The sequence below is a fragment of the Rosa chinensis genome, chromosome 5 (genome assembly GCF_002994745.2).
Source record: "Rosa chinensis cultivar Old Blush chromosome 5, RchiOBHm-V2, whole genome shotgun sequence".
Classification (NCBI taxonomy): Eukaryota; Viridiplantae; Streptophyta; class Magnoliopsida; order Rosales; family Rosaceae; genus Rosa; species Rosa chinensis.
This window is the reverse complement of record NC_037092.1, coordinates 79,635,532-79,757,427: the sequence shown is the minus strand read 5'-3', so window position 1 is coordinate 79,757,427 and position 121,896 is coordinate 79,635,532. Positions and strand designations below refer to the sequence as shown.

Genomic DNA, 121,896 nt, shown 5'->3' with positions numbered 1-121,896 from the left:
CCATTCTTTAGCATAATTCTAGATAACCATTTCAGGATAGGCAGGTAGGATAAAACTAGGGTCAAAGATCACCTTATTCCTCCATTTCCAGATAAACCAACAGATAAAAACAAACAAACTGCACCATTTGATATTATTCTTGATTTTAGTATGACAATGGAGCTGAGCAGCCACCCAACTATTCCAATCCAATGAGAAGGAGTTTAGAATGGTACCAGGCTTTAGAAAAAGTTTCCAAATGGCTTTAGACCTGTGGCAGTCTGTAAATAAGTGAAGGAGAGTTTCATCAGCAACATTGTAGGTCGGACTGGCAGAAATGGTGGTGAAACCTCTCCTAGCTCTTTGCACATTAGTGAGAATCTTTTTATGAAAAACAGTCCAAATGAAAGTTTTCAATTTAGGAGGGCAACTCAGTTTCTAGAGAGCATTCCATTGAGGATTAGAAGGGCCGTTGGTATCAAACAAAGAGTTGTAAGCAGATTTGACAGAAAAGCACCCATTTGAGGTAGCATTCCATATAGGCATGTCACTTCCACATCCCTCAAAGCCAGTAGGGACATTCACAATCAAGTTCACAATATCATTTGGCACCACAGAGGCTAAAAGCAAAGAATCCCAACCATTCTCATCCCAAAAATCACAGATGGTGGCATTAGCATTAATATTTATAGAAGGTAGAGCAAAGCTAATAAGGGCAGTAGGCAAGAGCCAGTGATCATACCAGAATTTGATCTTTCTACCATCCCCAACTCTCCACTTAAGATTATTTCGTAACAAAGCAGCACCATGGGAGATGCTCCTCCAAGTACTAGAGCAGTCAGGAGGGGCATGTAGTTCTTATCAGTTATGCAGCAATCTTTTAGGTATTTGGCAGAGTAGATGGCAGAGTAGATGGAAGCCCATAAGCCAGTATCCTGTTGAAAGAGTCTCCAACTAACCTTAGCAAGCATGGCTTGGTTCATATCAGCAATTTTCTTGATCCCTAAGCCTCCAAGATTCTTTGGTTGGCAAACAGTTTCCCAGCCAATAAGGTGAACTTTTTTCTTTTCATTTGAATCACCCCATAGGAAATCTTTATTCAGCTTATCAATTTTCTCACAAAGGCTGACAGGAAGTTTGGCAGTTTGCATTGCATAGATGGGAATGGAAGAAGTAACAGATTGAATCAATGTGAGTCTACCTGCCTTGCTTAGCACCTAGCTTTTCCAGCTAGACAGCCGACTTTGAACCTTGTCAAATAGGCTATCGTAAGTGTGCTTGTTCATTTTTAGAATGGATCAAAGGCATTCCCAAATATTTTCCAAGGTCATTTGTCAAAGGGGATCCACATATTCTGCTAATTTCAGAAGCCATGCAGTTGCGAGTGTTTAGAGAACAGAATATGAGAGATTTCTCATAATTGATAGCTTGGCCAAAAAGGGAACAGAAATTGTCTAGGCATCTCTTAATAGTGTAAGCTTGATAAGAGGAAGCTTCAGCAAATAACATTAGGTCATCAACAAAGAACAAATGGGAAACTTTAGGTCCCGATTGGGAGGCCCTGACAGGTTTCCAACATCCAATGTCAACAGTTGACTTGATTAAATGGGAGAGTTTTTCCATGCATAGGACAAAGATGTAAGGAGAGAGGGGGTCGCCCTGTCTAATACCCCTTTGAGCCTTGAAAGAGTTGGTCAGTTCACCATTGAAATAGATTTGGAAGCTAGTAGAAGTAATGCAACTCATAATAAGCTTAACCAAACAATGGGGGAACTGAGCTTCATAAAGCACCCTTTCAATAAAAGTCCAGCTAAGCCTATCATATGCTTTAGACAGATCCACTTTCCAAGCAAGAAAACCCAGGGAACAACAATACTTTTTAAATTTAAAGAGCATTTCTTGAGCAATTATCACATTATCAGAAATATTTCTACCAGGGACATAACTGACCTGATTGGGGCTTATGAGGTTCTGCATTAAAGGCCTAATTCGAGCCACAATGACCTTGGAGATAACCTTGTAGATAGTAGTGCATAAGCTAATTGGGCTAAAGTTAACCATGTGTTAAGGGCCATCAATCTTGGGGATAAGAGCAATAATGGTGTGGTTCAGGCCAGGAGGAATTGTACCATACTTGAAAGCGTCACTCACCACCCTGAAAATTTCACAAGAGTAAAGTTGCCAATGATGTTGGAAAAAGATGACAAGAAACCCATCAAACCTAGGGGCTTTGAGGCCTCCAATGGCAAACAAAGAATCCTTAACTTCAAGGAGAGTGACAGGTTTGCATAAGTTGCTAAGAGCCTCCTGGTCAATGTTAGGGAACAGCCAAGGAATAGCGAACCTGAAATCATCAACAGTTTGAGTAGAGAACAATTTAGTGAAGAAGTCAACAGCTATATTTTTCATAGAATCAGAATCCGAGAACCAGTTACCATTACTATCAAACAAACCCTCAATTTTATTCCTCCTCCTTCTGACTAAGGTAGTCAAGTGAAAAAAACCTTGTGTTTCTGTCACCTCCGTGCAAGCATTTATCCCTTGATTTCTGTCTCCAAAAAAGGTTTTCCTGATTTAGGATATTTTCATATTCATGGATGAGCTCAGCTTCCAGCTTAACTAGAAAAGGATTCTCATATCTGTCACAAGCTTTTTGGATGCCACCAATCCTAGCCAGAATTCTCTTTTTTTTTTTCCGAAAAATATGACCAAAAACATCTTTGTTCCATTTAGAAAGGGCAGAAGAGAGGCCATTAATCTTAGAAAGAAATTCACCATGCATCTCATTTCAAGTCTTAGACACAAAATCAGAGTAGTTAGCATGAGAAAACCACATGGCTTGAAACGTGAAGGGACTGGCAGTTCTGTTGACATGATTGTTAGAAAACAATTGCATAATGATAAGACAATGATCAGACCTTGTTTTGGGAAGATGTTGAATAAAAGCATCAGGAAAAATGGACCTCTAAGAGCAATTGCAGAAAGCTCTGTTCAGTCTTTCTTTCACCCTCTTGTTACTCCAAGTGTAGCAGGACCCCTTAAAACCCATATCAATCAAGGCATTTCTGTTAATCCAGTTCCTCAAGCCACCAAATCTACCAGTAAAAGGGCCACAACTTTTATCAGCACTAGAAACCAATTCATTAAAATCACCAATAATCATCCAAGGGAGGTTGGTAGCAGCATCAAGTTTATCAAAATAAGACACAGGGACGCCCTTGTGGTGTGAGTTGGGCTAGCATAGACTACAGTGAGCAGCCAAGCAGGTTTGCCTGGGAGAGTGACCTTAACGGAGATGGATTGAAAGTTATCATTGATGAAATCAACTTGAATCTTATTTTTATTCCATAAGAGCCAAAGACCACCAGAGAAGCCTTTAGCCTCGACAATCCTTGAATCAGTGAAACCAAGGTTCATGAGAGCATTACAAGCTCTTGAGAATTGAACTTTAGGTTCACAAATAGCTAAAATGTCAACAGAATGTGAATGGACAAGATCAGCAATAACATTTCTGAAATTGTCATTACCTGCACCCCTAGCATTCCAAAATAGAACTTTAAACTTTGGAACTACAAGGAGGGGGAGGGTGGAGTTCCCAATTAAGCATCACCTATACCCTCACCATCATGGGAAAGCAGGTTGTCTTCAATGGTCAACATGCTATTATCAACAAAGATATTCTCAACAAAATTGTCCGCATCAATAGTAGATGAGGTTTGCATACCAGATTTAGTGGAGGGCTCCTTAGGTGGAGAATGACCAAAAATGGCTGAAATTCCATTGCCCAAAACATTAGAGTTCACCTTTTCAAAAGAAAGTCTCTTGAAAACATGAGTCTGATGTTTGTTCACAGAATTATTCAACCCTTTAGTCTTCCTCTGATAGTGCAGGTTAGTCTTAGGGCCACTGCTGCTTCCCAAGTTAGACACATCTTTCATTGGAGCTCTAGGTAAGCATGTGGGCCTGGAACCAGAAGCTTTGGCATTTAGTTGAGAGGTTTTCTCAGTAGCAACCTTTTTACTGGAGGAAATGCCAGCAGGGGTAGTAGCAATCTTATCCTTGATAGGGCTAGATATCTTTTTTTTTTTTTTTTCCTCCTAGAAGCTTTGCCACAGTTTCACAATAGTAGGGGAATGTTCAACATTGTTGTCATTATTGGTCTTTTCAGGCAATTCAGAGTCAGCCACGATTTCATCCTGGAGCACAGCAAATCTAGAACCAGCAATAGGGCTCTTTTTGGTGCCATTAGTCTCACCACTCTTCTTTTTGTTTCTATAGCTCATCAGCATCCACGGACCCATGTCCTCTTTGATCACATCCGAATGGGGCAAACCTTGCTGCATAGTCACATCAGTCTCATTATTCTCATCAACCTTGCAATGAGCAGTCCCTTCCTCACAATTCATAGCTTGCTTCTTAGGAGAAGTATTGTCAGTGACCTTGAGAGTAGGACATTTATCCTTAGCGTGACGAAAGCAACCACACTCAAAGCAAATTAGAGAAATGCCTTCATACACAACCCAGTAAGCAATGGATTCAACTTCAACAAATGGGCGTAAGGGCTTGCTAAGGTCAACCTCAATGCAGACTCTGGCAAATTGTCCTCTGGCCTGACCAATAGTAAGCTTGTCCACCTTGACCACATCCCCAATAATCTTGCCAATTTTAGCCACAGTGAATTCTTTGAAAAACTTGACTGGCAGACCAAAAATTCTTACCCAGAGAGCCATTTTACCAATGAATTCCTTCATGGGATCAAAATCCGGCCTCCATTTTCTGACAATAAAGGTTTGCCTAGCCAAAATCCATGGCCCTCCACACAGAGCATAGTTCATGTCCTCCTCCAGGTTGAATTTGACGATATAGAAATCATTAGGAAGGTCAATAAGTTGCCAACCTCCTTTCACCTGCCATTTCCTTCTGAGACCTCGAAGCATGAAGTCAAAAGTATTCGTAGAATTGGGTTTTCCCATCAGTTTGACAACAACCGCACATCTCCATTCAAAATCAAGTTTATTATGCACTTTCTCAGAGAAGGAAACGTTCTGGCCATGCTTACCTTGAGAGTAGGTACAGTCAACGTCATTGAATTCGAAATCCTCGGTCATGGTTTGCTTATAACGATGGACTGGGTTCTTCAAAGTACTCGCATAGGTCAATTGGGGCTGCAATAAGGCAGAGTTCTGCCCAGTAGAGTCCAGATCCTCCATGCGGAGAGCCTCCAGATCAGTGCTAATATCACCTCTATTCTTCACTCGTTTGCGTTGGATCGACATAGAAACCGATTCTCTGCCACTTCCTAGTGGAAGGGCGGAGAACACGAAGGCCGGCGACGCCACCAGAGAAGCTAGGTAGATAATCGGAGCAGGGAAGATGAGAGTCAACAGATGGCCAAATCGGTGCGAAGGTTTGTTAGTGGTTAGATTTTGGAGAAGGCGTGTGAGGCGCGTTCCAGCAAAATCGTGATATAACAGTAATCGTATTTCTTTATTTACTTTTACACTTTATCAATACGCCCAGAGCCAATAGCCAAGAAAAAAAAGAGAAAGAAAAAATATTCCAAACCCTAAAAAAAAAAAATAATAATAATAATAATAATAATTCTTCAGGCCGCCAGGCCCCACAGCACCTCACCTCTGAATTTTTCTTTCTTTCTTCCGACTGCCAAGCCTTAGCCTCAATCTTCCTCCTCTTCCCTTGCTTCGTCACCTTCATCCTCTCCCTCATTCTTGCCGCCGATGCGCTCACCACTCGAGAAGGCCAGATCGACTCCCAGCCTCGCCTCTTGTCCAAGCTGCAGCGAAGTTCCCAGTGCCTCCAGTTGCAGCGATCAGTTCCCAGCATCTCCAGCCCGCACAAACGCTCACCCAACACTCCGCCTCACGCCTAGCCTAGCCCGCATAGACTCTCGCCTAGCCTGCTACAATGCCGCTAAGCAGCAGCCCTACCAGAAAAAAAAAAGAAAACCAGAAGGAGGAAGAAGAGAGAGAGAGAGAGAAAAAAAAAGGGTGACCCGGCCGAGGAAAGAAAAGAAAAAGGGCAGCCTAGCAAAGGAAAAAAAAGAGTGTCAGCAGGCCCTACAGCCCACTGCAGAAAAGAAAAGAAAAAAAAAGGGGGGGGCCCAGTTTTCCTCAAGCCTAAAAACATCGCTGCGCACGCCTGCATCAACACGCGCGTGCGTTAGGATCGTTTTGTTTTCTCGAAACCAAGTATGTTCTCCCTAATTTATTTAATTTCATATTCCGGTAAATTGTAGAATCAGCATGCCTTGTGATTTTTACATAATTATGTTTAAACATGCTTTGAATATTTTATTGTTTATGTTTTTATTATGAAATTTTGAGCATGTTTATTTACTCTTATATAATTATGCCTACGCATGCCTTTATATTATGCTATTGTTTATATTTTATTTTGAGCATGCCATATATATTTTGTTATATATTATTTGTGAAATTTTGAGCATGTATTGTAATTTATATTACTATCTTCTATATTTGTTTTTTTAATGTGGAATTCTAAAGTATGTTTGTAGCAAGTTTTATTGTTGCTTATTGCCTTATATAATTGTGATTTTTATATACTATGGTTATTCCTTATTTAGTATGCTATATATAAATTGAGTTTTGACATGATAATGAAAATTCATGCGCATGATAAATACATAATTACTGTGATAAAGCATTTTCACATGGCATCAAAAAATGTGACCATTACGAATCTTGGTCTTGCAATGTAATTCATATCTTTGGAAAATAAATCACGTGGATGTCTTTATGATTGCGTAATTTATATATCGTCTCTCTTGTTTATGTAGATGGCTGATCCAACTCGACCTGAATTTGACATTTTGGACTTAGAAGGACTTGAGTACCATCGTTGGGTTTCTGATGTGGAAACCGCCTTTGTGGCAAAAGACTACACTGCCGCCATCACTGACCCCAAAGACGATGGACCATTGAATAAGGTGAAAGCAAGTGCCTTAATGTTTCTAAGGCGACATATTGATCCTAGCCTACGCTGGGAATACCTTCAGTTTAAGACACTCAAAGAACTGTGGGATGCCCTCAAGAGACGTTTTGGAAACATTCATGACACTTTGCTCCCAGAACTAACCGTTCAATAGAATGAAATCCGTTTGCTTGACTATAAAAGGGTCAATGACTTCAACAAGGACATGTTATGCCTAAAAGCACATCTCAATTTCTGTGGAAATAAACTCACAGAAGATGATATGATCCAAAAGACTCTTTCCACTTTTCTTACTTCAGCACTTATACTAGTGAACCAGTATAGGCTGGAGTTTGACAACAAAAGGATCACAACCTTCAATAAGCTCATCAACCTACTGCAAGTGGCTGAAAGGCATAATGAGGTTATTTTAAACAACAATGTCAGGCTCGTTGGGACAAAGAAAATTCTTGAGGCTTATTATGGCAAAGTGAAAGGTAGAAAGAACCCCAATGCAAAGGGGGTTGGACGTGTTGATCCCTACCCACGTTACAATAATGCACCACGTGGAAAGGGACATGGGAGTCGTGGTATGGGCCGTGGAGGCCCTCCCAATGTATAGGGCAGAGATGGTGGTGCTGGCCCTAGTGGTCATGGAAACAAAGTGCAAATGGCACCTAAGAACCCTTCAGTCAAAAAGGAAAGAGTTGGCAATGAACCATGCTATAGGTGTGGAATCATTGGGCATTGGTACAAGAATAGCCAAGCAAGCAACAGAGTAGCAGCCACTTACAAGAGGTATAGAGAGTTTAAAGAACAAGAGGCTCACCATATGGAAGAAGGATGCCATGACCCAGACGTACGTCAACCTCACAATTGCAGACTTCAATGGCAACAAGATAGATAGCAAGCCCTGCTTTATTTTATTTTCCAAAGACAGTTGTGAAGGCATTATGCCTCATTTTTAATTAGACTATTACTTGGTCTTAAAGTTTATTTAAATAATGGTTTGATGAATTAGATTTCTGAACAAGACCTTGATTTGATTATCGTTGTCTTATTAATAAATTTCAGATTTTATTCTAAAGCATTAAATTTATTCGATTTTATTTACTACACATATATACATGGTTCAAAATAGCACTATAAAGATGTAAAGCAATACATCTAGAAAAATTATTATAATGAAAAGATTATCATTCTACCTAAATCGAAATACTCTAAAGAATATGAGATATATTTTTTGAATTATTTAATAATACCTTCCATCTATTTGTAGGAATGAATCGAGAAGAACTTGAGTACTTAGTTGATAGTGGGACTACCCACACCATATTAAGGAATAGGCAATTATTCATTGAATTAATAGCCTATAATTTCTCTGTGACTACGATGATTGGATCATCATAAGTAATAAAAGGGCGAGGAACTGCCAAATTTTTGCTGCCTAACGGCACAATGTTTAGAGTCACAGACGCTCTGTATGCACCAAGAGCTAATCGAACCTTGTTAAGTTTCAAAGATATTCGTGCTAACGGTTATCATGTAGAAACCCACTGTGAGAATGAAACCGAATACCTTTATATTACCTCTAATAAATGTGGAAAGAAACACATTTTAGAGAAACTAATGAGTCAATCTAGTGGACTGTACCTCACTACTATTCGGATCATTGAATCATATGCTGTCACCAACAATGAAATGTGGGACACTGACTCATACAGGCTTTGGCATGACCACCTAAGGCACCCTGTTCGTCACATGATGATCCGTATCTTAAAGAACTCACACGGACATCCCTTCTTTTGAGTGAAAAATAAAATGTGACAAAAATCCGCCACACTGCAAGGTCTCGGTCCTAGTATTGCTCCAATGCAGCCGTTGCCTTCTGAAGTACCAGAAGCACTAGCTCCCTCTCATTATACCTCATTGACTATTTCAAAGGCACATCACTCATTTTGCAAAGCTTGCTCTTTAGCAAAACCAGGATCGAGACCTTCCTATGCTAAAATACAAAACAAAACATTCCATTCTTACAAAGGATACAAGGAGATATCTGTGGACTTATCCATCCAGAATGCGAACCATTCAAGTACTTTATGATTCTGGTGGATGCTTCAACACTCTAGTCACATGTCGCATTATTGTCCATGAGAAATGTTGCATTTGCAAATCTCTTAGCGTAGATTATACGTTTAAGGGCTCACCACCCTGATCACCTATCAAGTCTATAAAGCTTGATAACGCTGGAGAGTTTACATCAAAAGCATTTGATGATTATGCATGTCTATTGGGATCGATGTAGAGCATCATGTACCCCATGTGCATACACAAAATGGTCTCGTAGAAGCCACCATCAAAAGGCTACAGATGTTGCTAGGGCACTGGTTATGCGCATGTGGCTAGGGCACTAGTTATGCGCTCCAACCTGCCTATATTTGCATGGGGTTATACAGTATTGCACGCAACTTTACTTATTCGTTTCAGACCCATAGCTAGCCAACCATTTTCTGCGTACCAGTTGGTAACTGGATATGAGCATAACATTTCACACTTACACGTGTTTTGTTGCGCAATATATGTGCCTATTGCGCCCCCACAGAGCACCAAAATGGGTCCTCAGAGACGATTATGTATTTATGTTGGATATGAATCTCCAACAATTATCCAGTATTTGGAACCCTTGACAGACGATCTCTTTACTGCTAGATTTGTGGATTATCCCTTTGATGAGACAGTCTTCCCGTCGTTAAGGGGAGATGGGAAAAAAGATTTTCCAAGGGAACGGCATGAATTGTCCTGATTTGTCCCTACTCTGTCTCATTTTGATCTCCGCACTTCACAATGTGAAAGTAAAGTGAAAAGAATAATCAATCTTCAGAACGTAGCATATTTGATGCCTGATGAGTTTACTGATATCGCAAAAGTGACGAGATCACATATACCAGCTGCAAATGTGCCTGCAAGGTTAGAAGTCCCCAACAAGGGGCACGGCGCCGCAAATAGAGGCGATGTAACCACACTTAGTGGAGGTGTGGTTGAGGCTGTGGCCCCCCAAAGGAAGAGGGGGAGGCCAACTTGGTTCGACTGACACTCACCCAATGAAGAAGAGGGTGAGTAAGGCACAAACTAAAGACTCCCTCTCATGAGATTGTCTCTAGTTATAGTTATGTCCATGAATAAATACTGGAGGACACTCCGATGTTTGAAATGATTCCAGAGAACAAAGAAATCTGAATAGATTATGAGAGTGCGTATGAGTTGATGGAAAGATCTTCCATACATATTGATGATGTATTTGCATACACTGTTGCTCAAGAAATCATAGAGCACGATGATATCGAACCACACTCTATTGCAGAATGTCAACAAAGAGCAGATTGGCCTAAATGGAAATAAGCAATCCAGGCAGGACTAGATTCTCTAGCCAAGAGATAGGTATTTGGTCCAGTAGTGCTAACCTCACCAAGTGTAAAGCATGTAGGACATAAATGGTCTTTGTCAGAAAGCATAATGAGAAGAATTAAGTTCTGAGGTACAAGGCTCGCTTTGCAGCGCAAGGTTTCTCACAGCGCCTTAGAATTGACTACGAGGAGACATATTATCCTGTAATGGACGTTATAACGTTCCGCTATTTAGTTAGCCTGGTAGTTTCCGAATGACTGGAAATGCAGCTCATGGATGTGGTTACTGCATATCTTTATGGGGATCTTGATTCATATATATATATATATATATATATATATATATATATATATATATATATATATATATATGAAAGTGCTTGATGGCCTTACATTACCCAAGTCAAGTGACTCTAAACCATGGAGTGCATTTGCAATTAGGTTGAAACGCTCACTTTATGGATTGAAACAATCCGGGCGGATGTGGTATACCCGTTTAAGTGACTACTTGATTGGGAAGGGATACAAGAACGATGAATTATGCCCCTGCGTATTCATAAAGAAAACAAGTTCTACATTTGCAATTGTAGCTATATATGTCGATAATATGAATATCATAAGTACTCTTGATGAAATAAGAGAAACCGCGAGCTACTTGATATCTGAATTTGAGATGAAGTTGGGACAACTCGATTCTGTCTAGGCCTTAAACTAGAACACCGAGTTTGTGGAATACTAATCCACCAGTCTGCGTATGTCCAAAAGATGCTCAAGTGATTTAACATTGACAAAGCGCATCCTGCTAGCACTCCCATGATCGGTCGAAGTTTGGATGCAAAGAAAGATCCACTTCATCCAAAGGAAGATGTCGAAGAGGTGTTGGGAGCTAAGATTCCCTATCTAAGTGCAATAGGCGCATTATTGTACCTAGCCCAATGCACTCGACCAGACATTGCATTCTCAGTGAACTTGTTAGCTAGATTTAGCTCAGCGCCAACGCAGCGTCACTGGAATTGTATCAAGAACATTTTCTGATACCTAAAAGGAACTATTGACTTGGGACTGTTCTTTCCCTACAGAGAGACAAGAGGGACCACAAATGGAACTGCAATCCCTACAGGAAATGTTGATGGCAAAAGCGCCACTCACTACACTGAAACCCCAAATGATGTTTTGGTTGGTTTTGCTTATGACTAGGTACCTTTCTAACCCACATAAAGGCCGTTCCCAAACTGGTTATGTATTTACCATTAGAAATACGACGATATCTTGGAGATCAACCAAGCAAACTCTTGTGGCTACCTCCTCGAACCACTCAAAGATCATTGCTCTACATGAGGCGGTTCGTAAGTGTATATGGTTAAGAGCTATCATTACACATATTCGAGGGACTAGTGGTTTGAGTTCTACCATTGAAGAGCCTACTTGCATTTATGAAGATAATGCAGCTTGCATCGAACAGATGAAACTAGGTTATATCAAGGGTGATAATACAAAACACATATCGCCAAAGTTTTTCTACAATCAGCAACAACAGGCTCTCTTCAAGATTCAAGTGAATCAAGTAAGATATAGGAGAATGTGGCAGATTTGTTCACCAAATCATTGCCTAAGGCCATATTTGAGAAACATGTGAAAAACATAGGAATACGAAGACTTTCCAAGCTCCTTTGATTAATGTAAGGAACAGGGGGAGGTGTAGACGTCATGGGTGTCTAACACACACATGTCATCCTCAAATGTAATAGGTGTGTTGTGCTCTTTTCCTTCGACCAAGGTGTATTTTTTGTCCCACAGAGTTTTTATTATTACTTGATAAGGTTTTTAGTGAGGCAACAATTCATGCACCATTTCGTCTTTGACTTGGCACAAGGGGGAGTGTTAAAGGAAAAACACATTATGTGCCTTCGTCAAAGTAACTGACGAAGAGGGAATCAAAGAATTGCAATTACAGCTTAATCAACATTTTACTATCATTATTGTAATTGATATTTCCGTTGTAATTCTATCATCTATAAAGGGACTATGAAATGAAATGAGTAGAAAATTTCTCATTTACTTTTACACATATAAGTTATTGACAAAAGATGACTTAGCAAATATATTCTTTAAAGATTGAATTAAATATATAAGGACTAAATCTTACAAATAAGGACAATCTGCTCTCCACTTGCCACATATCATGAGTTAATTTATTTTTTTACCCTTAACTACTTCTTTTGACTTCTAGTCCCTTTATAAAGACTAAATCTTACAAATAAGGACAATTTGCTCTCCACTTGCTACATGTCATGAGTTAGTTTACTTTTTTTCTCTTAACTACTTCTTTTGACTTCTAATTCCTTTATGTTACTTTTTTTTTTTTTTTCTGAGAATAATCAATTTATGTTACTTCTAAAAAAAAAAATCTCTTCATTTTACACATTGCTAAGAGAGAGAATATCAGAGTTCTTCGTCAAACTTTTTTTTTCTTTATTGCTAAACGTGTCCTTAGTTCAATAGCAGCTTCATTTGCAGTAGCAAGAGTAGTAACAATAGCAATATCAGGAGCAGTAGTAGTAGTAGGAGCAGGAATAGGAGCAGTAGCAGGAGCAGGAGCAGGAGCAATAGCAGTAGCAAGAGCAATAATAGGAGCAATAGCATTAGCAAGAGCAGTAGCAGTAGTAGTAGCAGGCGCAATTAGATCTGTCAATCCATGAATGAAATTGAAGTCTCCAATTGAATCTCAGGTTACTAAAATTTGGATAAAAGATTCATCATTTCACCACAACTGAAACATCAACTTACAATGATTCTACAACATAAGACATTTCAGAATCTATGCTAGAAGCAGTAATTGCTGGACCTTTTTGAACCCAATGTTTCAAAAGTATACTTTATTCCTCCCTTACATTACTCACTACACATAATCTATTCAAATTCCTGCAAAGTCCAACAGTCCAACACAAACCTTCATGGCTGAACAAATACAAAACCAAGTGCATAAGTAAAACACAATTTAAATACTCCACACCTCTTCTAACTTTGCCTTCATCGTACCATTCTTCTTTCCCCAAGCTTCAAACACATTCTTAATCCACACCTCCTTATGGAAGATGAATGATGCATTTTTCTTCCTTAAATCTAGTTGTAATGCTGGTATAACTTACACATAACAGACTATAGAGACAGAGAGCAGATCTGGATGAGGCCTTGGAGAATAAAGCAGCATTTGCTTTTATTCCCCTGTAAAATAAAGTGCAATGGAGACCCCATTTATCTCTAGAGACGGTTGTGCTTTCCAGAGCCGATTTGTCTTCCCTTTTGAATAGTGGGAGCAAGATTGAATCTTTACAATTGTTTCCATTCTGAAAAGGGAGACCAATCAAGCTTACTACCTTCAAGTAGAGAACAAAGTTGTTGATTAGAGTGGAGAAGGTAATAACATTTTGTTGAAGACCCAATTTGAAGAATAGTCCTAAGACAGATAAGCTAAAGCCCATTTGATTCAAATGGCAATAGCAGTTGATGATAATAGAGAGTGTAGTGATTAGGAGCAATTCCAAAGAGAAGCATTTGTTTAAAGAGAGGGATGACAACCAAATAGTGTTTCAATTTTATGAAGCCACCCACCCCATCCCACCCCATCCCACCCCAATTACTTACTACCACTGACAAGTTTTTTTTTTTTATGACAACAACTAAAAAAGTAGAATGTAGCTATGAAGGTAGGACGAAATATTAACTCCCAACATAATAGAATGTAGCTATGAATATATATATATATATATATATATATATATATATATAGAGGCCAGTTCCAAAGCGGACGTCCGCACTTTGCTAAAGTATGGAAGGCGACACAGCAGTGGCGTTCCAGGCTGCGACGGTGGCCGGAGGCTTGGCGGACCGTTCTGGGCAGCTTTCGAGCTCGGAGGAGGTCGGAGTTGCAGGTTTCTGGGCAGCGATCTCACCTGCGACTGCAGGTTTCTTGGTAGCTTTGCAACCACATCGCCGGTGACTCCACCGACTGCAGACCTGTCCGTCCGTCAGGCAAGCCCCGCTGCTCCGTCGCGCCCCGAGCCAAGCTGCAGCGTTGACGTCCGCACTTTAACAATAGTGCGGACGTCCTCTTTGGAACCGCTCCGTGTGTGTGTGTGTGTGTGTGTGTGTGTATATATATATATATATTAGGTTCTTCTCTTTGAAACAAGCTGACCCAATAGTTTGAAAGGGATAACAGAAGGCAGAGGACGGGAGTGAAGCATTTGAGGGAACAACATGGAGGCATCCTCAACATTAGTCACAATATCGATTTCCTAAATGGGTTTGTCTTAAATGAAATGAAGCCATGAAAGTGGTTGAGGGTGGATGAGGATCTCTCACAAGTTGGGTTGCTCCAGAAAGAGAATGAAACAAAGCAGCAACAACAACAACAACAAGAGGAGTAGAGTGAAGAAATGGCATACCACCTATTTTGCTGCTGCTGCAACAATGAGAATAAGAAGAAGAGAGCCTGAACTGATCTGCGCATCATTATCGGTTTGGGTTTTCTGTTTTTGGGTATTGGATATTGGGTCAGTAGCAATGCCTGTAAATTGTGATGAAACTCGAGTATTTTGGTCATTTTCCATTAAAATTGGGAGTCAAGTTTGCATCATTTAGCTTTTTGGCCTGGGTTCATGTCCTTATTTGTATAAATCTTTTTAAAAGTAGATTTTCTGTATTTACATCTTTGGTCATGTGTTATTATGTAATTTTCTAATGCATCAATGGGTGATTTTCTTACTCTCTCTTTCTCTTCCCTTTTCACATAGATCTCGCAACTATATAATAAACAAATGACGCAACTTCCATCTCCAACTTGCCATTCGAAATTAAAATAAAGATGTTTCATCATCACCCAATTGCAATCAGTGATGGTTGAAGTCGAGAGCTACCAACTATCAAAAATGAGAAAATATGTAGATTTATGCAAACCAAACGAAAAGTTCTACCATAAAATCGTGCACAAGTGCTTTCCTTATCATCTCCAAAGTCCAAACAATTGATGCAAACCCACCAAGATGTTGGTAAGTTACTTCTCAATGGTCTCCTGCCAAACTCATGCCATCCCCAAAAGGAAAAATTCTTGCCCCATGTGGTGGGGCAGTGCGGCCCTCCAATCAAAAATAAATTTTTTTTTTCCTTTTTTTCAAAACTACCCCTGGTTTTTAATGTGAAATACCCAAAATACCCCCCTGCTTGGGCACTGATTGGCCCGCCCCACTGCCACGTGGTGCGGGTGCTGTACGGAAGTCTCTCTCCCCAAAAGTGGCCACGTGTCCTCACCACAGGCCATTAGAAAAGAGAGGTGAAACGCAGCGTTTTGGGCCTGCTAAGGAAGTCACTATAAATATGAATTAGACTCTTCCAGAAAGCACTTAAATTCTGGAACACACTCCATTTCTCTCACAATCTCAGAGACAGAGAGAATTTGAGAAGAGGAGAAGAAGAAGAAGAAGAAGAAGATGGGGAAGCAACCGGTGAGGATGAAGGCGGTGGTTTACGCGCTGTCGCCGTTTCAGCAGAAGGTGAAAAGATCTGCCGACGAAGATCCACCACAAGATCTCCGAGAACTGGCACAGCGCTATCTTCCTTCTCAGACCCCTCGTCGGAACTTATGCGTAATGCTCACATCATCTAAACCCTTTTTTGTTTCGTTCGTTTGATTGGTAGTCCTGAACCCTAGAATTGATCGACTTTGTTTAATTTATGGTGCGTTTTACTGTTCGTTCAGTAGTTTCGTGACAAATTATGGATACCCAGTTCAGTAATCGTGAAAAGTTTGAAGCTTTTGAGGGATTTGTTGGTGGTTTTGATTTTAGGTTTGTGTTTTGATTTTAGGTTAGGAAGAAAATGAAAGGTGGTTGTTTTTGGTTTCTGTTATGATGGATTGATTTATAACAACGTTGATTACAGAGGATTCACATGGTTTTGGTATTGCTTGTTTGTGATGAGTTGATTATGTGACATATTCACTGCATGTGAGATTTTTTATCGAGTAGAGTTGAGCCTGATTTATGTGGATTTATGGGGTTTTCACAAAGGCCAGAGTTTGTTTTTGTTCTGTATCAGATGTTATGATTTGAATTAAATTCAGTTTACTCCCCTGAACTTTGGGCCTAAAATCAGATTGGTCCCTCTTTCTGAAAATCGATTACGATGGTTCCGATACTCTCAAATGACATCACCTGAGTCCAAAATTTGAATTTGGCTCGAAAAATGACGTCAGCTGCTGAGTTGGAGCCGACATGGGGGCCCACTTTTCAGACTTTATACCCCACAAGGAGGGCAAAATAGACATTTCTAATTTTTCTAATTTTTTTTTCTCTTTTTTTTAATTTTTTCTCTATATTCTCTCTCTCTCTCTCTCTCTCTCTCTCTCTCTCTCTCTCTCTCTCTCTCTCTCTCTCTCTCGTAGATCAAGACGATTACGAACGCCCCTGATCTCTCCTCCTGCAGTGAGCCCTCCACCTACGCCTACGAGGCCTCCAATAACGAGTACAGCAGGCTACCAGCATCCAAAGCCCCGACCCGGATTTGGTGGACAACCCAATCATGAGGAGGTTGCGGAAGGTGGAGGAGAGTATGAATCCAGGCCCAGTAGACCTCAGTATGGATCCCAGGAGCCCGGATAGGAGTATGGATCGGGTTACGGTCGTAAGTCGGAGTACCAAGCGCCTGAATAGGAGTATGGATCGGGTTACAGATGCAAACCCGAGTACGAGCCACGCGTTGAGTCCACTCTCCTCTTCGATGCAGCGTTTGGGCAAGGTGACGCTGTCGAAGTGGGGCTGCAAGATTCCTTAGATTCGGGTTCATCTGATCGGAGAATTGGGCTTTCAGGTTTTTGGCTGGTGCTAGTGGTTGGCCTCCATACTATGGGCGGCATCGTTGGTGGTGGTATCACTGTCGGGGATGATGATGATGATGGTTGGTGGCAGAAGAGTGTTTGGATCTCCCCAGATCGGATTTTGTTTGCGCAGATTTGTTTTGGTGACTGGAGTAGTGGTCCTAGTCTCGGAGGCAGGTTTTGTGGTGAATGCGACGACTAAAGTGGAAGTAGAGGCGGCGACCAAGTAGGCGGTGGCGGCGCTAGTAGATTTGGGGATGTGGGTAAGGCTGAGACTCCTTCTAGGCTCAGTGGAGCTTGGGCCTTGAATGCTGCGAGAGAGAGAGAGAGAGAGAGAGAGAGAATTTAAAAAAAAAAGAGAAAAAATTAAAAAAATTTGAAATGTCCATTTTGCCCTCATTGTGGGCCCTCATGTCGGCTCTAACTCAGCAGCTGACGTCATGTTTCGAGCCAAATTCAAATTTTGGATTCGGGTGATGTCATTTGAGAGTATAGGGACCATCATAATCGATTTTCAGAAAGATGGACCAATCTGATTTTAGGCCCAAAGTTTAGGGGATTAAAATCCTTATGATTTTATAGCTCAAAACTGTCGGCGTGTAATGGCTTCTATTATATTTTTGAATAGGACTGTGTAATGAAACAATGGAAAGTAGTAGCATGATTTGCAAATAGTTTGTATGGTACCGTGCAAATCTAGAACTTTAGTAGACCGAATGCATTACTCTGTACTGTATTTATGAACAACAAGTCTCCAGCTGCACAAACGCGCGGTTGTTAGAAAAAGTAAGTTACGTTTTGTATCTTATTTCTTATGTGTTGTCATTCTTGTTCATTGTTTATCAAGTTCTAAATTTTCAACTGTATGCTCACCTGGACATCTTGTTGTTCAGTTCTACATCAGGACATTGCATAGTCGGACTTATTCATGACTGCCCGATGTTGTTGTAGTTTTCCAATTGCTGATCAGCTGCTGTCAAACTCTCCCTTTTCATTTCCTACCCTCCCTCTGCCCCAAAATCCCATTGTACTTGATACGATCTTCCTGGTTATGCTGAATCTTGAAATGTATGCAGGTATGTCCAGAACTACAAGGAGAAGGAGAAGTTGGAGCATAGGTTCTGAAGTCAGGTTTTCAGTCAAGCAGCTGTTGAAATAGCTAGAAGAATTATATATTTTCCTGTTCCTCTTGCAAATAAGTTGAGCTTTTAGGTTTTTGGCTTCTGTTCAAGTTGGTTAAACTTGTACTTGGATGTTGAGATATGGTACTGTGAATTCCAGTTCTTGTCTTGACTTGTACCAGTTAAATTGACAATATTTTGGGTACTGCTAGACCTTGAATGAGTTTAGTGCCTGCTGAGAGAATAATGATTTAAATTCCTTATGGCTTATCTGCCCATTGCAGTATAACCGATTACACCCATCTAATATAGTGAAATTCTGATATTGAAATCGTAGTTTGCTGTTTCTTTGTTTATGCTCTCAATTATGCTTTGGCTCTTTATGTTGCACATGAGATAAATTCGTAGACTCAACTTGATATTATGGTTGGCAAATGATTTTGTAGGTAACTATGTAACGATGGAAGTTCATTTCTCAGTTCCTCATGGGATATAAGACCTTGAAATGAACATTTAATCATATGCACCACCATAAAAGCCATACCAAAAGCTCTTCAGTCCATTTGGAATTCTATAGTCTCTAAGCTATCCATCTTTCTAGCAGGGATGATGTCTCAAAAAAGGGAAAATCGTCCGTACAGTACCTGACTTTTCTCCATTCTAAACTTCAGTACCTCACGTTCAGAAAATATCAGAACGGTACCTCAGGTTCTGACCCCGACCGAAGATCAGTACCTGGTGCCGTTACATTCATTACAAAAACTGACAGCTGGCATATTTTTATCATTAAATAACCAATTTACCCTTTTATTTTTGTTTTTTTTTCTTTAGTTTTTTCATATAACAAAAAAAAAAACATTTTTTTCTATTAGTTTTAAACTATTTTTAGTTTTGAAAATTTATCTAAATTTTTGGTTTGTCAAATTTTATCTTTCTAACCCGTAGGATTAAACTAGACGTCGTTATGAGTTCTTATGAATTTTTGGAAGATTTTTCGAACACCCAAGCTAATTTTAATGATTTTTGGAAGTTTGCAATATCCAAAAATATGATTAAAAATAGAATTTTAAAGTCAGCTACATCCGGACAGTTGATTTCAAATGACAGAAGATCTTGACCGTTGAAGGAATATATTGATCGAGACCCATGCCGGGTCAATACCAACCCGAATAGCCGCCACACTTTTCCGGCATATTCCCGACGTCGGACCGACCTAGTTTTCTTCGTCTCTGTGTCACCGTCATCCCTATGCCTTCTGTTTTGTCAAAAGACGTCCAATGACAGAGAATTGAAGGAGAGAATGTGGCGGCTTCTCCGGCAGGTTTTTTCGATACCAGCCACGTCATGGTCTTGCACCTATATCAGAAGCTTTCTCTCGATGTGGCCAACCTATTCATGGTATTTGCTCATTCAGATGATAAGCGAAGAGAGATAATCGAGGAGAAGAAATTTTTGAGTTTTCCGGCAAGTTTGCTCTGTCTTCCGGCGAAGTTTGGTTTCGACTTAGGTATCAAACTCGTTTCCCTTGTCGAGCTCTACCTCCCTATATACTTGAATTTCAATTGGGAGGAGATTTGCAGAAATCAGAATATTGAGGTTTTATGGTCAGTGCGGGTTCGTTGGGTTTGAATGGGCATGCGAGAGAGAGAGAGAGAGAGAGAGAGAGAGAGAGAGAGAGAGCTCTGGGTTTGAATGGGAACGAGAGAGGGAGGGGGAGAGAGAGATGAACAGTAGTGATGGAGAAATATTTTTTTAAAAAAAATGTTTAGAATAAAAAATAAGGGATTAGAACATGAAAAGACGAAAATATCTTTCAGCCGTCAGTCTTTATAACGGAGCTAACGGCTCTAGGTACCAATCTTCGGTCGGGGTCTAAACGTCAGGTACCGTTCTGATATTTTCTTAACGTGAGGTACGAAAGTTTAGAATGGGGAAAATGTCAGGTACTGTACGGATGATTTTCCCCTCAAAAAATGGTCTAAATTTTAGCCCATCGGATGCATTAGGGTGTCACAAATTTGAATGTTTGGGTTATAATGGAATTCTGTTCGTATTGCAGATTATATTGGATTAGAAATGAGGATCTTGGATCACAGGACAGGAGGATTGGTTTTATAACTCTTATGTAGTTGGATTAAAGATTATTGACAATGGCCTTGAAATTCAGATGTCTATTTGGTATATGGTTTACAAAGAAGAAAGCAAGCACGGAGCATCAAAGAAAAAGAAGGCAGTAGCAAGTAGGAAGTAGCAAAGCAAGTACCTTTTATTCTGAAATTGAGGATCTAGATTAGAGGGACTCCAATACTCGAGCTTTCTCAAGAAAACACATACGCATCCGAAACTGGAGATGCTGAAAATGATGGGAAAAGCGTGTTCTCCTTCTTCTAATTCTTATTATTGCAGCAGTAGAAGAGGTATGCCATTTCTTCACTCTACTCCTCCTGCTGCTGTTGTTGCTTTATTACATTCGCAAAAGGCAACCAAATCTAGAGAATCCCACCCTCACCCGCCCTCAACCAATTTCATGGCTTTATTTCATTCTCAATCCTCATACCCAATTACACCGAGACAAACCCCTCTAGGAAATCGATCCATTATAGTGAGTACTGTTGAGGATGCTTCGATGTTGTTCCATGAAATGCTTCACTCCCGTCCTCTGCCTTCTTCTGTTATTCCTTTCAATCAAATCTCGACTCAACTTGTCAAACTCAAACACTATTCAACAGTCATCACTTTGAATAGACAAATGCTTCTCTGTAGAATTGTTCCTGATGAGTATACTCTGTCTATTATCATCAACTGCTATTGCCATTTGAATCAAATGGGGTTTGGCTTATCTGTCTTGGGAAATTTCTTCAAATTGGGTCTTCAACCAAATGTTATTACCTTCTCCACTCTCATCAACGGCTTTGTTCTCCACAATCAAGTGCCTGAGGCTGCACGAATTTTCACCAAAATGGTGGAGGCAGGTCATTGCAAGCCCAATGTGTTTACTTTCAGCACACTAATTAAGGGCTTTTGTATGAGAGGAAACAACAGAGCTGCAATTCAATTAGTTAGGAAGATGGAAGAAAGAGGATGCGAGCCTAACAGAGTTTCCTATAACACCATCATCGACAGTCTTTGTAAGGATACACTAATTGATGAAGCATTCAACCTCTTCTCAGAAATGATTACTAGAGGTATTGCTCCAGACGTTGTTACTTACACCTCTTTGATTCAAGGAGTTTGCAATATAGGCCAGTGGAAACAAGCTACAAGGTTGTTGAATGAAATGGTGAGTAAAGGTATCTTTCCAGATGTAGTCACCTTCAATGTCTTGGTTGATACACTTTGTAAGGAAGGGATGGTTGTGGAAGCCAAAATTGTGGTTGACATGATGGTTCAAAGATATATTGAGCCTAACACGGTTACATACAACTCACTTATGGACGGTTACTGTTTGCAAGGAGAAATGGAGGAGGCAAGACAAATTTTTGATCTTATGATTAGCAAGGGCTCCATGGTTGATGTTCAGAGTTGTAACATATTTATTAACGGATATTGCAAGGCTAAAAAGATCGATCAGGCTTACAAGATTTTCGAGGAAATGTGTCGTATGGAACTTGTTCCTGATACCATTACTTATAACACTCTTATTGATGGTCTTTGCAAAGCGGGGAGAATTCAAGAAGCAGAAGAGTTGTTCTCTGAGATGCAAGGTTGTGGCCAGCTTCCAAATGTTCAAACTTACGCTGTGATACTTGATGGCCTGTGTAACAATCAACAACTTTCCATGGCAGTAGAATTGCTTAGAGAGATGGAAGCCAACAAATTGGAACTTAATATTGTAATTTACAATGTTGTTATTGAAGGTTTGTGCAAAGCTGGCAATATTGAATCCGCAAGAGATCTCTTCTGTGGTTTATCATCAAAAGGAGTTCAGCCTGATGTGCGAACATACACTATAATGATCCAGGGACTTTGTCATCATGGCTTAATAATCGAAGCAGAAAAGTTGCTGAGAGAAATGGGAGGGAAAGACTGTTCTCCAGATGGTTGCACCTATAACACCATTATCCGAGGGTTGTTAAATAACAATGAGACATCATGGGCTATGAAACTTATTGAAGAAATGTTGAAGTGGGGTTTCTCTGCAGATGCATCAACTATGGAATTGATAATTGTTTTATTGTCTAAGGATATAGTAGATCCGGCTTTGTTGCCGCTGCTAAAAGATTCACGATAAAGTTGATTTGTACTCTATTAAGCTCAGGTATGTCAATCTCTTCACCGCTCCAGAGTTTTTAATTTCAATTGCTGTTTCTTATTTTACTTAATTAGATTCAGAATTATAGATTGGAATTTAGACTCTGTGATGCAAGATTAGGATTTGCTCCTTCCACTTGCTTAGTTTATTATTGGTCTTGGCTTATTTGAGTCTTTTGGCATGCCAAGGTAGGTAGCCACCTTTTTTTCTTGCTTCTTACTGTTTTAGGAAGGCTTTATAGCAGCTTCTTGGTTTTCTGCGGTCTTAGATTCTTTGCCATAGATGATGCAGTTTTCTGTTGATAACTGCTTACAAATTTCAGGTTATTTATGGTATGTATGTGTGTAGATCCAGAAGTCTGCACAAGTTTGCTGAAGCTAACTCTTGGACCTCAACTTGTAAGCTTGCTTGATTGGTAAACTAGAACCTGACAGGAATGGGAAGGGTTCTTAGGAATTGTATGGAGACCTTTTAGAGGCATATTCAAATATCATTTTTGGTCTTGTATGAATCTGGGAATATAACAAAACTTCCCTCTTTAATCGTATATATCTACTCCCACTTACCTAACAGCGGGAGTTTCAATCCTAGTCCACATAGCTGACAGCGAGGCATTGAGTAAATTCTCAACCTGTTACTAGCCTACATATACTATTTTTCTTGTATTCATCAAGTTTCCATTGAAATAGGATCCACACAAGGAAAATGAGGTATTAGACCTTGTTGTTCCCTGAATCAAAGGAAACAGTTATAAAAAGAGTAGCAGATTTCAGTTTGCTGTCCCTCCATGCTGCGTTGAATGTTTTTATCACCTTTTGCTACACTCGTCATGTTTACAGAAATATAAAAGTTTCTTTATTATCACTAAATTTGGCAATTACTTCAGCCAACCCTTTTGTTTTCCTTCGTCTATGCTTTTAGGAAAATGTAATAATTCCCCTTGCAGGCTTGCAGCTTTATGCTGGAACAATCCCTTTGTTATTGGTAGTCATATTATGTATGTCTTCATGCTCCCTCTGTTGTTTCTAAAGCTCCTTTTCTGATTTACAATAGTTATTTTTGCACTGTCTAATATTTCTTGAGCAATCCATGGCCCTTTTTGTAACTCAAGCAATTCAAAAGATGAGGGATGCAGTTCATGACTTGTGTATGCTATGCCCAGCTGTTGCAACGGCACAATTTGTTTTCCTTTTGTTTTTTGTATTGTTTCAATGAAAGGCTTTGAACAGTGATTCAATACAGATTTTTCTTTGAATCAATTTTCTATTCATCTAAAATTGAAGCAGGAACTGGCTGTTCATTGTCATTCTCGCATCCAGTATCCTTTATTATCTTTGTTTTTAGTAGCAGGGCTTTGCATTATTTTTGTTGAACTATACATAAACTCTGATCTATGTCATCTATTGAGTTCAGAAAGTGGGTTGAATAATAGGGTAATAAGCATGTCCTTTGGGATCAAAATATTTAGGTCAAAACTAATTTTGATCTGTCACTTATGACTCATAACTGCAAAACATGATTTGAAAGTGCATCGCAATCAGTTTTGCCTTATACTACCCTAACATCCCCATTATGCTCACTGTTTGCATTTAATCAACTTAAACCAAAGTTCATGTCATCTATTTGCTACTATTCTAATTCAATGGATGCTGGGAAGATTTAGGACACTTGAGACTCAAAGAAGAGGAAATATGAGCTTGTGATGGTTAGCTCTCAATTATAGTTACCATTAGCAGTTACCACTCAGTTTTGTCAACCCACATTTTTGCAGACTAGTGGGTAAGCAGGGATAGATGTAGTTGAAATATAAAATTTGGATAAAGTACAGAGAAGCTTTAGCGATGTACTATTACTGGAAAGTGTTTCCCATGAACTTTTAGGTGAATTGTCCAAAATAATGGACGATATGCATTCAACTTTACTCTGTTGTATGGGTAATAGCATCATAATGGTTGGTTTGTAGCAACTTTCCTTCTTCCTATTAGAGCTCCAGTGATGTCAACATCGCTGGCAGTTCATTTGAAACACTCGGTTCCTTGTTATGATATTTTTCTTGGACTTGAAATTGATGTAATTAAACTATTGTGTACATCACTTGCAGGTTCCAAGATACTAGACTTGGACTCCATCGAAAGAGTTGTAGCACACTGCAACGGTGATAAGTGCTGAATTGCTGATATCCATGGTGGCATATTGCGCTTGTAGCGATTCATTGTTTAGGATAGGCTGCCAACCCCAAGTATAATTGTTGTACTACTCAATAGATTGTAACTGAGCTCTTATAAACTTGAGGCTGATGTCTAGTTGATAAATAGACACTGAAAAAACTTGGGTCGTGTGATTGGGTTGATTTCTGATGATCAATAACATTTTAGCTTCTTGTTATATCATAATTGGTTTCACTTTTGTCCGTCTTGTATTTCAAGCCCAGGTTTGCTGAATCTCTTGGATTAAAACTACTCGGAATACCTTTTTTTTTTTTTTTTTTTTTTTTGGGAAAGGATTTGAGTGATCAATTCATTATGGTATTAGTTGCAACTAGTTGCAAATAAGAACAACTACGTTTCTGTTAACTATTAACTCAAAACATGAAAGATTGCTTTGTATGTTATTGTTTGTATCTCTTGGTAGGACTGTGTAATGATCTGGTTCAATTGCAGGTATAGGCGGAGATCAAATTTTTTCATGAGTTTGTTTGAGAGGGTGATAAAGTCGGAAAGCATCAATCTTGCAAGGTAGCACTCGCAGTTGAACCCCCTCTCCTAATCTCCTTGTATAAATTCTTTTAAGAGAAATTATAACTTACCTGGTGAAGCTTACTCACATTCTTGCTCGTTTATGTTGCAAAGGGCCTTTGCGGCCGTGAGCTACCGTCACAAGTACATTGTAGTGCAAGCATGCGAAAGCATTTCTTGGAAGGTAAAAAATGGCCTTGGTCAAGTTGAACAGAAACTAGAAACTAACTTTACTGACGGCTTTTATATTACTGCATTGGCTGGAAATTATTCTATGCACCGACGGTGTAAGAATAATCTCGCTAAATTCTATTTTTCCAAAATCTCTGCGTTTCAGTCTTCACCGCAACACTCATCACTGATGCTGTCACATTGGTACATTCACATAGGATAAGAAAATAAAAAAGCAAAAAACATTTTCAGTCACACTGATAATCTCTTGCTACGGTAAGCAGTTTATGTTATCACGGTAAATGTGTACATGATTTTCTAATAGATAGTCATGTTGAGTCAGACACTCAGACCTAATTAGCAAAATGAGTTGAAACGTGTCATGTGTTGGCAATGATATGCAACACGCATAGACTTGAGCTAGCCGACACAAATAGATTGGGTAAAAATGGAAATTTAATAATTAATAACAAGTTTACCAACACCCTTCCCCCCCTTATCAAAAAAAAAAAAGAGCCGAAGCGACGTCGTCTAGCCTTAGGTATGGTGAATTTGAAATTCAAACGCCCATTTACACTGTTCCCCTGAAGCAGCACCCCGCCCACACTGAGTTGGGTTCAGCACTCTCACACTGAATCGACATATTCATCACTCTCTTGGTTTTTCGTCGTTGGAAGCAAAAATGGTAGCCGCTTACGAAGAAGCTCGTAACAAACGCCTTGAAGAAAACAAGAAGAAGTTTCAGGTCTGTGCCTCAAAACCCCCAGTTCCACAGTTTTAGCTCCAAAAGTTTCAATCTTTATGTTTAACTCCCAGTAATATTTGTGCTTTGAAGGATTTGGGAATCACCCAGGTTTCAAAAACTCTGTCTGACCTCACAGCTTCTGAGAAGAAGCCCCAGGTGAAACCCAAACTTGTGGTCATATTGCTTGTTGTGGGTTTTTGATACTTTTTAAGTTTGCTGTTGCTATTTGCTAATGTCATTGCTGCTGCAGCAAAGGGCTTGGAAGCCGAAAGCAAAGAACACTGCTTTCGAAGTGGAGCCAAGACGATCCACCCGTCAGCGAAACCCAATTCAAACATATGTTGATGATGTAAGTGGTGGGCATAATTGGTTGAATTCTTCTATATTGAGAAAACCCATTTCTAATCTCTAATGCAGGTTGACATAGGCCTTCCAACTAGGAAGAGGTTGAGGTCAAGTTCATCTTCATTTGGAAGGTAGAGTAGATATTTTGCTGTGAAATTTATGGTAGCTTAATTGTGTCTATTGAATAGATGTTGGTAGTGATGTTCCGAAATATATTTACAGCTACCTTGCAAGGCCTTTGGAGGAATGCCGAATGGCTTCTTATGAAGAAAGGAGTGCTGCTTTCAAAGCAGCAGAGCGGCTTCAAGAGAGTCTGCAATCTGAGAATCCATCTTTTGTCAAATCGATGGTTCGGTCTCATGTCTATAGCTGTTTTTGGTTGGTGAGTTGCAATGAAGTTGTGGAATTTTTAGCTTATTAATGTTTGGTTTTAGTTTACAATGCCAATATCGATTCATATTGTGGCCGGACTAGTATTATTGCTTTATTTGCTAATCTACTTGTTTACTAATTCCCGTTCCGATTACTAGGGTCTTCCTTCTAATTTCTGTGAGACTCATCTCCCAAAATCATCGGACTCTGAACTGATACTAGAGGATGAAGATGGAAATGTATATGATGCTAAATACATTGCCAAGAGGACTGGTCTTAGTGGTGGTTGGAGAGGTTTTGCATTGGAACACAAGTTGGACGATGGTGATGCACTTGTGTTCGAATTGGTTGAACCCACAAGGTTTAAGGTAGGCCATATAAAAACCTACAAACTGCATTTTTACATCTAAGATACTGTACCATGTAGCTTACAGTCTAAAATCACACATTCGGGTGGGTTATTGATTAAAATCTGTTAGGAAAGTCGAATTGTTAATGCCTTTAAGGCATGCGCTGATTAGTTATTTGTTTAATAGCACCTGTATATACTTGTATATTGTATAAGCTTGCATTTTGAGGTAGTTCAAGTATCATGACACTAATCCAGTATCATGAATCCTAAATAAGATTTCAGTATGTATGATTCGATTGATTCCAGACTTCTAGTTGCCTGTTCCTTTGCCTTTCACTTTATCTTGTTTTCAGTCTATTGTGATTTTGTCCAGCTGTGGTTTTCTTTTAGGGATGTGCAAATCTCATATATGGATTCTTTGACAGAGTTCGCATCCATTGATCTGTTAATGTCATTGCATTTGCTAAATATACCTAAAAGTGAGCTAAGATGACACCGTTACTGCATGCAAGACCTTTCTAGACCTGGTTTTACTCAAGGAAAAGATTTGGGTTACCCTTCACATTTTGATCGTTTTTGTTTTTATTTCTGTTCTAGCTTCTTTAAAAAATTTGCACCTTTTAACTCGCACAGATTTGCATTTGGATCTGCATATTTCTAAGTTTTCTATTATAGGGAGCAACAACTCCGTTGAATAACATCGAAAGAAATCTAGCATATCAATGTATACATTTCTGACTGCAACTTTTACTACTTTCTGTTTTCACCTCTTTTGAAGCTATGAGTTCTGTTTAATATCTCTGCTGCAAATCTTAGTATAACGATGTGGACTTCTGTTTCAGTTCTCCACCTCAGTATATCAATGTAGAGACATTTCTGACTGCAACATTTACTATCTGTTTTCGCCTCTTCTGAAGCTATGAGTTCTGTTTAATATCTCTGCTGCAAATGTTAGTATAATGATGTAGACTTCTGTTTCAGTTCCCCATTGCTCGAGTATAAGCATTCTTCCTCCACACTTGTATCATCAGCTTTAAGTTTGGTAGACTGATGCGTACTATTAGATTATCATTTTAAGTGATGTACTTATGTCATCTGTAGACCGGTTTAAATGTGGTTGAGAATGTGTATTTGTATATCTTTTCAGATATTGATTTTATTTTATATCTGCAGATCTACATAGTTAAGGTGACAAATCAAGAACATTGCAAGAAGGACAAAGTGAAGAGTGCTGGAAAGCCATCAAAGGCAGCCAAGAAGCCTGACCAAGACCCTAACAAAAAACAAAGGTCAAAGAAAGCTACCACTGCTGAAATAATCGACATGAAAACACCCCCAGAGCTTCTACCAGAGAGCCCAAAAAGTGAAGCTGTACTACCATATAGACTAAGGAAGAGAGCATAGGGTGAACTGTAACTAGGAAAGCTTCACAAGTTTTGGCATCCCCTGAAATCGATCAGAATATGGTGATACAGAAAGAGGGGAATAGTTCAGTGCTTAAGGTACTTGATCAACTGTTGAGCATCTTGACTCTAATATGAGAAATTTTATCCAGCTCCAGTATGTTAATGATCCGGGTTATGCACCTACAAATGCTGTGGTGAATTCTCATTCATGCATGCATTGAGCATCCAGATGTATGGTACCGTTTATCAACCAAATTGGTTATGCCCCAAAGTTACCTACGATGTGTTTAGTAGGATTTAGAGTTGGCAAGACAATCAGATAATATTGGTAGCTTAATGATATATAATCCAACCAACAGCTTTCTGATGAGAAAAACTGGACCATCCACAACAGAGACGGGATGTTTAAGCAAAATACTAATTGAGATACATTTTCCCAAAACTTGTGTACCAAATTGAAGACATAAACTTCAGTCATCAAAATACAAATGCAAATTTAAGGTACTCGAAACTTCAGAGTCAACAGAATTTAAAGCACAAAAAGAAATTGGATTACACGAATTCAATTCCTAGACAAAGATATTCTAAGCAGCAGCGTCAATGAAAGCTTCACCAGGCTTACGCAAAGCCAAAGATCCGTGGCATCCCAAGAGCTGCAATAACCACATAAAAATTGTTAGTTCATATATTGAGATTCGTAGAACCATATGAACCCATATTTAAAAGAGAAATAAATTAACCACATGATAAAAAATGATGCACATGTGGAAGAAATTTACTAACCTTGGCATTGACACCATCAGGAAGAATGCGTGCCTCTGACTTCAATCTTACATAGTCAACACGGTTGAACTTGGTGAATCCCCTGAAAATTAACAAAGTTGTAACGTAAGATTCAATTCTACATAACCAATGAATATACAGTACAAAGGATCAACACACTATACCATGAGCTAACAAGGGAACAAAACAAGACACAATGCCGTATAACACATGTAGAATTTCTGCAGAACTAAAATGAATGCAAAGAACCAACACTAACTGCTCACTATGAATTGCTTCAACACCTAAAACAAAATATGAACAAAGTCCAGGCACAAAAGATCAATTTATATGTTCAATTCTACATGTTCACTCCGCATGTTATCATGAGCTTAAATCCATTATCAAATCATCAATCAAGACCGCACATTTCACTGAACAATGGTTATGATTCCAACAAAGACTATAAACTCAATCTGCCAACACTAGCCAACAAACAAACTCGAGGGATCAACGTGCAGTTTATGGATGCAATTCTACAACTTCACATGCCTAGTCAAACTCAACTCAATCTAACCATTCTAAATCTATCAGCTAACACCCAAAACAATTCGATCATAAAACAACAAACTCAATGAGCACATTCTAGGCTAAACAATCGCAATCGAAACGACCAATCAACAATCAAATTCAACCACAAAATCACAGCTAAAAAACTCACCACTTCCTGCTCTCAATGATCTTTTGGCGACCGGGAAACTTGAACTTAGCCCTCCTCAGAGCCTCACAAGCATTGTTCTTGTTGCTGTCCTTGCACCTCACAGAGAGCAGCACCTGCCCAATATCAACCCTAGCGCAAGTCCCAAGAGGCTTCCCGAACGCTCCCCTCATACCGGTCTGAAGCCTATCGGCTCCGGCGCAGGAAAGCATCTTGTTAATCCTGAGCACATGGAACGGGTGAACCCTAACGCGTAGATGGAACGCGTCCTTGCCGGCGAACTTGGCCATGTACTTGTTGCAGGCGATACGCGCCGCCTCGAGCGCCTCGCTGGAGACGTTCTCCTTCTCCCAGGAGACGAGGTGGACGCAGAAGGGGAACTCGTCGACGCCCTTCTTCTTCATGCCGACGTCGTAGATTCGGATCTTCGGGTCCGGCACACCGCGGCAGAAGCGGGACTTCGGGTACGGCTTGTTCTTGATCTGGCGGTAGCAACGGGCGGGGCGGCGACCCATGGCGGCGGATTTTGGAGCAGGAAAAGAAACCTTAGGGTTTTCAGAGTTTTGGGGTTGGAGAAGAAAATGAGGGGTATGCGATGTATTTATAGGGCCGCCCCCAGCGGAGAATGGTTGCCCTACTACGCGCTTATTTGGGTTGTGTCGTATGGGCTTGCGTCATATTCTATTGTCGGTTTGGTCCATAGTTACGGCCCAAATTGGAGAGTGTGGGCGTCGATTGAGACCCAAAGGACAATTCCTCCATAGAAACTCTTTTTTTTTTGAATAGAAGTTGAAATCAATAGATCAACGGCCAGAAAAATGGCTAAGTCTACAAAGCTTACATAAGAAAGCCAAAATAAAAGACAACCCTACCCAAGCTATAGCAAACTATTAGAGTCTCTGATGCGCTCGCAAATTTTGCAAGCCTATACAAAAGTGATTAACCTCGTCTCCTACGGAAGAAATATTCAACTAATCCTTGCTTGCCAGGCACGCAATTGTGGTACAAACACTGATTAGAAATGTCATAGAAGACCTATAGAAGCTTCACCACCTTCGCATAGGCTTGAAGGAAATAAAAGCAATTGTAACTAGTAAAGAACCAGCTCCTTCCCTTTCGGGTTGGAGCCTGTACCACCACCTGCCTTGTCTAGCTTTGGGAGAAGCTTTTTCTTTACTGCCCTATTCTCGTCCCCCTGCTTTACTTTCTTCTTTTCACCATAAGGTTGCTTGTTCCGACTACCTATAGGTCTCCCCCTTTTCCTTTTTACCTGAATAGGTTGTTCCTCATTGTGCATCACCGGTATCAAACCTAGATGTTCTGGTTCCAGATTCAGGTTTCTTTTTCCAACAGCTAGGCTCAACTTAAGCTTCTTTGGAGAGATCATAATAGTATCCTCCTCCCTTTGTCTCCTCTGCCCTATAACACTTTCTGGGACAGCCATCATCTCAGGCAGCTCTCTGATATGAACTGGATGCCGGGGCCGTTGTAGCAGCACTGCCGGATTATGAAGCAATCGCTCCGGCAGTTGGTTGGGAAGCACAGTACGGAAGACCACATCTAGACCTCCCATGCAAGCCCTAGTCCGAGTTCCTACACACACTGTGCTAGATGATGCCGAACCAAAGGTCGAATTAGGGTGCCCCAGCTGTGACGCACCCAGAACCATGCGTTCTGCCTCATCATTCTCCTCCAATGGAGGTCCCGAGCAAGGTAGACCTACGTGAGTAACATAGCCACAAATCGAGCATCGACCAAAGAGTTTATCAAACTGAAACTTGCAGAGGAACTCGACCTCATCCTCTACCCAATACCAGCGTTGGAAGGACAGAGGCCGGTTGAAAGGGATCTCCACCCTGATTCGGAGTTTTCCAACCTTCTTGGCCTGTTTATCAATCTCCTTGAAATCACCAAGGGTAAACCCAATCATAGTCATCACCCTCTCCGAGCGGAACGCAGGAGGGATGCCTTGCAGTGTAATCCAGTATGAGGATACGGTGAAAGGGACCGAGTCCATGGTCGCCACACCATCATAGTAAGCTAGGGCAATCGGAGCGTGATTATATCCCCATGGAGATCCCTTCCAGATCCGATCCCGGTCAGTAGCGTCCGACAAAGTGATGAGAACCCTCTGTCCCTCCGCTTCCTCCACCCTTAGTGATCCATTCACCCGCCATGCATTGCGGAACATCCCCATAAAAGAGCGAGTCTTGTACTCCCAAGCGGTCAGCAGCTTCCCCAACATAAACACATCTGCCTGTCGCAGACCTTTTCCTTGCGTCGGTCGCAGATCGACCTGTTTCCTCCCCTCAGCAATTGCAAGAGAAGAAGCCAGTCGAGCAGCCATGGCATCAACAGAAGTCATTGTTGATGATTGCACAGAAACACCGCAAAAAAACCCTAACCCTAAGAGAGCAAAGGAGGCGGCTCTGTTTTTGGTATTGAATATTGGAACTTCCATTGATTAATCAAAAATCCATAGAAGCTCTTTGATAAGTGCTTTCATTTTCTTTAATTTTTCTTTGTCCAAAGAAAAATACTTCTTTAATTGTTGATCAAATAGTTTTCTGTTAAGTTTTCTAATCTATACTTTTATGAGTAGTGCTACAGATCACAAAAAAATTATATCAAAGGATGTGGCATATGACATGGCAATGCCACATCATCACCCTCAATTTATTAAAATCCAGCAAATTAAATTAATTTCATTTGAACAAATTACTCTTTAGCAAAAAAATAATTAAAGAACAAGTTTTTTTTTTTAGAAGATAATTAAAGAACCAGATTAACCCTAACAAAACCAAAAATGTAGATCCACTGACGATCGAAGTTTCACCGATCATATCAATTTCCATGGTCAAACCAAAACACATACGGCCACCTCCTCCCCAAGTGAATTGTTCTGTAATCCATGCATCCTGGCTAATTTCAAATCAAAATTAGAAATCATTCTAGATTGGTAATTAGATTGGCTGCTTGCTTATTGTTCTGCTTCAAGAAATAACAGTAAGTTAATTGAAACACTTATATTTGCCTGCTTAATCATTTGATTTGTTTGGATATTTGATTAGAGCTTTAATTTCATCAACATCTGACTACTACATAGTCAAATCCATCATTGTTAAAAGATTCCCAAAGAGGGGATTGCAGTACCTCCCTATAGAATTCTTTATCGTCTTTATTCACATAGGCGTGTACATCCTTATATAATTATAGTTTCTGGGTATATGTTCTGTTATGCTTGCATTTTCAACTATGTTTCTTAAGTGAGGATTCCAGAAGCTGTTAATCTTAATTTTAAGCAGTGGAATCTGTAAATTGATCTCAATTAGTCAAACTCGAATATGTTTCGAACTCTATGATAGAGTTTGAAACATTTGAGCTTGAAACATATTCGAGTTTGATTAAAAATTTTAATTGTTAACATTTTATTTAAAATTATAAAATTAAATAATTTATAGAAATACAGGCTGGAAATTATTAGGTTGAAGTTGATGATGTGGTCTTGATGTGTTGCTTTCCACGTCATTTGGTATTGCTATTTGGTATAATGTTTTGGGATCCCAAGCATTTTTCTTCTTTTATTACGAGAAGAGAGTTTGCTCTTCATAACTGAATTTTTTTTTTTTATAGAAAATTACATACAAGTGTCATTTTAAAACTTTGATTAGCCATAAGGCCACCTAATCTTTTTTGTACACATAAGGCTACGAGACTACTCACTTGTTGGAGTCTACTGCTGAGGAGGGATCAGTGGAATGTGACGTGGAATGTGATGAGTCACATTCTACTAATAGTCTAGTTTGATTCTGTTTTGGGTCATAAAAACCAGTGCCTTAGTTGAATCATTTTATGTTTGCTTCGAGGTTTCTTGGTTTTTGTTAAAATAAGGGTGCGTGGACTTCCTAAAAGGTGGGTGTACTTGGGATTTTTTGGGATTTTGTTCTTCTAGAATAGGGTTTCATGAGGTTCTAAGGAACGACTCTTTCTATCGACCCTATAGAGGTGTTTCGTTTTTGTACTGCTTGCTGAATTTTAATGAAAGAGCTTACCTATTTCCATTAAAAAGACTAAAGACTTAACTATAGGCTTGTAATTTTCAACTAGTTTGTACGTAAATTGGCCATGTAATTAAAGCACAAATGGCATGGCAGCTACTCCAGCTTCGAAAACAAAGTAGCACTAATTTCCAATACGTTGAACATGAGTGTGTGAGCTCTTCGATGCTAAGGTTAGCTAGCTGCACCGTTTGTCAAGTGGTTAATCATAGTTTTCGGTTCAAATACCACAATCTTTCGCTTATACTTCAAACAATGTGAGAATCAACACCCAATTTGGTAGCGCAGTCACTCTTATACACTTAATATATTGAGTTGAATTAATGATCGAGTAAAATTTTAGACGTGGCGCTCAAAAGAGAGATTATTGTTATTGCACCCAAAAGAACAACCTGAAGAAGAAAGATTAAGGAAAGGGTAATAATCTACGTACATTAAGATCTTATTTTTACTAATGAATTTCTTTGTTCCGCAGGCACCTCCCAAAAAGAGACTGAACCTTAGTGAATCAGCTTCTATCATACTTAGAAGAATCAACGACAATGATTAAATTTAAAGACATCACTAACAGTTCCAAAAGTCAAGTGTTTAAACTCTTCAGGGACTTTGACATGATTTGGGAGGATTATTTTTAGCAACCTAGCAGCGGGTGGCCTCTTTTAAACGTTTAATGCCAAGTTACCAACTAATGATAAAAGGTGTGGTTGTTTTTCTTATGATATTGGGACTACCAGTCTGTTTCCTTTTCAAACTTGGAATGGTATATGTTTCCTTTTTACAGACGGAATACTATACATCCAGCTTTTGCTCTTGTTTCCGACAATGACTAAAATATCGAATATCGAGGATATATCGACTGTCTCAAAAATGGAAATTTCGACGGAGATATTGAGGAATTATCGATAGCGGTAAATATTATAGAAAAATGATGGAAATTTTGAATCAAACTTTTGCATACGTTGATTTGATCAATTATCTACCGTATTTCAAAAGAAAATGTTGAAAAAACATTGTTATATATTGAGTTGTAGTAATTTAAGATGAATTAGTATATGCTAAAGTCGTCTGATATTTCTTGAAATTTAATTTAATACTCTCAATGTTTTTTTATAATAAATGGAATAGTAAATATAATCAGTTAGCCTAATAAAATAGACTATAGAAACCAAAGACCTAGTAATATTCTCAAAAACCAAAAACAAAAATAAGAGCATAAGTATATTTGGTGTGAGAACCTTTTTTTTTTTTTGAAATGAAATTCAACATTTATATTCAGCACAAGTCAGAATAAGGTGATACATACCCTTTCGCTGATAGGCAGACAAGAAGCTAGTGGTAGTACCCACAGGTGGTACATACATATAGTCCTACTCATTATACATTCAAAGACATAGAAATAGCGGATAACCTCATTCGGTACTACTCCATAGACGCTACAAAGACATATAACATAAAATGCCTAGTTTCCTAATACAAGGAATTATTGTAAATAAATAAACTAAAAACATAAAGATGGGCCTAGGGCAAAACACCCCAGCCCAACATAGAAGCCCAAAAAGGACAGCCCCATGAAAAAAGGCTCAAACTCGGGTCTGGCAAAGATTGGTTGAGCCCAAGCCCAAACTTCATCTTCCTCAGCTGATTGGCCATGCATACAACTCCGGCGTAGGTCCAGCGGTCTCCCCCGCCACACCCCTGCGTCGTCCCAATCGACCCACGCCTCTACAACCTCCGCCGCCACGCTCTGTGTCGCAAAGCCCCACACCGAGCTACGCCGCCACAGAACTCGCTGCACCACGTCATGCTCCCCGATCCAAGATCCTCCACCGCCGCCCAGTCACCTCCGACTCGTCGGATCTGGAAATCCCTCGATGAGGTGCCCCTTCATGTACACACAGCCACCCGGCCTGAGGCTCCGTCGTTCGGACTCGCCGCCAAGCCATCCAGCCCAAATCCTGAGCCAAAACCTTGTCCAAGAAACTCCCAGGCATAATTAGAATCCCCGTCCAGCAGCAACCCCTCACCTGCGAGGCGAATCATCGCCAACAATGAGCGCCACCAGACGAGAGCAAGTTTTCAACCCTAGACGCCGATCAATCCAAGTTTTGCGGTTTTCTAAACCCAGTTATACTTTGATTTGTAACTTGGTGTGACAACCTTGAGGCTGCGGAAGATGAATTTAATGAAAATGTTGTTTTTTATTAAGTGAAAGGCTATTAATTATTGACAGATGTAGACTAATTATATGAACAGATGTACAAAGGAAGCAGAAAATCTTGGTGGTAAGAATGGTTCAGTCGAATCTTGGATCTGTGCACGTATTGTGTTTTTGTTTGCAATTGCAGATCAGTTGGGCACATGGGCCTCAGGCCTTTGGCTGGGCCACATAATAAATGAGAGTTGGTCTAGAATTGCGCAAAATGCTCACTAAAATTGAGGAAATTTTGTATATTTCACGAAATATTTAGAAATATAGCGAAATTTCCATAATTTCAGATGAGATTTCTCCTGTAACCAAAAGAAAATATCGAGGTCTCTAAAAAACGAAAATTTCACCGAAATTTCGGGCGATTTTTTAGACCTTGGTTTCCTACGTGGGAATTGTGGGACTCCTGGTGCCGAACTCCTTACCAAGTCAACTAATGCAAGCAAAAAACTGTGTCTAGATCATGTCCATTTTTACTGTTTGTTGAACAGTAATAGTCTATAAAGCAGGTTCTTCCATTGACTGACTTCCAGCCATAAGTTGCCTCTTGGTATACATTCAGGGTTTCTAGATACAAGAAACCAGCAACGGACCAATTATTAACCAAACCGAAGAAAGAAAAAAAAAACCGAGTAGGAGTCGTTGTAAAGCAAAACACCACCGGACCATAGAACCCAAAAATTGTCGTCGAGGCGTTCCCACCTGCATGTTTACAAATCCAAAGAACTTGCTAAATTCTAAAAATTACTTTGGTTCTGGTATATATAGGTAACAGAGTCAGTGCTGGGGGCATCTTAGACAATAATAGCATTCATTGGATGAAAATGGTGAACAGATTAGTAACATCAACTATAAGGTTGAGTAGGTCTCAATGTGATTGAAATTAAAGATCTACTCAACCTCATAGGGAATGGTTAATTTCTTATTAAAAGCCAATAAGCTGTAACTTGTGCAGTGCTAAGATCAAAGGTTATAATATGAAGTTATGAACATCAATCTTGTAGCTTTAACTAGGCTTTTGAGTTAAGAATTACTATTGATGAAGCTAACCCTGCAAGCGAAAACTATCCTAAAACATTTCTGATGAGAGGCTAAAATTACTTCCATTGCAACAATTCTCAAGTTCAAATTGTCTTGCACACATCCTCTGAAATTAGTACTACGTATTACAATGCGTATGTGTGCAAGACAATCAGATAATGAGAATTAAACTGAAAAATAATCCGAACAAAGGCAACAAATCCCTGTTGAATCTGCATCCCCTATTTCTGGCAGAAAGAGTTGCACTCAAACAATATTCCAAACATTGGAGATGGCTGCCAAGGCTTGGATAGCAAGAATATATAGAGGGGTAGAGGGAATTAGGGCACAAGAGTCTCATTGATCGAAAAAATAAGCATAAATATATTGTGAGCCTCATCTCAACCAATATACAAACAAGCAAGTGCATCCTCAAGTTCAGATTGTCTTGCAGACATCCTCTTATGAAACTAAGCCATCTCCCAATGAGGATGTCTGCAAGTCAATCAGAACCTGACAAATGAGCTTAAGACCTGGTGGAGGGGAGGCTTTGGGCGTTTTGGGTCTGGGAAAAATGGGAGAAAACTGGGGTTTAAATTTCTAACAGAGGAAAAACAATGAATGAACAAACATTATTTTCTTGAATTGGGGATTGGTGTAAGGCAATCCTCCTCGAAGGCAATTCCTTCAGTCTTGATCCACTATATATAAATGGCAGAAAGAGTTGCCATCGAGGAAGAAGACCAAGCACCATTCCAAACAATCAAAGACTGAGATTGGAGGCTATCCCTGCATTTGGTAAATACTTGATTTTTGATCATATATATGGGGAGTGAAGGGTACGTAGAGAAATTAGGGCACACCAAACACACACACACACACACAAAAAGGCACATTGATCGGTTCCATCCATTAAAGAACTCTGACCCTTCATTTGAAATTCAAATTCAATTCCTTTGCACCAAATCTTCAGTTTCAAAGATGCTCTGTGCAGACTGAGAATTCAGGTTCTGATCTCCAGTGAAGAGCAAAGCAGACTGGGACGGATTGTTCGACTACTTACCAGGATCAGAGCTGCAGATAAGACTGACCGTTGACCATTGACCATGACTCTATGAGGTAATAATTTCAGAGTTCAATTTTGGTTTTTTTTTTTTTTGGAAGTTGTGAGAAAGAAGAAATCTTGATTAAGATAACAAAAATGCATTCTGAGCAATTGTCTGTGATTGTCAAGTGTATTAGACTATTACAATAGTACGTTTTCCGATAGAAGGTTCAAACAATGTACCACTCTCGATACTATAATTCTTACAGAATCAAGTTTAACAAGAAATACCGTGCAAAAATCATGATACAAAAATGTTAATCGGATGCCTTCCATCGGGGTTGTCAATAGTGCTTTGGACACGAAACTGTTAGATTACCTTATTGGATGTGGTACCTTGCAATTTAACAGTTCTCGGCTCGGAGTACCATAGAATTTTTGCAACACTTAAGGGCTTCACTCTACACTCCAGAACTTTTCCACCTTGAATAATGTGCATGGCTACCTAAACCTCGTTTGATTGATGCAAGTACATGACTGTAATCTAGCAAAGTAAAATACAACATTGTAATTAGATTTTGGACCAAAGGCATGATGGTGAATGCATATGTATGCGTTTCTGTAGAGTTTTAAGTGGCACAATCTCCAAAGGTTTGAATAAGTTACAAAGATTTGGCCCAAGCTGGTACAAGTTGGTCCCCCGAACGAATATACAACACCAGAATGGAAAGGGTTCACCTGTACCATGGCAATGGAGCCGGAGCAGCTGGTAGAGCAACTTGGATATAACCCAATCCATATGATCGGTTAACATATGCGCACTAGTACACTGCTTGGTCCGATGGCGTAAAAAATATAACTAGCATATGGAGGAGATTCAACTGCTCCGGCTAGTAATCCCATATGGAGTTGCCCTTGCTAGTCCGCTTGTTCATTATAGTCCTCTGCTTACCGATTGAAATCCTAGACTCATATTGCTTGGAGAAGCTCTGTTGATATCTCCTCCTCTTGGAAGATCGTCATCTATGAAGGTGTCAATTCCCTTGTGACGCAAAGCATTGTATAGTCGTACAGATGACCTGTAAAATTATTGCTTGTATCCTCGCCTCCAAAGCTCAGAAACACATCATATTTGTAACTTTGTTGTTTTGAACAAGAAGAAGAATTGGGAAAAGAAGAGGAATCGAAGAAGCCAGAGAGTTGGGACTTGAGAGTGGCGTGCGGTTTTCTCTGGTAACATATTTTAGGCCTCAATGGTCGTGCATACGAAGCATGCAGCTTGCTAGTAGTAGCTACAAGCCTACAATGTGAAGTTGAAAGTTGAAAAGGAACGACAGGTGTGTGGGAGTCTGAGACTGATATTTTTCTTTGCTTTTGGTTTTTGGTGCAACGGAGACGCAAAGAGAAACCACAGATATCACCTGAGGAGCCTTGAGTGCAGTCCAAGCAACCTGAAAAGTGAGTGAAGGGTGGTAGAGGAAATAGGGCAGCACCCACGGAAGGCCACTTTGATGGGTTCCATCCATCAAAGAAATCATGACCCTTCATTATAAATTTAAATTCAGTTTCAGATGCTCCATGCAGGTTGAGAATTTCTGATTTGCAGAGAGCAGAGCAGACTGAGTAGGATTAACCATTGACCAAGTGTTCAGAGACGCAGACAAGACTAACCATAGACCATTGACCATGTATCAGAGTTCAACTGGGAGAAAAGAAATCTCAATTAAGATAACAAAACTACATTCTGAGCAACTGTTTTTGAATGTCAGGTGCATTATTGTTACAATAAAAGGTTCACACAATGTACTTCTCCCTCTAACTATCATCCTTACAAAATATCACTGTAACAAGAAAGGCTGTACAAAAACCAGGCTACAAAAATGTGAATCAGATTTTAATTTTCCAGAACAAAAGCGAAATGTTGCTAGGGTTCCTAGCTATCTTGGTGTGATTGTAGGTATGACTCCACTAACAAGGTCACTGCCGGAGACATCTGAAGAAACATAGGGATTCTTCCCTGCATTGGATGAAGATGGTGAATCGCTCACTACCTTTCCGGTACTACTACTGAGCACTGATTCCGTTGTTCTGCTGTCCGTATCCGGCATCATAGACCATATGTTTTCGAGTTCTCGAACCACCTCTGCCATTGAGGGTCTTGCATCTGTCTCATCTTGACAACACTTGAGGGCTAAACTCAAAAACTTTTCCACACAGTCAGAAGGGTAAGACCCCATTCGCCCATCAATTACTGAGAAGATCATACCGGATTGGAATGCAATATTTACCTAAAGTGGAAGCAAACTGACTTAAAATAACATAAAAATGTTGATTACAAAATGAGGTTGCGTTGTTTACAACTTTACATAATAATCACATCATATGGTTTACGTATCTACTTATCGAAGGAGTTACCTCTCGAACAATGTTTTTTCCATGTGAGATTGGCTGCATTCCAGTTAAGAGCTCGAGAAACACAACACCGAGGCTATAAACATCACTCTTGTCTGTTAGTTTATGGGTTAAGAAGTACTCCGGATCAAGGTAACCCTGCAAAATCAATACACATAATAAGAGAGAGCAGGCACCTTCCTTATCTTCCTCTAAAGAGACTTTTGATCACATCATTTTTAATAATGTAAGTAGAATTTTAGAGTCTTACTGGCGTCCCCTTCACTACTGTGGATACATGAGCAGGCGTAGTCCCTTCAAGATCAGGTACTGGGGCCAGTCGGGAAAGTCCAAAATCAGCAACCTTTGCTACAAACTTGGAGTCCAATAATATGTTGCTGGCCTTGATATCTCGATGGAATATCGGAGGGTTGGCTTCTGTATGTAGGTAGAGGATGCCCCTGGCTGATGCCAGAGCAATTCTCAATCTCATTTCAAATCCCAGAGGTTCTTTCGACTTAACTGCTATATGAAGTATCAATTATATGTTACAGAATATCATTTGACTTGAAAGTTTCGTTTCATGTTAAGACTCAAAACTAAAATGCTCTATCACCAATTCTAAGTAAAATATTTAGTAGCATTGAGATGAAGCAAAAAGGAAAGGCATAATGAAAAGACAACTGTTATTATTTACCAGAGAGGTGATCCCTTAGAGTGCCATGCGACATGAACTCATAAACCAACATCTGCAAGTCAAAATCAATACGCTATGAAGCTTTTCCAAAATGAAAATCTATCGGTTCCTCTATAGCAAAGACCAGCAAGAAGAGTAAAGAAAGTGCCAAACATTGTTGGTTCCTAATGTTGATGGACTTTAATAGACCAATTTACAGATAGAACTTATAGTCATAAACATCCATAGATTTCTTTTTTAAATTGGAATGAAAAATGTTCTGATGAAAATGTAGCATAATTACATAAAAAAGGATAAGCACAAGTACCTGTTCACCTTCATCATCACAGTATCCAACTAAGGAGACCAGATTCCTATGATGTAAGGGTGACAATAGTTCTATTTCTGTTAGAAACTCCTTCTCACCCTGTAACGATCCTTCTTGTGCACGTTTTATGGCCACAAGTGTGCCATCAGCCAGAGTGCCTTTGTAAACCTTTCCATAACCACCTTGGCCAATTTGAGCAGAAATGTTAAAATTGTCTGTAGCAGTGGCCATTTCTCCATAAGTGAAAGCCTTAACACCATCAATTTTTATGGAACTCGTCGATTCTGCATATAAACAGAGCACATTGTTAAAAATTAAATTATTTAGATAATAGACCAAGAGGCGCTGTGCCTTCCGAATCTTGTCACAATATTATGAAATACAGTCATATTGGTTCATCAGTACAATCCTAGGAGATAACAAGGTATTTACAGAATATCAAAAACTGTATATACAGGTCATGGCTCCTATCAACATTCAGGTGTAGTTAACTCGTATATAATCTTGTTCACCCTAAAATACACACACACACACACACAAAATTCTACTACATAAAGAAAAGTTGCAAGTGTCCAGCCACTGGACCAGAGGGGCAGAAATGAGGTCACAATCAGTGGCCAGCTTCAAATTGGCTTTTCTTGGGAAATGATTATCTAAACAAACAGCATTTTCTCTTTATGACATAGGATACTCACTACGACGTCTTCTTGAAATAGCAGGGTGGTTCCTCTGATGCCTCCTCAGTATTAAAAAACAGACAACTGCAGATAATGCAACAGCACCGGCAAAAGTTCCTACTATTATGCCAGCCAGAGCACCCTTGCTTACACCAGACTTCTTAGAGGGGACAATTACTGTGACATCAATAAGAACCGTGAGCATCTACGACAAATAAAAATTCACCTAAAAGTACCATATATGTATACCCCACCCACCCATAATCATATATATAAATATATATATATATATATATATATATATATATATAAACTCTGACAAATCACCAGAGAAAGAACATAAAAAATAAGGTTTTTGAGACACACCGCCCTTATAAGGATCCAATAGATTGATGCCAAGAAGCTCATAAGGTCCGAACACTTCACTATCGGGAATATTCCATCCTGTGAACATGCCAAGGATTCTTTTGACTTCACTGCTATTGAAAGTATGGGAAATATTGGTATTATCAGCAACATATAAAGGGAAAAGCTTCAGTGATATTCTCAGTCGAGGTCCCTTTTGCCATACAAATGAAGCAATGTCCAGTTGATCAAGATCTAAGCGGAGACCAGTCGTAAGATACTTCTCATATGTACTTTTGTAAGGGCGAAAATCTGAGAATCCAGGACTTTTCAACCGATAATCAATAAGTAGTGGAACAGCACAGAAACAAACTACAGGAAGATATTCGAAAGGAGGCGGGCATGCTTGACTTGGACAGCTAGCAGTCGAGTTGGTTGAACTCTCACTGTCATCTTCATCATCATTTTCAGATCCACATAAATTGTCTAGGTTAGCATTCGAGCAAACTGGATTTCCCTGAAGCCTGAACAATAATAATCAAAACAGGATCTGATCAAACACTGGTACATGGTGCACTGTTGTGAAATTATAACTAAAAGAGCAAATCCAGATTTGTTAGTGAGCAGATATGTAAGTTTAACAAATCGTGTAATTAAGATGCTAATTATATGTATAAGAACAACACAAATTGCACTCAACATTAATAATGTATGTAGAAACCAAGTTCAGAAGCAAACCAGACAGTGACATTCTGCGGGGTTTGAGTACTGCCAGATATATTTGTAAACTTATTGTTCTGCAACTCCCTGCAATATCAGAAACCAGATACCACCTATTAGCAAATTGTTAATAAGATATGGGGAGTGAAACCACACTCCCCATTTTACAATCCACACTTCATGCTTCCTTTTTTTGATAACTTAAATGTTGTCTTTACTAAGTCAAAAAAAGGAAGGTTAAAGTATACTCTTCCATTAGAAAAGGAATTAGAATCAACATATACAAAGAGGATGTAAATTCACATGAACACAACCCCACTGACCCACTCACTCTTAATAAAAGGAGTAAAAAATTTCTCACAGTTCTTACAGGATTAGTCTTTCTGTTGCATTAAGTGTCGTATCATTCCAAAGGGCTGCTGGAACAATACCACTCAGTGAATTGTTTGCAATGGACCTGCCATGCAAAATAAGTTCTCAGTTTATTCTGTTGCATAGTTTGTATAACTGAACTGCTATAACAGTTAGTAGCATTATATGTAAAATAGCTCCTCTAGTATTGACAGAGTAAGGTCGAAGCTCAGATTTAGCTAAGTAAGACTAATCAACAATGCAGCGAACCATAAAAATAATTGCAAGATAAGGAAAGAGCAGATTGAAATCACTCACAATCTTTGAAGCTGTGGAAGACCGGAAAAGTTGGCAGGAATGCTCCCAGTAAGAGTGTTGTTAGATAAATTTCTGTGGACATGGTTCACATGTTAAAATTAAAAAGATTGTTATAATCCTTCAAGAATCAACTATGTGAGTCCCCAGAGCTAACATGAAACATTTTTCAGAAAAGCTAACATTAAATTCATGATTAGTGCGGAACGGATGTGTATGAGAAGATGGATAGTCTTACATCGTTGTGATGTCATCCGAAAGTTTTCCCAGAGGTATGGATCCATTTAGTCGATTCCTACTTAGATCTCTGAAAGTTTGTATTAGTAAGTACTGTATAATAAGATATTGTTCTTTCCCATGCATGTCATATTCTACCGATAATTTGAACAGCCATAAAATCACTATAAATAATGCAGTATGAAGGGTAACTGTTGAATGAACTCACAGATATCCAAGGTTGGGTATCCTACTGAAATCAGGAATAGGTCCTTCCAAGCTGCAGTTCCTGAGACTCCTGACAAAACCAACCCAAACACAAACACAAACACAAACACATTCAATCGGCTATAACCCTCATGTTACATGCTTAGAGAATACTTCTTTATTTTCATTAAATCAGAGTATAAATATCACACAATAACGGAACAATCAATAAGATTCATGTATTTACTATTTATGCGAAGTACTAATACACTTCATGATCATATGATGCGGTTACACCACCCAACAAAATTTGAGCAAATTTATCTGCTTTTGTCACTACTTGTCTAGATGTGCTCTATCAAATGTTGGAAGCTTTGTGATTGTTTACCAACTATATTATACCTTATCCCTATCTCTTGATAATCTTCTACTGGTAATACATTTCTATAACAGTTGGTCTTAGCAATTTAAAGATGAGTAACTTCAAGGGTATTGGCTTCAACTCAAGGTGTACAGAATACCAAGTAAAAAGAAAAGAAGATGCTAGCACCTAGCAAGCTGACAGACATAGAATCAGAAGTTGCACTTACAACTTCAACAGTTTAGACATGTTGCCATAAGAAACTGGAATTGTACTCCCACCAAAGTTGTTGTTGTCAAGTTGACTGCAAAATAAAGATGATAGAACTAAGAAACTCGAAATGGGATTACATCTGTAGTATTACGTTGAAGGAAGGAAAATCTAGACGATCATTGACCAAAGGGACACAAAATCAAAAGGCAATAATGAATATATATTATCCACATAACAAGAAATTAAAGGTAAGGATATATGAAACAAACATAACTAAGGTGGATTATGAAGAAAGACATACAGTATTAATAAGCTCGGCAGATCTGAGAACTCTGGTGGAAGATACCCAGACAAGTTGTTGTTGTCAAGAAGACTGCACAGTGTCAGATTCATTTATTTAACAGAAGATGGTCATAATACAGAACACAAATGAAGAGGATGCAACAATAATAATAAAATCAGTTGAAGCAATTTAAGATTCTGATTGGTCTCACTTAATCCCGTTAATGAACACAAGTAAACACATGGAAACAGCCTGTACACTACTTACATGTGGACAAGTTTTGGTAATCTGGAAAGCTCAGGTGGAAGTTGCCCGCTAATTGAATTGTTGTTCATGTGACTGCTCAAAAGGAGGAAAAAATGTGAAACAGAAAAAAGAGAGATGAAAAATTAATAGAGAGTAAAAGTAACACTTCTTAGCTACAGCAGCATCAAAGACCCTTACAAGTGCTTCGTTTTGTTCAAATATGCGAATGATTTAGGTATTGGTCCTGAAATGTAGTTCTGGTCAATTTGTATTCTGTCCAAGTTCGGAAGATATCCAAGCTCTTCAGGGAGGGGACCTGACAATTGGTTTCCATTCAGGAGTCTGGAAACACAGAATATTAGAAGTACAATAAATACTCAAGTAGCTTTTAATAAATTCAATAACAATGCGGGAATATTTCTAAGCTTATAAGGGTTTTTGAATGGTTTTAACACAAATGAATGGTCACAGATGCCAATGTAGACCTGCCAAGTATTTAATCTATCCAAATCTTGCCAGGGAAACAAAGCAGATTAACTTACAAGAGTTCCAAAGATGTAATGTTGCCTATCTCCTTTGGTATACTTCCACTTATTTCATTCCACATAAAATCCCTACAGCAGAATTGATGAAGGAATATGCATCAGAGAGACACCATGGAAGGAGAGTAGTACAGAGAGAAAAGGTTCTCCAAGAATTAATAATTAGACTACTTTCTTTTCCAAGAACAATTTAAAATCAGATAGGAGTTCCAGTTTACCCAATATTAGTGTAAAAGAGCCTTACAATATTAGCATATAAGATAGGCGGCCAAGCTCTGGTGACAAAGTTCCTGAGAGATTCATACCTAGCAGTTGCCTGCAGTAGATAAGAAGTTGAACAAGTCAGCACAGGCAATTAATTTGAAGCTTAATTGTATAACATGTTTTCTGGTGACCGCAAGGTAATTCCAAACATGAACACTAATTAAGTCCCTGATCCCTAGATGACTAACGAGTTACTTTTGAGACAAAAGGATAAAATTATAGATGTTTTATTTCATTGTTATACCATCCAAGCATAAAAGTTAGAACTACGTTCCATGGTTTCTTCCGCAGTAAAAGGAATCTCACAACAAAGGTGAAAAGAAAGAAGGTTAAAGGGTATATCCCCATTCAGTCAATGATACTGCAAGATATAGATAAGAAATGAAAACCATACAATTCTTGAACATGAAGATATCCATCATCTAATGATCTGTTGAAGCACAAAACGCCTGTCCAGTTTGCTGTACATGGATCCCCTTGGTTCCAATTGCTCAGATTCTTGTTGGGATCAATCAAACTTTTCTTTATGGCCTTCAATGCCGTCACTGAGATATAAAACAAATGATAATGACAACTTCATCAAAACAAACAAGGATATCCTGATCAAAACAAGGTAATGTCACCAATTTATACATCATGAATGAGTCAATCACAATATTATCATTCAAACATAAACGCGTAAATATTAATTCATCGCAAGGTCTTATGCATGTAAAGTGAACTGGAATTGGACATAAACACCAATCCCTCAAGAACAAAGTAAACTGGGAAATTGAAACAGGTAGCTTCATTCATTAATTGAATCTACCAATAAGCACAACAAGGCAACTCACACTCCTGATTCAAAAACTTATAGTACAAACTTGCGCAATAACAACTGTTATTCCGCATACAACTAGAACCGCTGAACAAACAAGGAATCTAAAAATTGCAAAGCTGCATAAAACATAAGCAAAATCACCTTCTACGGGGTTGGTAATTTCCTGCTCTTGTGCTCCAGCTTGTAGTGAAGACCAGCACAAGCACACGGCCAAAACGGCCACACACGTCCAAGCTCTAGATTGACCCATCCCCACAGTGTAAATATCACTAAAATTCTGATACACCTTTTATAACCCAACTGGTGAAGTTCATGCAGAATTCGAATAGTCCCCCTGACATGGCAACAAGCATAACAAAAAAGATTGCAAATTGAATCAGTGAGCAGCCCAAATAGATTAAAAGGCAGAGCTTTAACTTGAACACTTGAAATGAACTAAATTCTCAATTCTCAGACAACTCAATAAGCTCCAACCACTTGAAAACAAAACATATATATGGGAATCAAAAAATGAAAAGAAAAACCATATGCCAGACAGCTTGAGACAGAAAGAAAGAAAGAAAGAAAGAAACCCAATTGCCAGCAAGTGATAGAAATATAAGAACAAACCTCAATTGGCCATATCCATATAAAGTCTTAAACTTTATAATGATGCAGTGACATAAGCTTATTGGGTTGAATATACAAACTGTGAGAGAAAGAAAAACAGCATGAAAAAAAAATGAGAAAATGAACCTTTTTGTGTTTGGTATATATCTGACCAGGTCGCCATAACTTCCAATGCTGCATAGGTTATTGATGATGGTATTAATGGTGATTCTAGTACTGATAACCATCCTTTTCTTTAGCACCTTTTTTTTTATGCCTACAAATTGGAAGAAGAAAATTAGATAAAGAATATAAAAGAAAAGTGGGTTCTTCTTGAATGGGATTTGGCTTGACTTTGTGTTCGGAAGGTAGGCAGCTTTTGGAGAGCTTTGTAATTGTTTAGTGTTTACAGGGAGCTGACGTCTGGGAAATTGTGCTGCCAACTACCCAATGAGCGGGAGAGATCAAGTTGTCCATTATTTTCATAAAATAATTAAACCCCAAAATAAATACAAAATTATTTTCTATGTTGGTGATCCATTTTGGATTTGCTTCTATTTTAAATTGTGAAAATCATTTTAAGCATTTTTTACAAGTGTTTCAAAACAGACGTAAGTTTAGTATTTTAAACTAGTGTGAAAAGATTGTCCAAAAAGAAGAAGAGCAAGTGTGTGAAAAGTGCTGAAAATGGACGTAAAAATTGTCTCCCATCACTAAAGTTAAAGATGCAGGATAGTAGGAAGGAATGTTCTAGTTAGAAAGTTCTTGCGTAAAGTTGAGTGTTCTTAATTTGTAAAGCTACAAAATTTGAGTTGTGTTACTCATTTTTAAAAATAGGACACTAAAAATAAAAAAATCTTAGATGCTCTTATTTTTCTTTCCTTATTTGTCCAACTTGAAATTTTGGTAAGATAAAGTTATGCTATGAATTTTTTTCCTCTAATTTGTTGCAGTCTGCAGACTGCATAGATCATTTTAATTAAGCAAGCTAGGAATCTCAGTTGACATACATCTATAATTAAAAACTAATTGATATATATATATATATATATATATATATATATATAGACGTTGTTAATAGAGGTATAATTAAGTAGATGGCATCTAAGAACAGAAAACTCAGAAGAGTACTTAAAAGGTACGTATTAGGTGGCCATGGCATGAGCAGATGAACCTGCAGACTTGGGATTCAATAGTTTGTTTAAGAGCTTAATTAAGATCCGTTATCATTGGACTAATCCATATATTAAGTGGGAACACATATAATTAGTGAGTCAACTAGCATGGTTTGATCATTTCTGCATGACATAATCTTGTTCATCAGCAGTAAATGACCAAATGTCACTTGAAGCGAATTCCATGGTGGCATTTGAAGTCATAGATAGTTGTTCATCGATCAGCTTCACTGTTCCTGAAAAGGTCTATAGTTCTAGTCTTTTAGATAAGGGTATAAAGTCCGATTCACGAAAAGTAGCCATCACGAAAATTTGAGAAGTCTCATCAACTTTGTCGGCATATATATATGCAGTGTGTCCAGTGAAAGCAACCTTGTATAGTCCTTCCTCAATTTTGTTTAAAGCGCCACAAAAAAGGTATTATGATTCTATGGAAGTGCATGTTTAGTTTTCTTTTCATAAAATAGCATAACAGTAAGATGTTTGTAGAAAGTGTTTTTTTTTTTTTTAAAATGAGGACAACCGAGTGGGCGAGTGTACATAAGTCAACTAAAAAAAGATATTTCCGAGTTTTTTTTTTCCTCACAAATAAGAGAAATTACTCGTTTGGCCACCAATAATCCCAATCCTTATTGTTAGGAGCCTCATAAATCAAAACACTGATTATACATGTGCTTGATTTTAATTAGATGCATAGAGACAATTAAGCACAATGTTGTTAAATGGAACTCTTCTTACGTGTGAACAGCAAGGATATCTCACCTCATGTTTTGACTCTTATGCAGTAATTCAATTAATGTAAACAAGCCAACCATATCTTTCATCACATCATCTATTTTAATCAAGGTTGAGATTTCAACCTGGTGTGATTACGAGTAGCTTTCAAGTAATTAGTCTTGTCAAGTTTGATTTCAAAACTAATAATTATTTTGGGGGGCACTTTCGTGGCCGGCTTTTGAATACGAGAAATATGTCATGTACTGATATTGTCATTTCTCATAGATAATTTATATTAGTTTTTTTTTTGTAGTTCACGTGAATTCCATTGATAGACCGCCCAGAACGGCACATACAAACGGTCCTTATGGACACCCGGTATCATTCACTGTTACAAATCTTGCTCAATGATGCAAGGAGCTTGCAAAAAACTAAACTTAAACTAGACTTACACAAAATACTTTTGACTTGAACCTCCCTTTGTCAATGCACGCAATTGTGGTGCGCCAGGAGGTTCAAATATTTAGTGTAACACATGGAAAAATTTAGTGTGCAAGCTACAACCAAACATAGATTGCACAATAAGTGCTTAGTTCCCTAAAAACAAGTTGGGAATTTTATTGAAAATAGAAACAGCTAAAGTTACTTAGTTAAATAGCAGCCCAGACCTAAGGTAGTAAAAACCCTAGGCCCAAAGGAGAGCAGCACCCAAAGCCCAACATGAGTTGCTTGGCCCATCAAGTCTTCACCCCTCTTATCAGAACAGTCGCATGCACCCGGAAACCTCGCCGCCAAGACCAGCAAATCTCTGACGCCACGCCTCACTGCCACGATGCCATCATCCAAAAGACTCCCATCGAACCGTAGAGATTCAGCAACCCAAACACCCAGAGCTATCCGGCAAAACCAACCACCCGGACATGGGTTCTTTGCTCCCTAATCCTCCAGCAGATCCTCGAGAAGTCACCATCGCCGCCGCAGGGCAGAACCCATATCGCAGCAGTGCCTGCAACATTCAAACCTTAGAGGGACCTAGAACCTGAGCACCACCGCCCACTCACTATCAAAGCCTCAAGCTCTGCAATCCCGAAAGGCAATGGGTGCCCATTCCCATCCGGCAGCATCCTAATGTCGGCACTAGCGCTGACGATGGTCTACCACCGGACGAGAGGAAGGATTGAAAAATGTTTGCTCTCCGACTGCACACCCTTGCGGCTAGGTCAGAGTACAATTAGACGTTAGAGATGTAAACAACAATTTTAGATAATTTATATTAGTAAATTTAAGTAATTCAACGATATTGTGGGAAGTAATTGTTGCAAGCTAAACATAAAAAAGAATACACACACACATATACATATTTATACAAATTTTTCGGATTAAGTCACCCTTCTTCGATGTTTTCCAATGTAACTAATTAAATAATATTACAGGCTAAAGGTTTAGACTGACAAAATAACATGTAGCTCCATCAGTTGGCACTGTTGGCTTAGTCATGGGAAGAACCAAGACACTTTTATGGCACGTTTACTTACTTGGAATGGAAACTAATCATGAATCGGAGACAACTGGAATGAGAGACGAAAACAATCGGTATTGATTCCGGAGGAGTTGATTCCTAAACCCATCTCCCCCCTTCGTAATCAAATTCCTGAGTATTCAGGAATTGATTCCTTATAAAGAGGTGGGACCTACATCCATTCTAATTTCTTCATGTGTTAGTAAACGCATGAATATTTTTATCCGGAATCATTTTGATTCCTTTATGTGTTAGTAAACGCAGAAATACTTTTACCCCGTAATCATTCCCTCTCATTCCAAGTAAGTAAACATGCCCTTATAATAAAGGGTGGTTTGGGACTGCTGTGACTTAAAAAATAATAATAATAATAATAAATAAAATTTCACTTCTACTGTCAATTACCCATATTTTTAATTAAAGCTATTTTTTATTAGTTTAATTACCCAACATCTTAAAACCTAAAACTATAGAAAAAAAAAAGCTGATTTTTGTAACTATAGGCCTAAAACAATGTGGTTCGGCAACAAATAGAAGTGTTTTGGGTGAGAAATGAGAAACAACTAGCTAGAGTGGCTATCAAAGAAAATGTTAGCCCAATTATGCATGCAACTGTCTTACCAAATTGCAGCACACACGTGCATATAAAAGTGAGATTTGGCAGAAATTAAAGGGGAGAATATCACAGACAGTCACTACATTTTAACTCATTCAACACTCTGCTTACTCACTTCTCAGATATATTATTTTAATCACTCAACTTTAGCGACGTCTTACACATTAATCATTGCCGTTAAGTCACTTATTACACATCGTCAAGATAGACAGTATTTGTGTCCAATCACTAAACATCTATCCATTTATCCCTTTTTTTGTTTCAATGTTTTTTTTCCCTATTTCAGTAGCAAATCAGCATGGTTGACTCAACAAGGTTGAGCCGCTTCAAGCTTGACCCAAATCTAACTAATCTCTTATGAGTTTCGCAAGCCTGGACTGACCCATCTAAAGAACCAGCTCCGAGCTTCCTGTAAGAATTCTACACTTACGAGATTTTTGGTCCATCAGGTACTAAATTACGTGTTGAGTTCTATTACCAAAGGTCTGGTAAGCTTCACTCTAGAGATTATGACATCTGGCTTTTCTGGGTGTCGAATTCATTATGGCCGATATGTTCATTGGGGTTGTTGTTATAGAGGTTACATTGGTGTGTGGGGATGTTGGGTGTTGGCAAATTTGGTGTGCTATACTGATTGTTACTATTTAATTGGGACCTTGGTCCTTATCCTTTGAGATTGATGTGCAGAAAGAGCTTCTCCACTCATTCATTATTTTGGAGAATCAAATGGATGAGCAAAGTGGTAGAAGAGCATCAAATATAAATGGAAATTGAAATGGGTTACGTGTTTGAAAGTTCTAGATAGAACGTGATTCTAGGTGTCGGGTCGATTAATAGGCACGTTTCAATCCTTACTGGGTAGAAACCAAAAAAATCAGACAGGACACTGGATTTTGGTTACGCCGTGAAAACCTCAAATATGATATTGAAAACATTGCAGGGCTCTTACTCTTGAGAACCCAAAATAAAATCAATTCACTTATGATGAATGATAAGTTTCTTTACAAACACAAGTAGCACGAGCTCGGCTACAATCACTAGACGTAACTAATGAGATGTTTGTCTTCAACCTTGAACACCTTCTTCACTTGAATGATCTTCAATTATCACTCTTCTTGCATGCACAAATTCTCTACTGGTCTTGAGAGAATCAATGCATGTAGGTGAATGAAGAATGAAACACTTAGACACGGAACAAGTGTTTTATGGACTAAGCAAGCAAGACACACAATAATTCTTGCATCAAAATCACACAAAAATCAATGCTGCTTTTCTGAATATATTGAGGAGAAAACAAATCCTCAACAATTAACCCTAATTGGACTCCTACTAGGAAAGATATTTTAATAAAAGATATCCAATTAAAATAAACAAATCCTAAATCACCTAGGACTTCAAAGACATGATTTTATTAGTTGAAAAATATCTTTACAAAATAAAATCTAAAAACCAAAAGATACTTTCCAAAATCAAACTTCCTAAGACCATCTCCAATGGATGTGTTAAATCCACGTGGAGATCTCTACCGGTAACAAAAGACATATCAAATTCCTTCAACCCATATGTCTTCTCCTACGTGTAAATAACCTATGGACTTGGTCTGTCAAATTTGACAGAGGCAGAGAAACTGTCATTTTGTTTTTTTATTGTTTCTCTCTCCTTCGTCCTCTCTCCCTCTCTTCTTCTCTTCACTCTCTTTCTTCCAAACCGAAGCACCCCTTTCTCCTTCTCTTCTTCCTCTTCACTCTCTTTCTTTCTATCATAACCCATACCAAAAAGCAGCTACTGCAGCTGCCCAGAAATTCATGGATTTAGAAAGAAAAGCTCACCAATTCGACTGAATTAGATCAAGCCCAAGAATAAATCGATGGAGAAGATTCTTACCTTGGTGATGGGTTGTTGGTGTTGGTTTGTGTTGAGATAAAGCTTATTGTGTTGACTGAAAAAGAAGCGGAAGAAGATGAAGAGCTGGAATATGGAGGACTTTATTTGTCATGGGTTGTTGGATCTGTTCTTGGAATGGGCATTGATGTTTCTGGTAAAAAACCAAATGGAGAGTTGAGAATGAGAAATTATTTAGAAATTAAGGATTCAATTGTGGCATCTGATGATGTTTCTGGGCATTGATATTTCTCGTCAAAGAACCAAAAACAAAACCCAGAAGGAGAGGATAATTAAGGAATTAAGAAGGAGAAGTGGTGAAGGAGATGAAGAACAGAAGGAGAAGAAGTCGAAAGTAGGAGGAGAGAGAAAAAAGGGATAAAAGAAGGTTAATTATTTGTAGATAAAATAATTTTAAAAAGAAATAAAATATTGATATTATTTGACATATCTATTGGAGAAGAAGTTGAACAAAAATAACATTGCCACATCATCCTTCAAATTCAATTTTGACACACTCCAATTGACTATACCATTGGAGATGCTCTAAAACATAGGACTGACCTAGTCCGACTCGGGAATTGCAACATGTGCTTATGCATGAGATGCAATTACCTGATATTCTCTGAGACCAGTTTGTAGGCTTCTTCAATCTTTTGCATGGGAATGCCAACACACCAAGTACAAACCTTGTACCTACAATGAATGATGAACACAAATGGCAGATTGAGATTTTTTCTGGGTCGAATGGTTGAAATTGGATCCACATTTTGGGTTTTGGTTTCTACTTCACTCTTGTTCAGAGCTCTGAGAGGGCATTATTTGAGCATGGATTTAGATTCTCGTTTGTATATTTTGTTGCATGTCTTAGCATTTTAGAAAAAATGACAAATCGGATTGGATGGAAGAAAGTTTCCTTGAATTATGTTCAATAGTCCTCAGACATAGAAAAATGAAGGTCAATTAAACAAAGAAAAATGATGGTCAATTAAACAAAGAAAAATGATGATTGACTGAAATTCACTAAATAGTGAAAGTAGATGTCCAGTTTGTTTCTTAACCTAGTCTCTTGTTATTTCTTATTTTCAATTTTTTTAATTTTTCATTAATTTGATGAAATTATCTTTGTAATAATATATTATCCATCACTTTGCAATGAAAAGAATTAACGGAATGACTAAATTAAGTGAAAAATGATGTTTAAGTTGAGTCACTAAAGTGATATTTTAGAAAAATGAGTGACCAAAGTGTCGAATGAGTCAAAGTTCAGTAATCATTTGTGATATTCTTCCGAAATTGAAATATGAAGTTTTTAAATAAATAAAAAGATTGAAATCATTATCTTCTTTTTTTCTCTCCATCTTAAGAGTCTTTTTACCTTTTTTTTTTTTTTTTTGAAACAGAGAGTCTTTATACTTATTTTGGGTTCTATATGCTCTTTGCCCTAAAGCCCAAAGAATTGGGTCATGTGGGCCTCTTGAAGAAAATAGTTCAAATTGGGATACAAGTTTATCAGTCCATAACTGAGAAACCCTTGCTAGATTAGGTGTCTAGAACCCTGTTTGGAGCATGGGAATGAGGCAATCGCAACAGATCTGAAGCAGCAGTAGCACAAGAATGAAGATGCTGATCAAGAAAGTCACCACGAGCCTTTCCCAATCATTTATCATTAACCCTAGTTCTAGTTGTTTAATTAGAAATTGTAGCTGTGGCGGAGGAGAATAAGAAAACTTTTTTTTTTTTTAATTAAAAATATTATTAAAAGAATAAGAGAAAATACAAAAAGGAAGAGGGGGACATCAACCAAAACCCCTCCCAAAGAGTTGAAAAGAAAGCTGAGAAGAAAAAAGGAGATTACCAGCCACACAAATACACCATATAATTAAGCAAACTATAGGTGACTATGCAGCAACAAGTAAAAGAAGTCACCATCTTCATGCTTCATAATTAAACTAGTGAGCCCATGCAGCATCATATCCAAGTACTACCAAACTTTGCATTATGAGTAAGAGATCGGTACTACACTTGAAGAGCACCTTGTCTTGTAGTGCAATTAAACAAAGTCTTATTAGACACAACAAGATGGCCCAGTAGTGCAAACTTCTTAATATATTATTAATCAAGCTGCTGCGGAAAACATTTGCGAAGTAGGCCGTCCCACTATATAAAACAGAGCAGCATCTCCCATAGAGCAAAACAGAGCAGCTTGGCGTAGGGTGGATTCCCATTTAAACCAATTAAGAAGATCTATAATAGGGGAAGCTCCGTGCATCCATATGCAAGTAAGGGTAGACTATTTCTTTCTGCAGAACTATTTCTTTCTTTATACTTTGCCACTATGCTGCAAAACCAAATCATGAAGATAAAGTCTCTTCAAAATCAGGGGAACTTAATTGTCATGATCTTCATCGAAGGAACTGGAGCTGTCACCTTCATCATTTGATATTGACTTGTCATCGTCTTCCGCATATTTGTCAAGAAGCTAACTACATGAAAATAACAACTAATTAACTAAAAGACTATATATATAAAAAAAGAAATGATACAAGGAATAAACAAAGTATTTCACAACGTTACCTATCTTTAGGCATACTAAGCGCTAGACAGTTTCGTTTATCATGTAATTGCCCATACAAACCACATCCATGACATTTCCTTGTACTACTTCTCTTTCTCTGTCTTCTCCTTTGTTTTCTTAAGCCTTTTTCTAGAACCCTTTACTTTGATAATCTTTGGCTCGTTATACCTATGTTGAACATCACTTGGCAACTTCTTATCGATACTTACACTTTCACTACTATAGACTTGGATTTGTTTGAGCTTATCAAGTACACTGTCAAGAGCTTCGATAAACATGGTCTGAGCTTCATCAGGACTTGTAAGGACTTTGTCAATAACAAGTGAAGCATGATGAAATAATTTACTACGCTTAACCACCAATGCATTTGTATCTGTTATCACCAACCCATCTAGGTCCTTAACTATAGTAGCATTTGCAATTTTAGTCCATCTCTTCAAAATATATTGGTCAGGCAAGTAATCTACTTCCTGAACTTTCAGCAAATATCCCAAGATGTGCCTACAAGGGATTCCTTCACTTTGAAATTTTTTGCAAGTACATGAAGCAAGGTCCATATGCTTTTCATAAACAATTTCTCGATCCTTTTGAATCTGATCACTTCTTTTCTTGACCAAGTACAATCTTTGATTGTCATCCTCTCTCATAAGTTGAAACCTGTAATTGAAAAGGCTAATATAGAACTCACATTGAAATTGTTGGAAATAGGCACGAGTATAAATTCCAGACATTTGAGATTCCATAGGATGAGGAGTATTCAACTGAGGCTCTTCATTTGCATCAATATGGGTAGAAACTAACTCTTGATGACGTTGATGTACAAGTCCTCTATGCGAATCACAAAGTCTAGTAATGAATTTTTGTGGTCAACATACTTCTTGAAAAATGAATGACAACTTTCAGCACGTTGGCTACTTGACATTCCAGCCGAGAAAATGTGATTACAGTATGCAGGCACCCATGATGCTCGAATGTCATCAATTGATTGAAGCCATCCATTTTCACTTAAACTACTCTTCTCAACAACTTCCTTCCACTTCTTATCAAATTCTTCTGTCATCTCAGAGTTCCATACATTGCTTCTAAAGTCATCATAATAATCATCACATTTGACTGCACCTATCTTTTCAGAAAACTTATTTAATATGTGCCAACTGCAATACCTATGGAATGTGTTAGGAAGAATTTAGGCAATGGCAATCTTCATAGCAGGATCTTGATCAGTAATTATCATTTTTGGGGGACTTCCTCCTGGCATTGCTTCTAAGAAAGTATTGAGTAGCCAAACAGACGACTTTATGGATTCATCACCTAAGAATACACAACCAAACATAATGGTCTGGGCATGGTGGTTAACACCTAACAGTGGTGCAAATATCAGCCTATATTTGTTAGTGTTGTATGTTGTATCAAAGATAACTACATCCCCAAAGAAACTATAAGCCCTCCTTGAGGTCGCATCTGCCCAAAAACAATGTTTGATTCTATTTTCACTGTCTTCCTCTATCTTGAAAGTGAAAAATGAATTCTTCTCCCACTGTGCTAAAAAATGAGCATACAACATATCTCCATCATGTCCTTTCAACTCTTCTCACTTATCTCTTTCATAATTGTATATATCTTTCCCTATGCAACCCATATTCTCAATTCCTCCCAATTTAACTTCAAGCAAACTGATTTGTTGGTGGGTTGGAATATTTACCAGTCCAAGTAATTCCATGGGTAAGCATTTGGTAGCATTTGAAACTTGACGATGAGATGGTAATAAATGAACTCTCTCTGGAGTTGTCAAAGGATGGTTATGAGCCTCCGTAAATTGAGTGACTACATACATACTAGATCTTTTCACTGCTGCAATCTTTGCTAGACAACCTGTTCTTATGATCCCTTTTCGTTTTTTTGGTAGAGCCATTCTCTTCTTTGAATGCCCTTCTTTGCGACAACAAAGTTCTTGTCTTATAATTTCATAACCATCTTTACTCTAGGCATTAAAACTTCTCCGAACACTAAACCCAGCTTCAAAAGCATACTTGTTGTAAAATTCAAAAATCTCATATAGTGTTCTAAATTCACGGTTTTTTGTAGGCTTCAACTCATCCGCTTCTTGAGGAGTGTACACTTTGGTGGTCTCAGCAGAACATGAAACTGACTCTAAATTCATTGCCTGAAACATAGTCCCCGTCCCTATAATTTTTCATTGCAAAACAGTGAAACCACATAAAATTAAACTACATAAAGTTGACAATTTTATAATCAAGGCAGTGAATGAATGGCAAACCAATTAAACTAGATTGATAATAACACATAGAATCCCCTGCAACGTCATCAACTGAATGAAGACTATTTCAAACACAAAGACCCATATATGATTGAAAGAAAAGGTATTCAAAGACCTTATCAAGATTTTTATTATATCTTATTCATAATCATCCAAATCAATGAAGAAAACCATTAGTTTTTTAGCTTTTATCGATTCAAGGCCCCATCATCCAATCCAAAACCAAAGTCAACAGAGAAAGAAGACAGTAAAATACCTGAATTATGAGAGCCTTTGTCCCTAAAGGGTACAACAACAGTTTTCTCTCTCCCTCTTCAGAAACATCACAGGAAATTTAAGTATTTTAGATGTAGAGGGAGTGAAAGAGCAGGAGTCAAAGAGCGGGAGCTCTAGGTGCGTTTTATTTTCGATCCGGGTATATCCATTTAAAACCCGCTCGTATGACCTTAAACAAATCCTTTTTTTTTGTAGAGTTTAATCATAACCATTGAGGTTCATTTAACCAGATCCAATGGCTAGTGTTCATCATCCGCAGATTTTAAAAATTACGGACGTCCATAACTGAGCAACGTTGTGTATATATATATATATATATGGTCAAATTGAACATGACTATTTTTTCTATCATTCTCTTTGTGAAATTGTTTGCCTTTTAGTATCTTCTGGACATGTTCAAAGCTTTTCATATCTTTTTGATTAAGCTCAGGCACAACCATCTTTCTGTTATCAAGATCTTCTTTAAAGCTTTAATTTGGTTCTTGTTTTGAATTTGATCAACTAGGTCAAAATTAGTTATTTTTATAAACCTATATTTATATACCATAGACTCCAAATGACAACCTCTATCAATTCAAAGAAAATGGGAAAACCGACCGTTGGATGAGATTATTACAATAAATTATGAATGGTAAAAAATTTAGCCAATTTCACCATATATTCGAATTCGATCGAATTGGTCAACCGTAGTTATGATATGTAGAATATATATGCACATATTTTATATAGAAGTATGAGAACTATTGTCACTTTACTGTGAGTTCTTTTGCTTGAACTCTTATAACATATTCTATATAGAATGATGAGAACTTCCAGTTTCACCATAACCCAAATTACAGCAGATTCACACACACACATATATATATATATATATATATATATAAATAATAGTTTACCGGCTTTTACGGGCTGGGCCGGATTTCAAACCCCTAAACCAAGCTCGGCCCTCTACCCACCGGGCTTATAGCGGGCTTTTTTGCGGGCCTACGGGCCTCCATCGACCACTTGATCCGTGGGCTAAATGATGAGGCCTATGGGGAGGTGGGTTTTGGAGGTCCAAAGCTTTCATTGCTGAGAAAAAGAATTGGGAAAAGGGGAGAAGAAGGGGATTGGAAAAATGAGAGCGTGGATTTACAGCTAGAGGTTCAATCTCGACATGGTCGAGAATTAAGCGAGAGGCATCGTCCTACGGTAGCACATTCAATTTCTTCTTTCCTTTCTTCCCACTCTGTGTCGGCAGAACCCACCCAACAATTCAGCAAACTTGGTTATATGGCCATAGAAGGAAGAAGAAACCGATGGAAGCATCTAGTATACCTAGGTCAATAGTAGCCTAAAATTGTGAGAAAAAAGTAAGGGGAAAGCGTCTTTTCGACCCCTTACGAACAGTGCTAGCGGCTTTAGATATATGTATTAGAAAATTCTCCCGCCCGATGCTGCAGGTTTAATTCTTTTTTTTTTTTTTTTTTCATCAAATCATGATCTACATAATATAATACAATAATAATTTTACATATTAAAACAACTGTTATTTTAATCAAGCTCGTAAAGAGAAAGAATGGTATTTTAACGAAGCTGGTATCAAGTTTCTACAATGGGGGTTTAGCACTAATCTAATTCACTGGCAGACTCAAATGCATCTTCAACTGAAGTGGACTCATCTGCAGATCCATAGACTGTACATGCAGAATCCCAGTTAACTTGATTATGCAGAAGATGCAAGAAATGTAAAATAAAATAAAAAGAAGGAAATATACAAACAATCTAGAAGTAGTTAATTACAGTTTGTTTATCTTCTTAGGTATGAACAAAGCAAATCCCAATTAAATCCTAAACCTAAGCTGCTAGTTTCGCAGCCCCCAAACCCTAATCCTCAACCTACGACGTCCCCGTCCCTTTTCACTGCAACCACAACCCAACCATGTCGAATATCGATGATGTCACTGCCTCCTTCGCAGCCTCCTTGGCCCTAGCTGGTGGTGGGGAGGTGATTGACATAACGGCAATGGCAAGCGGATCTCAGCGCCGAGCGTCGCAATCCTATCTCCTAGCCCGTCCTTTGGCAGCCAAACCTGTAGCTTTGAGTGATCTTAAACGCTTTCTTAAGCTTCTATGGGTGCTTGACAAAGATTTCAAGATCCAAGAGAGAGAGCCCAACCGCTTTGTTCTGAGTTTTGATCTCCTTCGTGACAGAAACAAGGTATTAAAGGGAGGACCTTGGTGTTTCCACCATGCTCCTACCGTGCTCCGTGAGTATGATGGGGTGACGCCAATCCGAACAGTGAACTGAATTCTCTCTATTTCTGGGTTCGTATCACAGACATCCCACCATTATACGAGGTACGTCATACTATCAAGAACATTGCCTCTGTGGCTGGGAAATATATTGAACTGGATGAGAAACTCTTTGATAATTCAGGGAAGGTTAGGGTTCGGGTTTTGCATGGCATAAACAAACCTTTTTTTCCTGAAAAAGACTTTGAAATTGGATATTGGTGTGGAAGCTGAAATTTCCTTTTCTTTGAAAATCTTATGGGCAAATGCAAAGCATGTGACCTAATTTCCATGAGAATGGTCGCTGCCCTACAGCTGATGGTCTGGCAGTGCCATGGGTTGAACATGGCAATCAGGAAAAAAGGCTGGAAATCCCTAGCCCTTCCTTGGGTTTTAGTACCTGCAGATTCACAAATGGAACTTTCAAATTTCAGGGCCTCCAAACCCCAGTTCTGCCTCCTGTAAGTAGAGCTCTCTTTGGCTCTAAAGACGTATCTACTGGACACAAACCAATTTTGTTGCGTGCTCAGGACACTAGGTCTTCTTCTAGTGGAGATAACATTCTTGCTTGGGTTCCTGTGGAGAATGGGTCAGTTAAGAAGTTAGTGCTCACCAAAAGGGATAGGTCGGCCTCCCAATACTCATCCTCGAAGAAACTGAAGGTACTTCTACCTGATTTGTTTACAACTCCAACATGTTTGGACATGCCTACCAAGAAGCTGAAAATGCCGGAGTTTACTACCAAGTTCTCTGCCAAATCACTTGGGATGGTTGAGGCTCCAGGTAGTATTTTGGTCCCTAAGGAAGCAAAGCAGGAGGTGAAATCTGAACCTAAGAAGAAAAGAGGAAGACCTCTTGGCTCCAAAAACAAGAAGCCGTCCACAGCAAAGAAAGTTGAAGAAGCACAAGCACTCTGCTTTGCCAATCTTACCAAGCCTCCAAGCTCTAGTTTGAAGGGCAAGGAGAAAGTTTAGTCCTTTGTTTAGAACTTGCCTATTTACTATACTTGTTTCATACTTGATAGGCTTACTTTAATAAGTGAGCATGAAATGTCCGTAGTGAATGGTGTTATCCTGTATACCACTGTTTCTTATTTGCCCTCTGTATCAAGGCAGTGGAAAAGTATATAATGTACCGTTCTAGCATGAGTTAATGAAATCGTTTTGATTTGATTAAAAAAAACAAAGCAAATCCCAAAACCTACAAAAAAAATAGGTGTAATCCCACATTCCATCAACCCGTACTTCCATCCCACCACTCCTTCCCCAAGCGACTTAGACACCCGCCAGATGACCCACCACCACCCAAAGCCTCCACCGCACTCTGCTGCATCTTTCTCACCCTCCCCCTGATCTCCTTCCCTTCCTCGCCTTCCACCACTAACCTCACCACCCTCTCCACCTCCGCCCTCCCCACAACTCCCTCATCTCCCGCCTCCGGCCTCACCGCGACTCCCATCTCCACCAACGCCCTCGCATTCATCTTTTGCTCCGCGTAAAGTGGCCACGCCACCATTGCCACCCCGTGCACCATGCTCTCCATCACCGAGTTCCACCCGCAGTGCGTCACAAACCCATACACCGAGGGGTGGCTCAACACCCCCACTTGTGGGGCCCACGTCGCCGTCACCATCCCCGCCCCTCGTGTCCTCTCCAGAAACCCATCCGGAAAATACGACGCCGTAAGGGAAACATTACCACCAGCTTCGAAGAAGCTTCCCGAAGCACTATCCGCTCCGAGAGGTCTCGCCACCCAAAGGAATCATTTTCCACTCAGCTCCAACCCATGAGCCAACTCAGCCATCTGCTCCGCCGACAGCGTCCCTCCACTGCCAAAAGACAAGTAAACAACCGAGTCACACGGCTGCTTGTCCAGCCACGTCAGCAACTCTGATTCCACATTAGCCTCTTTGTCTTTGGTTAGGGGTATGATGGGATGAACCGTCGGCATCGGCAGATTGACAAAGAAAGGGTGGTTTCTAAATGTGCTCAGCGGTACCGGCTCGAGTTCTTCCCATGTGTTCATGAAAATGCCCTTGACGAGTGGGAACCGGTTGCATAGAGGCAAGACTTTTGGTACCAGAACATCAGGGAGAAGATCGTCAACCTACAAGGGCATGCAACCTGGAAGAAAAACCCTCTCTTTGATTTTACCATAATCTCCCTTGACCTCTGCATGAAGCGTAGGGTAGTAGATGGTCAACGCCAAAAATGAAGCGGAAGCAGTCAAGAAAAGATACGTTGGGATAGAGTGGTTGCCGGCGGTCTCGAGGGCTTTGATGCAAAATGGATCGACTATTAGAGCCTTTAGCGGCAGTTTGTGTGAGTTTAAGTTGGTTAGCACCGAGGGCAGTAAACGAAGGCTCACTCGGACAATTTGAAGGATCCGAATTGCTATGATGTTGTTGCTTAACACATCAACATGAGGGAGGTGGATGACGTGGAGATCAGAAGGGAGGGTGGGGTTGTTGTTGAGAAGTTGAAGCTGAAGCTGCACGGGTGGTGCGTCAGTGGTGATGGCAAGGAAGCTAACTTGGAAGCGAGGTCGACGACAAGCCGTTTGGCTAGCTCGAGGAGAGGGGTCACGTGACCCATGCCCGGACTCGATAGTGTTAGTGTGAGTCAAATAGTGTCTTATTTGACTTGGTATCAGAGCAAAGATGTGAAAGGACTTTGTCTCCTTAATTCTTTGTTCTTCGTCTCTTCCGAGACCGATCTTCGTCTTGTCACAGATCGGTTTAGACCAGATCTTCACCTGCAATCATTCATCAGCCAAGACCGGCAGCCTTCAATTAATTTCAGTCTGCTCAGATTGAGTCCGGCTGCTTCAGAACCGCTGTGCGCCGTCAACCACCGTGCGTCGTCCGACCCAGACTGGTCGGCTTCCAGATCGCCCATGATCCTAGCTCAACCATAGCAGCGTCGCTCAGCCACGGCAGGCTGCTCAGCCGCATCGCTCGGTCCACATCAGCGTCGCTCACTCAAGAGGATCCCAGATCGATCGATTCCAGCCCAGACAACGATCCGATCCTCGCCCAAACTCGGGACGATTCCAGATCTATCTCTTCACTTGGTCAACTCGGTCAGTGAGTCAACTCGTCTCAACTAGGTCAACACAGTCAACCAAACTCGGTCAACCCATTCAACTTAGTCAAACAGGTTCCAAAAAAAAAAAAACTGTTACTATCTGTTTGTTTTTGTTTGGAGACATCTGTTATTCTTATTTCCGCTGCGTACTTTGAGATTTGTGTATTTTTCTATTGTATTATTGCAATGGGTGGTGATTACAATGAAGGTCAGAGTTCTAAGACCAATGAGGTCCAGAGGGTTGAAGTCTCTGTCAAGAGCTCAGAAGGTGGTTCTTTTGGGGGTACCAAACTCACTGGTACCAATTTCTGAACATGGAAGAAGATTATGTTTGTTTATCTCCGTGGCATACACAAAATGGGGCATGTGACTGGAACAATCAAGGCTCCTAGTGAAGATGATGAGGAGGCCTATGCTAAGTGGGAAGATGATGATGGGTTTGTAATGTCAATTCTATTTCGAGCCATGACTGATGATGTGCTACAGATGGTGGAGGAATGTGAAACTGCTGAGGCGATATGGAAGACGTTGGGAGATCTGTATACAAATGAGTCTGATTTTATACAGGTTCATGAGTTGATGGGCAAAGCTGCAGGAATGCAACAGAATGGGCAACCAATGTCAGTGTTTTTTTACCAAGCTGAAGAATGTATGGGCTGAAATTGATCAGAAGCGTCCTTGCAAGATCAAGAATCAGGAGGATATTGCATTGTACCAGAAAGAAAAGGAACTTGAGCGGGTTCATGCATTCTTGCGAGGACCTGATGCAAAACATAACAGTACCAAAGGAGAATTGCTTAGAATTCCAGATCCTCCTAGCTTGACCACAGCTTTTACATACATTCGTAAGGATGAGTCTTAGCAGGAAAGTCTCAAACAGGCACAAGTTGAAGTATCCAGCCTAGCTATTCAGGCACCAGCACCTTTTCTTCAACAGCAGAGATCAGTCCCAGTTCATCAGCAATGACCTCCACAAGGCTTTGCTAATCGTGCTCGTCCTCAGTGTTCTTATTGCACCGATGTTGGGCATATTCGAGAGACTTGCTGGAAACTGAATCCGCACCTCAAACCTAAAAAGCAAGGTTATCGTCCTAAGGCAAAAGCAGCTGCTATTCAATTGGTCCAAGAACCAGATTTCTATGGAGTGGCTGGACAATATCATCATACAGCAGGTGGGGCTACTCCTATAGCCTAGCTCTATAGCTGGTCGGGGTAAGATTGGTATGGCTTTAAAGGTTTCTAACTTTGTTGGTTCTGATACATGGATTATTGATTCTAGTGCTTCCGATCATATGACTTATGACAAATCGTATTTTACTGAATTGGTTTCCCCACCAGTGTCCTATGTAACTAATGCCAACGGTGAGGCTTTTCCTATGTTAGGGTCAGGGTCAGTGCATATTACTCCCACTTTAGAACTTCAAAATGGGTTATATGTGCCTGACTTATCTCATCACTTGATATCTATTCCACAGTTGAACACTGAGTCTAAATGCTCTGTAACTTTTTATCCTATGTATGTGATTTTTCAGGATCTTCTCACCAGGGAGATAGTCGGTCGGGGGTATCTGAGGGGCAGGTTGTTCCATCTGGATCAGACATACGCAGGAGAGAAACCAGGAGCACAGTCCCGAGCCTCTTTGACTTTGAATTCTGATAAGTTAAGTGAAATTTGGTTGTGGCATCGCCGTTTAGGGCATTCATCTTTTAGTCTTATGAAAAAAACCATGCCTACTCTGTTTATTGGTGTGGATGAGTCTGTTTTACATTGTGAAACATGTGTTTTAGCCAAGAGTCATCGTGCTACTTATTCTCCTAGTGTTTCTAATAAAAGTGTTATTCCTTTTGAGTTGATTCATTCTGATGTTTGGGGACCTTCTAGAGAGCCTACTGTATCGGGTATGAGATACTTTGTGTTGTTTATTGATAATTGTACGAGATTTTCATGGGTTGCCCTTCTTAAAACCAAAGATGAAGTCTTCCTTGCTTTTCAAACATTTCGTAATCTTGTTCAAACACAATATCATAGCACCATTAAATTCCTTCGCTCTGACAATTGGGGGGGGGGGGGGGGGGAGTATGTTAACCATGTGTTCCAAGAGTTTTTTAAAACCCATGGGATTGTTCACCAAACCACGTGTCCGCAAACACCAGAACAGAATGGAGTGTCCGAAAGGAAAAACCGTCATTTACTTGATATGGCTCATGCCCTTCTTTTTAGTGCTCATATGCTAAGTATCTTTAGGGCGATGCTATACATGCTTCCTCTCATCTTATCAATCGTCTTCCATCCAGTGTCCTTAAGGGAAAAATTCAATTTGAGGTTCTTGCCTCTCATGTCTCCTTACCATCATTTCATAATCTTCCAGCTCGTGTTTTTGGTTGTGTTGGTTTTGTCCATGTACCAAAAAACCAGAGGTCTAAGTTGGATGCCCGGGTCCTTAAGTGTGTGTTTGTTGGCTACGGAGGCTATCAGAAGGGGTACAAGTGCTATCATCCACCAACCAGAAAGTATTATGTCACTATGGATGTTACTTTCTTTGAAGACATGAGTTATTTTTCCTCTTCATATACAGCTCTTCAGGGGGAGAATTCATATTTTGAAGAGCTGTATCATGGAGAGGGGGAGGAATAAGAAGAAGAAGGAGAAGTCACATAGCCAGGAGGTATTTTGACCGATCCAGTTGAGACTATTACCAGGCTGCCTCCAGCAGCAGAAGCTCCAGACATCCAAGCACCAGTCTCCATCACTCAGAATGATTTTGAAGACACATCTGCCCCTCCTGCCATCGCTTCTACCCCTGACCCACAACTTCCTGGTAGTGAAGATCACCCATTTGAGGTATGTCCATCCACTGATACTAGTATTAGTGAGTCTAATGTTGAGTAATTTGTGTTACCACATAGGACCACTCGAGGTCAATCAACCAAAAGATATGAACCTACTCTTACTGCCAAATCAAAATACCAAGTAGCCAACTATATGTCCACTAGGAGGTTGTCTAAGTCATATGAATAATTTGTGAATCAAATATCTGCTGTATCAGTACCTAACAAAGTGCAGGATGCATTGGGGGATCCAAAGTGGAGGAAGGCAATGGATGAAGAGATGGAGGCGTTACAGAAGAACAATACTTGGCAACTTGTGCCACCACCACAAGGCAAGAAGGTAGTAGGTTGTTGTTGGGTGTTTACCGTGAAGCATAATGCAGTTGGATCAGTGAATCGGTACAAAGCACGCCTTGTAGCAAAGGGGTTTACTCAGACGTATGGTATAGACTATGATGAAACTTTTGCTCTTGTTGCCAAGATGAATACTATTCGGGTTCTGCTCTTGTTCGCTGCTAGTTTAAACTGGCCACTCTGACAGTTTGATGTCAAGAATGAATTTCTTCATGGAGAGTTAGCCGAGGAAGTGTACATGAGCCTTCCACCGGGGTATGTAGTTGCTTCTCCTGGTGATTTTGTATGCAAATTGAGAAAATCTCTGTATGGTCTCAAACTGTCACCTCGTGCTTGGTTTGGAAGATTTTCACAGTTCATGCGGAAAGTTGGTTACAGGCAGAGTAACTCAGACCATACCTTGTTCCTCAAGCATCAACAAGAGAAGGTAACAACTCTAATTATTTATGTAGATGATATGGTAATCACTGGTAATGATACTATTGAGATGGATAGACTGCAAAGACAGCTAGCCTCTGAGTTTGAGATGAAGGACTTGGGTGAGCTTAAGTACTTCTTAGGAATTGAGGTAGCCAGGGGGAGAGAAGGAATCTATCTGTGCCAAAGAAAGTATGTCCTTGACTTACTGACAGAGACAGGTTTGTTGGATTGTAGACCTATTGATACTCCTATTGAGCAAAACCATTGTTTAGCTGAGTATCCAGATCAGGTACCTACTGATCGAGCTCGCTATCAGAGGTTAGTTGGGCGCTTGATTTATTTGGCTCATACTAGACCAGATGTTGCATATGCAGTGAGTGTGGTGAGTCAGTTCATGCATAATCCGAGTAAGAGTCACATGGATGCTGTTTTGCGAATTCTAAAGTACTTGAAGTCAGCTCCAGGAAGGGGAGTACTGTTTTCTAAACACAACAACATTCTTGAGGTTTGTGGCTTCACAGATGCAGATTAGGCTGGAAATATCACAGACTGGAGGTCGACATCAGGTTACTTTACTTTTGTGGGAGGTAATTTGGTTACATGGAAGAGTAAGAAACAGAAAGCTGTGGCACGTTCTAGTGCTGAGGCCGAGTATAGAGGTATGGCTCACGGAGTGTGTGAATTGTTGTGGCTGAGAAATCTGTTACGTGATCTGGGTTTCAAACTCAAAAATACCATGCAGTTGTATTGTGACAATAAGGCAGCTATCGACATATCACAGAATCCAGTACAGCATGACCGTACTAAGCATGTGGAGGTTGATCGTCACTTTATAAAGGAGAAGCTAGATGCCAAAATTATTAGCTTTCCTTTTGTTCCAACTGAAGAGCAACTTGCAGATGTACTTACCACAGGAGTTTCTAGGAAGGCGTTTTATGACTCACTAAGCAAGTTGGGCATGGTTGATGTATATGCGCCAACTTGAGGGGAGTGTTAGTGTGAGTCATCATTCCCTATTAGGAATAGACTATAGGGAAATATATTGTTGTAACTACTTACCTTGTATATATTGTGTAGTACAGTAGTACACAATAGTCGTAGTACGATTGTAGTCTGTTTATATACACCACAGAATAGGTGTAATAATATAATATATGAGTAAATTCATTCTCTCAATAGTGTCTTATTTGACTGATAGCATCGCTACGTGTGGCTTCTGGGTGTCTTTTCCATCCACCGCCATCATCAGATGATTTTTTTTTTTCTTTCTCTTTTTTGTGAGAAGAGACAGAACTGGGAGTGTCAGAAGGTGCAGCACTGGGTTTATGAAGAATAAAAGAAGTTAACCAGGATGTCAGAAGTACTAAACAAAATAATCTTCAACGAATAAAGTAATTGTTAATCCAAAAAAAAAATAAAAAAATAAAGTAATTGTTAGGTGTACTATCTTTGAATTTTTTGGATTTTATGTCCTTTATGTATCACCTAAAAAGTAAAAACTAATTAGCTTAGAAAGTAGGATTAAATTATAAATTTAAAATTGTTAATGTTCTTGTGTCATTCCGAATGTGGGGTTCCACAGTCCCGTAATCCCAAACTAACGAGAAACCGATTTGTTAGGTGTATTTTCGTGGCCGGCTTTTGCATACAAATTTTCCGAATTAAGTCGATCTTCTTCGATGTAACTAAATTAATAATATTACAAGGCAAAAGTTCAGACCGACAAAAGAACATGTAGCTCGATCATTTGGCACTAATGGCTTATTTTTGTGGAGAACCAAAAGCCTTTTATACTAAAACAATGTGGTTTGGCAACAAATAGAAATGAGACGCAACTCGAGTGGCTATTAAACAAAATGTCACCCAATTGTACATGCAAATGTCTTACCAAATTTATTCTCAAAAAAAAAAAAAAATGTTTTACCAAATTGCAGCACACACATGGATAACCAAATAGTGCGATTTGGCGGAAATCAAAATATGAAGATTGAAGACTCGAAGTCATTATCTGCTTTTTTTACCCTTTTTTTTTTCCTTTCTACATTATGATAATGCATGTCAATTTAAGTTCTATATGCCTTTGCCTAAAACTCAAAGAAATGGGCCATGTGGCCTTTTCAATAAACTAGTTCAAATTGGGATACAACTTATCAGCTAAAACTGAGAAACCTAATCTGTATCTAGACCAGCTAGCGATTGAATTTTGGAGCAAGGTTAGGGTTAGGATAGGCAACTGCATTTGCAAGAGATCTGAAGAAGCAGCAACACAACGATATGAAGTCGCTGATCAAGAAACTTATCGCAAGCTTTTCCCCATTATTTATCAGTAACCCTAGCAGTACTAGTTGTTTAGAAAAAACCAAGGACTGTGGTGAAGAAAGGCTTCGGACCATTAGGGGTTGCGGATAAATCCCTGTACATGTGTTTTGGTGAATCTCCTCTGCCCACAGTGCAGGAGTGAACTGTTTTGATGTCACCCAACCGGAAAAAGGGGGATATATAACCCTTACTCCATCTGCTTTATTTATGGTTCCGACGACGAGAGACTCTTCTTTTATAAAAGAAAAAGTTCAATGATCCTTTATATAGCGAGCTGATTTCATCTCAGTCTCAGTTGTGAATTTTAATTGTGAAAGCAAGTAAATTAACACAAGGCCAAATAGGCAAATATACAGCAAAAGATTTGTTTGAATGCATAAGTCACAACAATCTTATATATATACTGTTATACACCCCATCATTTTCTACTCTCAAACCAAAATGCTAGCTTGCTCCTACTTCGGAGACGAAAAGAAAAAGGGCAATCGGTTTAGTTAGGTCACGACATAGGAAGTGAGCATTTCATTGGCCCTCCATTTACCCAAATTCCGAACCCAGTTTTAGGAAGGAAGGCAATCCTCAAATCCAAACACTGAGGGTTCAATAAAACCTTTTCAGCTCCCCAGCAGCCGGTCGTATATGTAGCTGAAACAAACATTGTCAGGTTGAAACTCACAATTGCATTCTCATCTCGTTGCCTATTGATCTCGTCTGAAACCCATCTATTCATTGTCATTGTTCGATATTTTGATATCATCATGTGCACCGATCTATGCTCCATGTATCCCAACTCAAATGGTTCTACTAAGAACATTGCAAGAAAGTTGTTGTTGTACGAAATCGAGCCCTTTATGCTATTGACATGAACCGTCGAGACCAAGTTGGGTTTCTCTATTTTAAGGGTTATATCCCAATCAACCCTGAATATTGTGTTTGAGATGTTAAAGTTAGATAGAAAAAGAGAGTCGAGTTGGAAACTTGGAGTTTGGGGAACCAAAGACATGGAGGTGAAAAAAGAAGGCAAGGACAAGACTGTCCCAAATGTAACCATTAGAATTATGAGTTGGACTACGGTAACATTAGAAATGTAGTGTGATTTCATTGACTGCTGAACGTGAGGGTTTGAATTAGGGTTATTTGAAATTGGAAGTAGGGGTGAGCTTTCTGGGCCTTCCGGAGCTTTGAAGTTAATTTCCATTAGAATTAAAAAGCTATGAGTGGAATTTAATGAAAGTCTTTGTGAGAAGATGAAAGAGAGATAGGTGCGAAGAAAGTTATTTAGAATGAGAATGTCTTGACAACTTAAATAACGTTTAGAGATCGTTAGAAACAAAAATATTTACAATGGTATTTGTTAAAATCAGTCAAAACGAAACGGTTTTAGGTATAGAAAATAAGTAACTAGATTGAAAAGGAAAAATGTGTACATCATTTTTTTCAATTAATTAACAGACAAAACAAAAAAGGTTAAAAATCATGACCATCTTTTGAATTAATGCTAAAATAGTACGATTCTTCTTAAAATGAACAAATGTTTTGAATACTCGTGGACAAGATATAAGAATTTGCTTCCCTGTTAGTTTGTTCTTCATCTAGATGAGTTGCGTTAAGCATATGATGTTAAATTGGCCCTTTAAAAAATTTGGGCACTAATATTATGCTCTCAGAATACCGTAAAATTGCAAATTATTACTTGATGCTTCATCTTCATTAAACTAGGATTTTACGAGGCCAAACATCATTCCAGTCATTAAGCTAGTTTTATGATCACAATGTGGGGTATTTGTATTCATTTGTTCCACATGATTGTTTTCAGCCAAGCAACAAAGATTAGGAATTAATAATGTACATTGTTTATTGACTTCATATTACTACCACTAGGCCAATAACCTCAACATACAACAGTTTTTACACAACGAAAAAAAAAATGTTGTGTGATGATGGAAAGTTAATCATACAACACGATTAAGAACCTTACGTTGTATAAGGCCATAAAAATTTTGAAGTTTTTATGTAGAAGGTGATTGCACAACACTAATAAGAATATTTTGTTGTGTGAATGATAAAAAAAAAAAGAGTGGCAGATTTCCCTCCTACCTTCACTCAAATTTGGCTCCAAATTCTACCTCACATACACTGATTTTTACTACATAGTACAACAGTTTACTTGTTTCTGTTGTATGAGTGTAACTGGTATAATGTCATACAACAGTGTTTAGCTTTGTGTTGTCCAAGTGAGGAAAATGTAGGAGGGGATATTTAGATGTGCCCAAAAATGATGAAATTTTGCTTGAAATGTTGGTTACTTGTGTGATGATTTTAGGTTCTTACAAGGTAATGATATATTTATGTCTTCTGAATAAGTAAGGATAAACATCTACGCCAAAACTGATATTGTGATAGTACATAGGCGGGAGTTTTCCCGCTCAGACTCTCAACTCAAATTTATATGCAGATAATCCAACAATAGAATTTGATTTATCTGTTGTATGTGTCATGAGTAAAAAAAAAAAAAAAATCTATATACGTCCGTGAAGAAAGAAAAAAGCATCCCCAATTCATTTTTTGTCTTCGACACTTCATCAACATACAACAAAACTTCTTCTCATCCCTCCTGTCTCGCTCTCGCCTTCTCTTCATGATTCTCTTCCCTCCCAGAAATTCCAACTATCCTTCAACATCGCGCTTGGGGAATTTCTCTCTCTCCAATCCTGATTGTCCCTAATTTCACTTCTCTATCTGCAAATCAACCCTAAATCTTCCATCTCTAACCCCTTAATGGCTCTGACACCTTCTTCCACCAAATCCTAACCAAAACCCCACAACCCAACCATTGACTCTAGTTCTTGAAAGATTACCCGTCACCAAATCCCAAGTCAACCCTAAAATAATCCCGTCGGAGCACCCGGTCAATGTCTTCTCTCGAATTCAAGACTACCTAGAAGCTAAAGAAGAAGGCCTCCACGTTCCTTTTGCCCCCAATCGATGCCTCTAGAGAGAACCCCCTCACGGCTCATCGATTACTCAGTACGTCTCTCTTTCTCGTAATGGATTAATTTGGTTTTTTTTTTTTTTTTTAGAGTGGATGATACGAATAAGGAGATAGAGGAGGTTCAGAGGCAGAGGAAGTCCCTAATCTAGTGTGTCAGACTGTCAGCTCGACAACTTCCAGCGCATGGTCGATACCTTCACCACCTTTCGATGGAAGCGCCACCAGGTTGATATTTGTCCAATCTTTCACAAATTATGAGCTCTAAAACCCTAATTTGTCCTTGGGTTTGATTGAATTGTATTTATTTTGTGTTGAAATTAGGTTGATTATACGCAATGGAGCGAGGGCTGAAGATTCCTCAGAACAAGTGCACCAAGACCACCAATTCCCTCCTGATTTCGCTCATGAAGCAGCTAGAAAAGGTCTTTTCTTCTCTCTTAACCACTTCTCTATACCATTTTTGAGTTTTTTTATCAAGGAAATTAACAATGGAACTTTAGCTTTGCTGCCATTACTTGATTTTTGGTTCAAAATCGAATGCTGAGGCTCCCTGTAACGTTTAGTAGATTAGTGAAGCTGTGATAGCTTTCTGCTGCTTGTAATTTCAAGAAAACAAGAGTACTTATATATTTCGGCAATGTTAGGGGGTTCTTGTAATTATACTATTTGATTCTAAATGAGCTATACCATTTAATTGGAAGTTCATTAGTGGAGGGGTTTAGGAGAACTCTTTAGGGATAACATGTGGTTAGTTTAAGTTTGTTGAACGCAAATGAGATTGCTGTTTGTTTTTGGTTTGTACAGGCCCTGTAAGTTCCCCATGATTGGGATAGGATTGTGACCAATCCTTTATGACCCCAAGGACTTGGTTTTCCCTGTGTTTTTTTTTTAAGAAATGATATAATGACAAAATTCATAGATTTCAATGCCATCTTTGTTGGTGTCTATCGACACTTCTATGCCGCAAGCATTTTCTTTGAATTAACCAGTTTGGTGTGCTTCAACTTGATGTGAGTTTTACATTTTGCTATGCCACTTGAAACTTTATATATTCTTTTTGGTTAAAGTTGAGGATACAAATGTGTTATTACTGATTTGAAGGTAATATACAGTTGGATTTGAGTAGTTCACCTTTTTATATCTTTTTGTAGCTTGAGCAGAAGCAGAAGTATGCGGCTTGGAAAGCAATAGATATAAGGAAAGCTGTGAAAGAAGGAAGGAAACCTCTCGCTGGCTCCCCTGCTGGTGATGATGATCTTTCAGTTCCCTCGAGTATAACTAGTGGTTCATATGTATGGTTCTAAACTTCACACTAGTTTTCTTTGAGCCTTTTGGACGATTTGGGCTTCTCCTTCTCCTTCTAGCTAGACGATTTGAGCTTTATGTTTTCAAAATAAATCATTATGGATCAAGTGTTTGATTTCATTTATATCCATATTTGTCATATCAATATATTGAAGTAGAGAAGCATAGTGAGACTTGTGGGAGCTATTACATGCCATATAGTGAGATTTGAGCTTAATTGAAATACATGCATTATTCTAAGCACTAATTTCTTCATGAGTGAACATCTCATTTGCTTTGCATCTCTAGAACTTGCTTCATATCTTTCGAAACTCTTTATCTCAATTTTACATCTTGAAAATGAGTTAGGGAATTAGGAATCCACCATGGCCAAATGAGTATGTCCCAAAAAGATTGAATATCCTTAGATTGCCATTTGAGCCTTTATGTTAGCCTTTCAATTCTTCACACCATAAATGTTTACCCTTAACTTAAACACTTGCCTTACCCTTTCAAGTTTTCTTAATGAGCAATATGAGATTGTCTATGTCATGATGCTAAAAGAAACAAGTGTGGGGGTACTTGAAAAAAAAAAGTGTGGTTGTGTTCTTCGTTTTGCAATTTTACTTCTTTTTAGTTAAAAAAAAGAAGAGAAAAACAAAAGAAAATCTCAAAAGAATGTTATTTCAATTCAATAATTAGTTTTTGTTTAAGTTTGGGGGAGTGGTTTGAGAAAGTGAAAAGTTTGAGCATCTTTAGTTCTTAAGTTTTTAATCTCCAAAGGATTGTTGCTTATTAAGTTGCTTGAAAATTGTTATTCCATTCCATTTCATTTCTTTAACCCCTCACCCTAAGCCTCATTATATCCAATAAAAGCCCTTCTTCAACCAAGATGTGATTTTGTTGATAAGTAGAGATAATATTGAAGAGCAAGCATATGGCGGTATTGCATGAGATTGTTTTGAGTATAGAATAGTTAACCCCTAAACATTTGTGTGAAAAATAGAGTGAATATCTTGTGAGTTTATGGTTAACATGGTTTGACATGCATTCTCAATTTCGGTACGTTGAAATGACAAATTGAAGACATGCTACACATTTCAAAACGCAAGCATTTGATCCATGATCCATGAAGCTTTAAGACTTAACTTGATTTCCATGCCCTATCTATATTGTGTTCTTTGAGGAAATTGTTGGAAGGATTAGGTAGTTTTGTTGTATAGGATTTGGGTTAGTTTGCTTGAGGACAAGTAAAGTTCAAGTTTGGGGGTATTTGTTGGATCATAATTCATATACATATTTGTGCCCTAAAACATAAAAATTACTTGTTCTAAAGTCCAATTTGATGTTGACTAATCCAATTTCATTATTTTCCTAATCGTGTACTTTACTTAAGGGTTAAATACTGTTTACTCCATGAACTTTCAGGGAAAAACAGTTCAGTCCCTCCCTTTTTAATTTCACACGTTTACTCCCTCATCTCTCAATTTTGGACCAATAGGTCCATTCCGTTACTCTCTGTCCAAAAATTCTGTTAAATTGCTGACGTGGCAGTCTTTTCGCCGTAAAATGTCTATTATACCCTCTCATACCTTTTTTTTTTTGGTGCTATTTACCTCTTCTTCTTCTTCCAGCTCTCTCTCCATCTTTCTATTTCCCAATCTTCCTCAGAAAATCAGATCGCCCAAACTTCCAGCTCTCTCTTCATTTTTTTTTCCTTCTCTTCTTTCTTCTCTTCCTCAGTAAGAGAGCTAGAAACTTTGGCTTCAACAGTAGCGGTTTTGATTTCCACTTCTGCAGACCAATTTCTCCTCCACTAGTACTGTAGGCTCTCCGAGAAAAATCAGAGCAGGGATAGTAGTATGTGTCCGACAAAGCAGAAGCACCAGAGTTCCTGAGTCGATCGCGCCGACAAATGCTCCAGATCCGGAGAGTCCACAACCTCCACCGCAGACTGGATTTCCGAGACAATCCAAGGCGGATCCTTACCCCACGTCAACCTCTACATTGGAACAAACGGCTGGGCTTGGTGGAGAGCTTGGCGGTTGGCGGTTCCACCCGGTCTTACTTGAATTGACCCCATCAAATAACCTTAATTTCTAACCAAGATCAAACCTTGACCACTCAAATCAAACACACATCTCACTTTCAAACCAAAAACACATTTCAGATTCTGAAGCAATTCAAATTCAAAACGGAATTTTTGGAAGGAGAGTAACGAAATGGACTTATTGGTCCAAAATTGAGAGATGAGGGAGTAAACGTGTGAAATTAAAAAGGGAGGGACTGAACTGGTTTTTCCCTGAAAGTTCAGGGAGTAAACAGTATTTAACCCTTTACTTAATCTTTGTGTTTATTTTTATATTTATTTTCCTTATCATGTTAGGAAATAATGGAGAAGAGAAAGTGAGCTAGATATTTTCCTACTCGGCTAAGAGAAAGTGAGCTAGACAAGAAAGGAGGGGTAGCCTCCTGACCAAACGAACTTCAAATGAGTTGAAACTTTCTATTTTCATCCTAGACATCCCAAAGATCATTTTTTATGAAGAGTTACAGAGCTAGTTTCGTGTGGAAAGCCTTCAAACAGTCAGTCCAATTTTCTGAAAGACGAAAACTAGAAAACCTGACCTATACGTATATCAGAAGAATTTAAGGCCAAAACACAATGAATTTAACTCTGAAATTTTATTAGAATGATCTACACTCATGGAGGAACATTTGACATGAATAAGTCAGAGGCCCATTCTAAAGTCTTAGTGGAGAATTAATTGAAGGAATTAAGGGGCAGAAAGTGACTTAAAACCAGCTCAACAATCATCATGTTCATGTTTCCCACCCACATAAAGAAAGCTAGATGCTTTTCTCTTTTTTCTTGGATATATTTTTTTACTCCAATCTCTTTAATAAATCATCATTACCCCCATACTCCACCTCCATACTACACCTTCATGCTTTGTTGTTATTCATCATTACTTCCCTCTTTTTCTTCTCTATATAAACCATCACCCGTTCCACTCCATAATATCTTTTCTCTCTCTTCATCTCCTTCATAAAACCTCACTTACCACCACCACAACCTTCATCATCTTTTCCATCTACCCATTCCATTTCATAGACAAAAAGCTTCACTACTCCAGCATTTCACCACTTGATCATCTCTACATCTCATATTCCATCATCAACCTTTGAAGAAGAAGGAGAGGAGTCTAGCATCACTTGAGGAATCATCATCACCATCACCATTTTCACTATGTGAATGCCTTCATGAGTTCATCTACACCATCCTCAACTTGATTATCACTAGTCCCTTCTCTATCCCTACTTTTTAGTTTGATGTTCATATACATGTTGAAGCTTATGTATTTGATTATGAGTGAGTAGTTAGTTTGTTGGGGCTAGGGTTGAAAGCCCTAGACAAACTTGTAATGAATTGATGTTTGAGTCTTATTTAATGCATTTTCCATGATCATCTTCACATGCTAATTCAAGAAGTGAATGCTTGTGTTTGAATCTAGCTAATTTGAATACTTTTCATTTGTCATTACATGAACAATGTTTAGAGAATAGCTAGCTTTAGACAATGAAAGCATGATAGCACACTAGATGTGTATGTGAGGTTAGTGAGTTAAAATCACTTAGATCTAGGATTGGTTTGCTTGCTTGATTATCTAAACTCAAATCTTTATGCATCTAGGAGCAAGGAATTGATACTTATCTGGTAATATAACTTGTTCTTGGGTAGTTAGTTTCGCACTTTTCCGGTGGAAATTGATAAAATAAAAGGAGTTTAGGCCTTAGTAGTCTTATCCGGATGCTAAGAGGGTAATTTGATATTTGGGATTGCATTACTTATAGTTTGAACATCAATGCATGCAAGGGAGGCTATGGTGAACAACCTAAAGCTCTAACTTCCATCCATTTTATCACATCTTGTTTAGCATAGCCTAGTTTACATTTCAAGTTTTTATTGTGTGTTAATTTGAGTTTACACCATCTCCAAAGCCAAAAATCAAACCACTACACCATCTTGCATATATTCACCATGAACTTTGATTCACTTGTTAACCCTTGTTTATGACTTGTACATTTGCATATTCATCTAGCACCCTTTAGGTTTTCCCTAGCTAGAGTGGGTTTTCCAATCCCTTGGGTACGATATCCCATACTCACAATCCCTGCACTATAACTTGGCCCTTATACTTGAGGGTGGCTATTTGGCTAACAGATATCTTAACGTCAAGGAGGGAGACAACAATGTTCTTGAATGGTCAATAACTAGAGTTTCTATTGTGAAAGGCAATGCCTAAAGGTCAGTTTTTGGCTCTGCGATATCCAATGGTGTGCATAGTATTAGCTCTGCGCCTTAAACTAGTGTATCGTTTTGGAACTTTTTGTCTCTCTTTAATTAAGTGATATTTTTTTGTAGGAACCTGATGCAATGTAACTTCTTTAATTAAGGCATAAAAAATTTGGCAGTCAACATGTACGTCTTTCTCTTTAATTAAGTCATAATTGTTTATCATAATTATACTAAATGTCCATTGTTGTTCTAGTTTTGTTTTCATTTGAAGGTATCCCCTGTTTTATTAGAAAAGTGTCTTCTTATTGTTCTGCTAGTCATGTAATTACAGGGTAAAAATTGGCCATGGGGATGTTGAAGGCGATTCCATATAACTGATTATATAAGAGGGGTACCCCATGTCCCCCAATATAAGTTTGTCTTTGTTATAGCTCTGCTTCTCTTTTTGGGTATTGCTGCTATAGGCTTGATCATTCAATTTAGTGTTAGAACATGTGCTAGTGCATGTTTGTTATAGCTCAAGTGCTAGTGCATGTTTGGGTTAGCTTACTAAAAGTACTCTTCTTACATGTTTTGCAGATAGCATTGGAGGGCAGTTACAAGGAAGAATTTGTCAAAGGAATTTAACAACCATCAATGAAGACTTCATAAGAGACATGTTTTGGAACAACATGTATATCAGCTTGACCCCTATGAATTGGCAAAGTATGTCGTGAAGGCGTATGTGTAGGAGCTAAAGGAAAGCATAAGAGGAAGTTGGTTGTTGCTGAAGGAAAGCATCATTTTTGTGCTTCTCTACTGGTACAATATTCATGCACTGTGTGGCATGTTTTGTAACAAATAGTTTGTATTTGTATCAGCTTTTGATGTCCCAAGTAGATGGGCATGCATTTGAATGCTTTTCTTCTTTCAATGTTGGCTTGGATGATTGGGAAATCCTCCCTTTTAAAGTTTGAATGCTTTTCTTCAAGTAGTATGAGTTGGATTACTCATTTCATAGATTCCAGTGTCTTTTCTTTACAATTAGTCACTGTTCATTAGGTAAAATGGAGCATTATTATCAATGCACAAAATCCAGAAAAGACGATTATCACACAACAGAATTTCTAATGTTAATAATGTTGTCTGAAGTAACAATTTAGATGTTCACACAATGAATCCTTATATAACATGCAACGGTTCTAACAAACATACAGTGTCTTATTTACAATCACACAACTATAATAACTAGAATACGTTATCTAAAACTAACACACAACAATAAAATTTCCAAAAGTGAAGTGTGAGGATAACTCATACAACAGAGAAAATAAAATGTTGTTGTCTGATTCGTCTTTCATACAACGGCTCGGAAACAACTTTCGTTGTGTGAATGATGCCAATGACATGTGCAGCATGACTGCGCGTGTTAATGTTTAAAAGTCTAGCGGTAGCTGGACTTTAGCTAACGCTGATCCGATGGGCGGATCGATACTTGTGTTGTTGTAGTTCCCGTTACCTGTCAAGTGAAATACAAAGGGGCGTCAGAGGGAGACCGCGCTGGGCGGTCTTCAGCTCTCTGATGCCTAAGTTAGTCGATGTATTTATGTTGACAAAGTAACAGTAAGCAAGTATTGAATGCGTAATAAATGAGGAGAGAGGAGAGGACCTTTTATAGGTGAGGAAGAGGATGATCTTCTCCTTGTTTTCGATGTGGGACTGATGTGCTTCAGTTCCCAGTTTCAGTAGCTTCTGATGCTAACTTGACACGGCGCGTGGCGGCGCGTCGGCGGTGCTTTGGGGTTGCTCCGGGGCTCAGGCGGTAACCTGGCTAGCTGTCTTTACGCCAGTCACTTATATGGTGGGCGTTGGTACCCCTGGCGGTACAATGAGCGTGGCTCATTATAGCTAATTATGCTTGCAAATGCACATGTATGTACAAGTCCCCCAAATCCCCAGTCAAGGAGGGCAATCTTGGTTGGGGAGTTGATCGACGGTTTGAATCGTTTCTCCCGCTAGACTTTGCAGAAGCATAATTAGCGTCAGTGCGTCGTCAACCATGGATTTACTGAGCAAACGCTTTGTGCCCTTTCGGGTGGGCCCCTGCTAGGCCCCCCAGGGAGTCCCCCACTCCCCGGCTAAGATGGACCTCCGGATGGTCGTTATTATTGTTTGTTGAGGGGGAGCTGCATGGAGCAGCGCTGCACGGAGCAGAGGGTGTTGGGTTGCGAGCCCAATCTTAGCACCCAAGTGACGGGGTCAACGTACCTGATCAGGGCTGTCGTAGACTGTTGACTAGTCCCCGTGTCCCGTAGGGACATTCTGACCGTAACTCCGCGTGGCGGCGTTGTCAGAGGGGCGTGGCCTCGGGATCCGCCGCTGGCGGAAGTCCCCCTGCTAGATGTAGCAGGAAGCAGCGTCAAGTAGACGTGCTTGGTGGTACTTTATTGAGCGGTATTGCGCTGAATAAAGTACGCAGCTTGTCAGATGAGAAAGGGGGTCCGCTAGCGGTGTGCTGTGTAGCGGAGGACGCCCCGTTTACCGAATGACGAGGGAAGTTCCGGTGGAGACTTCGATGGTGACAAGAAAAGTTCCGCTGGCGGGGTGTCGCTCAGTGGAGTGTCACCTGAGATGACAAGTGAGAAAATCCTCTGGCGGGGTTTCGCTCAGCGGAGACTCCGTCACTTGGAGAATGGCAGGTGAAGGTCCGCTGGCGGGGTTTCGCTCAGCGGAGACTCCGTCACTTGGAGAATGGCAAGTGAAGGTCCGCTGGCGGGGTTTCGCTCAGCGGAGACTCCGTCACTTGGAGAATGGCAAGTGAAGGTCCGCTGGCGGGGTTCCGCTCAGCGGAGAATCCGTTACTTGAATGACAAGTGAAGATCCGCTGGCGGGGTTCCGCTCAGCGGAGACTCCGTCACTTGGGGAATGGCAAGTGAAGGTCCGCTGGCGGGGTTTCGCTCAGCGGAGACTCCGTCACTTGGAGAATGGCAAGTGAAGGTCCGCTGGCGGGGTTTCGCTCAGCGGAGACTCCGTCACTTGGAGAATGGCAAGTGAAGGTCCGCATGGCGGGGTTCCGCTCAGCGGAGAATCCGTTACTTGAATGACAAGTGAAGATCCGCTGGCAGGGTTCCGCTCAGCGGAGACTCCGTCACTTGGGAATGGCAAGTGAATGTCCGCTGGCGGGGTTTCGCTCAGCGGAGACTCCGTCACTTGGAGAATGGCAAGTGAAGGTCCGCTGGCGGGGTTTCGCTCAGCGGAGACTCCGTCACTTGGAGAATGGCAAGTGAAGGTCCGCTGGCGGGGTTTCGCTCAGCGGAGACTCCGTCACTTGGAGAATGGCAAGTGAAGGTCCGCTGGCGGGGTTCCGCTCAGCGGAGAATCCGTTACTTGAATGACAAGTGAAGATCCGCTGGCGGGGTTCCGCTCAGCGGAGACTCCGTCACTTGGAGAATGGCAAGTGAAGGTCCGCTGGCGGGGTTTCGCTCAGCGGAGACTCCGTCACTTGGAGAATGGCAAGTGAAGGTCCGCTGGCGGGGTTTCGCTCAGCGGAGACTCCGTCACTTGGAGAATGGCAAGTGAAGGTCCGCTGGCGGGGTTCCGCTCAGCGGAGAATCCGTTACTTGAATGACAAGTGAAGATCCGCTGGCGGGGTTCCGCTCAGCGGAGACTCCGTCACTTGGGGTTTCTTCTCAAGTGGTGACTTCCCTTGGAAGCTGAAGAAGACGACGGTTGACACGTGGCCAACTCCTAGAGGGTTAGCGTGTGGAGGTTTGTCTGCTAAGCCTAGCCGTCTTCTCGTCATTAATGTGAGTAATGATGGATTTCGTAACCGAGGCGACGCCTCGGCTAATCCAGGGAGTTAGTGAAGACGTGGGACACGTGTACGGTTGCTACGTGATGTCGTTTTGTAGCGGACGGCTCAGGATTACTTGATGTTGACATAAAAAGGGGGAACTGAGCGAGTTTCGACACTTCTGGAAAATCTACAAATCTGAGTTGCCTCCTTCGAGCCTTGTTCGTCTGCGAATTGCGAAGGAGATCCCCGGGTTTGCGTGGAGTAGTCGGACTGGAGAGGACGAAATCTGTCAGTGAAGACGAGCTGCACTCCAAAGTCTTCGACGTGAGGTTGGTATTTCGGATCCTTTTCCTGTTTCATTGAATCTGCAATGGTGGTTTCTGGGTTTTGGTATTTCTGTTAATGGTATGATATTGCTTCTGTGTTATTCTCGGAGGGTGTAGGGAGAGATTTGAGGGAGGTTACGGTGTTTGACAGAAAGTTGGGGTTTTGGGTTTTGCTAGATGGTCCAATCTGGGTTGAGTGTGTGGTTGTTTTTGTTTTGGTATTTTTGTGGGTAATTGTTCTTGACATCTTTGGCTATATCTGATGTGAGAGTAGGTTAGATCTGTATTTGTGCTAACTGATGTGGGTTTTAGGGTTTGGGATGGCCAACGTCATAGAGATTTCGAGCAGTGAGGATTCCGGGTCTGACGTGTCGTTCAGCGTGGCGGATATGACTTTTATTGACTCGTTGCGTCCGTCTGCCCATGCAGGAACCTCACTGCCAGAACCGCTTGAAGTTGAGCCACTTCAGACCATCCCCTAGGAAGTAGCTATGGGTCGTGGTTCGCGTCCAGAGAGCTCTAGGGCGGGTGAGGTTGCTAGGCGCGACGAGCGCTTGGCGAGCAATAGTGCTGCTAGCGGCTCCGCTGGCGAAGGGGAAGTGCCGGGCCAAAATGTCGAGTCGGCGTGGTACCTCTCAGACGGCACCGCCGTCGACGAGGCAGGTGGGCGGATGGATGTCGCCGCTGTTAACCGGATGAAGCGGACGTTCCGGTTGCCGGGCTCGGTGAAGCTACGCCCGCCGACAGCGGATGAGAAGGCCTCGATGCTCTCAGCGGGATGTGCTGCCGTGCACGAGGCCATATTCCGCCAAGGAGTGACATTCCCGCTGGTGCCCAATCTCCAAATTCTTGTGTGCGAGTTTGGCCTTGCCTTTGGTCAGATCTGTCCCAACATGTGGCGGTTGATGTTGGCGATGAACTCCTTGTGGCGCTTGTCGGGGTGCGAGGGGCCTACCGTGGCGGAAGTGCTTCATTTCTACGAGCTAGTGTATGTGAAGCGCCGAGGTTGCAGAGGGTGTGTGAACCTGAGCCGCCGCCAGAGAGCGCCCAAGTTGATTGAGAATCTAAGGGACTCAATGTCCTACTGGCGGGGGACCTTCTGCGTCGCCACAGATGGCTGGGAATACCACACCAGGTCGAATGTGGAGGGGCCGACGTTTAAGACTAAGTCGGAATTCCAGCCCATCCGAGGTTGGCAACTGGTTTCCGCTAAAAATAACTGGCGGGTTCAAACTTTTGCAAACCTGCGCTTTTTGTTAATGATTATTGTGTTTGTGCAGCGGGACTGAGGTACATTTTGACGCGCGAAGAGGAGTGTCGCGTGGAGAGGATCCGTGGCTGCTGGCGGAACCGCAATTTGCTTGACTTCCGTCTTCTGACCGGTTGGGAATTGCTGGTCGACCTGCGGCTAACTCGTTCTATTGGTGAGAACATTTCCGCCACACCTCTCTTTTTTTTGGTAAGTGATCCGGACTGACGGGTGTTTGTGTTTTTCTTTGCAGAAACCCCGCCCGGTAACAAATCTAGTCGCGACGCTTTCGAAAAGCAATGGATCGTGCTGAGATAGAAAATTTTCTGGAGGCTATGTATGCCGAGGGGCTGGCGGCCCAGCAGACGGTGGTGAACCCGGAGACGCTGGTGCTGAGCCAGTCCGAGGTTGCGGTGGAGCTGCCGATGCCGCACCACTCCCATCTGGGTGAGGATGGTCTGCCGGTAGTACAGGCGGATACTCAAGCGGGCGGCGGGGATAGGGGATTGTTGCTACCGGGCCGCGGGAGCGGATGCCTACCACCCGGCGCGGTCCTCAAAAGAAGACGGTGCAGCCGACGGAGACTGCCACCGAGTCCAGGGGTGAGCCGCCGGTGCGGGTGACGAGGACCGCTGCTGGGACACAAAGGGCGCTGGAGAAAAAACGCCGGCAGCCTGACTCCCCCGTCGAGGAAGAGGAAGAAGGGGTGGTGATCGGAGTCCGCCAACAAAAGAAGGCCCGGCAAACTGCGTCGAAGGTTGCAGTGGCGGAGGGAGAGGCGGCAGCCGTCAGTGATCTGGACTCCTTCGCCGAGTATGCGCCATTCATGACAGAAGGGGAGCGGGCGTTCCTTTTCCATTTGTGCGAGCGGCTGGGGTTCGGGGGTCTGGCGGGCCTATCGCGCCCGACGGCAATTGACCAATCGCCCTTCAGCTCGGCGTTTGGTCAAATATCTGCGGGATTACATGGTATGTTCGAGGCGGCGTCTAAGCAGCCCCGGATTGAGGAAGAGCTCAGGGGAGAAATCGGAGGTCTCCAGAGGGAGTTGGCGGAGGCCAAGGAGAGACTGGCGGAGGTCGAGCGGGGACTGGTCAAGGCGGAGTGTGATTATGCGGACGCTCGTGGCAAGCTTAATGCGGCCATCCGGCGGGATCTGGAGAGGAATGAGCGCGTCTCCAAGTTGGAGCAGGAGATCGCGCTGCTGCAGGAGCGGATAGCCGCTAAAGATAAGAAGCTCATTATTGTGCAGCGGGAGTCTGCCGCCAGACTGGATGAGGTGCAGCGGCTGGACGGGGAGGTTAACCGCCTGAAAAATGAACAGAGTTCCTCTGCGGCCGCCGCCGTTGAAGCGTTCAAGCTGTCGGCGGAGTATAAAAAGACATTGACCGAAGCGGCGAAGTCTGGGGCCCGGGCCAATATAGACATGTTGAAGCGGAAGGGCGCCATTGACTTTGCAAAGGCGTCACAGCCCGACGTGCCGGTGGTCGAGAGTGTCCCGCCGGAGACAGAAGTCGTGCCTGACCCTGCGGCGGGTACTCATTCGGGCAGCGGGGAAAGTGGCTCCCATCCGCCGGAAAGGTCCCGGCAGACTCCCCAGCAGACCCCGTCGGAGGTGTCACGTGCCGGATTTCTGGAGGCACACACCCGGGCGGATGGTACTATAGAGACTCCCAGTCCGACAGCTCGAGGGTCCGATCAGGCGAGCCGATCGGTCGTGCCGCCGCCTGTTGAAGCCGTAGAAGCTGAAGACAACCGCTGAAGCTAGCTGAGACTTCCATAGTTTTTTTTTTTTTTTTGACACTTTGTAATAATGAACTACTTTGGGTGGGGAGTCCCAGCCCTGAAATGAAATTTCAGAGTTTGACGTTTGTCATGATGTGTTTGTACCGCTAGAGTTTTGACGTAGAGATTTTTCTTTTGCCAAGCAATGAAACATTAAAGGAATTAAAATTGGTCCAAGTGCACCACGTAGCGGACGTGGTCCGCTGACGATTCCTGGCGTTGCCAGTTGCCCTCAGTGCTAGACTTGGTAACAATGGTTTGAATAATTCCTCGTTTCATTGATAGCTGACTGATCAGCGTTTACAAAAGAGGGGTAGTACCCGTTGGGTAGCTTCCCTTAGCTAAATATTGAACAAAAATTTAGCTAAGTCAAGATGCACTTGGGTAGCGGCATGACTATTTGTAATAATACCGAAGGTGTTCGGTATTCCAAGGGTGGGTCGTTGTGACGCCATCCTTGTCCATTAAGTAGAAGGTGCCTGGGCTAACGACTTCCACAATTTTGTATGGACCTTCCCAAGTTGGGCGAAGCTTTGTTGGCGGTGGAATGACTTCCTTCATTACCCAGTCCCCAGTTGGAGGTTCCGGGCCTTGACTCTGGCGTTGTAGAAACGCGATACCCGCTGCTTGTTTTGCAGGTTGCATAGGTGGGCCTTGTGTCGCTTTTCCTCCAGGAGGTCCTTGTCCAGGTTGATGCCGTCAGTGTTGGTCTCTGGGCGGTAGCCCTCGACTCTGGCGGTAGGTTGAGAGACCTCAATAGGCAGGACAGCCTCCGTTCCGAACATCATGCAAAAAGGAGTTTCACCAGTTGCGGAAGTTGGGGTTGTTCTGATGGCCCATAGAACTTCCGGGAGTTTCTCCGCCCATAGACCCTTTGCTTTGTCGAGTTTTTTCTTCAGCAGCTTTTTGATTATCTTGTTTGCTGCTTCGACCTGACCGTTGGTCTGGGGGTGGGTGACAGATGCAAAACTCATCTTAGTACCCAAGTTGGCGGTGAAAGAGATGAGCTCCTTGTTGTTGAATTGTGTGCCATTGTCGGTGATTATCGTGTGTGGGACACCGTAACGGCAGTAGATGTTCTTCCAGAGGAAGTGAATTACCTTGGCGGTAGTTATTGCTGTTAGTGGTTCCGCCTCTATCCACTTGCTGTCGTAGTCGATAGCCACTATGATGTACTTGAACTGGCCCTTGGCGGTTTGAAATTTTCCCATCAGATCCAGGCCCCAAGTTGAGTGGATCCATGGAGCGACGATGACCGATAGTGGTTCCGCCGGTGCATGCGGGATGTCAGCAAATTGTTGGCACTTGTGGCATGATCTTGATACCTGGCGGGCATCGTCGCCGAGAGTAGGCCAAAAATAGCCTTGTCGCATTGTGCGATTGGCTAAGGATCTGGCGCCTGAGTGGTTTCCGCATTCTCCGCTATGAATTGCTGCTAGAACGACCTTTCCCTCCTCTGGGGTTAGGCAGCGGAGGTTGGGATGGGTGAATCCCTGGCGGTACAGCTTGCCGTTCTGGATGTTGTAGCGGGTTGCCCTCCGTTGGAGTTGTCGCGCCTTAACTTTGTCTTCCGGCAATGTGCCGTTGCGCTTGTACTCAATGACTTCGTCCATCCAGCTGGTATTGACCTCAATGTTGAAGATCTCCGCCAGGGTTTTTGTGATACTTGGCTTGTCAAGACACTCCACTCTTGTGTCCGCTGGACTCTGATGTGGCTGGGCGGTTGCCAGTCTTGCCAGTGAATCAGCCTTGGCGTTCTTTTCCCTGGGGATTTGTGTGATGTTATGAAATTTGAATTTCTTGAGGAGTGTCTTAACGTACCCTAAGTATGCCGCTAACTGTTGGTCCTTGGCCTGGAAGCTGTCATTGACCTGGTTAACGACCAACTGGGAATCACTGAAGATGTTGACACTGTCAGCCCCTGAATCGATGGCGAGGAGTAAGCCGGCAATGAGTGCTTCGTACTCCGCCATATTGTTGGAGGCTTTGAAGTTGAATTTTAGCGCGTATTCCACATTCAGCCCCCAGGTCCTGTGAGGATGACTCCGGCGCCGCTGGCCTTGGCGCTGGCGGAGCCGTCCACATGCAGGTTCCAATCTGATTGTAGGGGAGCTGGCTCCTTAGCGGTGACCATTTCCGTCCCGGGCTCATTCTCCGTGCTGGGGTTGGGCTGACGCTCAGTGAGCTCGGCGATGAAGTCCGCTACCGCCTGGCCCTTCATGGCGGTTCTTGGCTTGTAATCTATGTCAAATTCACTGAGCTCGATGGCCCACTTGCTGAGGCGCCCTGAATGTTCAGGGTTCTGCATCACCTGTCTTAGTGGTTGATTGGTCAGCACGTGGATTGTGTGCGCTTGAAAATACTGGCGGAGGCGTCTGGCGGCAACGATGAGTGCAAGAGCTAGCTGTTCTAAGGGTGGATACCTTGTTTCTGCCCCGTTCATGCCTCTGCCGGCGTAGAAAACTGGGAGCTCGTCCTGTCCCTCCCGCCGGACAATGGCGCAACTCACCTCTGATACCGATACCGCTAGGTATATGAACAGTGTCTCTCCTTGCACAGGGATAGAGAGTAGTGGGACTGCCGCTAGGTAATCCTTCAAGCCCTGAAACGCCGTCTGACACTCTGGGTTCCAGTTGATGACTTTCTTGTGAGTCGTTTTGAGGAGCTTGAAAAATGGGGCACACCTGTCAGAGAGCCCTGGAGATGAATCGAGAAAGGGCGGTTAACTTGCCCTGGAGGCACTGGACGTGTATCTTATACTCAGGGTCCGCCAGGTCGAGTATGGCCTGTACCTTGTCCGGGTTAGCCTCGATTCCTCGTTCACTGACAATATAACCCAGAAATTTGCTGGCGGTGACGCCAAAGAAGCATTTTTCTGGGTTGAGGCGCATGCCATAGGCCAGGAGGATGGTAACTATGATCTTGAGATTTGCCACATGTCCGCTGGCTTTTATACTTTTGACTAACATGTCGTCCACGTAGACCTCGATTATCTTGCCCAAATGTTCAGCGAACATAGCATTCATCAGCCGCTGATAAGTTGCACCGGCGTTCTTCAGACCGAAAGGCATGACATTGTAGCAGTACAGCCCTTTGTCGGTGGTGAAGGTGGTACATTCCTGATCGCTGGGATGCATCTTGATCTGATTGTAGCCGGAGAAGGCGTCCATCATGCTGAGGAGTTCATGCCCGGCGGTCGCGTCGACCAGCTGGTCAATGCGTGGCAGAGGGAAACTGTCCTTTGGACATGCCTTGTTGAGATTTTTGAAGTCGACACACATCCGCCACTTGCCGCTAGGCTTCTTGACCATGACCAGGTTGGAGATCCACTGGGGATAGACTACCTGGCGGATGAATCCAATGCCCTGGAGTTTGGCGACCTCTTCTCCTATGGCGCGGTATTTCTCCTCGTCGAAGGCCCTTCGCCTCTGCTTGATGGGATGGAAGGATGGCTTGATGGTTAGTTTGTGTGTGATGATTTCGGGAGAGATACCTGGCATGTCCGCATATGACCATGCGAAAACGGAGGCGTTGTCCCGCAGGAATTGAGTGAGTTCTGCGGCCACCTCTGGGTCTAGCTGAGCTCCTATGCGGACTGTCCGCTCTGGGTGCTCGTCAGAGATGCTGATGACCTTCAACGATGTTTCCGGATTGACCGGTTCCTTCCTTACATATTTCTCCTCCTCATCCCTAGGATCCTCGAAGATATCTGGTGGCGGTGCCTGATTTCCTACCGTTAGGATTTCGTGGCGGCGGGTTGACCGCGCAATGGTGGTTGAGTAGCACTCTCGTGCTAATTGCTGACTTCCCTTGACACAGCCCGTGCCGTTGGGTGTGGGGAACTTCATGAGAAGCATGTATCCGGCGATGATGCATTTGAGCTTGTTGAGTGACGGCCGTCCTATGATGGCATTATACGAACTGAAACAATCCACAACTATAAATTCAGTATGCACCTATGCCATACATGGACTGGAACCGACGGTTAACCACATGTAATCAGAACCTAGCGGTTGAGTGATATCGCCGGAGAAGCTAAGCAATGGCTCATGGTCTTGTAGTAGTTTCTTGTTCCGCCTAAGGTTGTTGTAACAACCGCTGAATATGACATTGACAGCAGATCCGCTGTCCACCAGGATTCTTCCCACTGACCATCTGTCGAGAATGGCATCGATCAGAAATGGGTCGTCATGGGGTAGATGTACTCCGCGCTCCTCCTCCTCTGAGAAGGTGATGGGCTCCCAACCAGACTTTGGGAGTTTGGCAGATCTCTCGTAGTGGATGTTGCAGACTTCCTTTGGGTGACTTGCGCGTGCATACCGCTTTCTTGCCCTGTGAGACATGTTGGTGATTGGAGCCCCGCCATCGATGGTGTTGATGCGGCCCAGTGGCTCAATGTTGGCAATCACAGGTGGCGGTTGGCGCACCTTAAACTGATCCATCTTGCCGTCACGGTACATGGTCTCAATGGCCGTTTTGAGAGCGTTGCAACTGTTGGTATTGTGACCGCTGTCCTCGTGGTATTTGCACCACATGCCGGTGTTTTTTGGCTTACCCTTTTTGGGGAATTTCGGTGAGGGTGGCGGTGGTATCTGATCCTTACATTGATTGTAAATTTCCTCGTACGAGGCTGTGAGGACGGTGAATACTGCATACCGCTGAGAGGATTCCGTCTGCTTGTTGCGATTGTCCCCATGGGATGGGCGGTTGCCCTTGTAGTGGTTGTCTTTCTGCCTCTTGCTTTGATAACTGCCCTGCTGCCATTCCCTCTTCTTGTCAGCTGGCGGTGCAGTGGGGGCTTTGCTGGCGGTCTCCTGATGGCTGGAGGAGGGTTGAGATGACTTTGTTGGTGTTGCTGGTGGCGGTGGGGTTTCTCCATATGTGATAAATTCCGCCTGGGCATGAATGACCGCCTCACTCATAAGGTGATCATACGCCGCATTGGGATGATTGTAGTTGAGGTGATAGAGGAATGGTCCCTTGAGGAGTCCCTGCTTGAAAGCCGCCGAAGCCATCGTTTTGTCGAGATCGCGGCACTGAGATGCTGCCGCTCGCCATCTTGTGACGAATGCCTTCAACGATTCGTCCCCTCCCTGCCTGACGCCAAACAACTGGCTCGTGTTGTGATGACCGGCGGACAATAAGATGAATCGAGAGAGGAAAGCATGAGATAATGCGTGGAATGAGTCGATGGACCCTGGCGGACACTCGAAAAACCAACTCATTGCCTCACTATCCAGCGTTTCGCTGAACAAGTGGCACAGGGTGGCGTCATCGAATCCCTTGTTGTTGGTGACCTTCTTGAACGTGTCCATGTGGACGAAGGGATCGGTCTTACCGCTATAATGTGACATTTTTGGGGTCTTTGCAAACGCTGGTCTGACGGCTTGCAAAATTGTAGCGGTGAATGGGCCTGGCCTGGACGCGAAGAGTGGGTTTGGGGCTGGCGCCGGGGTGCCTGCCTCTGCCAGGATTAGTCTCCGTTCTAATTGCTGCATCCTCTCCAAAATTTGGGTGGTTGCGTCGCCGGCGGGGCCCGCTCGGGCGCTCCGCGGAACTAACCCCCGCCCGGGAATGGGTAGATTGCCCTCAGTCCTTGCTCTAGTCCTCGAGCGGTGGGTGCGCAGCGATGACTCCGCCTCCTGCTCCAACAGTTGTGGGACAGGGGGTGGTCCCATTCCCGCCAGCTCAGGTGGGTTTGGCGGTACCTGCATTTGCACGATGGGTCCTATACCAGCGGTAGGCCGGCTGTGTCTGGTGCTGTGTGAATGCTCACTTCGTGCGGGGTTGGCGTTTGCGTCCAGCGTCCGCCTTAGCTCGTCGAAACGTGTCATCAGTGTGGCCACCTGGTGTTGGGCTTCCGCCTTCTCCTTGCGTTCCTGCTCGCGTTCCCTGTTTGCTTTGTGGAGGTCCGCGAGCGCCAGCTCATACAAGGCGGTGAGGTCCTGACCTGGGGGACGGCTGCTGCTTGGATTTGTTTCACCGCCTGGGTTGACCGGGGTGTTGAATAGTGCGCGGTTGATGCATACCGCTGGGTGGGCGGGTTGGGGAACGGCGGACTGGTCTGCCTGCTCTTCGACATTTCCCCCGCTACCGTTAGTCATGGTAATTGTGATGGGATGACCTTCTGTTCAAGGATTCCCACAGACGGCGCCAATGTTAATGTTTAAAAGTCTAGCGGTAGCTGGACTTTAGCTAACGCTGATCCGATGGGCGGATCGATACTTGTGTTGTTGTAGTTCCCGTTACCTGTCAAGTGAAATACAAAGGGGCGTCAGAGGGAGACCGCGCTGGGCGGTCTTCAGCTCTCCGATGCCTAAGTTAGTCGATGTATTTATGTTGACAAAGTAACAGTAAGCAAGTATTGAATGCGTAATAAATGAGGAGAGAGGAGATGACCTTTTATAGGTGAGGAAGAGGATGATCTTCTCCTTGTTTTCGATGTGGGACTGATGTGCTTCAGTTCCCAGTTTCAGTAGCTTCTGATGCTAACTTGACACGGCGCGTGGCGGCGCGTCGGCGGTGCTTTGGGGTTGCTCCGGGGCTCAGGCGGTAACCTGGCTAGCTGTATTTACGCCAGTCACTTATATGGTGGGCGTTGGTACCCCTGGCGGTACAATGAGCGTGGCTCATTATAGCTAATTATGCTTGCAAATGCACATGTATGTACAGCGCGGCAACTGTGGCTGCCATCTGCTGAGAGAAGGCACAACAATTTTAACCAAATAAGTGTTGACTGTTTGTGATTCACACAACGGGCTTCCACCGTTGTGCCATTTTTCATCACACAACACTCCGATACACAACGGAGATCATCCAAATCACACAACGAATTTGGTCCGTTGTCTGTTAGCTTTTTTGGCCTAGTGTACTAGTTGTTTGTGAATGAATTACGACAATCATATGTGGTACTTTTGTTAGTTGTATCCATAAACACCCTAGACCTAAACCATCCATCAAATAATTCTACTAAATTAGTGTTATTTATGTGTGCATTTCCATGTTCACATATCGATCTACAAAGAAACAACTAGCAATTATGTTATTAATATCCACTCAATTAAGTTGAAAACGCTTCAATGAGATATAATACTATCAACAATAGATAAACATTTAAACATCATATTCTGTAAGCCACATCTCTTCAGTACGTGCTTGAACTTCAATTGCTGCAAAACCTCAAAGTGCATAAGGGATCAACCCTAAAATATTCAAAACCTTTTGAACTTTCTTTCATTGTTTCAACTAGCTATCAATATTCATGGATAGTCAAAGTTCTATCAATCAATGATAAAAGTTTTGATAGATCATGAGTAAAAGTAAAACTAAACAAATCCATCTAGAAGGAAACGAATATATAGTAACTTATAAATTGCATGCTTACTTTGTCTGCAGTTTTTATGGTTATGACAACGAGAGACCCTTGTTATATAATTAATGAACAATTCTTAGGTTCACCCCGAGGGTGAATGAGCATATTCACCCCCATTGTCGATTAACGCATAATAACTTTATAATTTTCTAATCCAACCATTCATGTTGTATAACGTAATACAAAGATTAGCTTTGTAAAAAATCAATCAAATTAAAGACCTTTCAGTTATTCATTTCTATGAAATACATGGACGGTTCATCATAATAGTAGTAAGTGTTGTTAGAACCATCCATTTGTTTGATTCAATTAGATAATTAAACGATTTCTGATTAGATTGATTTTTTACAGATATGATCTTTAAAGGCTAATTTAATATATGTACCTTTGGATTATAAATTTATTAAATAAAAGTATGTTAATCGACAATATGGATGAATATGCTCATTCACCCTAGGGGTGAACCTAAGAATTGTTCATAATTAATAGAATTTAATAGTCCTTTAGTTAGCAAGAAGCTGATTTCACCTCAGTTTCAGTTGCGAATTTTAATTGTGAAAGTAAGTAAATTAGACAAGGCCAAATAGGCAAATGCACAACAAAAGATTTGTTTGAGTGCATAATTCACAGCAATCTTAAATATGTACTGTTCTACACCCCATCATCTTCTACTCTCAAACCAAAATGCTAGCTTGCTCTTACTTTGGGGACGAAAAGAAAAAGGACAATCGATATTAGTTAGGTCATGACATATGAAGTGAGCATTTCATTGGCCTTCCATTTACCCAACGTCCAAACCCAGCATTAGGAAGGAAGGCAACCCTCAAATTCAAACACTGAGGGTTCAATACAATCTTTTTGATTCCCCACTAGCCGGTCGTATATGTAGCTGACACAAACATTGTCAGGTTGAAACTCACAACTACATTCTCATCTCGTTGCCTATTGATCGATCTCGTCTGAAACCCATCTATTCATTGTCATTGTTCGATATTTTGATATCTTCATGTGCACTGGTCTATACTCCATGTATCCCAACTCAAATGGCTCTACCGAGTATATTGCAAGAAAGTTGTTGTTGTACGAGATTGAGCCCTTTATGCTGTTGACATGAACTGTTGAGACCAAGTTGGGGTTCTCTATTTTAAGGGTTATATCCCAGTCAGCCCCAAATGTTGTGTTTGAGATGTTAAAGTTAGATAGAAAAAGAGAGTCGAGTTGGAAACTTGAAGTTTGGGGAACCAAGGACATGGAGGTGAAAAAAGAAGGCGAGGACAAGACTGTCCCAAATGTAACCATTAGAATTATGAGTTGGACTACGGTAACTTTAGAAATGTAGTGTGATTTCATTGACTGCTGAACATGAGGGTTTGAATTAGGGTTATTTGAAATTGGAAGTAGGGGTGATCTTTCTGGGCCTTCCGGAGCTGTGAAGTTAATTTCCATTAGAATTAAAAAGCTATGAGTGGAATTTAATGAAAGTCTTTCTGAGAAGATGAAAGAGAGATAGGTGCGAAGAAAGTTATTTAGAATGAGAATGTCTTGACAACTTAAATAACTTTTAGAGATCGTTAGAAACATAAATATTTACAATGGAATTTGTTAAAATTCAGTCAAAATGAAACGGTTTTAGGTATAGAAAATAAATAACTAGATTGAAAACGAACATGCATGTGCTAAAAATGTGTACATCATTTTTTTCAATTAATTAACAGACAAAACAAAAAAGGTTAAAAATACGACCCGGCCCATTTTTGAATTAATGCTAAAATGGTACAATTCTTTTTAAAATGATCAAATGTTTTGAATACTCGTGGACATGATATATTGTATAAGAATTTGCTTCCCTATTGGTTTGTTTTTCACCTAGATGAGTTACATAAAGTTATATGGTGTCACACTATCCCTTTAAAAAATTGGGCACTAATATTATGCTCTCAGTATACCTTAAAATTGGAACTTATTACATGATGCTTCATTTTTGTTAAACTATGGTTTAACGGGGCCACACATCATTCCTGCCATTAAGCTAGTTTTATGATCGCAAGGGTATTCGTATTAATTTGCTCCATATGATTGTTTAATTTCAGTCAAGCAATAAAGATTAGGAACTTCATATTACTATGGATGGTCTGTAGATAAATTATGAAAATCCCATGTGGCACTTTTATCAGTTATATTCATAAACCCTAGACCTAAGCTATCCATCAAATAATTCTACTAAATTAATGTTATTTGTGTGTGCATGTCCATGTTCACATATATCGATCTACAAAGAAACAACTAGCAATTTATGTTATTAATATCCACTAAATTAAGTTGAAAACTCTTCAATGAGATATAATACCATCAAGCAATAGATAAACAAGCACAACAAACATCAAATGAAACCTGCATTACGTACAGGGCATATGCTGTTCATGAATCACAAAGCTACAGTTGTAGACGGAATCCCACATTCCATCAACTTGTACTTCCATCCCTCCACTCCTTCCCCAAGCGACTTAGACCCCCACTAGACGACCCACCACCACCCAAAGCATCCACTGCACTCCGTTGCATCTCCCTCGTACTCCTCCTCATCTCCTTCCCTTCTTCGCCTTCCACCACCATCCTCACCACCCTCTCCACCTCCGCCCTGCCCACAACTCCATCCCCTCCCGCCTCCGGCCTCACCGCCACTCCCATCTCTACCAATGCCCTTGCATTCATCTTCTGCTCTGCATAAAGCGGCCAAGCCACCATCACCACCCCGTGCACCACGCTCTCCATCACCGAGTTCCACCCGCAGTGCGTCACAAACCCACACACCGAGGGGTGGCTCAACACCGCCACTTGCGGGGCCCACGTCGCCGTCACCAGCCCTGCCCCTCGTGTCCTCTCCGAAAACCCATCCGGTAGATACGACGCCGTAAGGGCACCATCAACACCAGCTTCGAAGAAGCTTCCCGAAGCATCATCGGCTCTGGGAGGTCTTGCCACCCAGAGGAATCGTTTTCCACTCAGCTCCAACCCATGAGCCAACTCCATCATCTGCTCCGCCGATAGCGTCCCTGACTCCCTCCGCTGCCGAATGACACGTAAACAACCGAGTCACACGGCTGCTTGTCCAGCCACTTGAGCAGCTCCGATTCTACGTCAGCGTCTTTGTCTTTGGTTAGGGGTCCGATGGAATGAATCGTCGGCGTCGGCAGATTGACAAAGAAAGGGTGGTTTCTAAATGCGCTCAGCGTTACCGGCTCGATTTCTTCCCATGTGTTTACGAAAATGCCCTTGACCAGTGGGATCCGGTTGCACAGAGGCAAGACTTCTGGTATCAGAACATCAGGGAGAAGATCGTCAACCCACAAGGGCATGCAACCTGGAAGAAAAACACTCTCTTTGATTTTACCGTAGTCTCCCTTGACATCTGCATGAAGCGTAGGGAAGTAGATGGTCAACGCCAGAAATGAAGCGGAGGCGGTCAAGAAAAGATACGTTGGGATAGAGTGGTCGGCGGCGGTTTCGAGGGCTTCGATGCAAAAGGGATCGACGATCAGAGCTTTTAGCGGCGGTTTATGTGAGTGTAAGTTGGTTAGCACCGAGGGCAGTGAACGAAGGCTCTCTCGGACAATTTGAACTATCCGAATTGCTATGACGTCGTTGCTTGACACATCAACATGAGGGAGGTGGATGACGTGGAGATCGGAAGGGAGGGTGGGGTTGTTGTTGAGCAGCTGAAGCTGCGCGGGTGGTGCATCGGTGGTGATTGCAAGGAAGCTGACCTGGAAGCCGAGGTCGACGACCAGCCGTTTGGCTAGCTCGAGGAGAGGGGTCACGTGACCCACGCCCGGACTTGATAGCATCGCTACGTGCGGCTTCTGGGTGTGTTCTTCATCCACCGCCATCACCATGTTGAAGGTGCAAAACTGGGTTTATGAAGGATGGATCAGTTAAATCATTAACCACAAAGTCAACAATACTAAACTAAAAGTCTTCAAAAATAAATGAAAAAAATGAAGAATATTGTGAAAGGCGTATTCACTACTAGCAAAATCTCTAGTGGCCACCCATTTTGGATACACTTTTCTAAGTGTATCATTTGAGTAAAGCAAATGACACCCTTTTATATTTTTAGTATTCTTTGTTTTATGGGTACCGATAACAGTGACAAAATAAAAAATATAATCAATAAAAGTAAGTTAATACATTTATTAAAGACAAAAATCCGTATTTATTGCTAAATAAAATACTAAATTAATATATTATATTAAATATTCGGTAAGTATCTGAAATAGATACGGTTAAGAGTGTGAAGTAATAATATCTAATTATTTATTGCATTTAATTTTTTCAAATTTACAAATTAATCATCTTTCCTTGCAATCCGTATTGCAAAAAGTATCTGTGTCATTATTTTCTTGTGTTTTTATATTTAAAATGTTATTAGAGTTTTTGTATAATTAGTTAATGGGCATAATTGCAAAATAAACTATGCATATCTGTATCCATTAAATTGTCAAACGTTTAATAAAAATTGATGGTTGTTTAAATATAATTATTAACCAGATTACTTTGCCATCATAATTATGAGTTTTAGTTTGCCGTATATCTATTATTTCTAATATATTAGGTGTAGATTGAGAATAAGTTTTCAAAAAAAAAAAAAAAAAATTTAATTGAAGTGGTTAAAAGTCAAAATACAAATAAGATCACAAATCGTATTTAATTTTTATTAGCCACGTTCCTTGTTTTCGTATCCAATATGGTAACTAATAGCTACAATTTCAATTTCCATATCCAATGCTAATTGTACACCTTTTACCGTATCCAATGTTAGTTACGCATTGACTTTCCAAATCCAATTCTAATTGTGCATTGGTGCACTTCCATATTCAATCGTATTGCAAAAAATATATGTTTCATTATTTTCTTATGTTTTTAGATTTAATATGTTATTAGAGTTTTAGTATTATAAGTTAATGGGCATAATTGCAAAATAAATTATGCAATATGTATCCATTAAATTGTCATACGTTTAGCAAAAATTGGTGGTATTTCAAGTATAATTATTAACCAGGTTTAATTCGCCGACATAATTATCCATTTTAATTTGCCGCATATCTATTATTTCTAATATATTAGGTGCAAATTGAGAATGAGTTAAAAAAAAAAAAAAAGAGTTTCAATTGAATTGACTTACAAATAAGATTCCAAATTTTTCTCTAACATACGGATAATCATATTTAGTTTTTATTAGCCACGTTTCCTTGTTTTTGTATCCAATATGGTAACCAATAGCTACAATTTCAGTTTCCATATCCAATGCAAATTGTGCACCCTTTTCCATATCCAATGCAAATTGTGCACCCTTTTCCATATCCAATGTTAATTATGCATTGATAACTTTCCAAATCCAATATTGATACTAATTGTGCACGGGAGCACTTCCATATTCAATAACTGTGCACGTTGTGCACATCCAATGCAAACCACTCAATCATATTGATGTTGAGGTGCTATGAATTGAGGTTCAGGAAACAACATTTAATCAAACAAATTTTCAGTTGAAAAAGAGATAGCATCGATCATCAAAAGGTATCAATTTTTATTCCAATTATTATTGACATTTGTTCATCGATTTTTTTTAGTATCATTTATGACTTTAGAAATCAATTTTTATTTTCACCAAAAACTAAATACTCATTCCTTTTGTTTTTCTATGCAGCTTGATAACAAATCTTTGATCAACGATATGGACAGGGAATGGATATTTTTAGATAAGCACACTGATGAATATAATGCTGGATTGCATGCATTCCTCAATTATGCCTTAGAGCATGCTTCTTTTGAAGGTACAATCAAGTGTCCATGTAAAAGGTGTCATAATGGCTACAATAGACTGCCTGCTGTTGTTGAGCAGCATCTTTGGGTGGATGGCATGGATCCAAAATATGTTAACATCCCCTGGACTGAGCATGGTGAGCATTTACCAGCTGCAGTTGATCATATTATGGCAGGGCCTTCATCATATCAACCAGATTTTAATTTGTCGGGACCGTCATCACATCAACCAGATTCTGATGTGCAAGATATGTTGCACGATGCATTTGGTATGTACGAAGGTGAAGATGATTTACTAGAACCAGCAGAGACTACTGAAGGTCCATCCTTGCCTAACGGCCCTACCCCTGATGCACAAAGATTTTACCAGCTTTTAGAAAAAGCTGACGCTGAATTATACCCTGGTGCAGGAAAAAAGATGTTTGATTTTTTGATAAAGCTGTATCAAATAAAAGCATTGAACAGTTGGAGTGATGTATCGTTCACACAATTGCTTGAATTGTTAAAGGCTTATTTGCCCCCAGGGGAAACTCTTCCTGCTTCTTTCTATTTAACAAAAAAGTTCATCAAAAGTCTCGGGCTGACATACCAGAAAATCGATGCGTGTCCAAACGATTGCATGTTATATTGGAAGGAATATGCTTCAGACACAGTTTGTCATGTATGTGGTACAAGTCGGTACAAAGAGAACACCTCCCCTACAAAGAAGGTACCAGCCAAGGTTTTGCGTTACTTTCCATTACGGCCAAGGCTTCAAAGGTTGTACATGTCTCGCCACACCTCTGAATTTATGGTTTGGCATTCTGAAAAGAGACCACGAGATGGGGTTCTACGTCATCCAGCCGATTCTCTTGCTTGGGAAGAATTAGACAAAATTGACAATAATTTTGGCTCTGATGGTCGAAATGTTCGTTTGGGCGTAGCCAGTGACGGATTCAATCCTTTCGGTATGATGAGTTTGTCCCACAGTACTTGGCCTGTTATCGTTACTGTTTACAATCTCCCTCCTTGGTTATGCATGAAAAAGTCATACATGATGCTATCGTTGCTCATTCCAGGCCCTAAAAGTCCAGGGAATGACATAGATGTGTACCTGCAACCTTTGATAGATGAATTGAAAATTCTATGGATAGAAGGGGTTCCTACGTATGATGCATTAAAAAAAGAGGTTTTTCAGATGAGAGCTGCATTATTGTGGACTATAAATGACTTCCCAGCATATGCCATGTTGTCTGGATATAGCACAAAAGGATCTAAAGCTTGCCCAACTTGTGGTGAAGAGACTGATTCTTTTAGGTTGCATCACGGTAAGAAAGAAATCTACATGGGACATCGAAAGTGGCTGCCAGATAACCATATTTTTCGCACATGGTATAATAACTTCAATGGATCAACTGAGCATCGTAAACCCCCTAAACCAATGACAGGTTTAGATTGTTTGAGGGCGTTAAGTACATTGGAGTTCCAGTTTGGAAAGGGAAAGGAAACAAGCTCTAGTCGTAAAAGGAAACGAGTTCAAAATAATGATAACACAAAATACACAGGACCGTGGAGGAAGCAAAGTATTTTTTTTCAACTACCTTATTGGAAGGACTTATTATTGCGTCACAATATCGATGTCATGCATGTTGAGAAGAATGTTACAGAGAGTGTCATTGGGACTTTGCTTGGAATTGATGGAAAAAATAAAGATAGCTTAAAGGCACGCCTTGACATGGTCTTAATGGGTGTTAAGCATTCGCTCCATTCTGAGGCACGTGGTGACCGAACATGGCTACCCCCGGCGAAATACACTTTATCCAAAGACGAGAAGACACTAATGTGCAAAGTACTTGAGTCGGTTAGGGTGTCTGATGGATTTTCATCAAACATTCGTAGATGTGTAAGAGTTGATGAAAGAAAATTGGTTGGTCTTAAAAGTCATGATTGTCACATAATTATGCAGTATCTACTTCCAGTGGCCATCCGTCGTTCACTAAACCCAGACATAACCAAGGTATTATTGGAACTCAGTGCTTTTTTCAGACAATTATGTACCAAAGTTGGCACCGTAGACCATTTTCGTGCTTTGTCAAATCGGATTGCTGAAACACTTTGCAAATTAGAGATGATAATGCCACCATCTTTTTTTGACGTCATGGTACACCTTCTAATACACTTAGCAGACGAGGTAGCAATTGCAGGACCTGTGCAATTTCGATGGATGTACCCAATCGAAAGGTATGTCAAATAAATATGTTTTTTAAATAGCTTTTTTTTTTTTGGAAACATTTATACGTTTTAATTTCTGATTTATATATGAAAAAAGAAATTTAGTTGTTGACGTATGTTATAGTTATATAGATATATTGACAACATGATATATATGTGTATCGGCACTAGCATTTAATTACATAAACAATTTGACTGTTAACAAGCCATTCAATTTACTTTATAGTTACTTTACTAACGCTTGCGAATATATATATATATATATATATATTTATATTTATATAGCTACCCTATATATATCATATATATTTTGTTTATGATTGAGCTACAATTAATTTCATCATAAGGAGCGAATCTGTGAATGATATCATAGCTAACAATTAACCTTTTTTTTCTTTTTCTTTTTTCTTTTTCCTATTTTCTTTTGAGCCAGATACTTACATGACTTAAAAAAGTATGTACGCAATAGGAGTCGGCCTGAGGCAAGCATCGCCGAGGGTTATATAATTGAAGAATGTCTATCATTTTGCACAATGTATCTGTCAGATGGAGTTGAGTCAAAAAGAACAAGAATTGGTCGTAATGCTGATGACCCTGGGATTGTTCCTCGTGAAGGATTACCATTATTTGTCGGGATGGGACGATCTATAGAACCAGGACACGAGTTTACACTAACTGACCTTGAGTGGGAACGCGCACATACACATGTGTTGATAAATTGCCCTCAGATTAAGCAACATCTAGAGTAAGTTATTTAATATTAATTGTTCATTATTGTGCTACCATTGATTAAACATAATTCATGTATCACTAACCAATCATTGTTGACATTGTTAGCGACCATGTGGCAAACACACAGCGGACTAAGAATAGACGCACAACTTTGATGGAGGCTGAAAGACAAGCAAATAATACATTTTCGATATATTTTCAGGAATTGGTAAGATTTTTTTTTCCATATAAAGCATATCTTTTTATAACACTTGTGTCATATATACAAATGAAGCATCATATTTTAATAATACAGATTGAGAGAAGAGTACAACGAAAAGAATTTGTTGACCCAGACATTCGAGCCTTGGCTATAGGACCAGATAAAAAGGCAAGGCGATTCAACAAGTACATCATGAATGGGTTTCGCTTTTTGTTAAATCTATTGATGCTCAATCAAATACTCAAAACTGCGGTGTGTTTGTTAAAGCTGGGGTGAGTAGCTATGCTACTACGGGAGATCGTAGACCAAGGGATGGTGTAAAAGACTACTACGGTGTACTAACAGACATCATTGAGCTAGATTATCACCATGGTCGGAAAGTCTTATTATTCGATTGTGATTGGGCAGATAATAGAGTTCGCAATAGAGCCGTCAAAATGGATGAGTATGGCTTCATTTTGGTAAATTTTGATCATCTACTTCCTAAACCGGACACTCTCATTCTTGCATCACAATCAGTGCAATTTTTCTATGTTCAAGACCCAACTGAACCGAATTGGCACACAGTGATCCGAACCCGACCCAGAGATTTATTTGATATGGGCACAGACATAGAACCGGAGCCTTATGATGCCCAAAATTTGATTGTAGGGATTAACGATGACGGAATAGCAAGAACAGACATGGACGGTGTTCTAGTGAATGATGTCATAGAATGAAATTGAAGTAGTTGTTTTTTTTTTTAACAATTTTTTTTTCTGGTAATTATTTTGTTGCAACTTTGGTACTGTTTTTGTTTTTCAATATATTAACAATTTTTGTTTTTTAATATATTTACATTGTGGTGCCCTAATTATATACATCTACTGCTTAAAGAGAAAGAAACAAAAGAAAAAAAAGAAAAAAAACAAAAGAAGCTCAGGCCTGCTATTTACGCAATTACCGCCTCCACCTGTTTTCGTCAAGTGCTGCCGTGTGGTTTTGATGGAGCTCTGCGTGTTTGCTCCACACAGAGACAGTAAGGGTGATGGAGGGAGAGAGACGGTAAAATCGCTTCTATTTGAGATCGGTCGGAGAGAGACAGTGTATATCTTCCTTGGACATGATGAGCAGGTCTGGAGCTTTTGGGAGTTAAAGAGGAAGAATGCAGTACTACAACGAAATGATTGAGGTACGAAGCTGTGTTTTTGTTTGCATTTTACAACTGGGTATATGGTGCATTTAACTTCAATTTCATTTTATTATCAAGATTTGGTTTGGATTCAATTTGATTATGATCTGTATTGTTATGGATTTTGTGGCAATGGAAGAGTATTGGGGAATGAAGGTATTACATTCAACAGTCTCGATGAGCCAACAAGGCATCAATTTGCAGAACTGCTCATGTTGTTATCCTCACATGCAAATACCCCATTTCCTCTGCCCTCATCTGAAATTGTCCCTTTTCTAGTTGGCATTCTAGAGTCAGATTCGAGCAATGTCGAAGCCAAACAGTCATGTTTGGGTGCACTTCACAACCTATCCACCATGTTTGTCCTCCGATAAAGAAATCTCCGAGAAAGCTCTTGCAACATTGGGGAACTTGGTTGTGACCTTAATGGGGAAGAAGGCTATGGAAGAATCTTTTGTGCTTTTTCAAGCAGAGCGGATTTGAGGTAGAAACTATATTCCTTTTATTTTATTCAGAAATCAACTAAATTGAATTATATAAAGAGGCTGTTTAGAGTTTGTAGTCAATTAGAAAACCACATCTTCACGTTTTCAATTGGGGGACCTTCACGGATGCAGAGAGCGGGACAAAATAGAGTGAGAGCGGGAGCAAAATGCCTGAAATCAAAAGGGAAACAATGGAAAAGAGAAATTGAGCGGGACAAAGATTGTGTTGCCGCCAATTGTGTATTAAAATCCCTTCGAACTTTCAAATGGATAAGACGTGGTTCTGCTATGATACGCATATAAAACAACCACGTCTGTAGAAGTGGAGGTCAATTCCCTATCAGGTTTAACAATCAATTCTCCATCTCTATCATCTCTCTGGTCTCAGTTGGAGGAGGTTTGCTTATCTCTGTTAATTACTATTCGTTTGGAGAATGGGTATGATTGTTTATATTGATTTTTGTGGTTTTGACAGATGAGTCACCTATATGAGGATGAAGAGGATTACGAAGAAAATGGATATGACGATAGTGAGACACAAGATGTTGGTGGCGACTTTAATATTCAACAAGACGACGACAGCGAAACACAAGATGTTGGTGGCATGTTTCATCAGCAAGATGACGTCAATGTTTCATCAGAGGCGCCTGGGGGAATAAAGAAGCACCGTGGTCCAAACCAGAAGAATTGGGCAATGGAGGGTCGGGAAAAGCTCTTGTGGAATCGTTTTGGACTTCCTAAGGGTCCACGATTGAAGGTGGCAAGATTCTCAAGATTCTTGGGTATTTTGGCAAAAGACTTTACACTTTTTCCAATTAGTACACCTGACTACCGGCATTTCAATGCTAGTGACAATCTTGAAAGGGCTTGGAATCGTGTTAAGGTATATGTTCAATGTTTCAATCCTTTGTTAACATTGTCTTATATGTGACTTTCCATTATATTGATGCGTGTAAACAATTTGTGCAGGAAACTATTGATTGGTCTAATCCTTGGGTTGCAAGTTTGGAAGGTAAAATCAAGAAAAGGGTGAAGAGCAAGTTAAATGAACGGTGGAAGCACTGGAAGTCTCAGTTGCGTAAAAAATGGTATAAACCATTCATGAACACACCACGTAGGTTTCAAAAGCCTAATGATGATCGTGTCAATGAGCGTCAATGGAAAATTTTTGTTGCAAACATGGACAAGAAGAAGCACCAGGTACAAAACAATTATTTCATCTTCTTCATGTAGGCTAGATTTAATATAAAAATTCAAATGATACCTTTGTCATAGGGTATCCAACGCATAATAGATACTGAAGAAGATTCGTTGCTTTGTGTAATTAACATTATATAAAAATTTATAATATCAAATGAAATATTAAGGTATTTAGTATCGTATACGTATAAAACAAGTATTTTTATATTTCGATTAATATATAAATAGAAATTAAAAGAAAATGAAGAGAGAGAAAGAAAAACATTAATGTAACATTTAAAATAAAATAAAAAATAGAGACACCAAAGTCAAAAGCGTGGCTTTTGGTTACTGGAGCCTGCAATAGAGGATACCCTTTTTCATTCCGTGGCTGCACCGTACCTAATAACTTTTTGATACGGTTATCCATATTCTCTAGAGCAAAAGATACAGAAAAATTAAAGTGTTCTATAAGGCATATGCTAGTAGTGATCGGTCTTACCGCTATAATGTGACATTTTTGGGGTCTTTGCAAACGCTGGTCTGACGGCTTGCAAAATTGTAGCGGTGAATGGGCCTGGCCTGGACGCGAAGAGTGGGTTTGGGGCTGGCGCCGGGGTGCCTGCCTCTGCCAGGATTAGTCTCCGTTCTAATTGCTGCATCCTCTCCAAAATTTGGGTGGTTGCGTCGCCGGCGGGGCCCGCTCGGGCGCTCCGCGGAACTAACCCCCGCCCGGGAATGGGTAGATTGCCCTCAGTCCTTGCTCTAGTCCTCGAGCGGTGGGTGCGCAGCGATGACTCCGCCTCCTGCTCCAACAGTTGTGGGACAGGGGGTGGTCCCATTCCCGCCAGCTCAGGTGGGTTTGGCGGTACCTGCATTTGCACGATGGGTCCTATACCAGCGGTAGGCCGGCTGTGTCTGGTGCTGTGTGAATGCTCACTTCGTGCGGGGTTGGCGTTTGCGTCCAGCGTCCGCCTTAGCTCGTCGAAACGTGTCATCAGTGTGGCCACCTGGTGTTGGGCTTCCGCCTTCTCCTTGCGTTCCTGCTCGCGTTCCCTGTTTGCTTTGTGGAGGTCCGCGAGCGCCAGCTCATACAAGGCGGTGAGGTCCTGACCTGGGGGACGGCTGCTGCTTGGATTTGTTTCACCGCCTGGGTTGACCGGGGTGTTGAATAGTGCGCGGTTGATGCATACCGCTGGGTGGGCGGGTTGGGGAACGGCGGACTGGTCTGCCTGCTCTTCGACATTTCCCCCGCTACCGTTAGTCATGGTAATTGTGATGGGATGACCTTCTGTTCAAGGATTCCCACAGACGGCGCCAATGTTAATGTTTAAAAGTCTAGCGGTAGCTGGACTTTAGCTAACGCTGATCCGATGGGCGGATCGATACTTGTGTTGTTGTAGTTCCCGTTACCTGTCAAGTGAAATACAAAGGGGCGTCAGAGGGAGACCGCGCTGGGCGGTCTTCAGCTCTCCGATGCCTAAGTTAGTCGATGTATTTATGTTGACAAAGTAACAGTAAGCAAGTATTGAATGCGTAATAAATGAGGAGAGAGGAGATGACCTTTTATAGGTGAGGAAGAGGATGATCTTCTCCTTGTTTTCGATGTGGGACTGATGTGCTTCAGTTCCCAGTTTCAGTAGCTTCTGATGCTAACTTGACACGGCGCGTGGCGGCGCGTCGGCGGTGCTTTGGGGTTGCTCCGGGGCTCAGGCGGTAACCTGGCTAGCTGTATTTACGCCAGTCACTTATATGGTGGGCGTTGGTACCCCTGGCGGTACAATGAGCGTGGCTCATTATAGCTAATTATGCTTGCAAATGCACATGTATGTACAGCGCGGCAACTGTGGCTGCCATCTGCTGAGAGAAGGCACAACAATTTTAACCAAATAAGTGTTGACTGTTTGTGATTCACACAACGGGCTTCCACCGTTGTGCCATTTTTCATCACACAACACTCCGATACACAACGGAGATCATCCAAATCACACAACGAATTTGGTCCGTTGTCTGTTAGCTTTTTTGGCCTAGTGTACTAGTTGTTTGTGAATGAATTACGACAATCATATGTGGTACTTTTGTTAGTTGTATCCATAAACACCCTAGACCTAAACCATCCATCAAATAATTCTACTAAATTAGTGTTATTTATGTGTGCATTTCCATGTTCACATATCGATCTACAAAGAAACAACTAGCAATTATGTTATTAATATCCACTCAATTAAGTTGAAAACGCTTCAATGAGATATAATACTATCAACAATAGATAAACATTTAAACATCATATTCTGTAAGCCACATCTCTTCAGTACGTGCTTGAACTTCAATTGCTGCAAAACCTCAAAGTGCATAAGGGATCAACCCTAAAATATTCAAAACCTTTTGAACTTTCTTTCATTGTTTCAACTAGCTATCAATATTCATGGATAGTCAAAGTTCTATCAATCAATGATAAAAGTTTTGATAGATCATGAGTAAAAGTAAAACTAAACAAATCCATCTAGAAGGAAACGAATATATAGTAACTTATAAATTGCATGCTTACTTTGTCTGCAGTTTTTATGGTTATGACAACGAGAGACCCTTGTTATATAATTAATGAACAATTCTTAGGTTCACCCCGAGGGTGAATGAGCATATTCACCCCCATTGTCGATTAACGCATAATAACTTTATAATTTTCTAATCCAACCATTCATGTTGTATAACGTAATACAAAGATTAGCTTTGTAAAAAATCAATCAAATTAAAGACCTTTCAGTTATTCATTTCTATGAAATACATGGACGGTTCATCATAATAGTAGTAAGTGTTGTTAGAACCATCCATTTGTTTGATTCAATTAGATAATTAAACGATTTCTGATTAGATTGATTTTTTACAGATATGATCTTTAAAGGCTAATTTAATATATGTACCTTTGGATTATAAATTTATTAAATAAAAGTATGTTAATCGACAATATGGATGAATATGCTCATTCACCCTAGGGGTGAACCTAAGAATTGATCATAATTAATAGAATTTAATAGTCCTTTAGTTAGCAAGAAGCTGATTTCACCTCAGTTTCAGTTGCGAATTTTAATTGTGAAAGTAAGTAAATTAGACAAGGCCAAATAGGCAAATGCACAACAAAAGATTTGTTTGAGTGCATAATTCACAGCAATCTTAAATATGTACTGTTCTACACCCCATCATCTTCTACTCTCAAACCAAAATGCTAGCTTGCTCTTACTTTGGGGACGAAAAGAAAAAGGACAATCGATATTAGTTAGGTCATGACATATGAAGTGAGCATTTCATTGGCCTTCCATTTACCCAACGTCCAAACCCAGCATTAGGAAGGAAGGCAACCCTCAAATTCAAACACTGAGGGTTCAATACAATCTTTTTGATTCCCCACTAGCCGGTCGTATATGTAGCTGACACAAACATTGTCAGGTTGAAACTCACAACTACATTCTCATCTCGTTGCCTATTGATCGATCTCGTCTGAAACCCATCTATTCATTGTCATTGTTCGATATTTTGATATCTTCATGTGCACTGGTCTATACTCCATGTATCCCAACTCAAATGGCTCTACCGAGTATATTGCAAGAAAGTTGTTGTTGTACGAGATTGAGCCCTTTATGCTGTTGACATGAACTGTTGAGACCAAGTTGGGGTTCTCTATTTTAAGGGTTATATCCCAGTCAGCCCCAAATGTTGTGTTTGAGATGTTAAAGTTAGATAGAAAAAGAGAGTCGAGTTGGAAACTTGAAGTTTGGGGAACCAAGGACATGGAGGTGAAAAAAGAAGGCGAGGACAAGACTGTCCCAAATGTAACCATTAGAATTATGAGTTGGACTACGGTAACTTTAGAAATGTAGTGTGATTTCATTGACTGCTGAACATGAGGGTTTGAATTAGGGTTATTTGAAATTGGAAGTAGGGGTGATCTTTCTGGGCCTTCCGGAGCTGTGAAGTTAATTTCCATTAGAATTAAAAAGTTATGAGTGGAATTTAATGAAAGTCTTTCTGAGAAGATGAAAGAGAGATAGGTGCGAAGAAAGTTATTTAGAATGAGAATGTCTTGACAACTTAAATAACTTTTAGAGATCGTTAGAAACATAAATATTTACAATGGAATTTGTTAAAATTCAGTCAAAATGAAACGGTTTTAGGTATAGAAAATAAATAACTAGATTGAAAACGAACATGCATGTGCTAAAAATGTGTACATCATTTTTTTCAATTAATTAACAGACAAAACAAAAAAGGTTAAAAAATACGACCCGGCCCATTTTTGAATTAATGCTAAAATGGTACAATTCTTTTTAAAATGATCAAATGTTTTGAATACTCGTGGACATGATATATTGTATAAGAATTTGCTTCCCTATTGGTTTGTTTTTCACCTAGATGAGTTACATAAAGTTATATGGTGTCACACTATCCCTTTAAAAAATTGGGCACTAATATTATGCTCTCAGTATACCTTAAAATTGGAACTTATTACATGATGCTTCATTTTTGTTAAACTATGGTTTAACGGGGCCACACATCATTCCTGCCATTAAGCTAGTTTTATGATCGCAAGGGTATTCGTATTAATTTGCTCCATATGATTGTTTAATTTCAGTCAAGCAATAAAGATTAGGAACTTCATATTACTATGGATGGTCTGTAGATAAATTATGAAAATCCCATGTGGCACTTTTATCAGTTATATTCATAAACCCTAGACCTAAGCTATCCATCAAATAATTCTACTAAATTAATGTTATTTGTGTGTGCATGTCCATGTTCACATATATCGATCTACAAAGAAACAACTAGCAATTTATGTTATTAATATCCACTAAATTAAGTTGAAAACTCTTCAATGAGATATAATACCATCAAGCAATAGATAAACAAGCACAACAAACATCAAATGAAACCTGCATTACGTACAGGGCATATGCTGTTCATGAATCACAAAGCTACAGTTGTAGACGGAATCCCACATTCCATCAACTTGTACTTCCATCCCTCCACTCCTTCCCCAAGCGACTTAGACCCCCACTAGACGACCCACCACCACCCAAAGCATCCACTGCACTCCGTTGCATCTCCCTCGTACTCCTCCTCATCTCCTTCCCTTCTTCGCCTTCCACCACCATCCTCACCACCCTCTCCACCTCCGCCCTACCCACAACTCCATCCCCTCCCGCCTCCGGCCTCACCGCCACTCCCATCTCTACCAATGCCCTTGCATTCATCTTCTGCTCTGCATAAAGCGGCCAAGCCACCATCACCACCCCGTGCACCACGCTCTCCATCACCGAGTTCCACCCGCAGTGCGTCACAAACCCACACACCGAGGGGTGGCTCAACACCGCCACTTGCGGGGCCCACGTCGCCGTCACCAGCCCTGCCCCTCGTGTCCTCTCCGAAAACCCATCCGGTAGATACGACGCCGTAAGGGCACCATCAACACCAGCTTCGAAGAAGCTTCCCGAAGCATCATCGGCTCTGGGAGGTCTTGCCACCCAGAGGAATCGTTTTCCACTCAGCTCCAACCCATGAGCCAACTCCATCATCTGCTCCGCCGATAGCGTCCCTCCCAAAGTCACCGGAAACGCTGCTCCTACCGGCGAACCGCGTTCCGGATCGGACGAACCCAATCGCGGGGCGTTCGCGATCCGGATCGCCAAACAGAGCGAACTCGCGCCTTGGCGTCTTCGGCGGCTTTGAGGCTCCGAGCAGGGAGGACTAGTTTGGCGCAGCGCTTGGCTAACACTTGCGCCGTCTCGGCTCCGATCCTCCACACCTGTGATGATGACCGTGATGGAGCGCAGATCGGGGCAGCTATTGGTGACTTGCTCAACGGTGCTCTTGAAGCCGTAACTGCTGAGGCCGACGGAGAGAAGGATGGACTGCTCGCCTCTGGCTTTTTTGGTGGGTGGATGCACGACATGATCAAATTGAGATCCAAGATTCAGTTTGAGATCCAACAAAAAATAAATCAGCTTTCTTTATTATTATTATTATTTATTTTCTGTTATTTGTTAATTTACTTAATTATCCTCCTTAAGTTGAGTGTTTCTCATAGTATATTAATAAAGGTTATTTAGGTAAAATAAAAGTCATTCATTTATGGTATGGTTATCTATTTATTATTTTCTATAATTTTATTTAATATATGTAATTTATTTTAATTAAAATTAATTAATATATCTTAGCGTACCGCGTACCCTAAAGACTAGCGTACCACGTATCCGTACCGCGTTCCCGTACCGCAACGTTCCGCGTTTCGTGTGACTTTCCCTCCGCTGCCGAATGACACGTAAACAACCGAGTCACACGGCTGCTTGTCCAGCCACTTGAGCAGCTCCGATTCTACGTCAGCGTCTTTGTCTTTGGTTAGGGGTCCGATGGAATGAATCGTCGGCGTCGGCAGATTGACAAAGAAAGGGTGGTTTCTAAATGCGCTCAGCGTTACCGGCTCGATTTCTTCCCATGTGTTTACGAAAATGCCCTTGACCAGTGGGATCCGGTTGCACAGAGGCAAGACTTCTGGTATCAGAACATCAGGGAGAAGATCGTCAACCCACAAGGGCATGCAACCTGGAAGAAAAACACTCTCTTTGATTTTACCGTAGTCTCCCTTGACATCTGCATGAAGCGTAGGGAAGTAGATGGTCAACGCCAGAAATGAAGCGGAGGCGGTCAAGAAAAGATACGTTGGGATAGAGTGGTCGGCGGCGGTTTCGAGGGCTTCGATGCAAAAGGGATCGACGATCAGAGCTTTTAGCGGCGGTTTATGTGAGTGTAAGTTGGTTAGCACCGAGGGCAGTGAACGAAGGCTCTCTCGGACAATTTGAACTATCCGAATTGCTATGACGTCGTTGCTTGACACATCAACATGAGGGAGGTGGATGACGTGGAGATCGGAAGGGAGGGTGGGGTTGTTGTTGAGCAGCTGAAGCTGCGCGGGTGGTGCATCGGTGGTGATTGCAAGGAAGCTGACCTGGAAGCCGAGGTCGACGACCAGCCGTTTGGCTAGCTCGAGGAGAGGGGTCACGTGACCCACGCCCGGACTTGATAGCATCGCTACGTGCGGCTTCTGGGTGTGTTCTTCATCCACCGCCATCACCATGTTGAAGGTGCAAAACTGGGTTTATGAAGGATGGATCAGTTAAATCATTAACCACAAAGTCAACAATACTAAACTAAAAGTCTTCAAAAATAAATGAAAAAAATGAAGAATATTGTGAAAGGCGTATTCACTACTAGCAAAATCTCTAGTGGCCACCCATTTTGGATACACTTTTCTAAGTGTATCATTTGAGTAAAGCAAATGACACCCTTTTATATTTGGGTTAATGCTCATACACCCCAAATTTGGGAAAATACTTCTCATACACCCCAGTGTATTATTTTTGTTCCCTTTTACACAACTTTTTCTCACTTTCTTTCCTACCTACTCGTCTTTTCAAAATCCCTACCATTAGTACCCCTTTGTTAGAGTCTGCATCTGCATATGTCTCTTTCATAAATCTATATATGTTGTTTTAGAAACGTGGTGGGCCCATCAGAGTTTGTTTCATTTGAATATATGTATGAAGCTGACAGTCATCTTCTAATTCGAAAGGTAAACGGTACAATTTACTATTCATAATTTCAATTGTAGACAGACTTGAGCTTGTTGCTATATGCAAACATACTACTAAAGAACTGCAGAAAGAGAGAGAAAAACTGAGAAAATTAAAAACCTATCGGGACAGCCTTGATAGAGAATCTCCCAATTACTGGGATATTATTTATAGACTTCAGACTAGAATCTATAAGATAGAAGAAGAGATAGAAAATCTCCTATATGTTCTGGAAGAGGAACAAAAACCTCTAAATTATTTGAGCATTGGTTAGATCCGCACCTCACTGGTATCAGAGCTTGTAAAAGGCTCAAAGGAGAACCCCTCCTTAATGGGGACAATGTCAGAATTGTTATTAGAGAAAATAAATTCTCTACTAAAAGCTTCTGATGAGAAATATCAGAAGATGTTACTAGAAATATCTAGATGTCAGTCGACACTAGAAACAATACCTGCTATAATCCACCAATTAGAAAGATTGGAAAACAAACTGGATTATATCAAAGATCTTCCAAAAACGGAAGAAGAAAGACTGACAAGTGTCAGTAGAAAAATCAAAGAACAGCAAAAAACGCTGGAATCTATACTGAAGGACAAGAAATTGCCTACAGTAAAAAAGAAGACTAATTGGTTCAAACCATTAGAGAAACCAGACTCAAATCGTGTTCCTAACATGATTTTTCTGGAACCATCTACTAGTCATACTAGTATCCGGTATGAAAATCTGGAGAATACAGAAAAAAGAGAAATAAAGATGTTAAGCATCTTTGGAAAAAAGAAAGGAGTTCAACTTCTAAATGCCGAAGAATTTGAGTTCAATGAGATTGAACAAGAAGTAAAAAATTCCTCAATCCCAAAGTTAGATTTCAAACAGATCTACAAAAGAGGAAAGTTTGATCTAATGGACAGCCATTATTTTAAACTACTGGAGATTACAACCCCAGCAACCGCCGGTGGAGAGACTGATCTTCTACTGATCACTCTAGCAGAAGTTGCCAGAGCACAAGCGAAAAAATATCAATTTATGCATATTGGAGCAGTCCAAGTAGGCATAAATCTGCTTGCTCGAGAAGGTATAAACTGTTCAGTCCTCTGTGTGCTACAGGACAACAGGTTAACAGACTTCCAAGCTAGTCTGTTGGGAACACTCGAAGCATCTTTATGTGATCAAGTGGCATATTTCAACTGCTTCCCCAACTTCACCACCAGCTTGAAAGATGCAGCTCATTGTCTCAGACTGAGAGTCAAGACAGATGGCATATCCATGAAAGAAGATATGCAAGAACTAGCAATAGTATACAGGATATACTATAAATTGATGAGTACTACAGTAGCCCCTAAGACACGGATAACAAATATCCCAGGTCTTACTACTGGATTCCTCACCAATCAGAAGAACCATTCACAGCAGATCCACAAAGTTACTTGGAATGAAGTAACATTTCCTCTTGAATGGAAATTATCCGGTCCAAAAAAGCAACCGGAAAGAGCAAAAGCAAAAATCTACGAGAGTAGAAGAACTGGAGAAATCAGCCTCAACTTCGACAATCACAGAAAAAGTGATGTCTGTCCTGAAAACATCAGGATAAACAGCAATCTTCTGAGAAGAAGCTACAGCACCAGAGAAGCCGGTGTCAGTGGTACAAAACCCACTATTGAAGAACCAATATCAGAAGAAGATCTGGAAGCTGATCTATGCAGACCAGTCCATATGCTCAGAGCTGAGAAGCTCTATGATCTTTACAAAGAAGCTGAGAATTGTGAAAGTCCTGAACGATTAGAAAAACTAATCGAGGAAATGAAAGAATTCAAATGCAGAAAGACAAGAAAAGTCTTTCCTTACCAAGATGTTGAAATGGAAGAAGGAGGAAGCTCCAGAACTTTCATAAAAAAAGAAACAAGGGAAATGAAACTCCCAGTTCAGAAAGCCCCCACGGGTAAAAAAGGAGAAAGAAATTCTCAAAGATTCGTCCCCGAGGACAATCTGCCAAGAGTTCCGATCACGAACTATGGCATCTGGCTGAATCTAGACAAGAGTCTAGACAAAAGAAAAACCATTGACCAATGGGTAGATAGCCTGATGATGGCTTCTGCACTGACCCTTGGAAAATTTGAAGCACCAGATTTGCAGGTGTACTATGAAACTACTCTCACCGGAGTAGCAAAAAAGTACTACCTATCATTCAAGGAAACTACCAGAGGAAGAGACTGGCTTGAAGAGATAAAAAATTCAAAGTCTCCGTATGATTTTGCAGTACCCCTGTACGATCAATTCTGTGGAGATCTCTCAAATCTGAGTGAGAAAGCCAAAGAAACGGCAAAGTCGAATATCTATGCTCTCAAGATCTGTGACATGAGATATTTCGAAGAATACCTGAATGAATTTCAGGAATATTACTGTACAATTGGTGAACTAGAGAATACTGATCTAGTTAATCTGTTGCACAGAAAGCTCCCTGAACCATGGAGAACAGCTGTGAGAGAAAGCATAGCTGAAAAACCAATTGAAAGATTTTCAGTTGGAGGAATTGCCGACAGAATCCGGCAACTACTGAAGGAGCAATGCAAAGCCAATCTTAGAGCTAAGATGGCTAAGAAGCAACTCAAAGGAGTTGAAAATTTCTGTTACGGAATACTGGATATGCCCACAAACTGGGGATGTCATGAATCCAAATTCCACAGAAAGAAGAAAAAAGAAAAATATTACTCGAAAAAATTCAAAAAGAGTAATCAGAGAAAGAATTGGAGATTCAAGAAAAGCTCCAATTACAAGAAGCAACAGGATGAAGATCCAAAAAAGAAATTCTTCAAGAAAAAGAAGAATACTCAGCAGCATAAACAACCTAGCAAGAAAGCTTGCAGATGTTGGTTGTGTAAAGCTGAAGGGCACTATGCCAATGAATGCCCGGAAAAGGGTAACAGATCTACTAAAGCTCTCTTCGAAGAATATGAGCAAATAGTAGAGGTAGCAAACATGAAAGGCTACGAAATAGCCTATTCTGATGATGAAGATGACGACAGGTCAGTCTATTCTGCCTGGTCTGAAGAAGAAGAAAGTTCATCAGAAGAGTCTGAGATAGATTCTGAAGTAGAGTACTTCGAATCCAGACAAATGAACGTTTTGAAAGTCAAAAACTGGGAAGAAAGCAAGACAGAATCCTTCATGTCTTCTTATCAGGTGAACCCTGGTTCATTCGTCTGTGACTACTGCTTATGTCACGAGAAGAATGGTCTCCCTATGTTCTGTGAAGAGTCTAAAAAGACGTATCACAAAGAATGCTTCATAGCTGAAGCAAGAAGAAAAACCAAGAATGGTCTTGTCAGCCAATGGGTTGAGCAAGAATATGCAGAGTATTTTGCTGAGAAAAAAGCGAAAGAAGTTGAAACTCTGTTCCAGGAAACCATGGAACAAGCAAAGAATGTTGCAACAACTGTAGTCCAAGAAACGACTATGGAACAACCATCTTCCTCAGAAATAAAGGAAGAAATCATCGGTGAAGAAACAGAAACAATCGATGAAGATATTGAACTGGTTGAAATACCAGAAAAGGTTCATCTCTTAGAAAGACAAGAGATAGCTGCGGATACTGGTACATGGGATCTACTTGGCCAACCTTCCGGCAAGTTTGATTACAAAGTCAGATATGATCCTCCCCCCTGGTTCAGTAATCCAGACAGCAAAGAAATAACTCCTACAGATTGGGATGATGATGACAAATCACCCACTCAGGAAAATGTTCCAGAAGAATGTAAACCGTTCATTCCAACGGAACAAGCTCAAGAAAATGAGCCTCACCAATCGAAAGCCGTCTCTACAAGTAGATACAGCAACTACATAGAGATCGGACTCAAGTTCCCTGATCACAGGAAATATCATCTACATGCTTTTGTAGATAATGGATCAGGTTTTACTGTTGCAAAGAAATTTGCAATTCCAGAAGAACTCTGGAACGAAGACAAGAAAAAGTCAGCTACTGGTGTTACATTCGATGGAAGCCATCTCACCATGAAGAAAGTAGCAAAAAATGTTCATATCACCATTGGTGGAGGAACATTTATCATCCAGAATGTTTGGCAATCTGAAGGCCAAGGATCTGATTTTTTGTTGGGCAATGATTTTATTCTCCAACAAAGATTCATTCAGGATGAAGAAGCGATAGGCTTCAGAAAAGGAGAACGGGTGTTCTGGGCTGACCGCCTCCCACATGCATTCAGTGTGACCGGTCCCGGTTTTACTACTCAGTATCAGAGATCGCAACAGAATAGTGGTGATCTTACCCCCTACAAACCCAAATTTCAACCCATACTCCAAATCAAACAACAAGAAGAACTGCTTGTTGGAGAATCTTCAGAAGAAGAAGAAGAAGCTAGTGAAGATGAAGAAGCTAGTTTCATCCACGAGCACAACCTCAAGCACTTTCAGAACAAGCTTGAGTCTCAACAAACTCCCACTCTTGACAAAATCAAGAAACTACTCGAACAGAATGTGGACACAAATCCTCAGAAGTTTTGGGAAAAAGACCCAGTGGTCTGTGAATTGAGATTGCATGACATGAATGCTATCTGCCATGTCAAAGCCATTCCTCAGTACAAAGAGGAAGATCAAAAAGAATTCAGAAGTGATATTGAAGATCTCCTGAAGAAGAGATTAATTCAACCTTCCACTAGCCCTCATCATGCTCCAGCATTCTACGTGAGAAATCATGCAGAGAATCTAAGAGGAAAAGCTAGAATGGTTATTGACTATAGAGATGTCAATAAGAAGACTGTCAAAGACGGATATCAGATTGCTCAAGTCAGAGTCCTGATCAACCAGCTCAGAGGAGCTAAAGTCTTTTCGAAATTCGATGCAAAGTCGGGTTTCTGGCAGGTCAAGATGCATCCTGAGAGTGTACCTCTCACTGCATTTGGAACACCACAAGGTCATTACGAGTGGCTAGTAATGCCTTTTGGTCTCAAGCAAGCTCCCTCAATCTTTCAAAGAAAGATGGACAACATCTTCAAGCATGTAGCGGAGTTCTGCGTCGTCTACATAGATGACATCCTGGTCTTCTCCAAAAACAGAGAAGAACACATGAAGCACCTCCACGAGGTAACAAAGCTGATAGTCCAGCATGGAATTATCCTAGGTGAAAAGAAAATCTTCTTTATCCTCGATGAAGTTGATTTCCTAGGAATAAACATCAAGAATGGAGTCATAAAGCTCCAACCTCACATCCTTGAAAAGATCTGGAAGTTCCCAGACAAAATTCCTGATGCTAAGAGTCTAGAGAGATTCCTTGGTGTCATAAATTATGGGAGAGATTTCATCCCTAGAATCTCAGGGTTAACAGCAATGTTATCTCCCAAGACAAGTTCCAAAAGAAAATGGAACTTCACAGAAGATGATGAAAAGATCGTGAAGCAGATAAAAGACCTCTGCAAGAACCTCCCTCCTCTTCAACAACCAGAAGAGAATGATGAAATTATCCTCCAGACAGATGCGAGTGATAATTACTGGTCCGGTGTTGTTCTGGCGAGAGCGCCTGGAACTAACATTGAAAAGATCTGCAAATTTTGTAGTGGCAAGTTCAGCCCTGCAGAACTGAATTATCCCACAGGGGAAAAAGAGATTTTAGCTGTCAAGAAAACAATTTTAAATTCTCCAGCTTATCTGGGAAAAACCTTTACTGTCCGCACCGATTGTGCTAGAGTAAAGAATTTTAAAAATTTTAAACTTGACAAAGCTGCTGATAGAGGAAGATTAGCCAACTGGCAATTGTTTCTTAACCAATATGATTATACTGTTGAATTAATTGCAGGAAACAAGAACTATCTTCCAGACGCATTGACCAGAGAACTGGCAATGTTCAGCCAAAGAGAAGACGACGAAGGTCGTAATCCCAGAAGCAGAAGGACTGGGAAAGAACAGGAATCTGAAGAAGATCCAAAAGAAACCAAGGAGAAAATCCTTAAAAGGTTTCTGCTAAGCTCAAAAGGCTTGGCCTCAACTGATCAATCCCAGGGTAAAGGATTGGCTAGCCCGTCTCAAACGGCAGACGGTAAAGGCACATCAAGACCGTTGACGGCTGCTGCTTTGCCAAAAAGCAGACCAACTCCTAGTGGAGTTATAAATGTTTTTAATTACGAATTAAGAACTTTTGATACTCCTGTGTTCAGAACTGGCAGGAGACTAGCGTATCACCAGAAGGCAATCCTGGACAATCTCTTATTTGCCTTTCAAGAAAGAAGCAGTGGATTAATGTTCCCAGCTCTGTTTGCATTAGCTGAAGAACTCTACGAGAATGGTAGACCACAAGGTGAAGAGCTTCATACACAGCAGAGTGCTGTAAGGAAAGAAAAACTATCCTTCCTTGAAAGTCCAGAAAGTGCTAGGGTCCCTATCATAGCACTCAATGAATCAGACTGGTATGAATTCCATAATCTGATAGGAAGGCACAATCCTGAAAACCTAGTTCCTCCAACCCTCTTTATTGTCTCAGGACCATATGTTGGAAGATACCTGGTAAATGTTCAGAGTGAACATCCTCAAGAACACAAGCTATGGCTTGTTGAAAATGGTTTTGTCCATAATTTATGGACTAAAACTAATGATGATCTGAGAGGCTTGCCGCCTATTATTGTCAACACGGTCAAGAACATCAGAAAAGACAACTGTATGCTTCGTCTGAAGTTCAGATCCACACCTCCTGAATGGATCCAGAAGACAGATGGTGAAGTTGAATATATTCCTCCGTATCATTATGTGAGAATTATTCAAAGAAGATATCTTCAACCAGCCTGTGTAGCATACAACGGCCAACCGAATTCTAGCATTCCCTGGATGAAGGCCATGGCTCTTGACTACATCAAAAAGATCATCTCTGAAGACATCAACAACACATTCCTGGCAGCAGGAGAAAAGACAATTATCACTGCTTACGATCATCCTGACGTAGTCAGCAGCGATATATTCCTATCTCTAACCAGAAAAGAGATAGACTCGACAATGGCATGCATGCGTTGGGTGGAAAAGCTTGAAAATGACAACCACTACAAGATGTATGTTGATACAGACGTCGAGGATAATGCAACAACAACTCGCATGGCCCAGGCAGACAACAACTCCTTTGTCTTTGGCCACCATTCTGAAACGGACGAGAACATGTGAAGCTACAGGTGAAGAATCAGCACCAAAATAGCAACTGTAGAACTTTAGACTTTTCTAAAGCTACTTTTGCTTTTTCCTTTTCAAAAAGAAAAGGTTAAGTGAAAAACATTTCACTTTTTCCTTTTGCTTTTCCCTGACCGACCTCCACTAGCAGGAGCACTACGAAAAGCAGAAGTCACGGAGTTGTCCTGTAGATTTTTGTATTTTGAATTCTAGTTTGAGTTCCGCTCCCTATATAAGGAGCTTCAGCTTCTCTTAGAAGGCATTCGAAAATTAGATCAGAAAAACCTCTCTGAAAAAATAGAATAGCAGTGTGCTTCCTTTCCTGTTTAGGTGTGAAGTAGTGTGCTTTCAATACAAGTAAGTAACTGTTCTCATTCTTATGGATAGCTAAACAGCTTTTGCTGTTTACCTGAGAATGAGGCTCTGATTGTCTAAAAGTTTTATATGTATATTTGAATAAATAAATTCAGATGGATGTTCACCCACTTCTTTAATTTATAAAATGTTTATGTCATTATCTTTACATTTTGTACTCATATTTATCATGCATAGTTTACTATGTCAAAGTTTGAATATTCGAATGCATACATGCATCCCATGGAAAGCTAAAGTTCTAAAGCTTTACTGTTCAGCCAAAAGAATCAGTTTTAAAACAGAAAAATTAGGACAAGCAGCAGTGATTCCGCCCTGTGAGTAGCCGTTTAGACAGGAAGTCGTTAGGCGAAATGTGGCATGTTGAAGGCTAGTCTTGTTTTTGTTTTAATGTTTTTTATTGTTTCCTTTTGACTGAATAGAACGGTAGAAGAATCTAAGGTCAACATAGGATACAGAGGGCATTTGTTTGCTAAAACTATCCATGTGAGTCTTTGTCTTTTGTCAATAGTGAAATACCAAAGTGTTGGGCAGTTGGGAAAAATACCAAGGATTTTTGGGTATGCGGGAATTACCCCTTTATATTTTTAGTATTCTTTGTTTTATGGGTACCGATAACAGTGACAAAATAAAAAATATAATCAATAAAAGTAAGTTAATACATTTATTAAAGACAAAAATCCGTATTTATTGCTAAATAAAATACTAAATTAATATATTATATTAAATATTCGGTAAGTATCTGATATAGATACGGTTAAGAGTGTGAAGTAATAATATCTAATTATTTATTGCATTTAATTTTTTCAAATTTACAAATTAATCATCTTTCCTTGCAATCCGTATTGCAAAAAGTATCTGTGTCATTATTTTCTTGTGTTTTTATATTTAAAATGTTATTAGAGTTTTTGTACAAATTATGTTATTTCTGATCAGTAACTTGTCTTTAACTTGATCCATTTGTTTAGGAATCATGCCTCTATCAGCCATTATGCAACTAGAGCGGGAGCTAATCTTGTGGAGATGGTGGTCATTGCTTCAAGACTATTAGGATTTCAATTCAATGTCATGTTAGGATTTCAATTCAGTACTAGATTAGGATTTGAATTTGGCATTTATTTCAAATTATGTAGACCTTATAAATAACAAAACTATTTATGTACTTCTGGTAAAATTTCAATGTTAGTGGATTTGATTTTATTCATTGAGGTTCTTCTTTGCAGGGGTGTTATAATGGTTGTAATCATGAAACATCAATTGTTAGATTATTGCTAATTTGAATTTTCATAATAGCAGATTAAAAAAAAAAAAATTGCTCTGAATATTAATGGTAGGTTTTAATAATTTTTTTTTTAATATAAAAATTCAAATGATACCTTTGTCATAGGGTATCCAACGCATAATAGATACTGAAGAAGATTCGTTGCTTTGTGTAATTAACATTATATAAAAATTTATAATATCAAATGAAATATTAAGGTA

General features: G+C 40.5%; 7 protein-coding genes, 1 long non-coding RNA gene and 2 pseudogenes across 11 annotated transcripts; 6 read left to right on the top strand and 4 right to left on the bottom strand.

Moving 5' to 3' along the window:
* The first annotated feature begins 15,823 nt into the window (after positions 1–15,823).
* LOC112165818 lies at positions 15,824–18,363 on the top strand (annotated as a pseudogene).
* Positions 18,364–20,397: 2,034 nt separating this feature from the next.
* LOC112165813 (putative pentatricopeptide repeat-containing protein At1g12700, mitochondrial) lies at positions 20,398–24,990 on the top strand. Its single transcript, XM_024302482.2, has 2 exons — positions 20,398–22,587; positions 24,683–24,990. The coding sequence occupies exon 1, from the start codon at positions 20,680–20,682 to the stop codon at positions 22,558–22,560; it is 1,881 nt and encodes a 626-aa protein (XP_024158250.1). The 5' UTR covers positions 20,398–20,679; the 3' UTR covers positions 22,561–22,587; positions 24,683–24,990.
* A 799-nt stretch (positions 24,991–25,789) lies between these two features.
* LOC112165870 (putative B3 domain-containing protein At5g58280) lies at positions 25,790–28,928 on the top strand. The gene is made up of 7 exons (XM_024302570.2): positions 25,790–26,232; positions 26,323–26,388; positions 26,483–26,581; positions 26,650–26,708; positions 26,800–26,959; positions 27,108–27,317; positions 28,475–28,928. The coding sequence occupies exons 1-7, from the start codon at positions 26,170–26,172 to the stop codon at positions 28,703–28,705; spliced, it is 888 nt and encodes a 295-aa protein (XP_024158338.1). The 5' UTR covers positions 25,790–26,169; the 3' UTR covers positions 28,706–28,928.
* A 183-nt stretch (positions 28,929–29,111) lies between these two features.
* On the bottom strand, positions 29,112–30,775 carry LOC112165871 (60S ribosomal protein L10). The gene is made up of 3 exons (XM_024302571.2): positions 30,191–30,775; positions 29,491–29,572; positions 29,112–29,360 (listed from the first exon to the last, which is right to left on the bottom strand). Exons 1-3 carry the CDS (start codon positions 30,700–30,702, stop codon positions 29,292–29,294), a joined length of 663 nt encoding a protein of 220 aa, XP_024158339.1. The 5' UTR covers positions 30,703–30,775; the 3' UTR covers positions 29,112–29,291.
* A 9,444-nt stretch (positions 30,776–40,219) lies between these two features.
* On the bottom strand, positions 40,220–48,439 carry LOC112164865 (probable LRR receptor-like serine/threonine-protein kinase At1g06840). Of its 4 annotated transcripts, none has more exons than XM_024301199.2 (21): positions 48,207–48,439; positions 47,613–47,805; positions 47,046–47,196; positions 46,632–46,703; positions 46,388–46,459; positions 46,044–46,187; positions 45,867–45,938; positions 45,618–45,689; positions 45,333–45,407; positions 44,765–44,833; positions 44,558–44,626; positions 44,323–44,394; positions 44,024–44,110; positions 43,672–43,740; positions 42,955–43,457; positions 42,607–42,765; positions 41,912–42,195; positions 41,605–41,656; positions 41,179–41,432; positions 40,932–41,066; positions 40,220–40,804 (listed from the first exon to the last, which is right to left on the bottom strand). In XM_024301199.2, the coding sequence occupies exons 2-21, from the start codon at positions 47,719–47,721 to the stop codon at positions 40,454–40,456; spliced, it is 2,871 nt and encodes a 956-aa protein (XP_024156967.1). In that variant the 5' UTR covers positions 47,722–47,805; positions 48,207–48,439; the 3' UTR covers positions 40,220–40,453. The 4 variants fall into 4 exon arrangements, with proteins under 4 accessions (XP_024156967.1, XP_024156966.1, XP_024156968.1 ...); XM_024301198.2 differs by having other exon boundaries at positions 48,081–48,222; XM_024301200.2 differs by having other exon boundaries at positions 41,179–41,429; positions 48,081–48,222.
* A 2,082-nt stretch (positions 48,440–50,521) lies between these two features.
* Positions 50,522–51,352, bottom strand: LOC121049569. The gene is made up of 2 exons (XR_005800759.1): positions 51,159–51,352; positions 50,522–51,076 (listed from the first exon to the last, which is right to left on the bottom strand). It is a non-coding gene; the product is annotated as an uncharacterized LOC121049569 (long non-coding RNA).
* A 22,337-nt stretch (positions 51,353–73,689) lies between these two features.
* LOC112164182 (protein HOMOLOG OF MAMMALIAN LYST-INTERACTING PROTEIN 5-like) lies at positions 73,690–74,832 on the top strand. Its single transcript, XM_024300412.2, has 2 exons — positions 73,690–73,795; positions 74,525–74,832. Exons 1-2 carry the CDS (start codon positions 73,709–73,711, stop codon positions 74,675–74,677), a joined length of 240 nt encoding a protein of 79 aa, XP_024156180.2. The 5' UTR covers positions 73,690–73,708; the 3' UTR covers positions 74,678–74,832.
* Positions 74,833–95,885: 21,053 nt separating this feature from the next.
* On the bottom strand, positions 95,886–97,441 carry LOC112166622 (annotated as a pseudogene).
* A 1,754-nt stretch (positions 97,442–99,195) lies between these two features.
* Positions 99,196–103,148, top strand: LOC112164181. Its single transcript, XM_024300411.1, has 5 exons — positions 99,196–101,504; positions 101,929–102,240; positions 102,333–102,435; positions 102,523–102,614; positions 102,710–103,148. Exons 1-5 carry the CDS (start codon positions 99,196–99,198, stop codon positions 103,146–103,148), a joined length of 3,255 nt encoding a protein of 1,084 aa, XP_024156179.1.
* Positions 103,149–104,301: 1,153 nt separating this feature from the next.
* LOC112164180 lies at positions 104,302–105,318 on the top strand. Its single transcript, XM_024300410.2, has 3 exons — positions 104,302–104,429; positions 104,561–104,968; positions 105,055–105,318. Exons 2-3 carry the CDS (start codon positions 104,561–104,563, stop codon positions 105,316–105,318), a joined length of 672 nt encoding a protein of 223 aa, XP_024156178.1. The 5' UTR covers positions 104,302–104,429.
* The last annotated feature ends 16,578 nt before the right edge of the window (positions 105,319–121,896 follow it).

Excerpts from the sequence above, each read along its gene's own strand:
- LOC112165813 (XM_024302482.2), top strand. The coding sequence starts at position 20,680 with ATGCTGAAAATGATGGGAAAAGCGTGTTCTCCTTCTTCTAATTCTTAT.
- LOC112165870 (XM_024302570.2), top strand. The coding sequence starts at position 26,170 with ATGGTAGCCGCTTACGAAGAAGCTCGTAACAAACGCCTTGAAGAAAAC. Across the intron at positions 26,582-26,649 it reads TTCAAACATATGTTGATGAT|GTTGACATAGGCCTTCCAAC; the intron begins GTAAGTGGTGGG and ends TCTCTAATGCAG. Across the intron at positions 27,318-28,474 it reads TTGAACCCACAAGGTTTAAG|ATCTACATAGTTAAGGTGAC; the intron begins GTAGGCCATATA and ends TTATATCTGCAG.
- LOC112165871 (XM_024302571.2), bottom strand. The coding sequence starts at position 30,702 with ATGGGTCGCCGCCCCGCCCGTTGCTACCGCCAGATCAAGAACAAGCCG. Across the intron at positions 29,573-30,190 it reads ATCATTGAGAGCAGGAAGTG|GGGATTCACCAAGTTCAACC; the intron begins GTGAGTTTTTTA and ends GTTAATTTTCAG. Across the intron at positions 29,361-29,490 it reads CTGATGGTGTCAATGCCAAG|CTCTTGGGATGCCACGGATC; the intron begins GTTAGTAAATTT and ends TGGTTATTGCAG.
- LOC112164865 (XM_024301199.2), bottom strand. The coding sequence starts at position 47,721 with ATGGGTCAATCTAGAGCTTGGACGTGTGTGGCCGTTTTGGCCGTGTGC. Across the intron at positions 43,741-44,023 it reads GCAACAGAAAGACTAATCCT|GGAGTTGCAGAACAATAAGT; the intron begins GTAAGAACTGTG and ends CTGATATTGCAG. Across the intron at positions 41,657-41,911 it reads GTGATGATGAAGGTGAACAG|ATGTTGGTTTATGAGTTCAT; the intron begins GTACTTGTGCTT and ends TTTGACTTGCAG.
- LOC112164182 (XM_024300412.2), top strand. The coding sequence starts at position 73,709 with ATGGAGCGAGGGCTGAAGATTCCTCAGAACAAGTGCACCAAGACCACC. Across the intron at positions 73,796-74,524 it reads TCATGAAGCAGCTAGAAAAG|CTTGAGCAGAAGCAGAAGTA; the intron begins GTCTTTTCTTCT and ends ATCTTTTTGTAG.
- LOC112164181 (XM_024300411.1), top strand. The coding sequence starts at position 99,196 with ATGGACAGGGAATGGATATTTTTAGATAAGCACACTGATGAATATAAT. Across the intron at positions 101,505-101,928 it reads TGGATGTACCCAATCGAAAG|ATACTTACATGACTTAAAAA; the intron begins GTATGTCAAATA and ends CTTTTGAGCCAG. Across the intron at positions 102,241-102,332 it reads CAGATTAAGCAACATCTAGA|CGACCATGTGGCAAACACAC; the intron begins GTAAGTTATTTA and ends TGACATTGTTAG.
- LOC112164180 (XM_024300410.2), top strand. The coding sequence starts at position 104,561 with ATGAGTCACCTATATGAGGATGAAGAGGATTACGAAGAAAATGGATAT. Across the intron at positions 104,969-105,054 it reads GGGCTTGGAATCGTGTTAAG|GAAACTATTGATTGGTCTAA; the intron begins GTATATGTTCAA and ends CAATTTGTGCAG.